The following is a 144179-nucleotide window of genomic DNA, read 5'->3' on the forward strand; positions in this document are numbered from 1 at the left end:
TATTAAAAGAAACTTTTTATTTTATTGTTTTACTTTTCAGTTACCATTGAAACATAAAATTTTGACCACGTTAATTTAAGATCATCATTCTCATTCCAAACAAAATAAAGAATTTAAAATTATTTTTCAAATTTCAACTCATAGAATTTAAAATTATTTATTGAACTTTCATTCCAAACACATCAAATGACGTGATTCGCAATAATCCCAATTAAAGTCGTCGTTGACCCACTTCTTTTTATGAAATAAAAATGGTTGAAAACTAAAAATATTAAGATTGAAAAAATGTATTAAAAAAGGGGAAGAAAACAAGCCCTTATCTGTTTTTTTCTTCCTTTTCAAAGGAAAACCTGTTTATAGCTTACAATTCAATACATATCCCTATCCCAGAAGTTTTAATTTCTTTGTTGCCAATAGAAAAAAATATATTATCGATTAGCTTTTATTTCAATTTCAAAATATGATAAACCATTAATTGAATGCAAGTATATGATGAGAGATTCAGCACCAAGGACAATTATATATATATATATATATATATATATAGCTTAATTACAATTTTTCCATCATCATATCCCGAAACCAAAAGATACATATTCATAAGCATGAGCGATAAGTACAATCATTGAGCAAGAGAAGAGCTCGAAACAAAACCAAATAAATAGAAAAGGAGGCTAGAGAAAAGCCTTCATGTTAAAGAGAAGAGTTTAGTTACTATTTAGTCCCTAAATTTTCATGTTTTGAGTCGAAAAATTTTTTGAACTTTACAATGTATCTAGAACTTAAAAGATTTTCTAAAATTTCACTTTTATGTCTAATAATGAAGTGTCTAATTTTTAAAAGTGTGTACTACTCTCTGAACTTTTAACTTCGTATATAATAGGTTTGGTTATATCTGAAGTTTTTTAAAATTATTTGAAATATTAAATTTAAAATAGAATTTTATGTGCAGTAGGACCTTAATTTTCAAGTTTTTGTTTTATAGATCTATATTTATATATTTTCTTTTTTTAAAAAAAAAATGCAAATAAGTCTAGATATGTTATAGGAAAAATCTTATAAATTATTTATACTTTATAGCAAAAAGTTCCAAAAGTGGTTTGTACTTTGAGTACTTTTTGCTATAAAGTGTAAATATTTTTAAATATTTTTTTATATTTAAAAAGATCCCTATTTTATACACAGTTGAAAATTTAGAAACAACCTATTGCACAAAAAAATTAGAATTTTTAATATTTATTAAAACTTTTTATATTTTAACCACCTTTTGGACACAAAATTAAAAATTCAAAAGATTTTTTAGATATTAATTTCAATAACAAAATAGATATATATTTATGAAAGTTCTAAGAACTATACTACTTATTTAAACATGTAATATAATTAATTACTTTTTAGTCTCGAAGTTCAATGGTAATTTTCAAAACAAATTTCAAAGTTCAAAGGTAAAATTAAAATTGTTTTCAAAGTCGGGATGTTTGAGATGATTCTAAAATAGTTAAAATCACTTTTGTCATTTTCAAAATTATTCTTAAATATGCTTTTAATCCTTCAAATTAAAACCAATTTTGATGGTATGAGAATTTTCATTTATAAGTATAAAATTAAATATTAAATTAATTTTGAGTCATTAAAGCCGTATTTTGGAGTGGTTTTGAATACGTCAAAAGTGATTTTAACCCTTTCAAAATCACTCGTAAACATACACTAAATCAAATATAATGAAGGAACTCATAATTTAATTAAAAAATGTTGATTAGGTTTCTCTTAATATAAGTAATTGGAGTACCTTTAATTAAAGGCAAGTAGGGATGAGAGATTCAACATCAAGGGCAATTATATATTATACATGTGAAGTGGAAAGAGAGAAGAGCAATAGAAAATTGTATTTTGTAAGCCAAATATAAATTGATAAAATGCAAAGGTGTTCAAGTGGAGAAATCATTTTCAATGGAGTTGATAAATTGGTTGTTGTTGATTCTTGCTTGTGTGGGTTTTGTTTTAGGGTTTGGGGTTTTGAAGAGATTGAATAATTTGTATTATGCATTGAAGTTAGGGAAGAAATGGGATGAGCTTCCTCCTGGTGATCTAGCTTGGCCATTTCTTGGTTCTACTTTATCCTTCCTCAAATATTTTACTCTTGGTCCACCACACGATTTTATTGGTCACTTTTCCAAAAGGTATCTCTCTCTCTCTCTTTGCTTCCATCCAAATTCTTCACAATGTCACAATAATGATTTTCAAATAAGATTTTCACTGATATGCTAAAACTTTTGTCAATCTGGGCATAATTTAAAGAATCAACCTCAAGAGATTTTATCTCTATCCCCATCCCACATATTATCAAATAAATAAAAAATGATTTGAAGTTTTCTCTTTTTGGTTCTTAAAAATAAATTCTATTTTTCCTCAATGGTAAATTTTCATCTTTCTTAGTTAAATCCCTAGCTAACTTCCAAAAATAAAAATAAAAATTTTAAAATTAGGTCTGGTTTGATGACCTATTTCATTTTTTGTTTTTGGTTTTTGAAAATTAAGTTTATTCATTTTATTTTCTTACCATGGTTTGTATCATCTTAAGTAGAAGAATTGCATTCTTAGCCAAATTTCAAAAACAAAAACAAATTTTTAAAAACTACTTGTTTTTAGATTTCAAATTTTACTTTGGTTTTTGAAAACCCAACAAAAATAGATATCAAAACAAGAGATTTAGAGGTAGAAGATGTGTTTATAGACTTCATTTTCAAAAACAAAAAATAAAAAACGAAATGGTTACCAAATAGGACCTACTCTTTTTAGATTTCAAAACTTTGCTTAGTTTTGAAAATATTGGTAGAAAGTAGATAACAAAGTAAGAAATTTAGAAGTGTAGGAAGAGATGTTTATAAACTTAATTTACAAAGTCCGAAAACCAAAAACCAAATGGTTACTAAACGTGGTCATATACTTTTTTTTTAAGTTTTTTGAATTTAAGCCTATAAACAATAGAAATTAAAGGTCCGATCCCAAGCCACATAATTGTGAAAAAAAAATTAAACATATAAACACTTTTTCCACCTTAAATTTCTTACTTTATTATCTACTTTTTACAAATGCTTTTCATAAACCAAGTCAAAATTTAAAAATCAAAAGAAATAGTTTTTATTTCTGAAATTTTTGGTTAAGAATTCAACTATTTTGCTAATGAAAGATGGAAAAGTGAGAGGAAGGGTTTAAAGAGTGTGACAGTAGGCAACGACGAGAAAGGGTTGAAGGAGGAGAGGTCGAAGAAGGGGGAGGAGAATGGGAGGTAAAGGAGAGAGAATTTTAAAGTGCAAGTTGATGAAATTAAAAGTTTAACATTAAAATTTATACAATTGGTCAATTATGTGATTTAAGTTGATGATATTAAAATTTTAGGGTTAAAATTAAGACATGTCAAGTTTAGAGTAAAAAAAATGAATTTTTCCCTAGGTTTAAAAGGCAAACAGAAAACAAGACCTACCGGACATAAAACTAGAAGTTATAAGTTATATTCTTACCCTATAAACCCCAAATTAGATAAACAGTTTGAAGATTAAACTCATAATCTAACCATTTTTTTTAATTAGATATGGGAAAGCTGATATGTACAAGACTCACATGTTTGGAAGAGCAAGCATACTTGTTTGCAAACCTGAAATATGTCGTCAAGTATTTACCGATGAAACCAAATTTGTTCCTGGTTATCCCACCAACATGAAGAACTTATTTGGTAAAAGATCACTGCACCGAGTCTCCAAGGCGGAGCATCGGAAGCTTCGACGGTTGACAACGACACCGATCAGCAGCCATGCGGCGCTCGAGATGTACATTGGTCATATTGAACACACAGTGATTAATGGGTTGGAGGAATGGTCAAGCATGGAGAAGCCATTGGAGCTATTGACAGTGATAAAGCAACTTACCTTCAAAGTTATTTGGAACATTTTTATGGGTTCAACTCCATTGGGAAGTATTTCTATAAGTGAAATGGAGGCTTTATATAATGAAATTTCACTTGGGTTCTTCTCTTTGCCCATCAACTTTCCTGGCTTCTACCTCCATAAATCTCTCAAGGTAAGAACAAATCATATATATATATATATATTATTTTTTAAATTTAGCTTAAATTATAAGTTTAGTTCTTCGATTTTGAAATTTGTTTCTAGAAATTGTTGAATGAGTAGCTAGTTAGACCTATTATACTAACTTGTGTTTATTCTTTTACCATATATATATATATATTGGTATATATATAATTTGGACATGATTCAATTGTCCCAAGACATTATACTTATTAGATAATACGAGGTTTTACTTTGAGATACTCAACAATAATACCCTCCACCACAAGTTCATAAATCTTCATCCCACATGTGAACACAACAAGTAAAGTATTATTAAAAAAAAAAAAGTAGGGCAGGGGATTTGAACTTACCAGAATCGAGACAAGGTGAACACAATTGTTGTTGATTGACATTCTAAGGTCCAACGTTTCGCTCCCCCTTGACTTGTATTGATTGTGGACATATGCCTTGATCAGTGTTCTATATTCAAGTGGACAGTTTTGTACATTTACTTTTTACAATAATTACTTTTGAGCTATTAATTTTATAATAGTAAATTTTTATGGTTAAGCTACAAAAGAGTGCTCTTGAATTTTTTTCATTCATTTTAAAAATACTCTTATTCTTTCAAAATATTGTTGTCATATTACCCTTGGTATCACTACAAGAATTTCGGACTTTAATGTCGGTTTTAGACATTAAAGATAGTATTATTAAAACCTTTTAATGTCTGTATACCTTTCATAAATGTTTCTAAAATCACCCTTAAATTAAGAAATCCATTAGAATATACTAAATAATGGAACTTGAAACTTAGAACAAATGTGACAATGATTTGAAATGGTGTGTGTGACGATATTTTGGTCTCAAGTTTTATTTCAAGTCACTACCAACACCACGTTTCAGGTCTCAATTTCTATCAAACATTTTAATGAATTCTTACATTATCGGTAGTTTTGAAATGTTTATTAAATATCAAGAGTAAATATTCTAATTCTTAAAAGAAATTTTTTTAAACAAACGACAAAGTTCTAACAACTTTTACTATGTGACGTATTCTCAATTAATCTACTTACGATGTATCATATAACCAAAAGAAAGGTATAAATTATGTAGGCTCGGAAAAGATTGCACGAAATACTTCAATCTATTGTGGATGAGAAGAGAATGGTGAAGAAAAGCAAAGGGGAAAGTTGGGAAGCAAAAGATATGATGGATTTGATGATAGAAGTGAAAGATGAAGATGATGAAGGGATTGATGATGAGACCATTGCAGATTTGATATTTGGTATGTTATTTGCAGGCCAAGAGACTTCAGCTTTCACTATAATGTGGGCAATTTTGTTTCTTACAGACCATCCACATGTATTCCAAAAGGCTAAGGTTAGACTCCTTTAATTTCCTAATTCAAGTTAAGGGATTGTTTTTAGAATGGTTGATTACTAGAAGGTTTAGATGTTTGAAATTACAAATGTTTTACATCTTTAAATTACTATATTTATTTTGTAGGATTTTTTTTTTTAAATATCTGAAAATACATATAATTATGTTTGTTTTTGTAGGATTTCACTTGGAAATATCTTAAATTTTTTTTAAAAAAAAATCTAAGAATAACCTTATAATTATTCTTTAATTTATAATTAATTTAAGATAATTTGAACTTGTATAAAATTTTTATTTTTATTAATTTGAACTTATTTTTAAATTAATATAGTTTATATTAATTTTATATGTTATTTTTGTCAACAAAATAATATATTTTATTTAAGGTTTCTTATAAAATAAATATTCATGTTTTGGAAAAAAAATTCATAAATCTTTTTTCCCAAAAAAAAATAAAAACAACAATTATAAACAAAAACGAGTGATATATATAGTTGACAATATTTATTTTATAAAATGTAAATAAAGAATAGTGATATACAATATTTTTTGACCTAATGTCATATGGGCTCCATTGACTTTGATATCATATTAGACAAACAAGATTTCATTTTTACAACCAGTTGATAACAAGAGGGAATACCCCACATATTTCTATAAACATTATTTGTTCTCTTATTTTTTCTATGTGGTATCTTGAACCTGCTTCAAGATGGTGTCTCTTTTTTGGTTTACCATTCTTGGATATTATTTTTTCTTTTTGGATTTTATAGTTTTTTTTTTTTTTTTTTTTTTTTTTATAAATTATCGTGATGGTAATTCTTAAGATTAATTGGTTTTAGGAAGAACAAGAAGATATCATTAGACGAAGACCTTCAACAACAAAAGGGTATAAAATCTCTCAGAGATAAAACAGATGAAATTTCTCTATCAGGTATTTAATTTTATTTTTTCCTCAGCATGTATTTTTTTTTAATTTGAATTTAAATTGTCAAATGTTTCATTTCTATTTTAGGGTTAAGCTTTATTTTGGTATTATTGTTTACAAATATGAGATTATGTGTATTTATACTATTCAGGTGATAGATGAGACGCTTCGTCTTAGTGGTATTACATTTGCGTCTTTTCGTGAGGCCACGGTTGATGTTGAAATTAACGGTTAGTCATCATAAATGTGAGAATTGATCTTGTTATACAATATCCTTTTCTACTAAAGAAGGTAAATAATAACTTTGGAAATTTTCAAAAATGAAAAATAAGGAAAATTATTTACAAAAATAGCAAAATATAATCATTTTAGATTTCTATTAGTTTCTATCATTGATAGGTTCAGCCTTTATCAATGTTATCAATAATAGACTTTTATCCGTTTCTATTACTGATAAATGTTAAAGAAGTCTATCAAATACTATCCGTGTTTTTATTTGTTATTTCAATAAATAATTTAACATTTTTTCTATGCGAAAATTTTTTTAGCATTAATTTGTATTTTCATTGGTTTTTAGGTAAAGTTATACCAAAGGGATGGAAAGTGATACTTTGGTTTAGAGAGCTTTACATGGATGAAAAACTACATCCTTCCCCACAAGAATTCAATCCTTCAAGATGGGATGTATGCAATTATTATAATACTTACATGCAAATCCTTTTATCCTTTTATTTTCTTTTTATGTTTTTAATTTGTTCAACCACTCATCTTCTAAATGCAATACATATATGAGATATAAATGGATTAAATTTAGCATGTCAATTTAAAACGAAAATTAAAAAAAAAAAAGAAAAAAAAAAAAAAAAAAAAAAAAAAAAAAAAAAAAAAACTTTTTTGTTCCGTAAGTTTTAAATATAATTTCTATTTCATCTTTGCGTTTCAAAATATTATAATTTTTATAAAATAAAATTTTGAGTTTAGTTTTTATTCGATTACTAGGTTTAAAAATGTAACATTTGTTTTTAAAAATTTTGATTTTAGTTTTTACTTTAGTCTTAAATTAGTTGATTTTACACTTTTTCCACTAAAGTTAACCAATGGTCACTTTTGATCCTTTTTGTGTTATTCATAAATAAATTAATTTTAAATAATTATGACCGTGAAATTTTCATATAATTTTAATAGTGTGACAAAAAATTCATGAAAATTAATAAAATAACAAAAAGGATTAAAACTAGGTATTAATTCGAGGTTAAAAATATAAAATGTTAAAGTCTATAGGCCAAATAGATATTAAACTCAAAATTCTAAAAATAAGGGTGTAGGGTGCGTTTTGAGCAATAAGTATCCTAATAAGATTATAATAACCATCTCTTGCTACAACACTATTTCAAAACTGCTACAATATTCACTATTTCCTATCGTTTTTAATTTTTTACATTCATCAATTTTTTATTCTTTGTTATGGTGTTAATTATTTCATTCTCAAACTACAATAATTTAAACATCAAACACATACTATTATAATCCAAACTAAAATAATTTATCCTCCAAACTTAAATTATTATAATTCAACTACAATAACCTGGGATTATTATAACTAATTTCTTGCCCCAAACGCTCCTTAAAGGATCAAATAGAAACTAAATTCAAAATACAAAGATAAAATTGTAACATTTTAAAATTTATGCAACCAAATGGAAACCACTTACAAAATCTGAGGACCAAAAATTAATTATTTAGCACCCTATCAAATTAAGAAGTAATTGTTTTTTTTTTTTTAACAGAATTTTATAGGCAGCCCAGGTGCTTTCACTCCCTTTGGATTAGGGGTTAGGATGTGCCCTGGACGTGAACTTGCCAGGCTCGAGATCTCAATTTTCCTTCACTATTTTCTCCTCAATTACAAGTGAGTTTCGTCTAACTTTTGATCTTCTGTAAACTTTTCACACAAAATAAATATAATTTTTGGACCGCGTTTTTATTTACTTGTTTATTTAACTCAATAGTAATTAGCATAACCTTCCATTTTAGAAGTAGGAGGTTCGATCTCTCATCTCAACCATTATTGTACTAGAAAAATGTTCATTACAAAATGAAAACAAATTGCTCGCGTTTTTTAAAAACTAAAAACAGAAATTAATGTTATTAAACTGCCCTTAATTTTGTTCAATATATAATCGATAAATATAAGCGTTTGGTAAATGCAGGGTGAAGCGACTTAATCCTCAATGCGAATTGAATTATTTACCAATTCCTCATCCCAAAGACAAATGCTTGGCAAGAGTGAGGAAAGTTGCATGACAATGACTATAATGTCTTCAATGATCTTATTTGGCCCAACAAAATGTGAACTTTATGATTATATTAATTAAGCTTCTAGTATGTATCTACTTGTGTGTATCTATGTTGTATTTTCAATTCACATCAAATTAAATAAATAATTTATTATTATTACGATGAAAATCTTTATTTTTCTACAAAATCCTTGAATCATATTTAATATTTGTTGTTAGAGAGATTCTTATCACAAATTGTCGCATCATTAAATTTGAGACTAATTACAAGTTGACAAGTTTTTCAAATTAAAATTAAAGATAAGAATCGTTGCATTCTAATAACGTTACGTGTCTTCATCACGAGACTGACTAGATAAATAGCAAATTTTAAGTTGTCATTTGGTTAAATAGAAAAAACTTTTTAAATTTTTAAAATAGCAAAACGGATTATAAAATTAGAAAATAATGATTAACAATTGTTAAAACTACCCCCACATGGAATTCTAAAGGTGTGAGAGTTTCAAAACCATTTGAAAACAACAAATACACTCTACCTAGACAACTATCACACACTAAACAATGCATACTGACAAAGTGTCTAATCCACGTGTACAAGAAATAAACTGCTTTCTTCAATACAGACTTGCTCCTAAAAAGTAAACCTACTCTAATGGGAAAACAAGATTGAAAGAATCGAAATCTTCGAAATCAACGATTTTATTGAGGTGATTTTAAATGGAATCAAACAAAAATAGCTACCAAATCAACAACGAAAATGTCAAAATTATTTTACAAGTAAACGTTAGGATATAATTTGATATTTTCCTATTTTTTTTGGTTAAATATAATAAACTGTAAGTATGTCTTCTTTGGTTTTTATCTACTTTTTTTAAAAAATAATTACCTTGCAATTCTATTGCTACTTTGGAAAAAAATAAATCTTTTTAAATGTAAAATTTATATTTAAATCTTTTTTCATTTTGCCAAAATTTTAAAATTTATTAGTAGTTTTAAATGTAAAATTAAGAATATGTTCCTAATAGAAAAAATAGTGATATTACTTTATTTTGTGGAGAAAAGAAAAGAAAAATTCATTGTATTTAATTGTCCTTATTGATTGTAACTTCTTTTAGTTATTTATTCTTTATTAATTGTCATTGTATTTAATTGATTGTATTTTACAATGAATGGTGTATTCTTTATTAATTGTCATTGTATTTGTTGATTGTAATCACATTGATTTTACTAAATATTTAAGTTAAATTTAATACTGTTTTTATGGGATCAGATGGATGAGGATGTTACCACAGGGTCATACAACGACTTGGTTTTGTACTTACAGCATTGCCATAGATTCGAGGTTGTTTGAGAAGACAAGTATATCGATGCAATGCATTGTCGGCGAAGAGAGACTGTTATTCGAAGGCACGAGAAACCATACCCTCATATATTAAACTATCTACGAACTGCAGGATTCTATGGAGTCTCTTGTATAAAATTTATACAATTAGACTGGCATCTGATAACGACATTAGTGGAACGATGGCGGCAAGAGCCATACTATTTCCACATGTTGCATGGAGAGTGTATAATTACACTTCAAGATGTAGCTATCTAATTTGGACTCCCGATTAATGGAAGACCATTGATCGGGTCACTAAATTATGACTGGGAACAACTTTGTGCCCTTCTTTTAGGCGTAACCACGAATGACACCGTTCTTAAGGGAGGTCGTCTAAGCCTGCCATGTTTAGCTGATCAATTTAACAACTTCGTCCATCTACCAGACAATGCAGATGAAGAGGACCTGCAACGATATATTCGAGCATATATTATCACGTTGATTGGAGGATTGGTATTTCCCGACAAGTCCAACAGCAGAGTGCACCTGATGTATCTTTCTCTCTTGGTAGATTTTGATGTTGCCGGGACTTACAGTTGGGGCGCTAGATGTCTTGCATAGTTGTATAGGCAACTATACAAGGGTGCAGTTATAGATGGAAAAGACATTGCAGGCCCACTTCTATTGTTGCAGATTTGGGCATGGGATCGATTTCCTCTTCTAGCACCTCAATGACTCCATCGATAGGAGAACAACTTAGGTGACAGACCACTTGCAGTAAGGTAAGCATATTTACCTCATTATTTTTGTGTTCATTATGAAATACTAATAGCTAAAATTCAACTTGTGATTGTTGTAGATGGAATGATAACTATTCTGTAATTAGAGCACCAACACATGTTCTAGTACAGTATAGGCACATACTTGATGCACATATGCCTAGGCAAGTAATATTTTATTCATTCATATATCATATATTCATAATGTTTCAATCTTTTGGTTCATTCATATTTTGACACATATGCATGCAGATTATTTGGGAGCTATATAATCATCTTATCCAACTATTGTCGCCATACTCTCTCGATGGTAATGAGATATGGACATCCAGATGTCCAGTCATATGCTTCTTCGTTGTGGAGTGGCATCACCCAGATCGTGTGATGGGTCAATTTAGGATGTTGCAACAAATTCCTCAACCTTGCAACACAGACGTCCGACTTCATTCACACGATCTAAGGGGCAGGCATGAGCGAGACTGGATTGCATATTTGACCCCTCAAATTTCAATATGGGAAAATTGTCAGAGTTTGGTTGTTAATGGACCTCCTATTAACAACGGTGTAGGTATCGAGCCTGGATATATTGAATGGTATTCCACTATGAGCAGGCGGTACATAACTAAAGTAGGAGCATCTTATCACTTGTTGGTATGAGTTTATTGTTTACTAATTTGATTTTATTTCTTCATTGCACACCAAAATAAAATTTAAAGTCATTAACTTGTTATTCAATTCTTTTTCAGGCCGAGCTTCCAAATTTTCCATTATCTGCTCAAAGAGCCTTGCGTAGACTCACCTCTATATATCGAGTACGATATTTCGATGGTGATGTTCCAATGGAAGAACAAGGTGATCCAACAAGACATGAGGATGTTCCTATTCGACCTAATGTTCGGAATGAATATCCAACAACGCCACTCGATCATTTTACACATACTTCCATGATGTCTTCTCCCTCAACATTTGAATTTTTTCCAACAACCCTCAATATACCAAGTATGGAAGAAGGACAAACTTCACATGTCCATCCAAATGTCCATGACCAGTATGTGACATATCGATAACGTAGTGAGGGTATACATTTTGCAAAGGAAAGTCAACCATCAAGTGTAAGAGGGTGTGGCGATCGTGGACACTATGTGACTCAACATGATCGATCTACGCGTAATAGAGGATCTTCTTCCAGTCGTGAATAAAGAACATTGTACATATAATTAAATTTATTAATGAAATTCAATCATGAAAATGCACTTGCAGTCTACAACACATCCTAAAGAACCTTGAATATTATTTACAATAGTCCAAAGTTAATATCTATATTTTTGTATAAGTTTCTAACAACTTTAAACAAAATCAATCATTTGAAATTAAAAATTAATATTAAGTATATCAAATCAATCATAGAAATTTCTTAATCTCAAAATAACATTATTGTTTATACTGTTAAAAAACTAGTAATATTACTGTCAAAATAAAAAACGAGATTAGTGAGATAATTGATTTTAGGTACAATGATTTAGAATTAAACAAATGGAATATTATTAACTGTAAAATAAAAATAATGAAAGAATTGAGTTTCGGGTTGTTAAAAGAATGAAAAAAATAAAAGCAAAAATATTTTATTATTTTATTAATGAAAGAGTTGAGTTTCAGATTATTTTATTATTATTTTGTTATTTCAAGAATGAGAGACACATTTTTTTTTCTTTTTTAATGAATGTGTCTCTTCGGACAGGGACAAAAAAACAACACCTTTTCCCTAAATAACTTCAAACCACTCCATTTTCCTTAATTAAATTTAAAAATCACCCCCAAAATCTAAATAACCCTCAACCGTTTAAATTGTTTTTCAAATTCAACCTAAATTTTGAAAACTAAGGAAAAAAAAGTATTTCTTTTTAGAAAATGTTTCTGGTTTCGGAAGTCAAATTCTTCCGTACGATAAAAATCATTGTAAAGAAGTATTGCCAGAAAAAGGAAAATAAGCACAAATTTAAAAAATTCAAAAATTCAAAATGAATGGTTTGAGATAATTATTTGATTTTTTATTTTAAAAAATTAAACACATAAATATAATTTGTACCTATGGTTTTATTTAGTATTTTTTTAAAAAAAAAAAAACTAAGTCAACAGTTTTGAAAATTAGAATTTGGCTGAAATTCGCAATGTTTGTTTGGGAATAATGAAAACCATGCTAAGGTTTTGGTGTGGAAAAAACACAATTAAAAAAAAAAAACTATTTTCTTGAAAGCACTAAATTTACCTTTCTTTTCTTCAAAATAAGTGACAAAATATATCTTCAAAACACTAAATTTTAAGATTTATTGAAAGCATAGAGACTAAAATTGGACAAACTTCCAAGTAGATATCAAAATAGTATTTTATTATTATTTTTTCTTACCAAACAATAAATGAGAATTTAATCACCTTAAACAGGTGAGAATAGAAGAGATAAGGAATGTTAGGCGAGCCATAAATCTAATAAATGCTCAATTGATACAAAGAAGTAAACAATTTAATAAGGTACTTTTCATCCAAAAATAAATGTAATAAGCTTTAAATATATCTATGTGGATAAATGATTGTCTATTTTGGACATAAGCCTTCATGACTTTATTTTTAATTCGATACAACTAGCCTTCTATCGATAAAGAGATAACGTTTGTCCTAATTTCTATAATATTAATGATTTTTTTTAATCTAGTTAATGTATAAGTCATATTTCAACCAAAACCGAATAATTTACCTAAAAAGTTTCATTGATTAGCTCTCTTTACTGAAAAAGGAAAAAAAAAAGACATTTAATTTAATGCAAATGAGAGACTCAACACCAAGGGCAATTATATAAAAATGTAAGAGACAAGCTATAGAAAATTGTGTATTGAATTAGTGAAAATATTGAGCAAAAGCATAAAGGTGGTAATTAAGTGGAGAAATCATTTTCAATGGAGTTGATAAATTGGTTGTTGTTGATTCTTGCTTGTGTGGGTTTTGTTTTAGGGTTTGGGGTTTTGAAGAGATTGAATAATTTGTATTATGCATTGAAGTTAGGGAAGAAATGGGATGAGCTTCCTCCTGGTGATCTAGCTTGGCCATTTCTTGGTTCTACTTTATCCTTCCTCAAATATTTTACTCTTGGTCCACCACACGATTTTATTGGTCACTTTTCCAAAAGGTATCTCTCTCTCTCTCTTTGCTTCCATCCAAATTCTTCACAATGTCACAATAATGATTTTCAAATAAGATTTTCACTGATATGCTAAAACTTTTGTCAATCTGGGCATAATTTAAAGAATCAACCTCAAGAGATTTTATCTCTATCCCCATCCCACATATTATCAAATAAATAAAAAATGATTTGAAGTTTTCTCTTTTTCTTTTTCATCTTTTACGATATTAGACCTCAAATTTTTATTAGTGACTTATCTATCAGGTATACCACTCTTTAATTCTTCATATGTGTGGTTGATTTGATTTTTTTTAATTGTATTTGTTTTTCTTGCAATATATTTTTACCAAAGTGTGTTCTTCTGTCTTAGGAATCAAATTGAATTCTTAATCATATTCTAAAAATATAAAAAGTTTAATTAATCCTGTTTGGATTAGATATGGGAAAGTTGATATGTACAAGACTCACATGTTTGGAAAACCAACCATAATTGTCTGCAAATCTGAAATATGTCGTCAAGTATTAAGCGACGATGGAACCAAATTTGTTCCTGGTTATCCCTCCAACATGAAAGCTTTATTTGGTAAGAAATCATTGCACGGAGTCTCCAAAGCGGAGCACCGGAAGCTCCGAAGGCTAACAACAACACCGATCAGCGGTCACGCAGCACTCGAGTTGTACATTGATCATATTGAACAAACAGTGATCAGTGGGTTGGAGGAATGGTCAAGCATGGAGAAGCCATTGGAGCTATTGACTGTAATAAAGGAGCTTACCTTCAAAATTATTTGGAACATTTTTATGGGTTCAACTCCAATAGAAGATATTTCCATGTCAGAAATGGAGAATTTGTATAATGATATTGCAGTTGGGTTATTCTCTTTGCCCCTCAACTTTCCTGGCTTCTCCTTCCAAAAATCACTCAAGGTATAACAACAAAAATCATTTCCTAATAATATTTATTTCTATATACTTTTCAAAAAAAAAAAGTTTAAATTATAATTTTAGTTATGAATTTCGAAATGTGTGTCGATAATTGTTTTACATTAGATAGTTCATTCGTTGACCTAGTAATTATATTTGTAGGATAATCTATCAGTAATAGACTCTATCGCTGTTAGACTCTTATTAGCGATATGGTCTATCACAGATAGACATTGAGAGCTGCATCTAAATTTTGCTATATTTACAAATTCTTTTGCAGTGTGCTATATCTACTAATACTTTGGACTTAATTGTTATATTTGCAATTGCCCTTATGGCTAAGTTTATAAAAGAGTACCCTTGAACTTTGTCATTTAATTTAGTAAATACTCCTATTCTTTCATAATATAGTTGGTCATATTACCTTTGACCTTTCATAATTGTTTCAAAAACTACCCTTAACCGTTATAAATATCTTAGAATATAATATATAATGAAAATTAGAAACTTGGAATATTGGGTGTGTCAGTGATTGTGTTTGAATCTCAATTTTCATTCCAAGTCACTACTACACCCCTTCGAGTCTCAGTTTTTGTCCAAAATTTTATCAAAATTCTACTCAAAAGGTAGTTTTGAAATGTTTATGAAAGGTCCAGAACAATATTGCAATTTTTTATATAATATTTTTAAACAAACGACAAAATTCAACCAAATTTTATTGCTGTGTGAAATTAATCTACTTATGATTATATCATAACCAAAAGAACTGTATAAATATAGGCTAAAAGAAGATTGCATGAAATACTTCAATCTATTGTGAAAGAGAAGAGATTGGTGAAGAAAAGGAAAATGGAAAGTTGGGAAGCAAAAGATATGATGGATTTGTTGATAGAAGTGAGAGATGAAGATGATGAAGGGATTGATGATGAAACCATTGTAGATTTGATATTTGGTATGTTATTTGCAGCCCAAGAAAGTTCAGCTGTCACAACAATGTGGGCAACTTTGTTTCTTACAGATAATCCACATGTATTCCAAAAGGTCAAGGTTAGACTCCTTTAATTTCCTAACTAATGTTGATTGCATTTATTGTATTTTTAAAGATGGTTGGGGTTTGCTATCTTTTCAATATATGATCCTCAAAATGTTTCCTTTCTTAGGTCTACCATTCTCAATTTTTTTTTAACAAATATTCATTTGAGCTTATGAGGTTTTTTTTTTTTATTTATTTATTTGATTCATTTATATATATTATGATCTTTTTCGATAAGGTAGTACTAAATAATATGAGGTTATTTCATTTTAAAATCAATTGAGAATGAGAGAAGTAGTCTATTATCTATCTTATATATTAAAATTGTGTAATCCCTAAATTTTTCCAATATGAGATCTCTAACATGCAGCTTCAAGATGGTGCTTAGGGGTGTACATGGGTTGGGTTGAGAGTATTTTTCGGACCAACCCAAAAATTCGGGTTGGTTTGATTGACAACTCAAATGACCCAATTAAAGTTTCCAATCCAACGCTTAAAATTCGGGTTGGGTTGAGTTGGGTTGTCGGGTTATAATTTATTTTTTTATTTTTAATAAAAAATATGTAAATTTATATACAACACATAACTAATAACTAAAATCTCATAAAATTAAGATGCTAAATACCAAATATCTATGATATTTATTGTATACTTTAAACAAAGACAAATATCATAACAATTTTAAAAGAAAAATATTAAAAATTCAAAAATTAATCAAATAAATCAAACTTTAAACAAAGAGGAATATATATATATAATTCGGGTTTGGTTGGATCAACCCAATTTTTTTTAATCTAACCCACGACCCAACCCAATAAAAAAAAAAAAATTCAACTCAACCAACCCAAGAACAAAACTAACCCAACCGTTCCTTACATTTTGGGTTGGGTAGTCCGGGTTCGGGTTATCGGATTATTTGAACACCCCTAATGGTACCTCTTTAGGTTCACCAATCTTGATTTGGACCCCAATTTTTGTTATTGGATCAAATGCTTGTTTGGGATTCATGTTCTTTCGTATTATATTAGATAACTTAAAGTTCCATCTCAAAGTCTTGATTGTATGTATAATAATAGGTTTATCTATTTTTTCATCATAGAAAATATCATTTGACATTTACTGTAATAAACTTGGATGTGAAATGAGATGTTTTTTATTTCTAGGTAAATAATATGTACAATTTATGAAATTAAAAATAGAATATTGTCTCAGGATTTTTTGAAAGTACAATAAGTGTGAGAGAATATTCAAACTATAGAGACTTTTTGGTCGTTAATATATACTTTAAGTCAGTTGAGTTATACTTGTTTTGGCATTAATGTCACATATTTTCGCATTAATTATTTCTTTGTTAGTATATTTTATCTTATTGGTGAAATAATAAGGATTTTTTTTTAACAAAAGAGATAAAATAAAAACCATTCTTTACATAACAATAAAATTTAATCCTTAACAAAAACATTATTTTGCAATGCTTTTAAAACACTTTTCAAAGGGCTATTCTTATTTATATTATTATTATTTTAAAAAGTGTATAGTACTTCTAAAAAGTAAAAGCCATAGCCAATAAATTGTTACAAAAAAAAATAATTAATATTTTCAAAGACAGAACTTTGATGAATAGAACTCATGCAACTTGAAGGATAAAATTGTTAAAAAGAATTTCCACCTTCTTTAATGATAATTTCATTTTTTATTCCTTCTTTCTAAAATAATTAAGATGCATGTCTAAGAATCAAAAAAAAAAAAAAAAATCCTAAAAATTAATTAAGATGCATGTCTCAAAACTTCAAATGCAAAACGAATACTAAGTTGGATGCCCACTTAAAAAATTCTCGTATTGCATCCTTTTAAAAAAAGAAGAAAAAAAAACAAATAAGAAAGGTTAGATTTGGGTTTTTTAATACAACGATTTAAGAATGGAGGATTCAAAACCTTTGGTTTCATGTTCAAGAATCTATATGTTATGTCAGTTGAGCTACCCTCATATTGTTGCTCGATTTGGTTTAATCACATGTATATATAATTAAACCGAAATTTATGATATGATCACAACAATATTATAATGTAGTTTCTATTAATTTTATTTATCCAAAAAAATATTTTATTATATATTTTGATAGTAATATGTAAGATTAATTGGTTTTAGGAAGAACAAGAAGATGTCATTAAACAAAGACCTCCAACACAAGAGGGTATAAATCTCTCGGAGATTAAACAAATGAAATTTCTTTCTCAGGTATTTTATTTTTCCTCTATATCCACTTATTTTTTAGACATAATTTCATATTAGTAAGGAAGGAATCGAATTCCTAGAGAAAGCGAGGAAGCGTATGATCGTTTTGCTTCAATTAAATTCATAAAATTCAAGTTACGAAATACTAAAATAAATTAAGCATGCTTTTGTACAACTTAAAAGAAGAAGTAACTGCCTTTGTGAATTATCATAAAAAACTTCTTCTGATCTTGATCAAAACAATAAGTACAATACCCACGTATTGGATACTACCAATGATCTTTTCTACTATTTTCTTGGACAAGGATAGAAAGGTGGGATTCTCTTTGGAAGAGAAGGGGATATGTGATGTTTTTGCAGAGAACACTACTCTATTAATTTCAGATAGAGAGATTTTGAGTGATTTTCTTCTGTAAAACACACAAAGGACTTCAGTTGCAGACTCTTCTGCAAATTAAATATGCGAGGGCAGTTGACTCCCCTCACCCACTCACCATTCCCATGCATTGCAAGGGGTTATTTAATTTAACTAAATCTCATTTAATTAAATAATTTATTAAATATAATATATTTAATTTAATGCATATATGAATCATATTCTAATTTACATATTCTCTTATAACCTATGGTTTTAATATAAATTCCATTCACATTAATTTTAACCTATAGATTTAATACGAAACCAATTCATATTAATTTAATATTTGAATCTTTAACACTAAATGTCCTTGTTTATTCCTTGTGAGCTAGCATATAGATCTAATGAACCTACAGTTATAAGCTCCAATAATCCAAGATTAATTAATTAAATTAACCAACCTTCATTAACTATAAGACATTTCCAATAAAGACCCATAGTTGTACTCTTATGAACTGTAGAATATTTTTTATGTCCATTGATTTAACCATTACACGTAAGTTAATCTATCATAAGTGGTTCGTAATTACAGCTTGGTGAAATTATCATTTTACCCCTTTATTACTTCTTGCTCCTTAAGTACTACTTATCCTCTAATGAACAATTTGTTTATGATCCGATCATGAATAAAGTCTCTCTTACGCCAATGAGAGGGTGAGACCTCATTGTTCAAGTCATGGAGTAAGCACTTAAGGGAACAACCTATTTACTTACTCTAAGGTGGGAAGGAATGAATTCCATTTTGTATAGTTATGTTCCCAACTCCCAACTCAGTGTGGTTCCCAAAATGGTAGGCGTATTTAGTGGACGACTAGGACCACTCTCACCCATAAAAATCAAAGGATGACCCTCGTAAGCAGGAGTTCATAATGAAGGGAATCCGTTTCCCATAGCGGAAGCGAGTGATCGCTTGTGTCTTTGAAATCATTTTACATAACTTAATAAACAGAGCAACAATGGAAACAATGATAAACATCCACCCTTAAGCATGCTTCTAAAGGAATTACAGGGAAGAAAAGGGATAAGAATACTAACCCTTGAAGAACCATTCTAACAGCATGAAAGATCACATACCATCTTCTTCTCCCGGTCTCAACACCACAAAACAACAGCCCAACGAATATGGCAAGAAAACTACCACAAGGAGTCTTCCTTGTTATCCTGAAGGAGAGAACCAACGGAGAGGATTGGGCTTACTTGTCAGTTTTGGTGTAAGGGAGTTTGAGAGAGATTTTGTTCTTTTTAGAGAATTTGCAGAGGGAAGTGATGAAAGACTTGAGAATAGAGAGAACAATTATTCTGCCAGATTTTTATTCTCACGTAAAACATTCCAAATCATGTCACCCTCTTCCTCCTCAAACCGTATATGTGAGGTAACTAAATAACTCCATTGATTTTTTAATTCAAAAATAAAAAATTCAATTTTAATTTAATTATATTAACTAATTAATATAATTAAACTATATATATTATATCTTCTATAATATATAACCTATAGTTTATTATTCTCTCATATAACTATAGTATTAATATAAATCATATTCATATAATCAATGTTTGAATCATATTCAAATATTTAATTCTCTCATTAAACTATATAGATATAATATGAATCATATTCACATTAATTTTAACATAAAGTTTTTATATGAATCTCATTCATATAATAAATATTTGAATCATATTCAAATACTTATATCTCTCATTAAACTCTATAATGTATGGACATACATTATACTTTAATGTATCGACATACATTATACTTTAATGTATCGACATACATTATATTAATTGTATCTTATACAATTAATTCCATTTAGTTAGTTTGAACAATTCAAATTAAACCAAAATTAATTTGATTCTCATTAGTCGTCATTGAGCTAACAAGGGGACCATATGGACCTATAGATTGAAGCTCCAATGATACGAGATTAATTGATTAAACATTTTAATCAAATTAATCAAGATTCATTAACCATCGGCCACTCCACTAAAGATCGATAACTGCACGCTTCGCAATGTAGATATATTTTTATGTCCATTGAATATAGCCAATCAAAAATGCACTCTTCGCACTGTAGATATATTTATGTATCCATTGGATATAACCAATCAACAATGCATTGACTCTTCACAAATTTCTCGTAAGTACATGTTGGTCAAAATTACTGTTTTACCCCTATAGTTACATCTAACTTTTTAAGTACCCCTGACCTCTCTAATGAACAATTAGTCATAGTCAAACTATAACTAGACCCCTCTCTGACCAGTGAGAGGGTAAAGGCCCTCATTGTTCAAGATCTGAAATCAACCCTTAATGAAGCAATTCATCTACTTATCCTAACAAAGGGAAGGAGTGAATTTCATCTTGTGCAGTTGAGTTCCCAACTCCCCATTCAGATAAACCCCCAAAATGGTAGACATATTGAGTCAACGAATCTGGCTCTTATTTTTGTAAATTAAAATACTGTCTTTATATGCAGAAGTTCGCAACTCACTCAAGATTAAGGTCAAGTCACCTATGGTCATCCTAGTGAAATATAGGTCTCTTCTAGTAACGGTGTTAGAAATAGAGACTAATCATTTTGTGGTCCAGTCTTATACAAACTCTTTGATAGGATACCCCCGCTCACATGTCTCTATATGAATGATCATGATCAAATCATTTGCAACACTTTCAACAATTTTAACAATTACAAAGCAGATCGTATCCATAATGGCCCCAAAATAAAGTACATATCCTTATCCATCTACTACAAACCGTTCAGGTTATTACTTAAGCATGATCCACCTGTATGTCTCTACATACATGTTTGAGTTATATAAAATAACCTAGGATCTTAGTTTATTGGATTGAGTTAGTGCACATAAAATAACAATTATTTTATTAATAACAATTTGTTTACAAAAGTTTATAAACTACGAGAATATCAAAGATTTAGGACACTAATCCCAACAATCTCCCACTTCTCTTAAAACTAAGGGAGAAGCGTGTACAAGAGTGTACAATACAAATAAAGCATACAATACAATAAATTAGTGCATACACTATACTCTAGTAACATCTCCCACTTTCCATATCTCGTAGACCTAGACTTTCTAAATAACCCTCGAACACTTTAGCCATGAGAGACTTTATAAATGGATTAGCAACGTTGTGCTTCGAAACTATCTTCATGACTATCACGTCACCTCATTGCACAATCTCCCAGATCAAGTGATATTTGCTTTAAATTTGTTTGCCTCTTTTATGACTCCTGGGTTCCTTTGAATTTAACATCACCACCATTATTACAATAAAGTATGATGGGAAAAGACATATTTGGAACAACTTCCAAATCAGTAAGGAACTTCCTTAGCCAATCAGTTTCCTTAGCAGCTTCACAAGTAGCTATGTATTCAACTTCCATAGTGGAGTCCGCGATGCATCCTTGCTTGATGCTTCGTCAGACTATAGCTCCTTCATTAAGAGTAAACATTGTCCCTGATGTAGATTTCTTTGAATCTTGATCAGTCTGAAAATTAGAGTCTATGTATCCTATAAGGATCAAATCCTTGGCTTCATACATAAGCATATAGTTCCTCATTCTCCATAGATACTTTAGGATTGTTTTGACTGTTGCCAAGTGATCTAATCCTGAATTGGATTGAATCTATTTACAGTCCCTACTACAAATAAATGTTAGATTTGGTACATAACATTGCATACATAAGGTTGCCAACAACCGATGCATAGGGAATTCGTCTCACTTCCTCAACCTCTTAAGGATTCTTAGGACACTGTTCCTTAGACAAAATAATTCCATGCCTGAAAGGTAATAAACCCTTCTTGGAATTGTGCATCGAATATCTGACAAGCATCTTGTCAATATATGATGCTTAAGACAGGGCCATCATTTTATTCTTACGATTCCTTGATAATCTGGATCCCTAAAACAAACTGCACCTCACCCAAATCTTTCATTTAGAACTGGGTGGCTGGTTATTTCTTTACATCTGTCAGTAATCCTACGTCATTCCCAATGAGTAGGATATCATTCACATACGAAACAAAGAAAAGCTATTGAATTGTTAATGATTTTTTCGTAAACACGAGGCTCATCTACATTTTGATCAAAGCCATAAGATTTTATCGCATTATTAAATCATATATTCCAAGATGAGATACTTGTTTCAATCCATAAATGGACCGATTAAGCTTCCAAAATTTTTGCTCTTGACCTTGCTCAATGAATCCCTTTGATTAATTCATGTAGATAGCCTCTTTAAGATTACTATTTAAAAAGGCAATATTGACGTCCATCTGCCATATCTCATAGTCATAATATATGGCAATGGACAAGAGAATTTGAATAGACTTTAACATGACAACAAGTGAGAAAGTTTCTTCATAGTCTACTCCCTCAACCTAGATATAAACCTTTGCCACTATTCTAATTTTAAAGGTATGTACCTTTCCATCTACACCCCTTTTCTCTTGTAGATCCATATGCAACCTATAGGTTTTATCTCTTTAGGTTTATCTATAAGCTCCTAGATAGAATTGAAGTACATAGACTCCATTTCTTGATTCATGACTTTAATTTATTCATCCTTGTCAACATCTTCTATTGCTTTCTTGTAAGACAATGGATCCTCAACCCCATCATCAGGTATGATGTCTTGGACTTCTGTTAAACCAATGTAGCGAACAAGTGGGTTCATAACTCTCCCACTACGTCGAGACAATCTTAACTCTTAAGATGGATGTGATTGGCTAGATGAACCGACATCAATAACTCTTGCCGATGTACTAGCTTCTTCAATAACCCTTGTTGAAGTCTCAGTAGTCTCATTAGAAATTTTACTTAATAATATTTTTCTTCATGGTTTAAGGTCCCTCATGTGATATTCTTCCAAAAAGGTAGCATTTGCCGATACAAATACTTTCTTTTCTTTTAGATCAAAGAAGTATCCACCTCTCATTTCCTTAGGGTAGCCTACAAATAAGTATACTCCAAGGTTCCAACTTCTTTAGGTTTGTCATTAGCATATGTGTTGGACATCCCCAAATTCTGAAGTGACCTAAACTGCCTTTAGGACCTCTCCAAAGCTCATAAGGTGTTTCAGAAACATTATTTGAAGGAACATTGTTCAAGATATAAACAATAGCTTTAATTGCATATCCCCAAAATGAGTCAGGAAGTTGAGCATAGCTAATCATAGACAGAATTATATCTAATAGGGTTCTATTTCTTCTTTTCGATATGTCATTCTGCTGAGATGTACCAAAGGCTAAGAGTTGGGACATTATTCTATGTTCTATCATACTTAGAATCTTAAGTCCATGTATTCTCCATCACGATCAGATCGAAGTGTTCTTATCTTTTTACCTAACAAGTTTTCAACCTCAGTCTCATACTCTTTGAACTTTTCAAGTGCTTCAGACTTGTGTTGAATCAGGTAAAGATACTCATATCTTGAATAGTCATCTAGGAAAGAGATGAAATATTCATATCATTCTCTTACTTTTACATTGGGCCACAGAGATCTGAATGTATAAGCTCTAAGGTCTTTTTGGCTCTATAACTTTTTCTAGTAAAAGGTCATTTTGTCATTTTGCCTTCAAGATATTGTTGGGGTTGATGCTCGAAATCTTGTAGGATCCTATAGTTTGTAAATATATTGAATAAACTCATTGTTTATTTAATAAAATATATGATATTTTATTCAAACTCATTGCCTATTTAATAAAATATATGATATTTTATCTGCACTAACTACAAACCAATAAACTAACATCCAAAGTTATCTAGTAACTTAATCATGTATGTAGAGAGATACGGGTGGATCATGTTTAAATGATAACCTAAATGGTCTGTAGTAGATGGATAAAGCTGGGTTCCTTATTCTGGTGACACTACGAGTATGGCCCGCTTTGTAGGTGTTACAATTGTTGTAAAATGCTACAAATGATATGATCCTGATCATTCGTGTATAGACATGTGAGTGGGGATACTCTATACAAAGGAGTTTATATAAGACTAGACCATGAAATGTTTAGTCTCATTGTATAACACCATTCATAATAGAGACTTATATTTCACCAGGATGACCATAGGTAACATGAACTGAATCCTGAGTGAGTATTGAACTCCTGCCTATAAGGGTGGTCCTTTGATTTGTATGAGTGAGAGTGGCTAGATCGCCGACTCAACATGCCTACCATTTTGGGGATTCGTCTGATTGGGGAGCTACGAACACACCTCCACAAGAAGGAATTCACTCCTTCCCCGAGGTAGGGGTAAGTAGATAAATTACTCCCTTAAGGGCTAATTCCGAGGTTTGAACAATGTGGTGCCACACCCTCTCCTGAATCAAGAAGGATTTAGTCATAGTTGGACTATGATCAATTGTTCATTAGAGGGATCAGTGGTACTTAAGGAGCTAGATGTAACTACAGGGACAAAACAGTAATTTTGGTCCAGCTGTACTTACGAGCAATTTTTGAAGGGTCATCATATTGTTGATTGGTTATATCCAATGGACATAGAAATATATCTGTGATGTGAAGAGTGCAGTTGTCGGTCTTTAGTTGAGTGCCCGACAGTTAATGGATGGTGAATAATTTGATTAAAGAGTTTGATTAATTATTCATGTACTGTTGGAGCTTCAAGCTACAAGTCTATGAGATTCCTTTGATAGCTCAATAGGATTAAATGTTAATCAGTTTTTGGATTAATTTGAATTGTTTAAATTAATAGAGGGATTTAATTATATATGATATAACTAAGTTATTTTAATATATATAATATAATTATTATAATGTATTTGATACATTATAGCTTAATTGAGAGGAAATAATAATTTGAATAAGATTCAAATATTATTAAATATGAATTGGATTCATAATTGTTAAATTTAATATAAATATGATTTATATTAAATGCCATATAAGAGGAAAAAAACTATAGGTTGTATTGTATATGATATAATATTAAAAACTATAGACTATATGTTATATTTGATATAACATATAATTTAATATATATAATATGATAAGTTAGTTATCATATTTATATTTATATATATTAAATGTCATTTTTTTAAAATATAAATGAGGGAGGGAGTTGTATTTGGATTTTGAAAGATCAGAGAGAGTCTCCTCCTCATTCATCATCTGATTGATCGAAAAATACAGTGTGAGAAAGACATAATTGTTTTACAAGTTTTTGGACTATTGGTGAACGATCTCCAAACTTCTTCCTCTCCACTCGTTTAATTTTCCTCATTCCAAAATAGTCAGAGCCCACCACTCTTGGGTTCTCTGCCTGAGAATACCGAGGAAGCCTTCATGGTAGTGTTCGAATCTTGATCGAGGGATACTTGAAGAAATTCTTCAAAGGTATGAGTTTCTAAAACCCTAAGTTTTTTATTTTGTTAAAGCATGCTGTAATTTATATAAATGCATATCTTGTTCTTAATATTAGGAACAAAATATACGTTATCTAATAACAAATATTGTTTCTTGTTAAAAAATAACTTGAGCCTTCCTACGACAACAACTGAAACGACCTCTCCAGTACCATCTCGAAGAGTCGTCTCTCTAGCTTCCAATTGTCTCTAGGTATTAAGACCCTAAGAGGAAGAACAGACGTGGTTAGTGGCCCTAAACAAATTATCCAAGTAAAATAACCATTATCCACCAAACACGTTTCTAAGACAAGCAAATCAGATTTACTGTCAATGGATTTTTTTCTTCTAAGGAGAGCAATGGGATCAGTTTCAAACCCTACTTTATAAACTACAAGTTTTTATCTCAGAGGTCAACCTCTCTGATAAACTTCACTGGAGTTGACAACATTTGTCTCCTCTATCAGTCCCTTGACATTTAATATGGAATGAAGTTCATTCAAGTAGCTGACATTATTGGTTTCGTCCAAGACAACCCCATCCTATTTGAATTATAATGACTCTCACCCGAACAATTCTTACACCGATTACATGATCTGAAGTGCAGTGACCATGCTCTCAAATCTTTTGGCTAATACATCAGGTATGCTCATCAAAATGTAAACTCGGGCCTTATCATTAGCCTTTGTCCATTTTTCGTATGCATCATAAACACTTCGTGTTGCATCAGGGGTTGGGACTGGAGAACATTCCTCAGTCAAAATGAAATTAAGTCATCAACCAAAAAAATAGTTTTAACTGAATCTTTCCGTATTGGTCAAATTTGAAGAGGATAACAATGAAAGAATTGAACTTGACATATTATTGAAATAAAACAAATTAATTTACAATAGATTTTAGTACAACTCTTATAAATCCAATTATTTAGTAAAATTTTAATGAATCCCATTTAACATCTAAGTTTGCAATGATGCTTCAGTCATTTAGGACAAAAGCCAATGAAGGGTGGTCAATCAGCCCTTTACTGAATTGAGACACTATTAACCAATTATTACACTAGAATAACTCTTATTCCTACAATAATTAGTCATTATTGATTTGTTCAATAAATCATTAACTTGCTTACCAATATTTGGTAAGTGTGACCCTTCATTTTAGACCCTAGAGTTCAACTCCAATGAGCCAATCAAAGGGAAAACCTAATTAGGGCAAAAACTAAAGCGATCTTATTCATTTTTGGAGTTCGCCTTAATATCGACCTAATGCACAAACCGCCCGAAGGGGGACGTTCCCAGGACACCTCAAGGTTGTGCAAGAAGGTCTCACGATGCAAACCAATGAAGGAGACCATAAGACATATAAACACACATCATTCTCCAACTTACTATAAATACTCTCTCCATTCACCTTGATATTGACCCATATAAACATCATTTAAAGAGGGACGCTCCTAGAGGCCAAGCATGAGTCTCACGTTGTGAACTATAAAGGAGAACATGAGTGAAAATTTGATAAATCATATATATCTATTTCCTCCCATGAAGTATTTTAAAATCTAGGGTTTATTACGTAGGTAAATCTGGCTAATTAATTTATCTAAGTGATTGTTAAATTTACCCAATATAACTCTTATATTGGATAGTTTAACAATAAATGATTTTGTTCATTTAACACTTTAATAAACTAAATAATTTGTTGCATATTTATAACATATTTGTCTAATTCGTCTTCCAGGTCAGTTCCCAAGTAGTGGTGTTCTGTTTCCGTCAGCTTAATTACCCCAGCCTAGACAAAACCTTCATTGGACAAAGTCCCTTATAGATAACTATGTTATAAATTTAATCTTTTATTAATTCAATTTAATCCTATTATAAAAAATAGAAAACTAATCTTATTTCTAATCACATTAGAAATATGTTTAACATAGGTCTAGGTGTAATTAATTTTAAACCATTTTAAATTAATTTAACCTATGTTTGCATGCAACTCTTGATATAGATTTTAGTTGTAATTTCACTAAACTATAACACCAATAAGAATTAATGAAACAATTAAAACCTGCATCTAACATGCATAAAAATATTACAATTATATTTCTAAGGTAATGTTATGTTTCATGCATTTTCATTTTCATTATATAATATATATATATATATATATATATATATAATATATATATATATATATTTGCTCTTATTTCTCTCAGGAGGAAATGGTTTCTTAAATAAAAGAACTACAGATAAGAAAAGAATAAAATACAATAAACATAATATAATAAATACAATAGAGAATTTCACAACAAAGGAAATAATTAGCACTCCCCCTATAGCTAGTTGGAAGATATCATTCATGACAAGCTTGTCAATCAACTTGTTGAATTGCCACTTCGAAAGGTCTTTATTTAACAAATCTGCAATTTGTTATACTGTCGGATAAAAGGTAATGCATATTATTTCAGCATCAATCTTCTCCTTTATGAAGTGTTTATCAACTTCAATATGTTCCGTCCTATCATGAAGAATTGGAATGTGGGAAATGGAAATTGATATCACAATAAATGCGTATAAGCATTATCTGAGTGAATTTCAATTCTTCTAAATAGTCTTTTTATCCATATGCCCTCACAAATACCATGGGCTAATACCCTAAATTCTGCTTTAGCGCTACTTTTAGCAACTATACCTTCTTTTTTTTTTTTTACTTCTCCAAGTAACTAGATTTTCTCCAACAAAAGAGCAATAACCCGAAGTAGATCTTCTATTAGTCGTATTGCCTACTCAATCAGCATCAGTGTAAACCTTGACATGTAGGTGATTATGCTTCTTAAATTGTATACCTTTTCCTGGAGTACTTTTCAAATATCTCAAGATTCTATAAACTGCTTCAAAGTGAATTGACTCAGCAACATGCATGAACTGACTTACATACTAACTGTGAAAGCAATATCATGACGTGTGTGAGAGAGGTATATGAGTTTCCCCACAAGTCTCTCGTACTTTTTTTTTTACCTCTTTTTTAGTTGCAGCTACCAGTTTTAAATTATGCTCAATAGGAGTTTTTACTATCTTGCAACCAAGTAAACTTGTCTCATTCAATAGGTCAAGAATATACTTTGACAAGAATGCTACTTTTAGACCTGGAAAATTCCATGCCTAAGAAATACTTTAAGATTCCTAGGTCCTTAATATGAAAATCATTATCAAGGTTTTTCTCCAAGATATTCAGTCCTGCCTCATCGTTACTTGTAAGTATGATATCATCAACATACACTATCAAAACAACTACCTTACCATTTCCCGTATGTTTATAAAACATAATATGATCAGCTTGGCTTTGACTGAATCCATAGTTCTTGATTGCCTTTTCAAACCGTTCAAACCATGCTCTAAGAGATTGTTTAAGCCAATATAAATATTTCTTTAACTTGCACACTTTATTAACCCTGAGATCCACCTCAAAACCAAATAGCAAGTTTACAAATACATCTTCTTCAAGATCCCCATTGAGAAAGACATTTTTAACATCAAGTTAATAAAGAAGCCAATCAAAATTAATTGCAACAGACAACAAAATTCTGATAGAATTAATTTAGCTATTAGAGAAAATGCTTCTTGATAACCAATTCCATAGGTCTAAGTGAACCCTATTGCATTCGATGTGGTTAATATAAATTGTTAAAGAATTACTATGCGCTGAACTAACTATGCACCATGTTGTAGTTAATCACAAATTTTCTTATAGTTTGTCAAGTATAAACATACTACAAGTTTCTCAGTGTAAGCAGAGGTCGAACTTAGGGATTTGTAACTATGAATGTTTGGAAAGTAACTTGTATGCGGCAAGGACTAAAGTAATTGTAGTAGAGTCAAAAGTCATGTGATTAAAGAAATTATGTAATGAAATTATCTAAACAGGCAATAAACGCTTCGAATTTAATTATGAGAAAACTTAGATAGACAACAACTTTAATGTATGTGAAAAAAATGTATGGAGAAGCAAGGTTTGGGAGAAGTCTATACCTAGTTCCTAAGTTTAGCTTCAAAGGTAATCCATGCTCGTAACATTCGTTCATCGCACACCTCTCGGCGGCCAGCCATATTTGTCATATTTCTATGACACATGAATAATGTTGCATTGAACATAAGGTTGTTTCTATCTCTAGAAACACTTCTTATTTTGCTGAATGAGATTCACAACTACTTACCCTCTCGGGAAGTTAGTTATAGCTACTTGACTCAATGAGTGATCATAGGCAAACATTTAAATAGTCATACACTAAGCAAACAGGATTAACTCTAAAAGACTCAACTTAACTCATAACATTAAACTCCCTCATTACCACATTGAAATTAGTTACTCATGGCTAATGCAAAAGTGAAGATGAAGATAGAAGAGATAATGAGAGTAGACATGATGATATATAGATCGAAATAGAAGTGTTGTTTACAAAATGATTAATTTCATAAGTATACAATGTAACACAACAGTAAGATAAGAAGATGATGATGATAGATCAGTTCTCAACAATCTCTTGCGTCAAACAGATGGAATATCAAGGCTATTGACGAGAAAATAGTGGCGTGGAGTGGATAAAGCCCTCTCTAACTCTTTCTTCGTCGAAGTTTTGGTAGATATCGGAGGTGGTTTTTTAGAGTGAAGGATTCTCAAGGGAATGCTCGATTGCGCTCTTGCTCGGGATCACAAAATTCTCCAACAGAAATTCTGAATCATTTGACATTGGCATCAATGCTCTATTTAAAGAGCCACCCGTTGATGACTTTGGGGATCCCGCAATGATTAGTCACTATCCTTGATTGGGAGGTGAAAATGTCAGTGCTTTTATCATGGTCATCATTCTCAGTTGTGGCAGAATATCCACTGGGGATTACGTTAGAAATCCCAAAGCATGCGATCAACCGCTTCTTCCTCAGGTGTGAGCTCGGCACATTTGGATAGTTCCTACGATCAATTGCAAAATATAGCAGATTAACCCATGATATGCGGTCAATGGAGATTTTAAATGTACTTCAGCACAAACATATTTTTAAACATGAATTCCTAGTATTATTAATGCATAGTTTGCTTATCTAACCTCATTATTATAAGTAAAAGGCTATAATAACTTATATTTCTACAAGTTATCAAACACTTTGGCAACCTATCGTGCCTTGTACCTTTCAATACTGCTATCAACTTTACATTTTATAGTGAACACTCATTTGCATCCCACTGTTTTCTTATCTTTTGGTAGTTCGACTATGTCTCATGTGCAATTTTGTTTCAGCGCATTAATTCCATCACTGCTAATTTCCAATTCAAATCATTTAGGGCCTTCTGTATATTCCTTGGAACAAAAAAGTTGGTTATTTTGGATGTGAAGGTTTTATGACAATCAGACAATCTATGATAAGAAAGATAGTTTACAATGAGATATTTGGTACATTTACGAGTACATTTCCTATGGGCAATTGAAATATCAAGATCAGAGACATCAGGTAAAGGATTAGAAAGAGATGAAAAACTAGGAGAAATATAAGTAGAGTGTCTAATATCCGAATTTTCAGGATCATTCCTTAAAGTATTTTATTAGTCTTGTGATAAGTCAACTTTCTGATCTCGATCACTCTGAGTCAAGTTTCTTCTAGTATAAAAGTGAAGTTCAGGATTTCGACTTGTTGAGTCAGTTTGTAGTGTTTCTCCTCCAGAAGAAGAACTCTCTATAATTGGCATCAAAGGACTATAACTCATAATTTCAGGATCGCTGATGTTTGGGAGAGATGAAGTGTCCTAAAAATCATCTTCAAGGTTAGATTTCTCCCTCTGAAGAGAATTTGAGCTAAAAATGGCTGATTTTCCAAAAAAAAAAAAACACACACATTTGTACTCTCGAAATACTTATTGGTAAAAGGATCAAAACATTTGTACACCTTCTTATGAGAGACATGGCCTACAAAAATGAGTTTAGTGGCTTGAGGATCAAGGCTAGTTTGAAAAAAGGTAGAACTATGGACATAAATAGTACACCCAAACAATTTAATTGGTAAACCAGAGAACAGTCAATTCTTAGAAGAAGACTCATTGAAGTGATTCAGAGGAGTTTTAATATTCAAAACCTCAAATGGCATTCGATTGATCAGATATGAAACTATAAGAATGACATCACCTCATAAATATTTTGGAACATTTATAAAAAAAAAAAAAACATAAGGGCACGAACAACTTCAAGTAAGTATCTATTTTTTCGCTCAGCAATGTCATTCTGTTGAGACGTGTCACGAGACGTAGCTTGATGAAAAATATCCTTATCTTGCAAAAAATTGGTTTATTATTCATTGAAATATTCAGTGACATTATCAGAGTGAAGAATTCTAATTTTAGTTTGAAATTGAGTCTCAATCATATTACAAAATCGAACAAAAACCTCTTTTACCTCTGACTTTTTTGTTAACAAATTAAGCCAAGTTAAGCAAGTGTGATCATCTATAAAGGTAATAAACCAATGCTTACCATTATGAGTCAAGACTTTAGACGGATCCCAAATCAGTACGAATTAAGGAAAAAGTTGATGAAGCCTTGTAAGATTTAGGCAAATATGTGAATCGATGATGATTGGCAAAAATGCAACTTTCACATTGAAAAACGGAACAATCAAATCCTTTAAATAAATCTAAAAACAGACACTTTAAGTTGAAGCAATTTGGATGCACTAATCTATGATGCCAAAACATTATAGTTTCCTTACCGAAAGAAGAATAGACACTATTCAAGCCCTAAACTTTTTTTATGACTAGCTGAAACTTCATCAAAGTAATAGAGACCATCAATCATCCTAGCACATCCAATCGTCCCCTCGAGTCCTGATCCTGAAAGATACAATGAGTTTCATAAAAGATAACACGATAGTTCACATCCTTAGAGATTTTACTAAGAGATAACAAATTACAAGCTAATTTTAGAACATGAAGGACAGAGTGTAACGTAAGTTTTGTAGTCAAAGGAATAATTCTTTTTCCTGCAATAAAGGTGAAACTACCATTGGCAATGCAAATTTTTCATTGGAATACATAAGAGAATATGATTCAAATAAATAAGAGGAACTATTTATATGATCAGAGGTTCCAGAATCTATAATCCATGGAGATGAATTAAGGCAAGATAGAGCTTGAGGACAAGTACTTGATTATGCCAAGGAAACACTAGGATTACCATATGATGAATTGGTCTTCAGTAGCTTTAGAATTTGATCAATTTTCTCTTTATTAAACGATATGGAGTAACAACATTAGCATAAGAGGTATGCTAATGGGAATTTCGCTCACCTTGCTTAGAACTTTTACAATTCGCAGGTTTTCCATGAAGTTTCCAACAAATTTCACGCATATGTTGAGGTTTATTGTAATGGTCGCACCAGACACGAGGCTTATCATGTGACTTATGTTGGGTTTTATGTCCTAAAACTCGTGGTATGTAAACAATGGAGCTTATTCTGATAATTCAATAAAGGTGTTATTGAATAAATCTATTGCTTGAATAGAAATCCAATAAACCTAAAAGTTCCTTGACTATTGGAATGTGTACGTTAAACTGTATGTGGGAAATAAAGTGGATCAGGTTCGAGTAAATAGTCAAAATTGATCTATAGTACATGGATAAGGTTGGTACCTTATTCTGGTATCACTATTGTATGCGGCCTACTGTAGTTGTTACAAGAAGTTATTAAAGTGCTACAAACAAATGATCCTAATTCATTTATGTTGGACATGAGGAGTGGGGTGTCCTTATGTAAAGAGTTTGTACAAGATCGGACCACGAAATGAGTCATTTCTTACTTTAACGCTGTTTACTGTTTAAGACTGACAATTTCAAAGCGATGACCTAGATAACTTGACCTTAATTCTGAGCTAACATGAACTCATTTTATTCGCAATTGCCCTTAGATTTGCATAGTGAGGGTTGACTCAACAGGCCGGTTCAATAAAACTGCCATTTCAGGGGTAAGACCGATAGATAACTGGGATATAGGTACAAGAGGGAATTCACTCCTACCTTCTTTAGGGATAGTAGAGAGTTATTCCCTTAAGTGTTGATTCTAGGCTTGAACAAGGGATCCCGCCCTCTATTGACTGAGAGGACTCGATTTTGTATTGGATCACAAAACAATTGTTCATTAGGGGATCAGTGGGACTTAAGGAACAAAAGGTAATTTCGGGGGTAAAATAAAGATTGACCAGCCGTTATTACCAACAACCTGTGAAGGGTTAACTTATTAATCATGGTTATATCGAGGACATATATTATCTACAGTGAGGGAGTTCAACTATAGCTTTAGTGGAGTGACCAATAGTTAACGAATGAGGGTTAGATTGGTCTAATGAGTTTAGTCAATTAATCTTGGATCGTTGGAACCCATGATCTGTAAGTCCATGAGGTCCCCCTACTAGCTCGAAAATGATTAGCTCTAGAGTAGCTATAAGTTAATTGAAACGTTCAAATTAGACATAACAGAATTGGAGAAAATTATATTTAAATATGATTAAATATTATGAGGAATTGTGTAAAGAATTAATTAATATTGGATATTAAATTAATTAAAATTGTTTAAATAATTATTTATTAATTTTATTAGAAAACTAATTTATGAAATTAATTTGTAAAATTAATAAAATTTTATTTTAGAAATAAAATATGATTTTGAAAATTGAAAAATCACACAAACTTGAAAAAATGGGTTTTCAAGTCATCTTCAAAGTTGCTTACAAGAAACCCACCACCTCTTCATTTGGTTTACTCCAAGCATGAGCTGCATCCCATGCAGTACATCTCTTTGCATGATAGTCTGCAATATATTGAAGAGAAAGGAGGAATCGACTGAATTTTTGCTGAAAAATTTGGATGAAGAAAGTGTTCTTTAATGGGTTGCTTCAGTGAGCTTTCTCCATATTCCCTTTGATTTCAGCTTATTTTGAGTCCCATAACTCAATCTAGAGCACCAAAAGTATAGGGAAGATCTTGTAGTGGTCTACACAAGGATTCGAAGGATTTTGCAGCTGGAAATGGAGATTTTGTTGGTTCGGCCAAGGTATGTTCATGAAACCCATTATACTCTATTTTTAGCATGTTTCTTTTCAACCAAAATTAATGAATTAGAATGCTTATGGATTATGATTTCATTTGTGGCGTGTTGGTGTCGATCCAACAATTGGTATCAGAACATCTTATAAGCATTCAATTCGGATTAATTCTGGTTTGATGGGTGATTTGTATGAAAATATGAAATTGTTATAATGATATAGTTTTCTGAGTTTTGACCTTTAATTTCTCTTTGATATCCCGTTTAAATTTATAATTGGCTCTTGTTTGATGAGCTTTAATGTCTTCTCGAGGGTCTATAATTTGTTTGGAGTCATTAGAGTTGAAATTAAGTTGTAATTCAAAGAAATAAGTGAAGGGGCCAAGTTTTAGATTCCAGACGATCAGCCTCTGTTCATATCGTCGTTAAACTTCAGTAGTTAAACGATCGTTTAACTTCATGCGTTAGACGATATGAAGGACAAGCTAAACAATCATGTAGCTTCAGGCGTTAATCGTTTAGGTGTTGTGCGCTAGACGATCGTCTACCTCGGAGCTAAATGATGCTTGTTTTTGCTATGCGATGGCACTACGCGATCGTGTAGCTTTGGGTGGGAGCTAAGCGATGAGGCGAAGAGTTATATGATGGCGCTGAGCGATCGCTTACACGATCGTTTACCTTTGATCGGGAGCTAAGCGATGCGGCGAAGAGCTATGCGATGGTGTTGAGCGATCGCTTACACGATCGTTTACCTATGAGCTGTAGCTGAGCGATGCGTCGATTGCTATGCGATAGCACTAGGCGATCGCTTACCTCGGGCGCGCGCTAAACGATCAAGACACAAGTGTTTGACACTAAGCGATCGTGTCGCATCCTCCAACGCTAGAGGATGACACTATACAATAGAAAGCGAATACTATACGATCGTGTAGCTTTGTTAAACGATAAGCGTTGGTTGCTAAGCGATTAAGCAAACACTAAACGATCAAGCCAATTGCATGATGATGGTCGTCTTGGCGAGATTTTGAGCCAGAGCAAGAGAAGTTAGTTTGACCGATTCTCTTGAGGTTTGGTCTGGTTCAGCTTCCAATGGTTTGTGGTTGGTCCAGTTTAGTCTTTGCTGGTCCGGTTTAGACGGTTTGGGTCCGGTTCAAGCGGTTTTGGAGCGGTTCGAGCGGTGTTGAAGCTGTTTTTGTAATAAGTTAGGCTTTTGTTTGCTTTTTTTTTGCCAAAACTAAAACCATATCAATACGTGTTTAATTATTTATGCATTGGATGTATGTTATAATTAAATAAATCTTGTATGTGCATATAGTATGCCATTTACATTTAAAATCCCACCATAAGAAGCATGCAACATGCATTGAAAGTTTATTATAATTTGTTATAATATATAGTATGCATGTTAGGGTTTCTTGTATTTAATATAAGTGTTATATTAGATATTGAATGCCTGTATGTTGTGGATGTTTAGCATGTCTAAAGTTTTATAAGCTGTTATAAAATTGGGTTAGAATTTAAAATCTATAACGAATAACAGCTGCATGCTTAGGTAGGTTAACCACTTGTTTTAATTAGTTAAAATAGGTCGTTAAACTTGTAAAACTAGGGTTACAAACTCAACCGGTATATAATCTTGTCTAAGGTTGGAGGTACTTAAGTTGACGGTCTACGGAACGCCTCCTACCTGGGGATTATGGTCGAATAATTGAGCATTGGTAACCAGTTTTATGAGTATCCGTGAGCAATGTGAGGTAATAAAAGGGTTTATCACCTAGACATCGTAGGTTTAAGTCCATTTATAAGAGTTATACATGGATAAATCACATAGACTTATGGTTATTTTTATTTAGCCAGAAAAGAACCTAAGTACAAGGTTACCCAAATGTTAGAACACTTTAGTGGTAGTGAATAACTTCTATATGATAGAGTTATTAGACAACTTCAGTGGGAGATTAATAACCTACACGGTATGTTATACTTCGTGTCACCCTGGAAGTGACCTTCCTTCAGAAAGTATTTTTTAGCTTAAATTTAGATTCAGGTGAATAAGGGGAAGTTGTTCGAACAGAAATCAAGTGTATGATTTCAACTGCCACGTCTCCATATAGTTCACACCGTGAGATTCATATGACGCTTCGTGTCACTTTGGAAGTGACCTCCCTTCGGAAAGTTTTTTGTATGAGTCAATACCAAGGTGAATGGAGGAAGTAGTTCATAGTAAGTGGGTGAAAGAAATGTGTCAACATATCCTGCGGCCTCCTCCATTAGTTTGAACCGTGAAATTCCTATGTTGCGTCTGCTGGTTAGCTTTAAGCGGCCCTTTGCTAGTCGTTTAACGACGGCTATCCTCTCGGAGGGTTGTAACATAGGATTCGGAACAACTCAAGCTCCAGAAATGGATGAATTTCTTTGGTCATTAGTGGCCTCTGACATCTGAAAATGGTGGGTCTACACTTACAGAATTATTAATTTTTAATAATGTCTAACCAAAAGCGGTACCTAAATGACTATTAAAATATGAGTTATTCTGGAAGTAGTATTTAGTCAAGAATGTCTTGATGTAGCATCGTTGCAAAAGAATAATCTTGGGTAAATTATTAAAATTGCTAAAACTTCATTGGATATTTAATTTCAGAATGACAAGTTCAATAATACAAGTGTTGGTGTCAGATAAATTTATTGAGGATATTTATGTGAATTTGAAATCAAATTTGAACACGATACTTGTGATAGACAATTTGCGGTTTGTCTTAACTGAGGATTGTCCTCCCATTCCTAGCTTTAACACAAAGTGAAATGTTCGGGATGTATATAACAGATGGGTCAAGGCTAATGATATAGTCCGTGCTTATATCCTCGCCAGCTTATCTGATGTGTTGACAAAAGAAGCATTAGGATACGATACCTACTAAAAAGATTATGGAATCTTTGTGAAGGATGCCATTAAGTACGTTTACAACAGTTGCATCAAAGTAGGGACCAATGTTTGTGAATATGTCCTAGACATGATGGTCCACTTTAATATGGCAGAAGTAAATGGTACTATCATGGACGAGAGAAGTCAAGTTGGTTTTATTCTAGAATCTCTTCTGAAGAGTTTTCTGTAAATTTTGAATGCATTAATGAATAAAATTTGACTACTCTACTAAATGAGCTACATGCTTACCAGATGATATTGAGAACAAAGGGTTTGATGCCATAAGTAAATGTTACTACTGCCGAGAAGTGAGGAATGTCCTCCAAGCCTGAAGTTGCTTCCTCTTCAAAGAGTAAGAGTATTCTTGTGAAGAAGGGCAAAGGGACAGGGAAGAAGAAGCCTATTGGATTGAAAGGCAAGGATAGCGCTGCAAAGGGAAATGTTTCCATTGCAACGATGAAGGGCACGCCTTCAATATCTTGTCGAGAAGAGAGCCGAGAAAAGGTAACCAGGCTAACTTGACCCTGGGACCATTTGCTCAGCTCATCTAGTGGGAGAAGTTGGTACTTGTTTTTAATTGTTAAATTTTGTAAAGAACAGATTGTATATATTCTTGTGATAAATGAAATGTTCATTTTCAAAAAAGTTGTGTTTGTTTTAGTAACCTCTGTTGAGAATCAAATTGTTAAAAGCCATTTGAAAATATTCAGATATCTAAATGGCTAGATCAAAGTATAAAAAGTTTAAAGATTTCTAGATCTAACTGTTAACAAAGAGTTGTTGAGACAGGTCAGATGCATCTTGCTCAAGGAGTTGAGAGTACCTCAATGTAGTGGGAGGAAAGTGTGCTCCCTAGCCATTATTGAGATTAAGATGCAATCCCCTTATAGTTTTATCAAAAGCCTCTTGTATACTAAAATGTTTACAATAATTCTCTTGGCTAAAGTGTTTGAGAATTACCTAGTAAGACTAGGAATACCAGATAACCTAGGGCAAGTGGGAGAAATATCGGGTATAAAGATACCGAATGGTAAAATATGGATATGGGATGCCCTAGTTTATTGTATTTCTCTATAAAATTCAGAAACTCAGTCTTATATATCAGATGTATAAGTTACCACTGAAGTTTTAGTCCAAGTGAGAGTTTATTGAGTTTTATGTCCTAAAACTCGTGGTATGTAAACAATGGAGCTTATTTTGATAATTCAATAAAGGTGTTATTGAATAAATCTATTGCTCGAATAGAAATCCAATAAACCTAAAAGTCCCTTGACTATTGGATGAGTACTTGAACTTTATGTGGAGACATAAAAATGGATCAGGTTCGAGTAAATAATCAAAACGATCTATAGTACATGGATAAGGTTGGGTACCTTATTCTGGTAACACTATTAGATGCGGCCTACTCTGTAGTTGTTACAAGGAGTTGTAAAGTGCTACAAACGAAGTGATCCTAATTCGTTTATGTTGGATATGAAGAGTAGGGGTGTCCTTGTGCAAAAGAGTTTGTACAAGATTGGACCACGAAATGAGTCACTCTTACTTTATAACGCTGTTTGCTGTTTAAGACTGACTATTTCAAAGCGATGACCTCGGTAACTTGACCTTAATTCTGAGCTAACTATGAACTCCCATTTATTCGCGATTGCCCGTAGATTTGCATAGGTAAGGGTTGGCTTAACAACACGTTCAATAAAACTGCCATTTTAGGGGTAAGACCGGATAAATAGCTGGGGATATAAGGTGCAAGAGGGAATTCACTCCTACCCGCTTTAGGGATAGTAGAGAGGTTGTTCCCTTAAGTGTTGATTCTGGGGCTTGAACAAGGGATCCCGCCCTCTCATTTGGCATGAGATGGACTCGGTTTTGTGATTGGATCACAAAACAATTGTTCATTAAGGGATCAGTGGGGACTTAAGGGACAAGAGATAATTTCGGGGGTAAAATAGAGATTTGACCTAGCCGTTATTGCGAACAACCTGTGAAGGGTTTATTGCAAACAACCTGTGAAGGGTTAACTTAGTAATCATGGTTATATCGAGTAGACATAATATATCTACAGTGAGAGGAGTTCAACTATGGGCTTTAGTGGAGAGACCCATTATTAACGAATGGGGGTTAGATCGGTCTAATGAGTTTAGCCGATTAATCTCGGATCGTTTGAGTCCATGATCTGTAGGTCCATGAGGTCCCCCTACTAGCTCAGAAATGTTCACATTAGAATCAAACGGAATTGGAGAAAATATATTTAAATATGATTTAAATATATGAAGATGAATTTGTGTAAAAATTAATTTAATATTGGATATTAAATTAATTAAAATTATTAAAATTGTTTAAATAATTATTTATTAATTTTATTAGAAAANATTAAAATTGTTTAAATAATTATTTATTAATTTTATTAGAAAATTAATTTTTAAAATTAATAAAATTTGATTTTAGAAATAAAATATGATTTTAAAATCAAAATAGATTTTGAAAATTGAAAAATCACACAAACTTGAAAAAATGGGTTTTTCAAGCTATCTTCAAAGTTGCTTACAAGAAACCCACCACTTCTTCCTTTGGTTTATTACAAGCATGAGCTGTGTCCCATGCAGCACATCCCTTTGCATAATAGTCTGTAATATATTGAAGAGATTGGAGTGAAGAGAGAAAGGGGGAACCGACTGAATTTTTGCTGAAAAAATTGGATGAAGAAGGTGTTCTTCAATAGGTTGGTTCAATGAGATTTCTCCATATTCCCTTTGATTCTCGCTTATTTTGAGTCCCACAACTCAATCTAGAGCACCAAGAGGATAGTAGAGAAGATCTTGTGGTGGTCTACACAAGGATTCAGAGGATTAGGATAGTAGGGAAGATCTTGTGGTGGTCTACACAAGGATTCGGAGGATTTTGCAGCTGGAAATGGAGAGTTTATTGGTTGGGCTAAGGTATGTTCATGAAACTCATTATATTTTTTTTAGCATGTTTCTTTTCAACCAAAATTAATGGATTAGAATGCTTATGGATCCTGATTTCTTCCGCTGCGTGCTGGTGTCGATCCAACAGCTTATTGGATTGATCAAAAGCTTTCATTGTAGTATTTTCAGTGAACAACGTAGAGCATTTAACTGAATCAATAGTTTTTTTTAGCCAATCATAAAATTCTTGCGACTTTCTTCCCTGCGAACTTCATAAAAACCATCATTAATAGTTGGAATAGTAGTTTTTCCAAGTATTCTACCTCTAACTTCATCAAACTCAACATTGAGACCGGTAAGAAACTTGTAAATATGACCATCTTTAACAGTTTTCCTATAGTGCTTTTGGTACTCTATAGACTTCCAGTCATAGTATCAAAGAGGTTAAGGTTTTGCCAAATCCTTTTTAGGGAGTGAAAGTGTTGTGTAACTGGTTTCTTATCGTATATCATCTAATTTCAGATTCAACTCAAACACTTATTACTGGTTGCCCAAATCAGAATACATTTGAGTTACACTATCCCATAATTCCTTGGCAGTAGAACAATGCATGTAGTTACTGAAGGATCTTTTAACGAAGAGCATCCATGAGCGCATTTCGGATCTTTCTGATTTCATTGTGACCGAAATACTACACACACATTCTAATCAACAATTATACAAATTAACACTAATTAACGATATGCTTTAATAAATAAAATACAAGGGATTGAGTTCACATACCAGTTGAAGACTCTCTTCAATTTCGAACTCAATGCAACAAAAGCACCTCTACGTTCTCTATCACCCAGCAAAACAGTCGGCTACGGCAGCATGATCGTCTACACGAACGACAGCAACACGAACAAGCAGAAGCGAGGAAGATACCACCACTTAGAGCCCTTTGTATTCTCGGAGTGAGAATCCAGAGTGTGGTCTTCGGTGAATTTGGTAGAGGTCGGAGGAACGGGCTGATTGTATAGACGATAAGCAAGTGGGAGAGAAAGCTACCGTATAGCAGAGATGCTTATCGTTTAGATAAAGCTACACAATCATGTAGGTTTTACTAGACGATCGTCCAGTAATAGGTAAACGATCGTTTAGAAAACACGGTACGCTAGGTGATTGTTTAGGAAATCTAAGCGGTCGTTTAGAGAAAGGCGTGCGATCGTTTAGATGCGGGTGTGTGATCATTTTAGCGATGAAGCTCTATCGTATAGGCTCTCAGTTAAGCGATCAAGATGTTTTCACACCGATTGCAAATTTTTACCAACTTTTTACAAAATGAAACAAATTTTCATTTTATTCTTCGGTTACAATAACCGAATACTGAATTCCCACTAACACACGATCAAGGAGAGGATTTCGGCCAATTATCATATAATTAACCAATTTAATTAATAAATGAATATAATCATATTATATACTTATCCTATAGTTTGATATCATATAACTACTATAGTAATTTCTCCTCTACTTGATATAAATCATATATATATATCTAATTTCCTCCAAAATAATGTATCTCATACATTTAGCCAATTATATCATATATAATTAACCAGTTCAATTATATCATATATAATCGAACTCCTTCTTGTCAATTTGAACATTTTAAACTAACCCAAAAACCGATTCTCGACTTTATCCAAGCTACCTAGGGGACCTTATGAACCTGTGGCTCGAAGCTCCAAGGGTACGTGAATAGCTGACTAAACTCTTTAGCCACGAGATTCACCATCTGTTAACTGCCAGACATTCCACTAAAGACCAACAGTTGAACTCTTCTTACCAAGATATATTTCTGTGTCCATCGGATATAACTAATTATGAGTACGATGACCCTTCACAGATGCTCGTAAGTACAGTTGGGCCAATTTACTGTTTTTCCCCTATAGTTACATCTCACTTCTTAAGTACTACTAACTCCTCTAATGAACAATACAACATAGTCCAACTATGTGTGAACACCTCTCGGGCTAAGAGAAGGTGTGTGGTGCCACATCGTTCAAGCCTTGGAAGCAGCTCTTAAGGGAGCTATCTATCTACTTACCCCTTCCTCGGGGAAGGAGTAGATTCCATCTTGTGTAGCTGAGTTCCCAGCTCCTAAATCAGACGATTCCCCAAAATGGTAGATTTGAATCAGTGACCTGGCCACTGGCACCCATACAAATCAAAGGACCGCTCTCAATGGCAGGAGTTCCCAACTCACTCAAGATTGAGGTCATGTTATCTATGGTCATCCTAATGAAGTGAAGTCTCTGTCATGAACGGTGTTATATAATGAGATGTTAACACTTTATGGTCAGGTCTTATACAAACTCTTTGTATAGGACACCCCCGCTCGAATGTCCGCTACATGAATGATCAGGATTAGACCATATGTGACAAGTCACAACATTTGTGACCATGCCACAAAGCGGGCCGCATCCGTAGCATTACCAGGATAAGGTTTCCCTCCTATATCCATATACTACAGACCATTTTGGTTATCACTTAAGACACGATCCACTTGTATGTCACCACATACATGCTTAAGTTACATACAGATAATCAGGGATTTTATGTTTATTGGTTTGTGGTAAAGCAAATAAAACATACAACTAAGCAAAATCAAGATGTGAAGTAAATATCATGTATTATACAACAAAAGCGTTCGTACAAACTGTTTACAAACTACAGGACACGAGATTTTAGGTAATCAACCCCAATAGTTACAACCGATATCTTCAACATGGAATTGACAAGCCAAGTCCTAACCATGGAACTTTCAGCATCCTACCCGAAGAATGATGGGTCATCTGAACTAGGGCGGTTTTTTCTCCCATGATGTAACCAATCTTCCCTTATCTACGAATGTACATCTGAACACTTTAGGACCAATAAAGAAAATTATCCTTATAAGTCAAATGGTAGTTATTTGGATAGTGGGACCGATTGAATGAATACAATTGTCGCAAACTTTAGCGATGGGTGCCTTAGTGTCCAACATATTGCTGAAAAAAACACAAACCCAAAGAGAAAAATGGTAGATCTGGAAAGAAAAAAACCATAAAATTGAAGAGGAAATAGTGGCAGCGGTGCGAGGCGGAAACCGATAGAAAAACACGACGGTGAACGGCGAAACACAGCAGTGGTAGTTGCAAACTTGACCGATTGATAGACAGAAGTTAACCCTGAATAAAAACAACCTCCTATAGACAAGCAAAATGCGACGAAAGAAGGAAAAACGACTTCGGCGGTCGACGACTTCAACAGAGATGTGACGTCCGGCAAGGCTCTAGGGACTGATGACGATGACGAATAAAGAAGGGGATCGACGGCAACGGTGGCACAACTAGGGTTTTTTCGATTTTTCAAAAATTAGGTCTTTTAAGGTTTCGATACAATTTTCTGCCTTAATACCATGTGTAGAAATTTTTTTTTTCCATCTTATTTCTCTTAGGAGGAAAGGGTTTCTTAACTAGAAGAAACATCCAATTACAAATAAGGAAAGAATAAAATATAATACAATAAATACAATAAATACAATAGAGAATTTCACAATAAAGGAAATAATCAACAACATTTATATTATACAATAATGAAAATAAATAACGCATTCATCACATAATATAACATTTATATTATACACTATATAAATATAACTTTTATAATAAAGTATGATACATGGACATGTTACTATGCATGCAATCATATGATTCTTTGATGTATGAGCATGCTTAATAAATCATGCAACTATATAATATAACTCTTATATTAAATATGATGCGTGATTTTATGTTTATCCTATAGTGAGATTTTAATCTATATGACAAACAATATGCTATATAAATAATCATTCATACATCACATGTATAATAATATAAATAAGCAATAATGGACCAAAATTGACATCCTAAAAAATTAATTAAATTAATATAACAATTATATTAATTTAATTAATTAAAAAAGCAAGTAAATTAATTAATTACAATTAAAATGAAAAAAAGCTAAAAACTGCTTTAGAACCGCTGCAAGCTACTCGATCCCACGACCATGAACTGCCTGACGTGCGCACTGAAGGAACTTGGAGTGTTGCAACATGGCGGTTGAAGCGTTGCGACGCTGGCTTTTGTGCTGTTGCGATGCTCCGCTACAGCATTGCAATGCTGCTGTCGAGCGTAGCGATGCTGGGCAAAGGCACAACATTGCAATGTTATGCTTTATGCTCTAGGGCAGAATACTTCCTCTGCTTTGATCTCCAGCCCGATCTTGCTCCAATGGCCACCAAACTCTTCAGCAACTAAAAACCAACGAATGACACAGATTTACAAACTGGGTAGTAGAAATTAAACACCCAAATCATCAGGCAATTACAACTTAACACTTTAAAGCGATAAATCTATGCCAATTTTGAAACATCCATGTACAATACCACATACATTCAAAATGCAGTAGCAAAAAATTCCCACCAACTTTGTATTTAAGTCGGAAAAAAAAATTTTAAGATGAGATGGCTCTAATACCAATTGAAAGGAATTGATTTCTTGAAGCGAAGTGAGCGATTGCTTGGGTCTTTGATTTTACAAAATTTAATAAACAGAGCAATGATAGAAACAATGATAAACATCTACCCTTATGTATGCTTCTAAAGGAATTACAAAGAGGAAAAAGGATAAAAACACTAACCCTTGAAGAACCATTCTTCTCGCTTCCTCTTCAACAGTATGAAAGATCATGAATCATCTTCTTCTTCCGATCTCAACACCATCAACACATCAACCTAACGAATATGGCAAGAACACCACCACAAGAAGTCTTCTTTGTTATCCTCAAAGAGAGAATAAACGGAAAGGAGTGGGCTTCCTTGTCAATTTTGGTGTAAGGGAGTTTGGGAGAGATTTTTTTCTTTTTAAAGAATTTGCTAGAGGGAAGTGATGAAAAACTTGAGAGCAGAGAGAACACATCTTCTGCCAGATTTTTGTTTTCACGTAAAACACACTAAATCGTGTCACCATCTTCCTCCTCAAACTGTATATGAGAGATAACTAAATAAATCCCAAAGAGTTATTGATTTTTTAATTCAAAATTCAAAAATTCAATTTTAATTTAATTATACTAACTAATTAATATAATTAAACTATACATATTATATCCCGTATAATATATAACATATAGTTTATTATATCACATATAATAAAACCTATAGTTTATTATTCTCTCATATAACTATAGTATTAATATGAATCATATTCATATAATCAATGTTTGAATCATATTCAAATATTTAATTCTCTCATTAAACTATATAGATATAATATGAATCATTTTCGCATTAATTTTAACATATAGTTTTTATATGAATTTCATTCATATAGTAAATACTTGAATCATATTCAAATACTTATCTCTCTCATTAACTATAACGTACCAACACACATTATACTTCAATGTATCAACATACATTATAATGTATCAACATTATCATGCATCAACATACATTATATTAATTGTATCTTATACAATTAATTTTCTTTAATTAATTTGAACAATTCAAATTAAACCAAAATTAATTTGATTCTCATTAGTCCTTATTGAGCTAACAAGCGAACCATATGGACCTACAGATTGAAGCTCCAATGATACTAGATTAATTGATTTAACTTTTTAATCAAATTAATCAACATTCATTAACTATCGGTCACTTCACTAAAGACCGGTAGTTGCACTCTTTGCATTGTAGATATATTTCTATGTCCATTGGATATAACCAATCAACAGTACGCTGACCCTTCACAAATTGCTCATAAGTACAACTGGGTCAAAATTACCGTTTTACCTTTATAGTTACATCTAACTCCTTAAGTACTGTTGATCTCTCTAATAAACAATTAGTCATAGTCCAAATATAATTAGATCCTTTGCTGGCCAGTGAGAGGGTGAGGGCCTTCATTGTTCAAGACTCGGTATCAGCCCTTAAGGGAGCAATTCATCTATTTACCCTAACAAAGGGAAAAAGTGAATTCTATCTTGTGCAGTTGATTTTCCACCTCCCCATTTAGACGAATCCCCAAAATGGTAGGCATATCGAGTCAAGAATCTGACCACTATCACTCTTACAAATCAAAGGATCGCCTTCAAAGGTAGAAGTTCGCAACTCACTCGAGATTAAGGTCAAGTCACCTGTGGTCATCCTAGTGAAATGTAAGTCTCTTCTAGTAACGTTGTTAGAAAAAGAGGCTAATCATTTTATGTCTGATCTTATACATATTAACCGCTCCCCATTTAGATGAATCCCCAAAATGATAGGCGTATTGAGTCAGGAATCTGACTACTCTCACTCTTGCAAATCAAAGGATCACCATCATAGGCACGAGTTCACAACTCATTCCGGATTAAAGTCAAGTCACCTATGGTCATTCTAGTGAAATGTAAGTCTCTTCTAGTAACGATGTTAGAAAGAGAGATTAATCATTTTATGGTCTTATCTTATACAAATTCTTTGTATAGGATACCCCCACTCACATGTCTCCACATGAATGATCAGGATCAGATCATTTGTAACACTTTACAAAAATTGTAACAATAACAAAGTAGGTCGTATCCGTAGTGTCGCCAAGACAAGGTACCCAACCTTATCTATCTACTACAAATCGTTCAGGTTATTACTTAAACATGATCCACCTATATATCTCTACATACATATTTAAGTTACATAAAATAACCTAAGACCTTAGTTTATTAGATTGAGTTAGTGCACATAAAATAATAATGATTTTATTAATAACAATTTGTTTACCGAAGTTTACAAACTACGAGAATATTAGAGATCTAGGACACCAATCCCAACACATAACTCACTAAGGATTGAGATCGAGTTACATGGTCATCGTTTGAAATATTAATCTCTTTAGTTAACAGTGTTATATAGAGAGATACACTTTCACACATACAAATCAAAGAACGACCCTCATGAGCAAGAATTCATAAGTCATTTAGGATTAAGATCAAGTTACATGGTCATCGTTTGAAATATAATCTCTTCAGTTAACAGTGTTACAAAGAAAGATTATATATTTTGTGGTCCAGTCTTACACAAATTCATTGTATTGGATACACTCACTCACATGTCTCCACATGAATAATTTGGATCAAATCGTTTGTAATGCTTACAAAGTTGGTCGTATCCATAGTGTTAGTAAGATAAGACATCTAACCTTATCCACATACTATAGATCTTTTAGGTTATTATTTAAAAACAATCCACTTGTATGTCAACCATATAATGTTCAAGTTACATGAACCTTGAATCTTAGTTTATTGGATTTGAGTTATGTAATAAAATAAATAACACTTTATTTATGATAATAAATAATATTTTATTTATTTTATAATTTGTTTACAATTTACAGACTACGAGATTAGGACATAAACTCCAACAAATAAAACACCTTAGAATTATATAATTATAAATTTTTTTTTTTTAAAGAAATATAGTGTGTTCTAGATCACATCTTTGAATTTTGATAGTCACTTTAGTCACATCTTTGAATTTTGATAGTAATGGTATTTTTTTAAAGAAATATAGTGTGTTCTAGATAGTCACTTTTCAAGTTCGGTTGGCAACCATCTTGCTTTCAATAAATACCATTACTTTTTTAAAAAAAAAAAAATATATCATTAAACTATGATCTAAATAATAAATATGATGGAATTATTAATTTTGGATGAATTACCAAAGACATTGTTAGTAATTAAATTCCATATATTTTGTAACATTCAGGTAATAGATGAGACGCTTCGTGCCAGCAATATTTCATTTGCAGTTTTTCGTGAAACAACGGTGGATGTTAAAATTAACGGTTAGTCACGAAACAATAATTATAGGGCCGATATTAAGAAATTGTGATAACTCTGTATTTTAATTTTTATTGTTGTTAGGTAAAATTATACCAAAGGGATGGAAAGTTCTTCTTTGGCTTCGAGAGCTTTACATGGATGAAAAACTATATCCTTCCCCACAACACTTCAATCCTTCAAGATGGGATGTATGCAATTACTATACTTTATTTGAAAATCCTTTGTTTTTTCTTAAATAATAAAAAAAAAGGCAACGTCATTGTCTATATTAATCCATAATTTCTTTCACTTGTAGTTGATATTAAATTTTTATTGTGCCTCTAAAAATATTTAAAAATTTGAATTTGGAGGAAATTAATTACAGTTGCATGCCTTTCCATTTCTTAAATGGTGAGTTCTTAACTTCATTATTATTATTATTTTTAACAGGATTTTATAGGTAACCCAGGGGCTTTTATTCCCTTTGGATTAGGAATTAGAATGTGCCCTGGACGTGATCTTGCCAAGCTCAAGATCTCGATTTTCCTTCAAGTAAGTTTCCTACCACTTATTCGGTAACATTTTTGTTTTCTCGTTTCTTATTTTTCTGGTCTTTTATTTTTCTTTATTTATCTTTCTATTTATCTATCTATATATATATATAATATAAACAATAATCACAAATAATAACGAAAGGGAAAGCACTTCTATTTCTTAAACATCAATCTATATATAGAAACAAAAACATTATCAAATTTTTTTTTTTTGTCGTAGTTAATACACTGTTAATAAATTATAAAATATTTTTGCCATTCTTCTTTTTGTTTTCTATTCTTTTGCTTGTCGATTTATTTCTGTCATAACAAATATATCATGATGTTGGAACGTAAATACAGGGTGGAACGCCTTAATCCTCAATGTCAATTAAATTACTTACCATCTCCTCAGCCAAAAGACAAATGCTTAGCAAGAGTGCTGAAAGCTGCATGACAATTACCATAAACTGCTCCTCAATGGTCTTCTTTGGAGAAACAAATAAACTTTATGATTATATAATTATAATTTCGTTGTTGTGTAGTGTATATGTGTATTCATTGCACACATCAAATTATAAATACTTTATTTATTATTGTTGTTGTTATGAAAACTTTTACTTTTTCTATACAAATTCTTGAATCATACATGTATTATCTATTGAAGTTGTACCTATTTTTTTATCGTTGGAATGCGACTAAAGTCTTACATTGATTAGATTATAATCATTGGTATATATAAGTGAAGACAATTATTTTCAATGGTAAGAAGCATTTTATTGTCCCAGATAACTAAGATCTTCTCATTTGCAATCACAAATTACTCAGAATTAATGGTCAAGTACAATTCAAGAGTCAGGAAGGCTGTATGCTTGAGGCTTGAAAACTCTTTTGTCGTTTACCTGATGGTAGCTCAATTGTGTAGACGAAGCTCTAAGAATTAAACGATAGTTCAATTATGTAAACGATAGAACGAAGCGCTAGAATAATCATCACTGTTATGTGCCTTACTATGCCATGCTCCCTACAAAACAAGTTGAACTTCTCTCCATAAAACTCTAAACCATTATCAGTTCTCAAATATTTAATATGTTTAGAGGTGTACTTTTCAATCAAGGTCTTCCATTCTTTCAATCTACTAAACACTTCATCTTTGATTTTTAGAAAGTAAACTCAACTCTTCCTTGAATAATCATCTATAAAGGAAAGAAAGTGCCTTGCTCCACTTAGAGATGGAGAGTAACCTAGCCACCATAAGTCTGAATGCACATATTCAAGGATCTCTTTAGAAGTGTGTTGTCCTTTGGGGAAACCTTGCCCTATTGCTTTGCCTAGTATGCAGTGTTCACAGAATTTTAAGCTGTCTCCAACTCCTCTAGGAAGAATCCCCTGTTTTGAGAGTACTTGCAGCTCCCTCACATTGATATGAGAAAGTATTTTTGCTATAACTCATCTTCTGTGGGTTCTTCATCAGTTGCCATCAAGGCCAAATGTGCTATGTGCACATCTTTGATGACATACAAGTCATTCACCTTGGTTGCCACCAGTACTACTTTAGAGTCTTTAATTATTTCAAAGGTGCCTCCAAAACCTCTATACTCACAGCCAATAGCATCAAACATCCCCAAAGATAGGAGAATTCTCTTCAATGTAGGAACATACCCCACATTCCTAATCAATTTCATTAAACCATCTTGCATTTTTAAGGATACAAACCCTATTCCAACAGCTCTGCAGGTATTATTGCTTCCCATGTAGATCAGCCCTCCATCCCACTTCTTGTAGGTACAAACCATCCTTTAGATGGTATCATATGGATTGAAGAGCCAGAATATATCACCCAGTCCTAAGTCTCCATAGTATTCTGCTCTCCACCTTCTTTAATTGCAGCCAATGCATCTGAATACACAAGGGAATTCTCCCCTACGGTAGCCTCAGTCTGCTTTTCCTCCTTGTTTTGTTGGTTCAGTTTCCTTTTCAAGGCATAGTAGTCCTTCTTCATGTGTCTCATGTTGTGGCAAAAATGGCACTTAATCTTGGACTTATCACCACCATTCTGTTTCCCCTTCCCATTATTCTTGTTTTCCTCTTTGAAAACAAGCCTTCACCTCCTTGCTGATCTTTCTTGCTCATTTATAACTCTAATTCTCTAACTCTTACTGCTGATATGATTTCTTCTGTTGTTATTCTTTCTCTACTGTACTTCATGGTTGTCTTTACATCTTTGAATGATTCTGGTAAAAAGTATAGTAATATGAAAGTCTCATTCTCTTTCCCAATATTGTCTCCTATTGATATGAATTCAGAAGACAGTCTCTTAAACTCATTCAAATTATCCATGAGGGACTTTGCAGCATCCATCTTATAAGTGAAAAATCTTTCCCTCAAGAAAGCTTTGTTAGGTAGGTATTTGTTGAGATAAATCTCATTCAGTTTGTTTTAGAGGGCATAGGCAGTAGGTTGGACAACGATCTACCTCAAAACACTATCTGTGACATTCAAGACAATGGTTCTATAAGCGCTTACCTTGATTGTCTCTTTCTTTGCCTCGGTGAGTGTTTCAGAGTACTTTGCAAGGTCTGTAATGGCCAGTAGTGCCTTCTACTGTCCCAAGACTGCCTTAATCTTCGCTTTCCATAGTTCAAAGTTTGTCTTACTATCGAACTTCTCAATTTCATATCTGATTGTTGCCATTCTTAATCTTCAAGATTGACTTATCTGATTCGAATTATGCAAGAATTCAAATCTTGGATCTGTCTTGAACTGTTCACTGAATCCTGATACCACTTGTTGTCCCAGATAACTAAGCTCTTCTTGTTTTCAATCACAAATTACTCAGAATTAACGGTCAAGTACAATTCAAGAGTCAGAGGAGGCTGTATGCTTGAGGCTTGAAAACTCTTCTGTCATTTACCTAATGGCAGTTCAATCGTGTAGACGAATCTCCAAGAACTAAACAATAGTTCAATTATGTAAACGATAGAATAAAGCGCTAGACAACAATTGATTAGATCTAAACGATCGTATAGACGATAGCTAAAGAGCTAGACGATCGTATAGACGATTAGATGTAGAGCTAAACGATCGTGTACACAATGTGATAGGAATTACACGATCATGTAAACGATGCTTTAGTAAATGCTAAACGATCGTAAAGTTAGAAAGAAAGAACACAAGAGTTTAAGTGGTTCAATTAAAGGCCTACATCCATTGTGCAAATCGGGATGGTCTCTTTTATTACTTCTTCTTCAAAGTTATTACAGAACGAATGTCTTGCTCTCTCTTTTTTTCTTACGTTCTTCTCACATTCGTTTTTCTTTATATACAAAGGCGCAATGGTCAACGATGAAGCTCTGGTGGTTACAACAATATAACAGAAAGAAGTCGACAATGTTTCAACTGCCTGCAACTTAGTTTCTTGTCTTCGGTTCTTTCTGTAACACATTTTGGGTGGTTCTAAAAGTAAAGACACGAGGATTTATGTCAAAATACACAATATTATACGATTGTGGAGATAGATGAAGGTTTTGTCTTAAGTGAGTGTCTTTAAGCGATAGACCAATAACTACACAGTACGATATTTTAATGAATCAAATTTTTGAGTTTTTGCATGCTTACTTTGACATGGTATTTGAGAATTTTGTGATTGATATATATATATATATATATTGTCTGTGTGACCTTTTTTTGGCATAATTTTGATTTTTTTTTCTTTTATTCCAGCATGATTTTGAGTTCTTGGTTACTTGAATAATGTATAATTTATTTGGTTGATTTAGTTTTAGTTTTCATAATTTCAAATATTTAATTAATCTATGTATTTTCAATAAATCTGAAATTTATTCATTCGAATTTAATTTTTATCAAAATTGGTCCAATAATAATAATAATAGTTTTCGAGCAAGAAAATATAATAAGTAAATTTGTTTTGAAATTTATGATAAAAATGCTAATTAGATAGTGAAAAAGCTTTTGTAAAAATCAACCATAAACTAGTATATTGAAACTTTTTTAAGTTATATAAACTAGTATATTGAAACTTTTTTAAGATATATTAAAAATATTTTCACTAAAATTGAACTTTTGAAAGTATAAAGACTAAATTTAAACAAAATTGAAACTTGTTTCTAGTCCCTTTCTATTTCTTTTGTTAGCTATCCTCAAGCTCAAGTTCGTATTCAGATTCTTATCACTAATCTTTTGAATGAAGTGATCTGAGACTTGATGAGGGTGCTAAGGATGTGTCAACCTAGTTGAGATATCCATGTGCAACTATTGATCCCCTTTCTCTAGTATATTGTTCAAAGAAAAAGACTAAATCTAAACAAATTTATTCAAAGTATAGAAACCAAAATGATATTTGTTAACATGCTTATTAAAAGTATTAAAAAATAACATTTATGAAATATATATGGTACTTTTCTATAGGGTAATTGTTTCAAAAAAAAAAAAAAAAAACTGCTGAAAATATTTTTAAATGATAACAAAGTGTCATTATCTGATAGATACTAACATCTTTAAGTATTTATCACTGATCGACTGTGACATTTTGTTATATTTATAAATAAATTGACTTATTTTTCTATATTTAAATACAACTCTTTTATCTCTCTAACTTTTTAGTGAACGTGAAGTTAAAAATTAGTTTACAATATGTTTAAAATCTACAACATCTTTCTTGATCGTCTTACAAAATTTAAATATTGAGATCGTGAAAAAAAAAATAACTATGGGTAATTGTTTTAAATGGTAAAACTACTAAAAATATTCTCAAATATAGCAAAATGTCACTATCTACCAATGATAGATCGCGATAGACCATGATAAACTGCAATAGACTGTCTATCAATATTAGTAATAGATGTCTATCGTAGTCTATCACTGATAGATAGAGAAATTTTGTTATATTTGTAAATAAGTTAACTCAATTTCCTTTATTTGAAAACAACTCTAAAATTTATAGGGTATCGATCCATTATTTAGCAACATCCCATATTTAAATAATTAAAAATTGAAAAAGTTATAATTGATTCTTTTTTTCTTTTGAGGGGAAAAAGTTATAATTTACCAAACATAAAGCACTGTTTGTGGGACATAGACATTATGTACATCCTGCACATTCTCTTTCATTCACATTTTGGCTGAGATAAAATCCAAATTCCCTTCATTTTTCAATGTCTCCATCTGGATTTGGATGAAACCAAAATTCATACCCCTAATTCAAGAACTAACTATTATTCAAGTGTTATTTTGCTTGGAAGAGTTGATCTCTTGCCCACACACAAGGTAATGTTTCAGTCTTTAATTATTTCTCTTTTCTGATCTTCTCTTCTCCCGATCTCATTGTTCGTGTTCGTGTTTATGTTTCTCATGTTTTACTTGCTATTTGTGTTGATGTTTGATCTTATTTGTATCTCAATCCATTGCAATACTCTTTCATTCTTCGGAAGTTCAGAATTTTAGCAATCGAATCCGTCAACTCAATTCAATTGAACGTTTTTTTTTTCATTAGTGAAATTAGATCATCTTATATCTCAAATTAGTTGAGAAAACATCTCTAGCCTACAATCCAACTCAACCGTATACACTTTACTCAAGACCATCATCCATCGGCCGGCCTCTGATCCCTGTTGTGTTGTGTACGTATTTTCAATTTGTTTTTATTTGTGTTATTTTCTGTGATGTTGAGAGGAATCTGACAAGTGTTTTATTTTATTTCATATTTGAGTTAACGTTTAATAAATAATAATAATAAAAAAAAATCGTTAGTGTGATGTACTCTGGCCTCTGAGAAGATGTTTTTTTTATAAGCCACTACTTTTATTTATTTATTTATTTATTTAAAGAATCATTCCACTAGATATATAATTTAGCCCGTTTAGTAACTATTTTACTTATTGTTTTGTTGGTTTTTGAAAAATAAGTTCATTCTCTCTTAATTTTTTAGTATGATTTTTTTATATTTCTTAGTTAAAAGTATTTTTAATTCTTAGCTAAATTTCAAAAATAATATAAGTTTTTAAAAATTATTTTTTAATTTCAAAAATTAATTTATTTTTTTAAAATATTGGTAGAAAGTATATGACAAAATAATAAATTTAAAGGTGAAAAGATTGTTTATATATTGAATTTTCTAAAACAAAAAGTAAAAATTAAATAGTTACCAAATTCAACCTTAACTATTATTAAGGTAAATTTAAGTTAGGATCTTGATGTTTTCACCATAATTTATTCCCCAAATCTCTATTTTTCTCTCTTTAATTTTTTTTTTTTATTTATTTTTTCCATGTCTTGGATTTTTGGACTAAAATATATAGGGTAATTACTATAGATCGCATTTTTAGAGATACTAATAAAATGTATAACAACATTTTAAAAACTTGCAAATATAGCAAAGTCTATTAAGACTTTTATTAGCGATATGGTTTATCACTGTTAGACTCAATAAATAGACTATCTAAATTTTACCATATTTGTAATTTCTTTTACATTATTATACTACATCTGTTAATATTTTAAATTTGATTGCTAAATTTGCAACTGCCCAAAATATATATTAAAGGTGTGAAGACAGAAGAAATGGAGTTGAAGAATTGGTTGGTTTGGATTATTGCAGCCTTAGTTTTTGTTTTTGGAGTTTTGAAGAGATTGAATGGTTGGTATTATGAAGCCAAGTTGGGGAAATTATGGCCTAAACTTCCACCAGGTGATATGGGTTGGCCTCTTCTTGGTTCTACTCTATCTTACCTCAAGCATTTCACCTCTGGTCACCCAAGAAATGTCATTCACAACCTTTCCATTAGGTAAATCTTTTCTTCATCATGAAATTTGATTCAAGTTTATGATTAATAAATAACGTTGGAATATGGAAAAAACTTAGGTGCATCGAATGAAATTTTTTGTGTGAGCACTACATATAAATCCTTAAACCCTACTAGTACCTTTATAATCTATATTATTTCACTTTCTTTCTAATAAAATCTTATCAATGCATCTACTTTTGAACGTAGCTAACACATTGTTAGTGAACCATATAAATCTCTATGTCAATTTCTCTATAGTCTATTTTGATTTGATAACACTCTTAAATAGAGGGGTTAAGCATTCAAATTCCATTGAACGCCGACTAATTGTCTATTAAAATATTATATTCTCGATCAAAAATTAATGATGGATAATATATAGAACACCTATTTCACAATTCTTTTTTTTTTTTTTGAGCAGATATGGGAAAAGTGATATGTACAAAGCTCATCTACTTGGTAGAGCAAGTATAATTGTTTGTACATCAGAACTTTGTCGTCAAGTTTTATGTGATGAAGACAAATTCAAACCTAGTTTACCAAGAAGCATCACCCTTTTATCTGGTAGAAAGTCACTAATGCAAGTGTTCAAGGCGGAGCACAGGCGGCTCCGACGGCTCACGACGGGGCTGATCAGCGGCCACATGGTACTAGAGATGTACATCAATTATATTCAACACACGGTGATAAATGGTTTAGAGGAATGGGCAAGCATGAAGAAGCCAATTGAGCTATTGACAGAGATAAAGAAGCTTACCTTCAAAATTATTTGGAATATTTTCATGGGTTCTTCTTCTATAGATTCTTCCATTGGAGAAATTGAGCCTTTGTTTACTAAAACTGCATTAGGGTTTATATCTTTGCCCATCAACTTTCCTGGCTTCATCTTCCATAAATCACTCAAGGTAACCCTTCTCTTCTATATTATTCTTTCCTTTTAACTTTTCGATGAATATCAATTTATACCTATAAACTTTGATGTCGAATCAAGAGCATCTTCATTTCTATATAATATAAAATGGTCTTTAACTAATAATAGTCTTAATTTAGACATTGAATTTTTGTATGAGAATCTTTTTAAAAAAAAAAAGTAAGGGAATCAATTTACACCCTCTTCAAGATTTTTAGACTAATATCTCGTGAAAACTTAATAATTTGAGTCAAGTAGAATCCTAAATTTTTTATTTAGACCCTTCATTACGATTATCTTTGAAAATCATCTATGCATTAATTTTTAAATATGTGTAAACTTCTTTGAATGTTGATTTTACAAAATGGACTATTAGAATGAACGTGTGGATGATGTCTAAAGGAAAATTTTGTCTGAAAGTATAAATTGACCATTTTATGGAAGTTTAAAGATTTAATTGATATAATTATAAGTTTCATATGAGTTTTTTTCAAATGAAATGTAATGGATGGCATAAATTGTTACACTTACAAAATTGAGGATTTAAATTGATATAATTATTATTTCAAAATATGAATTGATATAATTATTAGTTTAAAGTTTAAATTGATACAACACTAAAGTTTAGGGGTATAAATTTATATTTTTTTTTCTTTTCTGTTTTTAAATAATGATTAGTGTAGTGTTTAACAAAACAATATGAATAATTTTTTCATATAATCAATTTGCAAAAATGACAACAATTTTCCTAACCATCTTAAGTTATAAATTTCTCAAAGGAGAATGACTACTTTTTGTATTCCACTATGCCTACCCACTATTTTTAATATTCTAAAAATTTATCTGATGAAAGAGAAGAGAGATTTAAATTATTATATTTAAATTCCTAAAGAAATTATAATATTTTAAACTAATTCAACTTTTATGTTAGGTTGGACTTATTATATTATTAAACTAGACCCCATTACCAAATCCTTGCTTTATCTCTCCCTAATTTGATCGATGCAAAATATAATACTTTTTCTTATTATAATTAAATATAGTTTGCATTGGATCTATTGATTCAAGCAAAATTCAAACTCCGGAGAATCCAAAGTTTAACAAATTATTTGTTTCATATAATTGTAAATATAACAATTAGGCCTAAGTATTTATAGATATAATATAATATAAAAGAATTTATAGATATAATAAAATTTAGATTCTACTTGCAAAGTCTATCCGTGATCAAACATATCCTTAGTATGGGTCTATCAGTGATAGACCATATCGTTAGTAGAAGCATATCAACCATAAAGTATAACATTGATAGATTTTGTTATATTTACAATTTTTTAGAAAAATGTTGTTATACACTTAATTATAATTCTTAAAAGTGCTACCAATGTGATTACCCTATTTGTTTGTACATCTGAGTTTTGTCCATCATGTCACCACCACACCATTCTGATTTGTCATAAAAAATTCTAGCTAACGAATTTTTACTCGTTTTGAAATATTTATAAAAAGTTAACATCAATATTTGCAAGTTAGAAAGAATATAATAGTAGTTTTAAGGAGAAAATATACTTTTGATACTTAAGTTTTAGGCCTAGTTTCTCTTTTATCCCCAGATTTTAAAATGTTACAATTTTAATTCTTAAGTTTTGAGTTCGTTTTAATTTCTTAGTCCATAAATTTTCAAATATTATAATATTCTAGTTCCCGAGTTTCACAATTTACACATTTTAATTAACTTCAATTTTTTATTAAATACTCACTTTATGTGTTTAGTATTAATGTTTATTCATTAACTTAAGAGAAAAAATGCATTCTTGGTCAATAGGTTTTAGGTCTTGTTTTCATTTGGTCCCTAAGTTCTTAAGTTTTGAGTTTAGTTTAAATTTAGTCCCTAAGTTTAAAAAATGTTACAATTTTATTCTTGAGATTTGAGTTTTGTTTCAATTTAGTATCTATGTTTCAAAATTTACACTTTTAAGCTCAATTTTTCATTAAATACTTATTTTCAGTCTCATTGCTATTAGTGTCTGTTAATTAATTTAAAATAATTAAGATTTGAGATTTTAATAGTGGTGAAAAATAGTGAAACTTAAGTAATTATAATTCTTTTAAATTAATTAATAGACATTACACTAAAGATTAAAAGTGAGTATTAGTGAAAAATCAAGGTTAAATAAGTAAATCTTGAAATTTATAGATCAAATTGAAACAAAACTCAAATCTCAATGATAAAATTGTGACATTTTGAAACCTAAGAACTAAATTAAAACCAAACTCAAAACTTAAGACTAAGTGTGTGTGACATTCTGAAACCGACTGAATAAAAACAATTCAAAATCTAAAGACCAAGAAGATATTTTCCTTTTTACAATTTAACCTTAAATTTATCCGATATTGGTTAAAACATCTAGTTGCATTGATAAATGTTGAGCTAAATTATAGCTTTGAATTATATTACTATTTTTACAATCTTACTTGAACATGATTGGTTCTATGGGTAGTACAATCGTGTCACTAAGTTGTAAGGATATCTTTTTTTTCTTACCTTAGCCCATAACAAGAATACATATTTTAAATATAGGGTAGAAAACAGTTGCTAACCATACTTCAATCCATCATCAACCAAAAGAGATTGGTGAAGGAAAGGGAAGGGAAAAAATGGGAAGCAAAAGATATGATGGATTTGCTGATGGAATTGAAAGATGAAGAAGGTGAAGAGTTAGATGATGAAACCATTAAAGATTTGATTTTTGGTAAGTTATTTGCAGGCCATGAAACTTCAGCTTATACAGCTATGTGGGCAATTTTGTTTCTTACAAATCATCCACATATATTTCAAAAAGCCAAGGTTAGTGTTTCTTTTTTTTTTCCCCCTTAAAACTTTATGTTTATCTAATAAATGTTGTCGGTATTTTATTCGAAATTTGATTGGTAAAATGAGTTTGGTTTAATGGTATTAGTATCACCTCCATCCTTAAAGATTCGGAGTTTCAATCTCCATTCTACAGTCGTTGGACTTATACAGTAATATAGTATCATGAAAATATATATACACATCAAAAAAAGGTCATTTGTTTTAGGAAGAACAAGAGGATATCATTAAAAGAAGACCCACCACTCAAAAAGGGATAACTCTCTCAGAGGTTAAACAGATGAAATTTCTTTACCAGGTACATATTTTTGTTTTAAAAAATGTTTTAATTGATTACAAAGAAAATGTACGTAATTAACGATGATATTAATTTTCATATTCAGGTAATAGATGAGACACTTCGTGTTAGTGGTATCACTTTTATGGTTTTTCGTGAAGCAGTAGTTGATGTTGAAATCAATGGTTAGATTATATTTTTATCTTATTCTAGGAGGAAATGATAATAATTTATTATTATTATTGTTATTATTATTTCAATAATATTGGGTTCCTTTTTTTATTTAGGTAAAATTATACCAAAGGGATGGAAAGTCATTCCTTGGTTTGGAGAGCTTTACATGGATGAAAAACAATTTCCTTCCCCACGGGAGTTCAACCCTTCAAGATGGGATGTATGTATAAATTATCTATATATTATTTACAAGCCTTTTCTTTCTTGAACCAAAGTTATTGGATTAACCATTTTTTTTTATGCAATATATATGAGGTTATTATAAATACTATAGAAAATAAATACCCATTAGACGTTCAGTATCTATTGATCATCTATCATGTCCCCATTTTTCTAAAGTATTGTCGATGAGACTTGTAAATACTCATTATTAGTGTTCATATAATCCAGTTCCTACTAGCCAATAATCCAACTCCTACTTGCCAAATTGCCTATAAATAGTGACACTCAATGGGTTTTGAAAGATACACATTTAACAAATTCCAAAAAGTTTGGAGAAAGTGAAGAAATCAATAATTTGTTATTTTATTTACTTTTATTATTTATTTTATTTTATATATTTATATATATTATATTTAATTTATTTTAATATTTATTTATTCCATATATTTTAGATTATATTTATTTATTTTAATATTATATTTTATTAGCATCTCTGTTCATGTTGTGCTCCTCAAATTCTGTCACACACCCATCCCAGACCACCTTCTTAGCCTAGAGAAGGGCGTGACTGCAACAGTTATCAACCCTTAGGCTGACACTTACTACCTAAAAACTCTTGCGGAATAACTCTGATACAAAATACAAATTATATGCAATGGGATGGCTGTAGGCCCATAATTTATTAACTTAGAAAACTTAATATGTTTAGAGTATTTACAACATAGATTTACAAGTCCCAAACCCACAAACCCTAATCCCTATATGAACAATAGCAACATGTGTACAATATTAACAGTAACCACCTAGCAAACGGTTACAAGTCTTTAACGGTTACAAGTCTTTTTGCCTTTAGTAGCAGAGCAGATATTAAGCTGTCTTCAAGGGATTTGACCGCTACCTGTGGAGGGGGGGGGGGGGGGAACAAAAACATTTGAAAAGGGGTGAGCTTACGCCCAGTGAGTGACCGAGAAAACATAGTAAATTTCACGCATGATTTCAGTAATGAGTTTTTAACTGAAACATAAACTTTATCATATTTGTACTGCAGCATAAACGTTTTCCAAGCGTAAAACATGTAAAGTTGTTTTTAAACATAAAACATAAAAGCATTTCTCAAATCAAAGTACTTTATAACTGGTAAAATAATCCCAACACCAACTGCTAGTCCAGAGAGACCCTTTTGCTCAATCTCTGACTTTATTCACCTGTGGCCACATTAGGTACTACTGCTCAGATACCTTCTCCTTGTACTTCAGTGTCGAGCTACTAGGATACCTTTTCCAACGTACTTCACTATCCCGTTGGCTTGGTACCTTCTCAAACGTACTTCAGTACCAATAGATACCTTCTCCTTGTACTTCAGTATCTAGTTGGGTGGATGTTCTCTCCTTGTACTTTGTCGTATTTAACCAAAACTATTTATAAATAACTTTTCTCTTTAAAGTATGTACAGTATAGCACATATACAACATGACTTTAAAGATGGTAATGCATGCTGGATAAAATCAATACATATACATATGTAAATAGTTTTTCAACAATATGCATGCGTTCACAACACAATTCAGATCTTGCTCGGAAACTACTTTATAAAACTAGTAGGCATGAGAATTATTTTCACAAACATGCTTTCTGTAAAACGTTTGTAATCAAAACAGTTTAAAAAACATTTTAGTTCGAAAACATTTTAGCCATTCACCTTGATTTCTTAGGAACTTTTCACTCTAGTAGCTCCTCGGGTCCCTTTTTCACCCCTAGAATCTAAATTCAACTTTCAACTTAGATTACTCATAATTTCGAACCTTATTTGGAAATACTTCCTTCTACAAACTTATTCTAAAATGTCTTAGAAATCTTACCCTAAACTTTCAGCTCAGAATTTCTCGTGGTTTGGCTGTAATCTCAAAATCTTCAAGACTGGCTCAGACTGATCTGACAATCTGACCCTTCTGCCTTCTTCTCAACCTCCAGCCCAATTCCTTTGAGCCTTTTCCTCCAGCAGTCCTACTCTGAAAACTAGACTTCTAGAGCTTTCAGATGGCTTTGAAATCACTCTAAACGCACGAGTAGATTGGAAGATCTCCTCGTCCAAAATTGGCACATTCCTCTGAACCCTCACTGCCCTCTACTTTCTCTACGAAATTTATGATTTTTGTGTGATTTGTAAATGAAATCAAAACTCCCTATTTATAGACGTTCAAATTGATCGTGGGGTTGACAACACCTACTTGGCTGTATGGCCAAATGTTTAATCCTCCCTTTATCAACGTAAGCTGACTTCACCTTGGTTTAATGTGTTCTTCCCAACTGCATCCAACACAATTTCTTAGGGTTTAAGAATTTCTCTTAATCGGACACCTAAATTTTAATTGACATTTTTCCTTACGTCTTCAAGCTTTGTTTGTATTCAAATTAGGGTTTTTAAATGCATAATCTACCCTAACGCGTCCAAATACATTGCCTAGAAGCTTGCTTGGCCGTTCAATGCATAGGCGAGGCGTGGGCGTGACGTTCGAATCGGACAAAGCAAGGCTAACGCATAGGCACTCTCGCTCTTTTCGTCTTTCTCGCTGGTCTTGCTCTCTCCAATCTTCTATCCAATCTCGCTCTCTCCCATTTTCTCTCCAATCCCACTAGTCTCGATCTCAATGATCTCGTTCTCAACGATTTCGCCGATCTCACTCTCAACGATCTCGCTCTTAGCTACTGCAAACATTGTTCGTCTCCGTGCAATTTCTACACGATTGTGCCACTAGTCACTTGCCTTCCAGTGCTTTGTGCACAACACGCATTTCACATAAATTCCATATTTTCCTCAGTCCTTCAGCCATAATGCACTTCACCTAATTTCTCCATACTTAACCAAAATTTTCCCCAAATTTTCCAAACTTAATTTCCATATTATTCCACACTAGCTCAACCTACTTATTATTTAAAGAAAAGTTTACTTAACACTTAGAAATTTCCTTCCCCTTAAGTTAGGATTTAACTTTCACTTAGTTAATTCCTTTTATCACTTGCTTAAGTAAGGAAAATAGAAATCCGGGTTTCACAAATTCACAACAGAGCTAACATTTGATGGAAGGTGAAGTTTGAATGTGGAAGCAGGATCGTCCCAATTTCGATTTTCATAAAATGAAAATTTATAGAACAAAAAAAAATTATACATAACAATAAAATTACAAAATGCTTTTAAGAATTAAGAATTAGGGTTAGGGATTAACTTACTCTTGAAGAAACACTTTTTCACGTAATCCCTTGAACTGGTCACGAACTCTCCTCGAAACTCGATCTTCCAAAATAATCCAACAAAACCAAGTGGCTACCACCAAGAGGTCAACCTCCGTCTCTATAGGGGATGAGAATTACAGGAGGTGTAGGCTCTGTATATTTTTAGGAAGAGGGAGAGCAATTTGAGAGGAAGAAGTAAACAATTTTTCTTTTGTGTGGTCTTGGGAGAGAAACCAAAAGAGAGAATTTTTTCTTTCAGTTCATCCCTCTGCGTAAGAAGCAAGAGGAAGAAGATCCCCCATAACTACATCACGCCACACGATGGATTAAAAGAAAAATAGGGATGGATAACTCTCTCAATTAATTTAATTCAAAAATTAAATTAAATTTAATATATATAAATATATAGATATTTACATACAATAACTAACTTATTATATGTATATATAACTATATGTTATATCAAATATAATACATAATCTATAGTTTTTATATTGTATCAAATACAATATAACCTATAGTTTTATTTCTCTCAATAATACATGATATTTAATATAAATCACATTTATACTAAATTTAATTATATGAATCTCATTCATATAATTAGTATTTGAATCATATTCAGATACTTAATTCCTCTCAAAAGAAACTTAACTTCATACTATAACGTATCAAATATATTATATTAATTATATCATGTATAATTAATTCCCTCAATTAATTTGAACAATTTAAATTAATCTAAAATTAATTTTCAATAATCTTTGTTGAGTTACAGAGGGGACCTTATGGACCTGTAGTTGAAGTTCTAGTGGTACTTGAACAATTAATTAAACTTTTTTAATTAAATTATTCAACATCCATTAATTGTTGGTTGTCACGGTCATGCTTGTCCAAGGCGTGTTGCCCATAGCCGCATGACGACCCCCACCTCTTTTTACTATGTTTTCATCCTATGTATTTCCTTTTGCTAGGTAGTTAGGTTTATATGTACTTTTCTTAGTGAGTGATCGCTCATCTATTTCCATATGCAAGGGTAGTGGATGTGTTTTTGTTCAGATTGTACTATATGGGGATAAGACTAACCATCACTTCCTCATACCCGGAGTAGTATGTTATAAAGTTGTTGTTGTTGCTTATTACTTTCTAGCCTACTACAATCATTCTCTTCTCTATTCTTACATTCAAACTATTTGCAAAAACCTTTTCTCCAAACCCGTTTTCTCTAAAACGGGGGTGGAGGTTGCGAGAGGCAGCCGGTGTGCCATTGGTGTTCCGTATTCGAATTGACTGACTTGTTCGTGAGCGGGAACAAGTGCCGCACAATACCTAAGTGAAGCTTCGGAAAGTGCGATTATGACAGTTAGTATCAGAGCCAAGTCGACTCGTAGAGTTGAGAAGCTGTGATCATGTCTGCTACGAAGCAGTTGAGCAAGTCCCATGTTGACCGATTGGTCGAGATTGAAGAGCAAATGCTCAATTTAATAGAAGTCCTTGATCAGGCTGGCCGCTTAAACGAGATGCCCGTCAGAGAATTGTTGACAAGGGTTGAGACCCTAGAGGCAAAAACTATGATGGGTGGGCCTCTCAAGCATGGGGATAGTTTATCAGGCTCTGTTGCCCTGATAGAAAAGCGTGTCAAAGAATTAGACAGCTTGCAGAGAACGATCATTCAGATGGTGACTGAAATGTTCGAGGAATTTCGAGCCACCATCGATGTCATCCAGGTAGAGACTGCAGACATTAGTGTAAGAGTTAACCTCACCATGAGAGTAGCGGGAAATCAAGCCTCAGTCGGGGGTGTAGCCCAATTCAATAAGGTAAAAGTACTTGAGCCTAAGCCCTTCTTTGGGGCTCGGAACGCAAAGGCATTAGAAAATTTTATCTTTGACATGGAACAGTACTTTAGGGCTATGAACACAGCGACTGAAGAGTCGAAGATCACCCTAGCGACGATGCACCTAGCAGAGGATGCCAAGTTATGGTGGAGGTCTCGTTTTATAGATGTCCAAGAGGGTCGGTGTACCATTGACACGTGGGAGAGACTAAAACAAAAGTTGTGTTTCAATTCTTTACCGAAAATGTTGAGATTTTGGCAAGATGCAAGCTATGGGAATTGAAACATACTGATACTATTAGGGACTACGTGAAACAATTTTTCAGATTAATGTTGGACATAAGATATATGTCTGAAAAAGACAAAGTTTTTTGTTTTGTTGAAGGCTTGAAACCATGGACAAAAACAAAACTGTATGCATAGAGAATACAGGATCTCCCAGCCGTATATTCAGTGGCCGAATGGTTATTTGACTCAATTGATGAATCTCAAGAGATGAGGCAACACTCGAGATCCCCTAATAGGGGGAGAAAGAGCAACAGCTCGAGCCCATCGAGAAACAGTTGGGGAGATAAAGATAATAATGGGGATAGTAGACCCCCTTAGCAGATGACTGGAAATACGTAGCAGGGGCAGAATCAGAAGAATTTTTATTAGTTCTTATCCTGTTATATATGCAAGAGACCGCACAAGGCGAGCGAATGTCCGAAACGAGCAACATTTAATGCTTTCCAAGCCTCATTAGCTTCGGACTGGAAAGGCAGTTGTTCAGGTAGAAGAACGAGAATGTGCAAGCAGAGAAATAGAACCCCACAGGTTGGGCCCTAAGATTTTTAGCTGCCCTTCAAAAGGATGTATGAGAAGAAAATGGATCCCATGGAGGTGGACTGATGTATGTTGATTCTTGGGTCAACCATAGATCGGCAAAAATACCATGGTCGATTCAAGGCCAACCATAATTTATGTTTGAAATAGAAGCCAGACGGCTGAATCCCCGTTGGGAAGGAGATGTAAGTAAAATGAAAGCAGTGAACTTTGAGGCCTTGCCGATTTATAGGAATGGCAAAAAGGACAGTCGTAAAGTTGGGGGACTGGAATGACACTGCCGATTCGTGATCGTCAAGATAGATGACTTTGATGTGGTGTTGGGAATGAAGTTCTGCTTGAGCATAGGTAATACTGATACCCTCACCAAGTGTTTTAGTGATCATCGGATCTACGCCACCGTTGTGCATGCCGAGATCAGATGGCTGAAGGGGTAAGGATGATCTTGGCCCTCCAGTTGGAGAAGGACTTTACCCACGAGTTAGTTGAAACCGCGGAAGAGAAGGCCCCCCAAGACATTTTGTGTGTCTTGGAACAGTGTCGTGTTGTTGAGCCGGACAATTTACATAAGTCCCTGGCTCCAAAGAGAAGAAGAAGAGAGGAAGAAAGCCTAGACACCGAGAGTAAATTTGTGCCTGGGACGATTTCGAAGTCGAGGGCAAAGAGAACATTGCTTCGTGAGCAGCTTTAGAGGACCGGTGGAAGTCATCGAAAAGGTTGGGAAAACCTCTTATAAGGTGTAGTTACCATCGTGAATAGAGATTCATCCTGTCATCCATGAAAGTAGACTGAAACCCTATCATCCCAACCATGCCGAAGAGAGATATACGGAGGTGGTCCGTCCGCAGGCCACAACGAAGAGAATAGCAGGAGAAGAAGCCAACGAGAGACTTGCGGGAAGAAGCGACAGAGTGGAAAGACCAGAACCAAGCTGGGGAAGAGTTTCTCGAGAAATGGAGAAGCCTCCAAGATAGAGAAGTTCGTTGGGAGCGCATGGAAGGCCTCAAAGGCAGCTGCTCAATAATATGCTGTGTTCGAGCAGAGTCAGTTGACGGGGATGTCAACCAATTGAATGGAGGAGAATGTCACGGTCATGCTTGTCTAGGACGTGTTGCCCATGGCCGCATGACTACCTCCATCTCCTTTTACTATTCTTTCATCCTACGTATTTCATTTTGCTTAGTAGTTAGGTTTATATATACTTTACTTAGTGAGTGACTGCTCGCTCATTTCTATATGCCAGGGTAGTGGATGTTTTTTTTGTTCAGAATGCACTATATGGGGATAAGATTAACCATCACTTCCTCAAACCCGGAGTAGTATGTTATAAAGCTGTTGTTGTTGCTTATTGCTTTCTAGCCTACTACAATCTTTCTCTTCTCTATTCTTACATTCAAACTGTTTGCAAAAACCTTTTCTCCAAACCCGTTTTCTAAAACCGTTTTCTCTAAAACGGGGTGGAGGTTGCGAGAGACACTTGATGTGCCATCGATGTTCCGTATTCGAATTGGCTGACTTGTTCGTGAGCAGGAACAAGTGTCGCATAATCGCTAAGTGAAGCTTTGAAAAGTGCGATTGTGACACCGGCCACTCCACTAAAGAACGATGGCTGCATTCTTTGCACTATAGATATATTTCTATGTCCATTGGATATAACCAATCAACAGTGTAGTGACTCTTCACAAATTGTTCATAAGTATAGCTGGGCCAAAATCACCGTTTTGCCCCTATAGTTACATCTAACTTCTTAAGTACCAATGATCCCTTTAATGAACAATAAGTCATAGTCCAGCTATGACCAAATCCTTCTCGGGCCAAGAGAAAGTTGGCCACTTGTTAAGCCCCCGGTAATCAGCTTCTTTAAGGACGCAATTTATCTACTTACCCCGACATCAGAGAAGGAGTAAATTTCGTCTTGTGTAGCTGTATTCCTAGTTCCTGAATCAGACGAATCCCCAAAATGGTAGGCATATTGAGTTAGCAATCTGGTCACTCTCACCCATGCAAATAAAAAGACCACCTTCATAGGCAGAAGTTCATAACTCACTTAGGATTCAGGTCATGTCACCTATGATCATCCTGGTGAAACATAAGTCTCTACTAGTAACGATGTTATATAATGAGACCAGTCATATCATAGTCCGGTCTTATACAAACTCTTTGTATGGGATACCCCCGCTCACATGTCTCCACATGAATTATCAGGATTAGATCATTTGTAGCATCTTATAACATTTGTAACATCTACAAAGCATATCGTATTTGTAGTGTCATCACGATGAGGTACCTAGCCTTATCCGTCTATTACAGACCATTTAGGTTATCATTTAAACATGATCTACCTGTATATCTCCACATATATGTTTATATTACATAAAATAACCTATGATCTTTATTTATTGGATTGAGTGTATGCTTATAAAATAACAATTATTTTAATAATAACTATTTGTTTATACAGTATTTACAAACAACAAAAATACAACAGAGATTTCGGACACTAATCTCAACAACATTATGCTAATTTAGCATAATTTAATAACTTTAACCAATGATTATTTACAATATATATATATTTGTTGAAATCTTTTATTCCTCAAATTTTGTATTAATTACAAGTTGTATTAGGTCTAGTGAGCCAAAATTAAGTGTTAAAATTAAGAACAAATATCAATTTATACCTCAAAACTTTAGAGTCGTATCAATTTATACCATAAACTAATAATTGTATAAATTTAATTCTTATACTTTCATAAGTATATCAATTTAAAAATTTAGGGGTTGTAGAGTTGTTTTCAAATATAGTAAAATAAGTGAACTTATTTACAAATATAGCAAGATATATGCCACTTGTTCATCGGTATCTTTCACTGATAGACAGTGACATTTTGCTATATTTAAAAATATTTTCAGCAGTTTTTCATTTAAAACAATTACTTTTTAAAATGATACAACCCTCAAAGTTCAAGAATATAAATTGACATTTGCTCTGAAATTAAATATATAATGTCATTATTATCTCTTTTTTTTAATATGATAATATCCACTTTGAATTGGAAGTATTTTGCTTTGAATATTGTTTTTATTCACATGCTTTTTGGATTTGATAGTGAATTTAGCAACCCTCTTTTTTAATGTTTTTCCCCCTTTGATCTCATGGTATATTAAATGGAATTTTGCTTGTTTCTCTTTTTAAAGAATTTTGTAGCCACACCAGGAGCTTTCACTCCATTTGGATTAGGAAATAGGTATTGCCCAGGAAGTGATCTTGCCAAGCTTGAAATCTCAATATTTCTTCATTATTTTCTCCTCAGTTACAAGTGAGTTTTGCTTTTAAATCTTTTTCATCAGTTAATTTTATCAACTTTTAACACAAAATTTAAGCATATAAACATTTTCTTAACTGCAAATAATCATTTTTGCAATAATATACGCAGGGTGGAACAACTTAATCCAAAATGTCAGAGGACTTGTTTGCCATTTCCACATCTCAAAGACAAGTGCTTGGCAAGAGTGCATAAAGTTGAATAACTATCCAAGTGTAAAATGTCGATGTCGACAAAAATATCGAGATCTTAATTTTACAGATATATCGATGAAAATATCGATAAAATATTGATTTTGATGGATATTTCACTACAAGAAATAATAGACACGATAGCTAACAAAATGCTATAATAGATCTTTCATACCCTTTTTCGAAGGTCCAACGACCCATGTTATTAAAAATCTAGGACTTTTGATAGCATTTTTTTTGTTAGCTATGTAAATGCTATTAAAAATCTAAAAATTATAGCATATTTATCTTGCTATGAAAATATATTATAGTATTACTAATTAAAGTTATAATAAGTTTCTATAGCTTATAAAGGGAGCTATTATAACTTTGTAATAGTATTTTATTTATATTATTATAAGTTTTTAGAAGTCTTTTGTATGCACAGTTATGAAGATTTTATAGCCTTTTCTTAATGTTATTAAAAAAAAAATGCCTTTAATCGTCAATGATAAATTACCAATTGCCATAATGGCTATTTTTAGCCAATTTTCATTATTTATAACAATATAGCAAACCATTTCACTAATATTCATCAAATTTCATGTAAATGATAGCTAGAAAATATACATGGAATATATATAATAAAGTATCATGACATGTAAAATATCACAAGTCTCATCTCATAATTGACATTTTTTAATCCCTTACATAATACATTTAATTAGTGTAATACAATGAAAGAAGTTACAAAGTAATTCCTACAAAGTGATTAGCAAAATACAAGATTCACCAACTTTTGAATATTTCCATAATGAGTATAAAATTTAAGGGTTAAGTGGGTTGTCATCTTCATTCTTCATCAACATACAAAGCCTTATTCCATCCACCTACATAAATAATTTCAAAAAAAATATTATACATATAAATAATTTTTTTTGAACTCTCCCAACTTATTAAATTATCACTATCACAACATAGAAGTATTACTATTCTTTGGATTTGCAATAAAAAAAATCTCAATGGAAGAGCAAGACTCGTCCCGATAAATTATATTTACAAATAATATTAATCTTTTTTATATTGAGAGTGAAAAGTCATTAACGTGATAAAACAAACAAATGAATATAATCATAGACACTAGTTTATTAGGAAAAGAAGACCATCAACCATCTCATGTTCTATCCATTTTTCTATTCTAAGTCGGTTTAACCTCTTATTTTGAGCCTTCTAAACAACTTAAAGAGAATAATGTTTGAACTTTTTGTAGTTGCCAAAATTTATAATTAAGAACTAAGAAACCTTCTCATTATTTGCTTCAATTCCTCAATTAATATACAAATGTAAAGTATAATTGAGCAACTTTTTATTGAATCTAAAGTCTAAGATCTTAAGAATTATTATATTCCAATGGTAGCAACAAACACAAAGTTGTCTACAATCAAACAACTCACACAAACGTTTTCTAATGGCTTTCAAAATGGTAGGAAATAGATAATGTACTCAATAACTTGGTATTTCCCACTTAAATAACCTAAAAATACAACGAAGATCTCCCATCTATGTAAGACATAGTTGAGAAAAAAAATATTTAACTTCATCAAAGTGGAGTTGTAAAATAAAGTAGCAAAATATTCAAACTTCATCAAAGTAGAGTTGTAAAATAAATTAAAATAGTCTAAGATTTAAGATCTTGATTCAACATATGCATCTCTTGTAACTTTAATATAACATCAACATCTTAATGTCTTAAGAAAAAAAAAATTGAGATGCATAAGAAATTGAAAAGGTTTAGAAAGTAATGAATTGAGAGAACAAAAATGAAAATGTTGAAAAAAAATCCTCTTAGAATAGTTGGAGTTAGAGTTACAACAACTTTTTTTTAAAGAGAATACAAAAACTTTTTGAATCCTACAACTTCTAAATTTTAATTATAATTAAAGTAAAAAAAAATTATGGTAGAAGGAATTAACTTTTTACATTATAATATTAATTATATATTTATGGTTGATAATTAAGAATTAATTAATTAATTAATTTACTTCTTATTTTTAATTGACAATGCATATTGTGTAAATAAGTAAAATAAAGAAGAGATGCAAGGATCCAAAAATGTTTTTCAATTAAATTACAAATTGTTAAAATTAGACACTCGAGTTTTAAGTTTAAGGAAAAAAAAAAAATACTATCTTGGTCCCCAATTTTTTTTATTTAGCTTTCAATTTGATTTTCGTATTTCAAGTTGTTACATTTTTTAGTTTAATTTTATTTAATTTTAGAGAAATTGCACAAACCATCCTAAGAGGTTTGTTACAATTACACCCAACCTTTAATTAATCATAGTTTATTAAGTGTTGCAATAAACGCATGGTGCAAGTTGATGTTGAATTAGAAAAGAATAAACTTGTCAAATTCACACATATGGGAAAGAAAAAAAATTGATCGCCAAATACAGCTCAGTCCTCACCCTCCTATCGGCCTCCTTCGCCATTTGAGGAAGCTTGCACACAGCCAAAACCAGTGTAAATTAACGAACCCCTCGTCATGAACGAGCCGGATTCTGATCACCCATTTCCCCTTTTCCCCAAATCCACCGCCCACCATTCCAATTCCGACGATTGAATCCCACTTATGGATTTCGATATCGACTTGAACGTTCCATGGCCTTTGGATCAAATCCTTTTTTTTGCTTCCAATCCCATGTCCCCTTTTCAGTTTTCATCCTCCGCATCAACGTGAAACGGCAAGCTTACATCGTTTAGGACAAAGGCTTTGTCGGCAATGGAGTGGCCGGCGATGAAGATGGCGAGGTGGAGGTTGATGGGGGAGGGCGAGGATTGGGCTGCATTTGGCGATGAACCATTTTTTTTCTTTTTACTTTCCCATAGGTGTGAATTGACATGTTTATCCTTTTCTAATTGAACATCAACTAACCCAGAGTTTATTGCTAACACTTAATAAACTATAAAGGTTAATTCATCAAATTAAAAGTTGTGAAGGTATAATGGTAACAAACCTCATGATTCACGAGTGATTTTTACCTTTTTCCTTTAATCTTTTTAAGGTTCAAAATATTGTAATTTTACCTTTAATTTTGAGTGCGCTCTTCATTTGGTTTATAGGTTTTCAATATCTTACACTTCTACGCTTGAATTTTTAACATTCAAATTAGTATTTGAAGTAAATTTTTACTTAATTAATGTAAATTTTATCTTTATTAATTTTAATAGTAAAAAATTAGTTAAAACTAATTTGATTATAATTAATAGACATTAATATGAATATTTAATGGATAAAATGTTTAAAAGGTAAATTTTGAAACAAACTCAAAATTCAAGGAGAAAAAAATGCGATTTTGAAACTTAAGAGTGATAGAATGATATAATCTATCTCTATAAACGAGAAATAGAATGATATAGTCTATCACTATAAACAAGAGATAAATCTAAATTTTATTATACCTATAATTTTTTTTATAATATGTATATAGTTCACTCTACCAATTTTGAGTTAGAGACCCAAACACCCCAAGATCAAATTTGAAACATAGGATAAGAAAAATGATGTATGTAAGTATTTTTCAAGGAGGGAAATGTAACATTTTGTAATCTAATGATAAAATCGAAATTAAGCCCAAAATTTGGGGGCAAAAATGTCTTTCTATCCGGTCAATTTTCACTACTCAAGAACTTCTCGGTCAAAAATCGGAATTTCCATAGATCAGCGTTGAAGGGGATTGCAGACTCTGATGAGAAAGGACGAAAGCTCCCTCGCAGTGCACGCAAATCGGTGGAAGACAGCGAAATCTTTGTCCGTGTCATGGCGGAGATCGTCGAGGAGTCCAATTTCAATCGGAATATCGGCGGAGGAGCCAATTCGAGCATCGGTAATGGCAATTCTCCACAAGACACGGTCGAGATCATTGTTCGAACTATCGGCCCAGCGCGTCCCTCTCGCCTTCTCGCCCCTTCGCCGATTAAGGTACAGAAACTTTTCTTCTTCTTCGTCTTTCAAATTAATCTCCGAAGAATCTTGATGCGGAATCGTCAATGCATGTGATTATCCCTTTTCCGAGGCTTGTTTATAAATTTGAATGAGCCTGCTGGTCTATGTATCTCTATTGGTTTTGTTCATTAGGTGCGCGACTTGCGGAAGCTGATTGCGGAGAGTAGTCGATTGCCGATTGGGAATTTGAAGCTTATTTTACGAGGAAAAATTTTGGATGACTGTAAGAATGAAGATGATGTTTATGTGCGGCTCAATCATGGCGGTATAATTGCGGTATTCTGCTGATTGCGTGAATTTTCGTTCTGTTGTATCATTTTTCGTACGAATCACTATTTTTTTGTTTGGGATTACAAAAGTATTTGAAGTTTTCATTCTGATTGTTTAATAAAAAAAAAAAAAATGAAGTCTTTTTGGGGTTCGGGATACCTAAGAGCAAATCCCACAACTTACAACTTAGGCTCAGTTTTTTGTTTTCTGTTTTTGAAACTTATGCTTGTCTCTTTTCAATTTCCATATCATGATTCACTTCTTAAAACTTTCTTAGTTTTTGAAAACATTGGCAGAAAGACAACATAACAAAAGAAAATTTTGGAGGTGAAAGTAGGGGTTACAAACTTAATTTTCAAGAACTAGATGGTTATGGGGTTCTAGTTTTACAATTTTTGGGACTTCTCATGGTGATGGTGATGGTGATGGTAAATGTTTTAATGGTTTGATAATGCAGTTGTGATTACTGATACTCGAATTGGCTTGACGATTAACTGATAAACCAGATGAGTAATGCATTATTGAACGTTAGGTTTCGTCACGTGCTTATGGTTCGATAATGCAGTTGTGTTTCAAGTTTCTCAATATTATATATTATTCGCTCATCATTGGGTTTTTGGACTTCCATTTTTGAGATGCTTGTATTTTTGTAATTCAACTTTATAGCTATTCTTGGTTAGTCCTTGACTTTTCAAATCAAGTTTCTTTTTTACAGTTGGAACACTAGGATAACAATTCTGATTGAAAGACTCAATCTCAATGGTTTTAATGTTTGAACTGTCTGGTATCAACTGAGGCTCTTCTTAGCTATTACAAATAAAACTATAAAAGAAAGAGAGCAAATTTCTCCACTGCTAAACATTATTATTCAATTGTATTACCAAATAAAGATTTGGTTCTGTTATTGAGTATTAGTGCGCAAATCATAGTTCTTGCTTACTGGCCATGTTTGTTGTCTTGGATTGTTTCATGTTGGTGTTGGTAACTTTGGGTGCTTGTTGCACAACATCTGTTTCTTTGTTATTTCATACATGTTTTTCTATAGTATTTTAAATGTTTCGAGTTTCAATGACCTTTTCATTTCACAATTCACTTTGAAATGAGTAATTGAACAGCTCCTTTTATTCTGTAGATTCATTGACTGTTGCTGTGAAACCAAAGGCCCCAGCAGAACATCTTCGTGATGAATTTGATGAAGATGAGGATGACCTGGTATGAACCATTAAAACTCAATTGTTGATTTTGGACAGGAAGCTTAGCTTGAAGCTTTTTTAATTGTTTGTTTCCCATGGATGCTTGCATTTTCAGAAGTTTCGGCTTCCAGAATCTTCAAATTGGTTGAAGAAGAAAGTCTACACTTTTCTGCGTGAGAAGTTGAAGTTTCCTGGTAATAGTCATACTAAATTATGCAAAGAGGTTCAACGTATGAATTGGCTAATTGCATTTTGGGTTCTCTGTTCTGTGAATAGATATCCTTTTGATGGTGATTTTCTCTCTCAGTCTGAAGGCTTGGGCTGCAATACTCATCTGGTTTATCATGGCACCTGTTGCCCATAGCTGGGACCTTGGACCTATATATGTAAGTAGTGGTGTTCTGTTGGTTAGATTTTGAATATTGGTGCCGTTATTTTCAGTAGTTGATATTTTCATGCCAACCTTGGGAGCTGTTTCATAAACTATTCTGCAAATTAGTTTTTCAAAAATTTTATTTAGAGCTGCAGTAGCACATCGGCATTGGTAATAAAAAAATTTATTTAGAGTTCTGTAATATAATTAACCAGTGCCATCAAGGATTTGGTTTACTAAATTACTATGCAGTCATTGTTGTCCAATTCTGTTGTTGGAAAAACTATTTCAATTGTCTTTAAAAAAACTCCTGTTCTAGAGAATAAATCAAGAAGAAACAAATTTAGAAAATAATTGCTTGATTTTTCAACTTAGGGTTTTGATCTGAAACCTAGTTGTTTTTATCTCAATTCTTAAAAGGCACACCCCCCCCCACCCCCCCCTCTCTCTCTCTCTCTCTCTCTCTCTTAGCAACTCTGGTAAATATTGATACTGCTACAACTTCGAGTAGGGTCTTTTTCTCAGCTAGTGGAAAAATCTATATTCTCCATATCTTTATTAAGCTGAAGTAACTTGGTCCAGTATATTGTGAAGAATATATGCATAGCATGGAAAACAAGTCTGTTTTTCTTTTAAATTTTCATGCCACAACATCAAAATATGTGCTTTCTTACATGAGTAAAAGTTTTATGATCACCTAATTAGCAAGATTTACTATGTTTGAGTCCTTTTTCCAGATACTTGGAACTGGTTTTTGCATCATTCTACTGAATCTTGGACATCGACAATCTGGGGAAATGAGGTACTTGAGAAAACTCTCATTCCATTCATGTAGACCTCATTTGTAGCAGAACTTTTGACTGCATTAGATAAACTAAGACAATGCATGATTGCGTGTTTATAAATTTTCCTATCTCATTGTTCTTAAATGTGTTTTGCTTTTCTTTTTTGGTAAGAAACCATGTCTTCTTTGATATAAATGAAAGAATATACAAGTCCATACAAAAATACAAAATACCAAGCCCCACACTAAAAAAAAAAATGGAATCTAGTGCTAACTATCTACTAGACCAAGCTCATAATTACCAGAAGGCCTAAGTAACTAATGCCCATAAGGAGGCATTAAATCTAGTAACCTCCCAAACTTCCTCACTTGATCTCTCAACCTCCCTATTCTCACTCCAAATACCCCCACAAAGTTGCAAAGAAACTAGCCAGCCACAAAACTTAGTCATTCTCTAAATGGAGAATGTAAAGCACCTCCTCCACTTGAGCCCTGTCGTGGCTATGCCAAGGTCAACAAATACCAAACCATCTCATCCAGCAACTCCTAAGGTAGTGGGCAAACTGACAATTTTGAAACTGATGATCTAGATCCTCATCCCTCCTGGAGAGAATGCACCACTCCGAGAACTAGACAAAGGAAGAGTGTCTTTGAATGTGACCCATGATGTAACTCTCCGATGTACAATCTGCCACACAAACACCTTAAACTTCTTTGGGATTTAAATCTTCCAGCGTAAAGAAAAATAAAGAGAGATGGAAGACAAAACACGTTAACATTCTTTGGAAATGTTCTTAAATGTGTTAGGACCCTGAATCCGTACGTGTGGAAAAGGAAAAGGATGGAGTTTTATGTCAAAATAAGAAGGGGTGGCAATGTAAATTAATTAGAAGTCAAAAATAAGAACCTAGAAAGTGAGTATGAACTATCAGCAGAATGAAGTATAACTAAGGAGTCAAAAGAGAAAATGTCATCCAATAGAGTTGTATATTTGTAAGGCCCCTAGTATAGAAATAGTAGGACTATTAGGAGAATATTAGTATGGTATTAGTAAGGGGTATATGAGTAATTAGATAGGAAGTTTGTTACTAAATATTGCTATTGAAAGAAGAAGACACAATATTTACATGGAAAACCCTAGAACAGAGAGAAAAAACCACGATAGAAGAGTACTTTTTATTATTCTTTTTCTTATCCAAATACAAGAGAGGGCTAATGTTTTAAAAGGCTAAAGGCTACCTCGAGGCGTTTTCCTTAGAGAGGCGAGGTGTAAGCCTCGAGGTGGTATGAGGCGTAAGCCTTATTTTAAATTAATAAGACATAATTAAATCAGAAAATATATTCTATTATATATTTATAATGTTATAATATTGCTTAAAAATACCTAACATACTCAAAATTCATCATGAGAGAGAAAATAATTCCATTAATTAATCATGACAAAGGAAAAAAACTCAGTGTTCCATCTAAATCTCATCTTCAATATCATTATCATTATCAGTACTAGGATCTTCCAATTATGGTCTTTAAGTGGTTTGATTGAATTGTGTTTTACTATAATTTTTTGTAGAAGAAAACCAAAGAAAACTCTCCCAATTATGTTTAACCCAAATCTTGGACTTAGAGTGGTTTTAAATTAATGTGGTCTGCCGGTTCCACTTCCCAATTTGCAATTTTGAAGGCACATGCAAAGAACAATATTTATTGTTCTCGGTGGGTGGGCCCAACCCATTTAATTTTCCTTCAAATACCTTGAGGCTTTACCCTCAAACGCCTCAATGCCAAACCAAAAGGCGTACGCCTTCACTGAAAGAGGTGTAAGCCTTTTTTTTCTTGATGTAATCGCACGCCTTGAGGCATGAGGAAATCGCCTCGCCTCAAGGCGTGTGCCTCAACCGATTTTTGAAACATTGGAGAAGGAATTGGTATAAATAGACTTGTAGGAAACCCTAATACAGTCTAGGGTAAAAGAAAAATACTAAAATGCCCATAGGGCTAATACATAACAATCCTCTATTTTCAACCGTCCCCCTCAAGTTAGGGCGTGGATATCAATAAGACCCAACTTGCTAACACAAGAATCAAAGCTTTACCTGAGTAACCCTTTGATGAGAATATCAGCAACCTGTTGACTAGAAGGAATGTACAGGATACAGACACTGCCACTGCTTTCTTTGATGAAATGTCTATCGATTTCCATGTGTTTTGTCCTATCATGTTGAATCGGATTATTGGCTATGCTTATCACTGTTTTGTTGTCACAATAGAGCTTCATAGGCAGATCACTGTCTTGATGGAGATTAGACAAAACTTTCTTCAACCAGATTTCTTCACATATCCCTAGACTCATAGCCATGTATTCCGCTTCAGGACTGCTTCTAGCAACCACACCTTATTTCTTACTTCTCCAAGTAACAAGATTACCCCACAAAAGTACAGTACTCAGACTTTGATCTTCTGTCTATAACAGATCGTGCCCAATCAGAGTCGATGTATGCCTCAATACAACGTCTGTCGGTTCTCCTTAACATCAAACCCTTACCCAGAGTATTTTTCAAATATCTTAGGATATGATTTACAACCTTCATATGTTCTTCGTAAGGAGCTTGCATAAACTGACTAACAACGCTGACAGCGTAGGATATATCTGGTCTAGTGTGGGCTAAGTAAATCAATTTTCCCACTAGACGCTGGTATCTCTCTTTATTGATAGGAACTTTGTTAACAGAATCACCCAACTTAGCATTGAATTCTACAGGAGTATCCACAGGTTTACATCCAGTCATACCTGTTTCTTTCAATAAGTGAAGTGTATATTTTCGTTGAGAAACAAAAATCCCTTCTTTTGATCGTGCCACTTCCATTCCTAGAAAATACCTCAACCTTCCAAGGTCTTTAATCTCAAACTCCTCAGCCATTTTCCTTTTAAGCTTGATAATCTTAGCAACATCATCTCCTGACAGAACAATATCATCTACGTACACAATAAGAACAACAATCTTCCCTGATATCGATCTTTTTGTGAACAAGGTGTGTTCAGAGTGCCCCTGAGTATAATTTTGGGACTTTACAAAGGTAGTGAACCTATCAAACCAAGCTCTCGGAGACTATTTCAAACCATACAGAGACTTCCTGAGTTCACAACTGATGATCAAACTGAGTTTCAAAGCCAGGAAAAGGGCTCATACAAACCTCTTCCTTTGACTCACCATTTAGAAATGCATTTTTTACATTGAGTTGACGGAGCGACCAATCTTTGTTAACTGCCACTGAAAAAAGAACTCAAACTGTGTTTAGCTTCGTTATAGGAGAAAAAGTCTCTGAGTGGTCTATTCCAAAAGTCTGAGTAAACCCTTTAGCAACCAATCTGGCCTTTTACCTGTCAAGGGTTCCATTAGACTTATACTTTACGGTGAACACCCACTTGCACCCAACTGTCTTATGCCCTTTAGGAAGAGCAACACAGTCCCATGTATTGTTCTTTTCAAAAGCTCTCATCTCATCCATGACTGCAGCTTTCCATTAAGGAATCTCCGTTGCTACATATATATTGTTCGGTATCGTTACTGTATCCAGATTCGTAGTGAAAACCCTAAACGCAGAAGATAAATTACAGTAAGATAGAAAGCTATGCATGGGATATTTAGTGCAAGATCTAGTACCCTTTTTTAATGCAATGGGTAGATCAAGAGAGGCATCATAACTCTTTATTTTGTCCTACCTTTCATCAAAAAGAGGATAATGATCACATTCAGTTCCCTGCGGCAAAGTCTCATCCTCTGGTGCTTCTTCCAAAGACTCATCCCTACCTATAACTTTGTCATTATCTGGAGTCGTCACCTCAATTTTGTCACTCCCAACCACATCCACATCACACATGTCACCCTCGATACAAGCATCGATATTACCAGAAGTTGTCATTCTCATCCACGTCACAAACATCAATGTTATCAGAAATAGGAATACCTTGAGCTGGTGCTGGTTCTGTCCGATTCATGGACCGTAGCTGGAGATGCAACAGGTGACACTATTTCCTTTCTGAGATTCTTCCTGTAGTACGTTATCCAAGGAACCTGTTTAGTCTGAAGAACAGTATCGTTCGCATTCAAGATAAGTTCAGGAAGCAAGTATGTAGGAATTGAAGATGTGGACTAATTAGTCTCTTCACTAGTACTCTCCCCCGAAGAGGACTAATGGAAAAGAAAGGTTTATCCTTAAGAAATGTGACATTCATAGAGACAATACTTCCGTGAGGATGGATGGTAACACTTATACCCTCGCTGATGAAGAGGATACTCGATAAAGACACATATTTTAGCACGAAGGGTAAATTTAGTGCGTTTAGGACCATGAGTATGGACAAAGGCTACACACCTAAACACCCGAAGAGGGACATCGGGAATAAGACGTGTGGTTGGTTATGACTCTTTGAAACACTCAAGAGGAGTTTGAAATTGGAGAACAGGGAAGGCATTCGATTGATGAGATGCACTGCAGTCAAAACAACATCCCCCCACAAGAAGGAAGGGAAGTAGATAACATAAGGGACTGTGCTACCTCAATCAGGTGACGATTTTTCCGTTCAACCACCCCATTCTGTTGAGGAGTATACACACAAAAGCTTTGATGGACAATACCTTTGGATGCTAAGAAATCATGGAAGGTGTTGTTAAAGAACTCACGACCGTTGTCACTGCGAAGGATGACAATTTTAGTGTTAAACTGAGTCTCCAAAGTCATATAAAACTGTTGAAATATCGATGATACTTCCGATTTATCAATGAGGAGGAACACCCAAGTAAGATGAGTGTGATCATCGATAAAGGTCACGAACCAACGTTTCCCAGAAGAAGTATTGATGTTTGAGGCACTATTGATAAGAGTGAAAGGCTAAGGTGGTTTATAAGGTTGGGATCGAAAAGAGACCCGATGTTTAGGACGAATACACACATCACAAGATAAGGAAGAGACATCCATTATGGAATAAATGAGGAAATAAACATTTCATATATTGAAAACTTGGGTGACCAAGATGAAAATGCCATAACAAATAGTCATTTTCAGAAGTTGAAAAACAAGAAGATACTAAACTAGTCCTATAACGGTTCCTAGAGGAAGCATCAACATTAGGGAAATAGAGCCCCATATCATGTCAGGCAGTGCCAATCGTCGTCCTCGAGCTCAAGTCCTGAAAGGAAACAGTATCGGGTGAGAATATAACTTGACAATCCAAATATCTAGTAATCTTACTGATAGACAATAAGTTGTATGATATTTTCGGGACGTGTAACACATCCTGTAAAGTTAAACTCTCAAAAGGAGAGATGACCCTTTCCCTCAATAGGATCCATCTGCAATTCAAATTCTTTCATTATCAGCACTTGGACAATATGAAAGAAACTGATCAGACGAGCCAGTTAAGTGACCTGTAGCTCGTGAATCAAGAGTCCATAGTTTTTTACCATTAATACTAAGAAGGCCGAAGGACTAAAATGTTCCTGACTGGGCAATAGCACTAACTCCGACAACACTAAAGTCATTATGGTTATTCACCTGAGGCTGAAAAGTACCATTTGTTGAATCACTCACAAGTGCTCGGCCAGAATTTGACTTATCGTTTGAATGAATTTGGAGGACGACCATGTAACTTCCAACACCGATCCTTAGTATGCCAAGGCTTTTTGCAATGTTCACATACTGGAGGAGGTCGATTATTCTGTTTGTCACCATCAAGTCTAGATGACTTTGCACTAAATGCAGCGGAATCTGTAGAAGAAATAATAGGATTGTTCATGGCACTCGATATATCCTCTTCTAGACGAACCTTAGAGCAAACTTCCATGAGGCTGTATTGGTCTCTATCCCAGTATCTGACTGCATACAATATCAAACTTAGAATTCAACCCAACAAGAAAGTCATAAACCCGATCAGTTTCCTCAATTTTCGAATACTGAACTCCACCACATGGACAGCCTCAAACAATTTCACGATACAGATCCATCTCTTGCCAGAGTAGAGACAATTTGTTGAAATAGGAAGTCACATCCATCGTTCCTTGCATGCACTCATGGACCTATTTACGCAACGTGTACAATCGTGATGCGTTTTGGCTCTTAGAATTTAACTTTTATACAACATCCCAAATATCTCGAGCAGTCGTAGCCTAAAGTAAGGGTTTTCCTATATGTGGTTCCATACAGTTAACTAACAACGAACGAAGTAAAGAATCTTCTCCTTTTCAAATGTGCTCTTGTGGATCTCCTGGTCTGGGTCTTGGTATCTCACCCATTAAATATCCAAACTTATGACGCTCCTCAAGGGCCATCTTGATGGATTGAGATCAGGTAAAGTAGTTATGGCCATTCAATTTCTCTCTTATAATAAAACCTGCAGAAGTTCCCATAGATCCAGACAAAACATTTGTTATAGGCAAAGTAGGAAAGGTGGTTACCGGATTTTCTGAATACATCGGTAGACCAGAGGATAAATCTGAATTTGTGGGATTTGGTTGGAGATTTGTAGTTGCCCAAGAGCTGCCCCAAGAGCGGCAATTTGTTGTTAAGACTAGCCAATTGTTGTTGGACCACCATTGGAGATAAGCCCATCGAACCCGAAGCACCATTGGAGGTCGAGAAGGCTGGTTACTATCCACCATGAGAAAATGAGGACTCTCCTAAAGACGGCTGCTGTCCATTGTGGAGATTGCCAGCACCAGCTCTCGGGTACAGACCCATCGATGGAAGTCCGATGCTCGACATGGGCTAGCGCTCGACATTGACAGAAGGGCACTGCTGGGTGACGCTAATGCTTGGGTAGTGTGTCGCTGGTGTAAATCCAACGTCTGGTGGTCTCCGGCCTGGTCTATGCTCGATGGGTTAGCGCTCGGCAGAAGCCCACTTGGGCGAACGGGATCTGGTAGACTGACGCTCGGGTAGGGAAGATCTGGTGGATTTCTGGCAGCTGCAGGTGGTTGGAATGTCGATTGGCTGAGAAGGAGAGGCAGTGTTGTCTGGAGATAACAATCGACGATTGCTTGCACGGCGGCGGTATGGGCTTTATCGGCAGTGGTGGAGGTTGCTTCTATTGGTGAAGATTGAGAGACCGTAGGTTGATTTTTGGCAACAATGGCTAGGGTTTTGTCACCTTGCCCTGATACCATATTGAAAGAAGAAGACACAATATTTACGTGGAAAATCCTAAAATAGGGAGAAAAAACCACGATAGAAGAATATTTTTTATTATTCTTTTTCCTATCAAAATACAAGAGAAAGCATACGTATAAATAGACTCGTAGGAAACCTTAATACAGTCTAGGGCAAAGTAAAAATACTATAATGCCCTTAGGACTAATACATAACAACCCTCTATTTTCAAAAATTGCTATAAATAGGAGTGGGAGTGGGAGAAAAGGGTGAAGAATTTTATTTAGGGTTTTTTAATTGGGAATTTGGGAGAGGATTCTTAGCTCTCTAGCATTTGCTGGGTATACTGTAATTTATTCACGATATTATAATATAATTCTATCTTTTAATTTTCCTGCTGGTTCTTCTTGAGTTTTCATGGTAGGAGGTATTCTTACAATATTCTATAGGAGGGGTTTGGGGCTTTCAATTTCTCAGTGCAACTTTCGATTAGTTTTCGATTACATGTCCACTAAGTAGACTAGAACAGTTGAGTCCTAGGGGTTGATGGTAGCAAATTGGAAAATAGTGAATCACTTGAAAGCAATTGAGGAGAAGATCTATAATGTTCAAATAGACTCGTCGGCATGTAGAGTGCATTGGGGCAAGGAATGCACGAAATGCTAAAAGAGATGAGGCATTCGCCCAAATGTGGAAATTTTTTTGAATGATTAGTATGGTGCTAAACTCATGCCAAGCTGAGGAAGATAAGAGGAGGGTGGCATGGCAACACTGTTATGGAGAAGCATTGAGATGGTCTTAGCAGGAAGAGGGAGGTGTGCTTTCAAAAATTCAAGTGTGTAGCTAGGAAGAGGAAAGTTGCTAGGGCTACTTGGGTCAATGCAAGTGGGATACCGGATACCTCTCGAGAGATTTCTAGGTTTGTAATTAGAGACTACCTACCATGAGGGAGTATGAAGGAAATTCAGATTAATGGTCGGCATTATTTATTGGCTTTCCATTATGGGTGTTGAAGGGGCATCAGATAAATCATTTGATTTCAAATTGAATATTGGATTTGTAATTGAAAACTAATCAATAAACATAGGATTTATTCCAAACAAAAATTGTTGTCCTTTTCAAATCAAAATTTTAAAATAAGAAATCACTGATTGTTAATACAATGTTTGACAACTAATTTTTTAAAGAAAAATCGTTGTCCCTTTTAAAACATTTTCTGAATTACAAAATTCATGTTTTAAAATTGAATTTTTCATAACAAAGTGTTGAAATGAAAACTGTTGTTCCATTGAAAATAAAATTTTGAAATAAGAAATTCTGGTTTTAAGATTCATTTTATTTACCAAAATGTTTTGAAATAGAAATTGGAGTGACCCATGTCCTCTCCTAGGAGTCTCTTTTGGGAAGAGAGGTTTGGAGTCACCATCGTCGATCGTTAGGGTGGGGTGTGATTGGCCACCCTGGAAGCTGTTAGCATCCCTACAATATCCATTTCAAATTTTAAAAACATTTCCACATTATCTTTTTGGTCTGAAAAAGATAATGCTTTTTTTGTTTTAAGATTCAATATCCTAATCATATTATTTTACATTTAATATTTATGATTGGCTTAAAGCCATTAGAAAAATCTTGAAATTTATTTCTATCTTATCAAAACAAATTCCTCACTCAAAAATTTTAGAGACCATATTTCCCAACATTCTATCATAGAAAATTTTAAGAATTTATCATTTATTTCTAAGATTTAAAACCCGGGAGAAGGAACACTAGTACGTTTCAAAAATAACTTATTTTAATTAACAAAAAATCAATTTAAGAGAATTTTTATGTATCTATGGAATTTGAAAATTCTAAAAAAAGAATTCTACTTTTCTAGTTATATTAATAATAATAAAAAAAATGATTGTCAAAATCAAAATTTAAAACAAGGACGGTAGTTTTTTATTTCTAGACTTTGTTGTCAAAATTTGGATCTTTATATAAAGATTTCTTATTTCAAAAATTTATTTGAAAAGGAACAACGGTTTCTATTTTCAAACTCTTGCTGGCAAAAATTACATTTTGAAACAGGGATTTCTTACTTTAGAAATCTTAATTTTCTGTTTCTTAGACCATTTTTCTTTTAAAAGGGTTGACCAATCACACTCCACGATACAATGATGTTATGACAATGATGACTACGCTGCGTCTACCCCAAATTGCACCTTTATAGGCTAAATTTCAATAGCAGCTTGTGAGTCTTAGAGGTTGGCTTTCCAACTTTGACTTTTTCGAGTTTTTGTGTTGCTCTAAGAATTGTTAGATTCTAACTTATTTCAGTTACAGTAAGCTATTGACCAGAGTCACCTGATTGTACGCTCTCAAGGGTGCGTAACATTTGTGATGGGCAAGACCACCTAATTACTGATTCAGTGGAAGGGATGTGAGCTGATGATGTCACATGGGATCCAGCCATCTCATAGTATCCAGCTAACCTCTCTCTTACCTTGAGGGTAAGGTTGCTTTCTTGAGGCACTGTGGGGTATTGGTAGGCCCTGATCCAACCGATACACAATTCAAGGCTAGGGAAATGGATGGGCTTAAATGGTGAAAATGAGATTGAGCTGTGATGTAGACTGATTTGAGACTTGAGTTAGATTAAATCTAGAAGGTTGGTTAGGCCATTAACATGCAAACACGTATAGTTAAGTAACTGGATCGCAGATTCTAGAAGCGATTGAGCTCTATTTAATTCTCCATATCATCTGGGTAATTTTCGACTAGTTATCATTTACTTTTCCGCTTCGAGTCTATTAAAAATGTTGTTGGGATGTCTCTATATGGATTCATTAATCATTCCCTTTATGTAAATTATAGCTTGTAACATATTCTGTCTTATTGAGTAACTTATCATGGTAGCTTGTACATTGAGTTCTCTCTTTATGTTCATTGTAGTATGTAAATTGCATCACATATTCCGTCTTGTTACTGTCCAGACACTGGTGTTGTACTCATTGAGTTATGATCGAGAACCCATGCCATATTTTGAATATCATTGTAGCTTCTACATTGAATTCAGTCTTGTAGTTCTCCAGCATCAGTAGTGTCTTACCTATTGAGTTACGACTGAGGCCCATGCCATATTTTGAAAAATCATTCTAACCTCTGAATCTCCAATTTTTCCAGTGCATATTCCATCTTCAATGAAGGTTTCAGAGAGCTTCCAGGGACACTGAATGCCGATCGTCTCGATAGAGATGTTCGGTTGGGTCAGTTCTGATTACCTTAATATTTCAATACCTCATGTTGTACTTGAAATGGACAAAAGATTCCTGAGAAAGTTGTGTTTTCTTCATTCCTATGTATAGAACCTCCATATATCTTCAGAAGTAATGAGATGACTCTCTCCTTCTCTCTCCTTGTTTCTCTCTCTAATATGATTGATTGGACATTATGTGAGAGATTGATAGATATCAAAAATCGTGGAAGGCAAGTTGGCATTTGTGTTGTGTTATATGTTTCTTGAAAGACCAATATTATTATTATTATTATTATTGTTTCTTCTTCTGGCTGTCAAATTAGATGGTATCTGTTTGTATTGTGAAGCAAAGAGCATGCTAAATTTAGAAGTGGAGAAAACAAATGATGGGATTTTCTTTTGTTTTGGAAATATCCCAACAGGATACGGCTATTCAGTTGACCTCTAATGAATTATGATGACTTATGACAAAACTCTGTTGCAGTATATGGCAGAGGGCAGACCGAAGTGCTTCCTTTGGCAACAGGCAACACTTCACCTCGTTGCATTAGGTATGATTAATCCGGGTTTGTTTGGTAATGTTTGACGTTTCTTGTTTCATATTCTTTATTTCGGGATTTCTTCCTGTTGGAAGAACTATTAATTAAATGCGTCGGTAATATGCAGTTACGCATACTTTTTAAGTACTTTTTGGATTTTTAAAATTTGTACTTCTTGTAGGTGAATTTTTTTAGAAAAAGGTAACAATGTTTTATATAGGATAAAAGTACTTTGAGATTTTTACATAAAACATCCAGTTTTGGTCATTTATTTAAAAAATGTTCATAATTTTTTTTAAAGAAAGGCTTTTAGTATTATTTTTAGATAAATTTACCGTTTTTATTATTTTTATTCTTAATTTTTATATATATTTTCCTATTTTCAAAAATTTCTTAATATGAGGGAGAATTTGCATTTATTATGAGAGGGAAATTGTATTTAATATGAGTGTAGCTCAACTGGCATAGTGTTCAAATTATCAATCTCATGGTTTGAGTTTTGATACCCCCACCCCACATTTCAATTACAATACCTCTTCAAAATATATATATATATATATTTTTTTTTTCATGGGGAGAGAGAATGCATTTAATGAACTCTTATTTTATTTTTTATTTTCCTTGGTTTCATTTTTTTTTTGTTTCATGACTATTTAAAATATTAGAACATTTTATTAGATATTTGAAAATATTCTAACTAATATATGAAATATACAACAATATATAAATTAGAGATTGATTAAATGTTTGACATAAATCACTGAATAATCTAATATATGAAATATGCTACGATATATAAATAATATTGGCTTAATGTTTGACATAAATTGAAGTATATATAATAAATTTCATTTATATATATATATATATTCTAACAAATACAAAATTAAGAGTATATATTGTCTAATCGAATTTCTTTATTAGTTATTGCATAGTATATAAATCGCATATTAACATAAATTACAATATATATCAAATAAACAACGATATTTACAATAGTATATGATTCACATATATCAAGTAAAGGAATGCATATTTTCTTTGGGTTTATAACATACATTTAGTATTTAAAAAAGAAAAAAAAAAAAAAAAAGAAAAGTTCTCGGTCTTGGTGCGACTGATTTGTATAGGTGGTACGAACAAAGTCTATCTTCATCTCTACATCTTCATATGGGGGTTTAACACATAATCCTGCATCTTTATCTCTTATTCTTCTTCCGCCATGACCACCACGGATTTGTATAGGTGGTTGGATCTTGGTGTGCGATACAAATGAAGGGAGCAAACTGAAAATGGGAGAGAAAATCAACGAGAAGATGACTAGCGGCTTACCTCGACGACCTATGGTCGGCGATTGAAAGTTGATGATGATGGAAAACGGTTGATGAACAAGGACGAGCGGACGATTCTGACAGGTAAATGATTAATGAATGAGGACTAATGGCGTGCAGTAGTTGAATCCAACAGGCAAATAGCAGTAGAGGAGTGTGAAATCGTCGGAAGGAGAAAAGAGAGAGAGGAGGAAGAAAGGGGTAGTGGAGGAGTCAATAACTTTTCTTTTTTAAAAAGAAATATGAATGGCCGTGAAATTCTAAGCTTGTGCATGGAGGAAAGAGAACATATATATATATATATTCTCACTTCTTCAGTTTGAAATTATTTTTTTTAATCGTAAATGTACTTGGGATTTCGGCATAAAAGAATAAATATATATATATATATATATATATATATTTATTTATTTATTTGTGTGTTGGACTAAGAGCTAAATTGTAGATAGTCATTGGCATTAGTGGAAAAACAAAATTTAATAGGCATTGTTTTTGTAAATAAATTAAAAAAAAAATGTTCAAGACATAAATGTAATATAGCCGTCTTTTATGTTGAAATCTCAAGTACATTTACGGTTAAAAAAATCATTTCAAACCGAAGAAGTGAGAATAGTAAAATTGGTACAAGAATTGTAGGGATAGAAGAATGAACTTCCAACTTCAAGGGAGAGAGTGTATGCTAGTTATCCTTAAGTTTAAACTCACTCCTGAAATAGTAAGTTTCATAATTGCTTTTTTTTTTCCTTGTAAGAATATGCAAATTTTTATTTGGTAAATTTTTTTTAATTAAAAATGCGTCCATAGTTGGTATAAGGATTTAAAAAGTGGGAGCATATACATAATGAGCATAAAGTTGTACAAAATATTAAAAAATTTATGAACCAACATAATTCAAATCAAATTCTGATTTAAATGTATGATTAATTATTAAAAAAAATCACGGTTACGTTATATTTGAAAATAAAAAGTTGTAAGAAAGTTTGACATTTAATTATGCTATGTAGTGAGATTTCTCTAAAAGGTATTATATATTGACTAGGAATTTGTTAATCATCCATTTAACTTTGGAAAGTGGAAAATCAAAGTGAAATCATGATCAAATTAAGTGTTCATTCCTTTAAGATATGGTGAACTTTTTATTCATTCCAAAGTGCTTATTTTTAATCAAAATAATTTTATAATTTAATTTAATAAGATTGTTTCTAATTTACCTTTCCCAAAAAAAAAAATGTATGGTTGAAAATATTTTGTGATGTATATGTTATTCCAAAATGATGGGAAAAAAAAGACTATTTTCTTAATCTTGATTTGAGTTAGAAATTGATGATAAAATTGTGAATAAATAATGATCCATGAAAAACAAATTGAAGATTCAATTTCCTAATCATAATTTATTAGGAAAAAAACCCACCAAATTGATAGCCACACAAACACAAAATCATAAAATTTAGATACCATCACTAAACTAGGATTTTGAAGCCAAAGTCAAATTAATAAAACTCTAAACCCTATTGATTAAGAAAAAGTGACAACCACTCTTTTTGCATAATGAGGTTGTGGTTTTTCTTTTTATTGGTTTTAGTATGAATTTTAAGATTACATATGAACATAAAGAAAGATATGAGGTCAAGTGGGGTTCCATATAAACTAATATCAAGTTTCATATTTGATTCATCTCCTCTTTTGTTTTTCCTTCAATTATGTATTTTATATTTTTAAATATTTTATTTCAATTTTTTTATGTTTAACCATTACATGGTAGATTAAACCATTCCATTGAGCTCAAATGAATATATCTTAACCAGAATAAAACATATTATCAATCTCGAAGTTGGAGGTTCGATTCTCTCTTCCTCCATATTGACAAAAAAAAAAAAAATCTAGATCTAAAATAATTATGATATTGATTTAAACTCAGAAATTTTGTAAGTATATCAATTTACATCCTCTTTCAAATATCGTTAAAAAAATATTGTGAGACTTGATAAAACGAACAATTAGAATTGCTGCATAAAAGATACCTAATTAAGAATTCAAATTTATTTGTTGATGAAAGTTTAGGAGTTTAATTAATATAAAAAACCACTTTTTTTTTCTTTTTTTTTTAGATTAGTTGAATTATTAATTCAAAATCGGTATAAATTGATTTTTTTTTATTATTATTATTAGAGAAAAGTGGGAAGTGCATTTATTATTAGTGGATTTAGTGCTGGTTGCATTGCTAATCCATGAGGGCACGTAATGTGTTTTTTAAAAGTCAACTACACCATTTTGTTAAAGTGACAAAACAATAATACTTCTTTTTTTCTCTCTCATTTATAAATTTCTTACATCATCTAAAAAAAAAAAAGGTTTTAGACCCATATCTCTTCACCTACTCTCTACTTTCTTTTTCTAACTTCCCTTCCACTCACACATATTTATATCTATATATCCAAATTTATTTCCATCTAATTAATCTACTTTTTGCCTCTACTATAGTTTTTGTACTTGATCTTAATTTTATTTTTATTTCCTTATAATTTTTGAAGTTTTGATTTAGTCTCCAACAATTAGATTTCGTATCGGTTTAGTTTTTATAATTTTAATTAAATGTTTTGATTCGATTTTATAGTTTGATAAACTTTATAGATATCATTCTAAGATTATGATCTTATACTCATTGTTAAGGTTCTGAATATCATAGTCTTGATTTCATGGAAGTGGTAATAGAAATAACAATAAACATTGATGTTGATGGATATTTTTGGAAAAAAATATAAAAATTAAAAATATATTTGAATTAAAAAAATTAAACATTGCATGATGATATTCTTTTTATATTTAATCAAGTTTTTTTTAAGATATAATAGAGAGATTGATCATTTATGTCGAGGTCGAACTCATGATTATGTAAAAATATCAATTGAAATGTCGATATGTTGACAAAAATTTAATATCTTGCCACTTGATTTCTCATTTTGTTTTTATACGAAAATAAACTCTAATATAATCCGTTAACACAAGTAGCCAAACAAAAGAATATATATATTCTCTTAAATGGGAAAAAAAATAATATATTATGACTTGTATCCTAAAACTTTCATTAAAAAAATGCATCATGAAAAATAATAACAATAAAAATATGATAATAACATAGAATATTTGTGCAGTTTGATTAATTATATGTATTAATTGAAACTATGCAAGTCAGTTAAAATCTCATAATTATCCTATCTAAAATGGTGTGAGAAATTTGACTAAAGGGATGTTCACGGATTGGATTAGGTTGGATTGAGTTGGGTTGAAAAAATTTTTAGATCCAACCCAATTGTTCAGGTTGCAAATTTTTTCAACCCAGATAATCCTTATTAAAAAAATAAGCCCAACTCAATCAATTAGAAATATTTGGGTTGAGTTGATTCGGGATAATTGGGTTATTTATTGACAATTTTGTTCTAAAAAGAAGCAAAACGTAATTATGTAACATAAAAATAAATAGATAAGCTAAATACAAAAAGATATTAGACGAGATTCAACCACCTCCTACATATATAATACTTTTTGCTACAAAAAAAATTCAGAATGCTAACTACATTGGTAATTCCATTAATTACCTGTTGATAAAAAAAAGTAAGATAAATTTCAATTTATATAGTGCAAATTTTCTTTCTAAAATATAAAGAAACTACTTTTAAAAGTTGAAGAATAAATTATTCAAAAAATATTAAATAAAATTAAAATCAATATATGTATTTGTGTTATAGGTAATAAAAATATATATTTTAAAGTTAATAATAAATTTGTGTTAATTCAAATTGGTTTGGGTTATATTAGATGAATTCATAAATTAACTCAATCTATAAGATTTTCATTTATTTGAACCCAACCCAAATGAGTTGATAACCCAACCCAAACCGTAAGGGTTGGGTTGAGTTGAGTTGATATCGGATTTTTTGAACGTCCCTACCTTTTATCCAATTTAATAGATGGTTATAGTAATATTTGAGGTAATTTTACATTTAAAAGCATTAAATAAACTATTTTTCCCTAGAAAAAAAATCTAAAAAAATTGAAAAGAGATTGCATTTTATTACTATTTTTGGCATTCATACATCAAATGAGATCATTTTATCCTTATTTTTTGAGAATCGCGCGTAAAATTAAAAAAAAAAAACCGAATTTTGTCTCTAATTAAAATTAAATAAAAGAAGGAAAACTTTATAAAAATAACAATTTCCCCTATTTTTAGCATTCACATGTTAAAAGAAAAAGAAATTAAAAATAAAATCAAAATCCATCACATTTTGTCTCTAATTCAAATTAAAAGAAAAAAGAATTAAAATAAGGGTAATTATTTTAAATGACAAAATTGTTGGAAATATTTTCAAATATAACAAAATGTCATTGATATATATCTATTAGGGAGTTTTTTTTTTTTTTTTTTTTATTGTGATTAGGAAAACTATTTAGGGAAATATAGTGGTTCTGAAACGATTTCGAAATCTATGGTTATTTTGGAGATTTCAAGGCGGGGATTTAGTTTAAAATATTTTGTCGAAAATTAAAGAAGAGAAGGGAAGATAAGAAAATTTGAAAGAGGTCGAGGGTTCAATCCTCGACCTCTGGAAAATTATAGAACAAACCCTCGACCTAAAGGAAATCAAAGAATCGTTTAGTAATTATATACACGATAGCACACAATCGTTTAGTAAAATTACTATACGATCATTTAGTAATTCTTTTTAACGTAACAATAGGTGTAAACTTTTGGAAAGAACAAGTGAACGATGAACAACTTCTTTATTAGAAGCTAAACAATCACTTACAATCTCTCCATGATCGCTCAGTATGACTAAACGATCGCTTACTAAATCTTCTGTGATCGGCCACAAATTCCTACACGATCGCTTAACTATTACTATTACATGATTGTCTTCTCAGAACCTATCGATCGCATACCTTTTACTATACGATTGAATACCAAATGCTACACGATCGCTGAGCTTTACTACATGATTGCCTAGTGGAAGTAGACGATGAGTGGCACACTATGATGGCCTCTCCACAATAGCGTCTTCCGAACTCCCACTCTCGAGATCTCTCTTTCCTCACTATACGATCGCCCAAAAACTCCTATAAGATCGCTTAGCTATTACAATTAGACGATCGTCTTCTCAAATCCTATACGATTGCCTACCTTTTACTATACAATCGTATACCAAATTCTAAACAATCGCTAAGCTTTACTACACGATCGCATAGTGGAAGTACACGATGAGGGTACGTTGCCTCATGAGGTTGTTGAATCGACACCGACGATTTGGATAATTCGGTGTAAGAAGTGGGAGGAAGGTTGCAAGTGGAGACTTCGTGTAATAAAGAAAAAATCGCATGGCTTGTTCGAGATCACTAAGTACGATGAGCAGCATACACGTTTTTATTCACAACTATGTCAAAGTCATGTGCAATTGGATTCATCAATAATTGCACTAGAGTTCTATGATGCCGTAAGAGAAAAACCATCTATCAGTTTGGCACAACTGCAGTTCGACATCAAATCAAAGTTTGGATATCATGTTCCTTACCATAAGGTATGGGAGGGTAAAAGAAAAGCGTTGGCTAAAGTGTTGGTGATTGGGATGAGTCTTACAAATTGTTACCCAAGTGGTTGTATATAGTTAAGCAGACCAATCCTGGAACACGTGTAGAGTGGAGAGTGAAAGAAACGCTTACTGAAGGCCATGTTATCCTAACTTCTGTATTTTGGGCATTTAGTCCTTGTATAGAAGCTTTTAATAAATGTCGGCCGATAATTCAAATAGATGGTACACACTTGTATAGCAAATATAGAGAAAAATTGCTGATTGCTACATCAGTTGACTCGAACGATCATCTTCTTCCACTTGCATTTGTTGTTGTTGATGAAGAGTCCGCAGACTTATAGGGATGGTTCCTGAAACACCTGAGAGAAATTGTAACACACAAAGAGGTGTGTTTAATTTCAGATCGACGTGCTAGTATAATCGCAGTAGTGAACAATCCAACAAATGGTTGGACGGGACCAAAATGTCACCATCGTTTCTGCTTACGACATATCGTCAGCAACTTTAATAAAAAGTACATATTTCATTCATTGAAAAATTATGTTTATCGTGCCGGATGTCAGTTTCAAATTAAGAAGTTCAATAAAGCAATTGAAGATATCAAGAGAATAAATTGGAGCTCTCTAAGTTTTTTTGACAATATTAGTTTAAAGCAATGGACTTAAGCACATGATGGAGGATTCAGATATGAGTGGATGACAACAAATCTATCAGAGTGCATAAATGGAGTCCTCAAATAGAGGATTCAATTTTTTTTATTATAATTTATTGTATATTCAATTTTTTTTTATTGTAATATATAAAGTTATACATTATTCTTTTAATTGAGAAATAAATACTTCTTTTATCATATATATTTAATTAAGTGTAGACACTTTTATTGTATATTCAATTTTTTTTTATTGTAATCTATAAAGTTATACATTATTCTTTTAATTAAGTTGTACATTATTTAATTGAGAAAAATAATCTTTTTATCATGTATATTTAATTAAGTGTAGATATTTTTATTGTATATTCAATTTTTTTATTATAATTTATAAAGTTATACATTATTCTTTTAATTAAGTAGTACATTATTTAATTAAGTTAATTAAGTTGTACATTATTCTTCTAATTGAGAAATAAATATTTTTTTAATTGAGAAATAAATATTTTTTATTAAGAAATAAATATATTTTTTTCTTTCAGATCATGGCTTTAAACCCAGGACCTGTTGATCCTGATGTTTTGTACGACCAGTCTATTCGTCGATGATTTGTTGTATGGCGAGATCGTATTACTGGAGAAATATCTTGCAGGCGTCGAGAGGCAGTTTTCCAGCGCACTATCCCACTCCACCCTCGAATACTACTGCTGCTGCGCACATTTGGATTCTATGGGGTTGCCAGATTGAGATTTATTCAGTTGGACTGACATCTGATCACAACTTTGGTCGAGAGATGGAGGCCTGAGATGCATACATTTCATATGTCTGTTGGAGAGTGCACTATCACTCTACAAGACATAGAAGTGTTGTTGGGGTTATCTGTTGATGGTGAGCAGGTCACCAGAGTGATGTACGATGACTGGTCACAAATTTGCCAACTGTACCTTAGTGTGACCCCACCTGTCGACAAAATTAAAGGATCGAGGTTAAGTTTGATATGGTTAGAAACACAATTCCGTGAGCTCACAGATGATGCAGACGAGGAAACTGTCATAAGATATGCGCGAGCATATACACTACAAATAATGGGTGGAAGTCTGTTTTCTAAAAAATCAAGTCATTTTGTTTACTTGATGTTCCTGCCACTATTAGCTAACCTCTATGATACGGGGCAGTATTCGTGGGGTGGAGTATGTTTTGCATGGTTGTATAGACAACTATGCAAAGCAACAAGATTTGACGTTCGAGAGATAGTTGGGTTTCTCATACTTTTGCAACTATGTGCTTGGGAGCGATTTCTAATAATGGCTCCACAGATACACATGTTAATGACGCTCAGTTAGCTAGAAGAGCCTACGGTTCTCATTATGTTGTTTTAATTCAGTTTAATTTTTATATCACTGATCTAGTTAATTTAGATTCTAAATTATCAATTTAAAAATTTAGGTAGAGAGACAAATTTTGTGTGACTAGGACAGCCACACATGTAGTCAGCCAATACAGATACATGTTTGATCTGTTTCAACCTGATCAGGTACATTACACTGAACCTAATTGATTATTTTATACACATTTTTATTATATTTGTCTTTAATGTTCTCCAATATAATATTTTGTGTTTCAGGTTATTTGGGAGTCGTACAAATATGCATACTTTGCCCAATTTCTGTACAAATGGTCAAAACATATGGCGGACGATGAGTCCTCTCATATGTTTTCACATTGGTGAGTGGCATCTTCCCGACAGGGTGATGAGACAATTCGGTTTTCAGTAGGATGTCCCATCGCCTTGTAATACTGAACCCCTACTGCCTGATATCGACTTAAAGATTGTAAATTGGTCCGAAAAAGTTGCACATTTGGTAGTGAGATGGCACTATTGTGCAAGGTTTATTGTAGTGGGGATTTCTATTGAACAGTTTGACAGGGATGTCACTCAAGACTACATTCATTGATATAATAATATCACGAGGCGTTACGTCACTCGTTCGGGAGCAGCTGTGGGTCATCTGGTAAATGAATTAATATTATTTAATTATTTTTAATTTAAATATTATCTAATTGTTTCATAATTCATAAAGATCGAATAACAGTAGATTCCGCGATGTTGCGAATGATCCGAACCAGGTTCTTGTTATATGTAGTGACAACCAAAGCTATATGGAGGAGATACATTATATGTACGATATACCTATTGTTCCTCCACCAACTCCTAGACGTAGAGGACCTGTATGGGAAGAGGATGAGTTTGATGAGGTTGCCCATAATATGGAAGAGTTGCCCCCCTGTGATGCATACGCAGAATCAAACTGTTTATGTTAGTCTGATGATGATGATGCCAGCATTTGGTTCAGGACATTATGACTCAGAGGCTGGTCCTTCGTCTTCATACGTGCATGGACATGGTCGGGGTCGTGGAGAGCATAATGAATATTTATATCATGAAGCGTTTGCAGAGGTACCAGAGCAATATCAAGAAGAACCAGAGCAACCTCAAATTCGAAGTCAACGACGAAAACTAGCTCGAAATCGACGACGTCCGCCTTGTGGGACACATTGATTTTTGTAATTATTTTTATATAAATGAGATATTTTAATTTACACTTTTTTATTTTTATGAGATATTATTTTTTTTAATTTATTCTTTTTAGAGTTTAAATAAAATAATAAAATAATAAATATTTTTAGAAATTATTTTTATAAAATAGAAAATTAAAAAAAAAGAAAGAAAGAAAAGAGGTCGAATTTCCAACACTCGATCTCTAAATTATTAAAAAGAAAAAAAAAAAAGTAAAAGTCGAGGGTTCAAAATTCGACCTAGCAATATTTTTCTAAATAGTTTCAAAAGTACAATATTTTTATCAAGAGTTTTTAAAACTACCATATTATTTTAATTTTACCTATTAGTGTCGGTTAATAATAGATATTGATATTTTGCTATATTTGTAAATAAATTTGCTCATTTTTTTATATTTGAAAAAAATCCTTACAACAAAACACATTTTAAAGAGAATTTATTTTATCTCTAATACCCACTTCAAGTTAAATAAAGGAAATTTGTTTTTTTTTTTTTTTAATATTTGTCTATAAAGGTAAAACAATTTGTTTTATTTTTAATATTTTATCTCTAATATTTACTTCACGTTAAATATAGAGGAATTTTTTTAAAGAAAACTCATATATTCTCTCTAATATTTATTTTACATTAACTAAAGAGAATTTTTTTTAAAAAAAATCACATTTATCTCTAATAACACTATTTCACATTAAATAAAGGGGAAAAAAAAATTTTAAATCACATTTTATTTGTAATATCTATTCCACGGCTTTTCTTTTTTTAAAATCACTTTTTATCTCTAATATTCAAAAAGGATTTCAAAATTTGAATTCAAATTAATTTTTTAAAAAAAGAGATAGGGATTGAAACTTCCCCTAATGTCACTAGAAAACTTGTTAAATAAAAGTATCAATTTTAAATGATATCAATTTGAGAAAAAAAAAAAACAAAAAAACAAAAAAACAAACTACATCTTTTGACTAGAGAAAAGATTGATTTAATTTCAACCAAAGAATTGTTCAAATATTCAAATTCATAGCATCTCAAGTCAGTCTAGTGTAGTTGTTGAAGAAGACTTGAATTGTAAAAGAAAAGTCAAATGATTTATTATTTAGTTTAATTACTTTTAGTTTTTTTTGGGAAAAAAAGTCTTAGAAAGACATCTTTATTTTGAAAAACTAACCATTTAGGTTAAGGAGAAAGAAAATATTATTGCATGTATTAGTATTTAAATTTCTTCGATTTCTTAATTATGTAGATTAATTAATTGATTTGGGATTAAATCTTATTATAAACTAAAATACCACATCATTTCATAATAAAAGTTGACATTTTGATTTTGATGAAAATTTTCACATTAGGAATTAAATTTTTACAAATTTGAAAGTAAAGAAACTGAATAGTTGCATGTTAAAGTTTAATGACTATATTATTACAAAACTAAAAGTACGATAATAAAATTGGTAAAATAAAGACTAAATTATTACTTTTTTAAAAATTTATTATGGACAAATTATTTGTTAACCATATTATTTTTAAAAGAGTGTTGAAATCCAAATGAGAATGTACAAATTAAAAATTCGAACCAATGAATTTTGAGGAAGGTTGGTAATTTTCTAATTAATTAAGGGTAAAATATTGGTCCCTAGATGGAGCCTAATTATCTTTTGGTCCCCAAGTTTTAAAAACAAATAATTAATAACTCGACTTTCAAGAAATAATTCTAAATATATAGTTCTTGGGGCTAATTTTTTGTAAATGCCACTAAGAGAATGCTAGCATATGAGTTTTAGAGACTATGTGGCAAGTGGCATATATTGATGTGTTAATGTCAACCCATGCGACCTGACATCTCTTGAACTATTTTTAAGTGTGAAAATTTGTCTCTACATATCAACACACAATCGTTTCAATATGTTTTATATTCACTCACATGCATTCTAGAAAAATTACCAGGAGATCACCTGACATAGAATTGTTCCAGACTAAGCATGTTTAACTTTGAAGTTCCAATGATTGAGCCATTGGAAAAGAAGGTTCACTTTATTTGTATAGGTAGTTGTTATAAATTCCTTTGAGCCTTTTTTAATCATATTTTTATATCCTCAGAGTCTCTCTCATTCAGATGTGGTTTTGGTTCATTTATATACTTCTCTTCTACCTATTTAGATGTTACAATTCCACCAACTTTCACCTTAATTTATCCCAAAAAGCTACATCCTACTTGGAGACGTTTTGTTCTGATACAATTAATAATGCCCCAGACCCTGGATTATCCCGACAGACCAAGACACTAGTCCATTTAGAATACTTTGTCCTTATTTGCATGTGTTCTAAAAAAAATTCCAAGAGATCACCCAATATAGAAATGCTCCAAGTTAAGCTTGTTTAAATTTGAGTTATTCCTTTGATTGATCTACCGAAAATGAATTTGTACCTTGTTGGCATAAATAGTAGCTATTAAGTCTTTTTTAGATGTAGTTTCTTAATTATATTTTAATATTCTCGAGATCCCTCTCATTTAGATGTAGTTTCAGTTTATTCATGTAACTCCTTTGTATTCCGACGTCACAAAGACATTCATCGGTGAAAAAAAGAAAAAAAGACATGATTATATAAAACTAATATGAAAGAACACAAAAATAGAACCTAAAACACACCAAAGATCTTTCAAACAAAAGCACATAAAAGACGAAGAAAATTGACTAGTACTTGAACCTAAACCAATTAGCTAACCCATGTGGAATTGAAGAAAACAAATCTAAAGACAAAAGTGATTGGTGAAAAGTTTTTGTCATACTTGGTTGGGCTGCTTTCTAAATTCAAATTCTGTCACCAATATTTCCTAAGCTTTGTCATGCTCTTTCAATCTCCTTGTCTCAATTTGCAATTGACAAGTTTAAATTTACACTCAATTAAATAATTATATATATCTTCCACTTTGGCGTATCAATTGCATCCTTGTATTTTTCTTTTTGTTGAGAATGACTTGAATTTTTCTTCTAAAACCTCTTTTATCACTTTCTTATTATTTCTTAGCCAAAAAAACCCAAGAATTTTTTTTTCTTTTATGGATTCACGTCATTTTCTGTCCTTTGTAGATCTCAATGTTTCTGCCTATTCGTTGTGGATCATGGAGACGTTTCATATTAGTTTTTTCTTTTAGAACTTCAGAGTATATACGCCTTCTTTAGCTAATTCAATCCTCCTCTAAGGAGTGTGCATGTTCAAGAATGGTGTGTTAAATTTAATCATGTTTTTTTTTGGAATGTATGAAATAAAAGTCAAAATTGATGTAACGTACAAGCATGCAACGAAAGCAATCAAAATCAATAAACATTCTAATTACACTTAATTTGAGTTCCAAAAGCATGCGAGATAACAACTTACCAAAGAAGAGGGTTTGAGAACTTATACCTTTGATGAATCCTCCAAATCCAAACTGCTCTTCACGAATTTGATCTTCAAATCAGTAGTAGACCACCAAGAGTGTCTTCTCCACTATTTTCAACCTTGGATTTGAGTAGTGGAACTCAGAATTCAAGTGAAATTGTGAAGGGAAATGGAGAGGGTTTTAGCATAAACTATTTTTTACAGAAATTCTGAAGTTCTTTTCAGCATCATCAGCTCAAATTGAAGACTGTATTCAACGCATACATGCAAACCCTTAGAAATTTAGCTCATTGACACATCAAAGAGTAATAAGGTAAGTGGTCTAGGTATTGGATTGTGGATAAATCCACTGAAATTTCCAAAACTTGGAAATTTTCAATTAAATTAAATTAAAATTCAATTTTCAAAATTGATTTTTCTTAGTTTGGAATTGATTTAATTTAAATAACTAATTAAACAAATTTAATATTAAATTAATTAAACATCTAATTCATACATGAATCCTATCATGCAATTAATATTTAAATCAATATTTAAATATTTTAACTCTCCAATTTCGTTTAACAAAATCAAACGTTAATTATATCAAATATAATAATCCAAATCCTAATTTGAAATTGAACATTTCAAATTCAAACCCTAATTGAAAATTTGAACACTTCAAATTGTAATCCTTAAATTCAATTTGAACATTTCAAATTGAAAACTTAATTTCGATTTTGAACATTTCAAAAACACTCAATTCACTAATCCAAGGTGTTAAAGTTTTACGAGCTAGTAGTGGGACCTTATGGACCTACAAATCATGAGCTCCAACGATTTGAGATTAATTGGCTAAACTCTTTAGACCGAATTAATCAATATTCGTTAACTACCGAGACACACCAGTATAGCTCGATAGTTGCACTCTATTCACTGTAGATATATTTCTATCTACTTGATTTAACCATAATTAGTTAGTCGACCCTTCACACGGCTGGGTCAAATGCTGTTTTACCCCGAAATTACATCTTATTCCTTAAGTTCCACTGATCCTCTAATAAACAATTGGTTTGTGATCCAATCACTAAACCAAGTCCCTCTCGGGCCAATGAGAGGGTGGGGCTTCTTGTTCAAGACCTGGATTTAGCACTTAAGAGAACAACCTTTCCATTATCCCTAAATCAGGTAGGTATGAATTTCCATCTTGCATCTTATGTCTCCAGCTATCTACCTGGTCTTACCCCTGAAATGGAAGGCTTATTAAGCTGGTGTTGTTAAGCCAACCCTCACCTATGAAAATCTAAGGATAATCCCGAATAAACAGAAGTTCATAGTTAGCTCAGGATTAAGGTTGAGTTACCTAGTTATCTATTCAAAACAGTCAGTTTTAAATAGTAAACAATATTATAAAGTAAGAGTGACTTATTTCTTGGTCCGATCTTATACAAACTCATTGCATAGGATGCCCCCACTTCTCATGTCTCCACGTGAACGATTCAAGATCACACCGTTTGTACTATCTACAAAGTGGGCCGCATCCGATAATGTTACCAGAATAAGGTACCTAACCTTATTCATATACTATAGACCGTTTTGGCTATTTACTCGAACTTAATCCATCTTTATGTCTCCACATAAAGTTCAATTATTCATGTAATAGCCATGGATCTTAGTTTATTAGATTTAGTCTTTACAAGTGCAATTTACATATTCAACAATAGTTTTATTGAAAAATGTCAATAACATCTTTATTGATAATAGAAAATGTTTAATATTAAAACTGTGAGTTTTAGAACGTACAACCCAACAAAACTAAGGCATACAATATGTGTCAAGTACACATAAAATAAGAAACTTGGGCATACAATACGTGCCCAGTACAAAATCTCCCATTTGCCCTAGACTAAATGTGACATATCCTATAAACCCATACTCTGCAGGTGACCCTCAGACACCTTAGCTATAAAGGCCTTCGTAAATGGATCAACAACGTTGTGCGTCGAAGCTATCGGCATGACAATCACATCCTCTCGATACATATATCCCGTATCATATGATACTTCCTCTTGATGTACTTTCTACACTTTTGACTCCTAAGCTCCCTTAAATAAGCCACAATATCACTATTATCACAATAAAGGGTGATGGGCTTTGACATGTCTAGAACTACTTCTAGATCAGTCAAGAACTTCTTGAGCCAGACAACCTTCTTAGTAGCTTCACAAGTGGCTACATACTCTGCCTCCATTGTGGAGTAAGCAATGCACCCTTGCTTGGTGCTTTTCCAGACTACAATTCATCTGTTAAGAGCGAACACTGATCCTGAAGCAGTTTTATTGGAATCCCTATCATTCTAGAAATCAGAGTATGTGTATCCTATAAGGATTGAATCCTTAAACTCAAACTCAAAGATACTGGACGATAGTTTTAACAATAGTCCAATGATCTAATCCTGGATTCAACTGATATCTATTGACTATTACCACTACATAGTAGATGTCAGGTTTAGTACATAATATTGCATACATCAAGTTACCAACAACTGATGCATAGGGGATCCGTCTCATCTCCTTAACTTTTTTTAATTGTCTTAAGACATTGCTCCTTAAACAGAGAAACTGCATGCATGAAAAGTAGCAAACCTGTCTTGGAGTTTTGCATCGAATACTTGACAAGCATCTTTTTAATGCATGATGCCTGAGATAAGATCAACATTTTGTTCTTTCAATCCCTAAAGATTTAAATGCCCAGAAAAAACTGTGCCTCTCCCAGATCTTTCATTTGGAATTGGGTTGTCAGCCAATATTTAATTTTAGTCAGTAGGCCTAAATCATTTTCAATGAGTAGGATATCATCTACATATAGCACTAGGAGAGCTATTGAACTGTTGATGATTTTCTTGTATGCACAAGGCTCATCAACATTTTGATCAAATCCATAAAATTTGATCCATTCATCTCTGTCAACATCCTCCATTGCCTTCTTGTAAGACAATGGATTCTCAACTTCGCCATCAGATATGACAGTTAAGGTTTATGTTAAACCTATATAACATATAGGTGGGTTTACAACCCTTTCACTACTTTAAGGCTCCCTCAATGGTTGAAATAGATGGATATCTACAACTCTTGTCGACGTACTTGGCTCTTCAACAACTCTTATTGAAGGTTCAATAATTTTGGTGGAAAGTTTAGTTAACACTATCCTACTGCGTGGTTTATGCTCCCTTATATGGTTCTCTTCTAAAAATGTAGTGTCTGTCGACGAAAAAGCTTTCTTATCTTTAGGATCTAGAAGTAACCACCTCTTGTTCCTTTAGGGTAACATACAAATATACACAATTTTGAATGAGGTTCCAACTTTTTAGGATTAACGACAAGCACATGTATTTAGCATCCCCAAATCTTGAAATGGCACAAACTACCTTTACAACCATTCCATAACTCTAAGGGTTCCAATAAAACTTTTAGAAGGAACACAAATCAAAATATAAGCTCCAGTCTGTACTGCATAACCCCAAAACGAGCAGGTAAGGAAGCGTAACTCATCATAGACCGAATCATGTCCAACAGAGTTCGATTTCTCCTTTTTGATATACCATTCTGCTGAGGTGTACCAGATACTGAGAGTTGAGATACAATTCCATGTTCTATCAAATAATCTTGGAATTTCAAATCCATATACTTTCCCCCTCGATTAGATCGAAATGTTTTAATTGTTTTACTTAATGCATTTTCAACTTCAGCCTTGTACTCCTTGAATTTTTCAAGGGCTTCAAAGTTATGTTACATTAAATAAATGTACCCATACCTTGAATAATCATCAGTGAAAGTGATGAAATATTCAAACCTTCTTCTTACCTTAACATTCAAAGAACCACAGAGGTCCAAATGTACAAATTCTAAGGGCTCTTTGGCTCCTGACCTTTTGAGTTAAAGATCTCTTAGTCATTTTGCCTTCGAGGCATGACTCACATACAGGTAAAAAATTTCCTTCTAACTCACTTAGAAGTCCATTCTTAACTAATCTCTCAATTCTATTGAGATTTATGTGTCCTAATCGTAGGTGCCAAAGATTGGCATTTTCTATAGAAGAAATTTTCTATCTTTTATTCTGAGTTACCGCAGTTTTAAACAGTTCAGTATTTATGAAGGCCTTTGTTGCTAACGGCCTTAGCACATAAAGATTATCATCCAACTTCGCAGAAAAAATTTCTAAGTCATTTTTATAGAGAAATGTACAGAATAATTTTGTTCTATTAAATACTTTATGGAAATTATGTTCCTTTTCAAATTAGGAGCTACAAATACATTTTCTAGTAAAATATAGGATTTCTGTAAAGTAAGCCAAATTCCTCCTACAACCTTTACAGCCAGAGTCCTCCCACAACTTTCGCTGAGACGACGTGCCCAATTCTAACTTACATCGTCATCTCACCAGCCGCTAGTCATCGCCAGGAATCAATTCCCTGAAATGAAGAACAAATATGGTTAGTGGTGCCTAAATCTATTATCCAAGCAGAATCACCATTCTCCACTAAGCAAGTTTTCAATACATGTAAATCGTATTTACCTAACTTGGCCTTTTTCTTTTCTGCCAAGTATTTGAGACGATTCCTCTTCCAATGTCTCTGCTAGTTGCAATGGAAATGTATTCCCTTTGCAACCTTGCCTTTCTTGCCCTTTTAGGCAGCAACTGGTGGCTTAGCCTTCCCTTGGTCACCTTTATTCTTCTTCCACTTTTTGGTGCCAAAAGAAGAGGGTACAAACTTAGTTTCAGAGTTCGAACCTCTGTAGAACTTCTTTGAGGACGAGGCAACATTTGCCTTACCCTTCTATTCCTTGACTTTCATCAATGATTGGTATGTCTATAGCTCGTTGAGTAAGGTGGTTAGCTTGTAGTCAATCCTATTCCTAACAGTATTGCTACAGAATTGTAGGAAACTTTCAGGTAAAGTTTTCAAAATGAAGCTAACTTGACTGGCTTCATTAATGACAGACTCATTCATCTTCACCACATTAAAGTGGACCATCATGTTCAGAACATGTTCTCGAACAGAGAACCTTACTGGCATGCGGGCATTGAAGATGTATTTAAGCACATCGTGAAAGCATAGGTCATCGATGATTAGAATTTTATTGATTGTGTTTTTTTAAGGTAGCGTAGTTATCTTCGTTTCATTTTTCAGCTGGAAGCATGTTTAATGTAGCGGATGCCATTTTGATAATTGCTGAAACATACAATTATTTATATTAGTTAAACAAGCATCACCAATTTGAAAACAATCAATTTAGCAAAATAATTTAATGCATCCTATATGACATATGTTTTGCAATGATGCTTCAATGGGGTAGGGTAAAAGTCACCATAGGTGAACCATTACCCCTTCATTGAATTGAGACTATCTCAACCAATAATTACACTAGAACAACTGTTGTTCCTATAATTATTAATTACCATTGTTTGGTCCAGAAAATTGTTAACTAACTTAGCATTTTTCTTGTAAGTGTAACCCCTCATTTTTTATTTTAGAGTTCCACCCCAATGAGCTAACCGTAGGAAAAAATCGATTGGGGCAAAAACTAAAGCAATCCTATCCATTTTAGAGTTTGAGTAAAATCTCATGCAAATGCCATTTGTAGAGGGATAGAAGTGATGGAATACAAGACATACGCAACAAAATTGGGACTTAATTACACTCTAATTGCTTCTAAATTAAAGGATAATAGCATACAATTGAAGGAAAAACAGTGATTAAAAATGATGAGATGCTACCTTTAAGGCTCCCGAACTATGCTTTTCCTCGTCGAATCTCGACCCAAACATGAACGGACCACCACTAGAGTTGACCTACTATCTTCTGGACTCAAAACCGAGTTGTGGGACCCGATGGATGAAGAAAATCGAGAGAGAGAAAAGAGATGGAAAATAAGATGGAATTTGAGTGGGTTTGGGTTTTTCTCTTTTTTTTTTAAGTTGTGATTTTTCCAGCCCAAATATGAAAATCAATTTCTAAAATTGCAAAAACTCTTTTCATTCAAAATAAAAGCCCAATTTATAGAAAAATCCATGCAACAATTGCATGAACTAAATGCATAAAAACCCAACACCTATATTCCACTATCTTAGTGGGGTTAATGTCTCCACTATAGGCCAACACCTAGCCCACTATTTTGTTAGTGGAATTATCCAACAAAAGTTTGGATTTTCCAACTAACTATAGTCAAAGGGCAAAATAGTCATTTGGTCAAAGTCAAACTTTGACCAAAAAGTCAACATTTATGACTTTTTATGATTTTTTCCGTGTTGATTAATTTTGACCTCTCGAGCATGAATCCGCATTCATTTTCTCGAAATTCAAATAAATTTGGATATAAGGTCGGTCAAAGTTTGATTTTTCAAAGTCAAAAGTTAACTCTTTGACTTTTTACATCTTTGATCATTTCCATCATTTTCGAGCTTCCGAATATGAAGATTTTCATATTCTTGATATTTAAATCACATTTAAATATTAAAGATTTATCTCTAAGCTGAAAACCCCGACCACTATATCACATATACTTGTCGGTTTCTCTCTCTCTACATAATTCGAACAATTCGAATTATTCTATCATACTGTTCTAAGTTTATTCCATATGAGCTAGTAGGGGAACCTAATGGACCTATAGATTATGGGCTCCAACGATCCAAGATTAGCTAGCTAAACTCTTTAGACGGAGCTAATCAACATTCGTTAACTAACGGGTCATTCCACTAAAGTCCCGTAGTTGCACTCCCCTCACTATAGATATATTTGTGTCCATTTGATATAACCATGATGAGTAAGTTAATCCTTCACAGGTTGTTCGTAATCTCAGTTGGGTCATAAAAATTGTTTTACCCCCAAGACTACATCTTGTTCCTTAAGTTCCACTGATCCTCTAATGAATAATTGGTTTAAGGTCCAACCTATAAACCAAATCCCTCTCGGGCCAAGGAGAGGGTGGGGCCCCTTGTTCAAGACCTGGATTCAGTACTAAAGGGAACAACCTATCTACTATCCCTATAATGGGTAAGAATGAATTCCGTCTTGCACCCTATGTTCCCAGCTATCCACCCGATCTTACCCCTGAAATGGGAGGCTTATTGGGCCAGGGATATTAAGCTGCCCTCACCTATGAAAATCTAAGAATAATTTTGAGTGAACAAGAGTTCATAGTTAGCTCAGGATTAAGATTAAGTTACCTAAGTCATCAATTAACGAAATAGTTAGTTTTATACATAAAACGACATTTAGAACGTAAAAAATGACTATTTCATGGTTCAGTCTTATGTAAACTCTTTACATAGGATACCCCCACTCACATATCTCTATATGAACGATTCAGGATCACATCGTTTGTACTATTTACAAAGTGGGCCGCATCCATAGTGTCCCCAGAATAAGGCGCCCAACCTTATTCATATACTATAAACCATTTTGGCTATATATTTGAACTTGATCCACATTTATGTCACTACATAAAGTTCAAATTACATTAAATAGCCTCAGAACCTTAGCTTATTGGATTCAAGATTACAATTTCAATAATAAATTTATCGAAAAACAAAACAGAATATATTTATTAACTTACAAACTACGAGTTTTAGGACATAAAATCCAACAAGAAGCAAAGGTTCCTCGAGAACGAGGATGAAAGTTTACTCCAAACTAATGAGAGAGACCGTGGGATGTGTTGAGATATGTCCTACTCTCACTTACTATAAACACTTTCTTCATTCACCTTGCTATTGACCTATACAAACACTACCCTATAGGGGGACACAAGCAAATGTGTCTCGAGGCCGAGTATAGGTCTCACGGTATGAACTTTTAAGGAGAAACATGATGGAAAAAATGAAGTTTCATATACCCCATTTTCCTTTCACTTAGTGTTTTACCTAGGATTAATTAGCTTAAAAAAATACAGCTACTTATTTTACTAAGCAATTGTTTAATTTGCCCAAAAGTAAAATTTACTTTGGATAGTTATACAATATTGATTATTGTTCATTAAATGTTTTAATAAACTTTAATGAATCATTGCATTCTTGTAGTAAAACTATCTAATTTACATTCCAGGTCAGTTCTCAGGTATGGATGTTCCGTTTCCCTCATTTTAAATGCCCTAGCCTAGACATAATTGTCCTCAGACAAAGGTCCCTTATAGATACATTTGCTACAAATTTAATCTTTTATTCTAAATCAACTTAATCCTATTAAACCGATTAAAAGATTAAACTTATCTATAATCTCTCTAGAAATAGGTCTATAGTGATCATAGGTCTATAGAGAATCATATTTTGAACTATTTAAAAAATGATTTTAACCTATGTTAGCATGCAATTCTTTGTTATAGATTTTAGTTTCTAATTTCACTTATTTATATCAATTATAAAGAATAAATTAAAACCTAAGATTGCATCTAACGACATACTTGAAAAAATTATAACATTTTTAATTAACCTAAAGTAGTATCATGCAACATGCAATCTCATTTTTCATTGCATACATACATAACAATTATATATTAAAGTAGTGAAAAATCAACATATATCCATACATATTAACTATATATTATAACATTTATAATATAAATGATACATGGTAATGTTATTAATGCATGCATTCATATATCATATCTCTTATATTATATGATGCATGAGCATGCTTGAAATAAAATTCATGCAACTATATATATAACATTTATAATAAATATGATGCATGAATAATGTTTATCCTAAGGTGAGATTTTACTATATGACATACAATATGGCATATAAAAATATAAAATCATACTTCACATGTACAATTAAATAAAATAGCAATTGTGGGTCGAAATTGGCATACCTAACTTTAATTATTATAACAATTATAATAACTAAAAAAATCATAATTACAATTAATAATTAATAAATAAAATAATAAGAAAAAACTGTTGGAATTTGCTTTCCTTAGGGCTCGAACGCACATCTTTACGAACTTTTCAAATTCGTGTGCACGTCGTCAGAGCGTAGCAGCGCTTAGGGAGAGCACTGTTGCACTCTGGTCTAATTTGTCGGAGCACCGCAACACTATGGCCATAGCACATGGGCACTCGGTAGAAAGCCGACAAGCGCCATGGCACTCTGTGAAGAGAGCTGTTGTGCTCCGCGCAGTTTTCCCCAAGCATCGCGATGCTGTGCAAGGGCGCAACTATGCTCTAGGTTACTGCCCTCTTCCGAATGCATAAAAACTTTGATTTCCACCAAATTGAAGTCAGCATCATGACCCAAATGACACAGACATTAATACAGACTCGATAACATGAATTAATGCCCTTAAAATACAATGGGGCCTTACAAAACAAGGAATTTAAAGCAGAAAGTAGCCTAACTATACCAATTTCGAAAACATCCATAATAGAACATACATCAACCATGCAGATCTAAATGCACCCACCTTAAATGTTATTTTAGTGTTCAGAAAACAAATTAAGAGACTCAACCTGACTCTGATACTAATTGAAGGCTTGGAAGCCCTAACGAATGCGTGATATACATCTTGTCTCTTAATTTAATTTTACAGAACAATAATAAATGAAAGAAGACGGAAATTTATGTGCAATAAACATTCAATCCAACAACATGCTTTTACATAGTACAAAGAGAGAAACAAAGGGAGAGTCTTTTACTTACCCTTGAAGACTCAAAATCTTTACGATTCTTCCATACACATTGCACGGATACAACGAAAGGTACTCTTCCTTGAAGATCACGTACTATGCAACAGGACACCACCAACGTGTTACCTCTGTATTCTCAGAGGGTGAGAATCGATGAGAGGGGTGGGCTTCGCTTTAATTTGAAAAAGAGGGATTTTTGGTTTCTTGAGAGGAGAGTTTGCAAAGAGTTCTTTCTATGTAAAAAATGTAAGGAGAATCACTTATGTGAAGAAGAAAAGGAATAAATCTCAAAGTCTTTCTACTTCTAACACATTTAAACAAGAGAAGCGGTTGAGAGAGTTAAAATAACTCCCTCCCCATTATTTAATATTAAATTAAAAAATAATTTAATTATATATATATTAACTAATTTAAGATATATAACAAACCTTATGTTATATCAAATATAACACATAACCTATAGTTTATATTATATCATATATAATATAACCTACAGATTATTATTCTCTCATTTAACCTATAGTATTTAATATGAATCAAATTGAGATTAAATTTAACCTATAGTATTTATATGAACACATTCATATAATTTAATATTAGAATCATATATAAATAATTACTTTCTCTCAAATAAAACTTTATATTATAATGTACCAAATACATTATATTAATTATATCACATATAACTAATTTATATTAATTATATCATATATAATTAATTCCTTCAATTAATTTGAACTATTCAAATTAATCCAAAATTAATTTGATTCTTATTATCCTAGTTGAGCTATAGAGGGGACGTTATGGACCTATAGATTGAAGCTCTAATGGTACTTGATTAATTAATTAAACTCTGTAATTAAATTAACCAACTTTCATTAACTGTCGGTGACTCTACTAAAGACTGACAGTTGCACTCTTCACATTATAGATATATTTTTATGTCCATTGGATATAACTAATCAACGGTGCATTGAACCTTCACAAATTGCTTGTAAGTATAGTTGGGCCAAAAATACCGTTTTGCTCTTTTAGTTACATCTAACTTCTCAAGTACCACTTATCCCTCTAATGAACAATAAGTCACAGTCCAATTATGACTTCCCCTTTTGGGCCAAGAGAGAGTGTGGTACCACATTGTTCAAGCCCCGAAATCAGCCTTTAAGGGAGCAATTTCTCTACTTAATTACTCTAACTATAGAGAATGAGTAAATTCCTTCTTGTGTAGCTACGTTCCTAACTCCCCAATCAGATGAATCCCTAAAATGATAGGCATATTAAGTCAACAAACTGGCCACTCTCACCCATGAAAATCAAAGGACCGTCTTCATTGGCTAGAATTCACAAATCACTCAGGATTTAGGTCAAGTCACCTATGGTCATCCTAGTGAAATGTAAGTTTCTTCTATCAATGGTATTATATAAAGAGACTATTTATTTCATGGTCTGGTCTTATAATAACATTTTGTATAGAATACCCCTGCTCACATATCTCCATGAATGACCAAGATTAGATCATTTGTAGTACTTTACAACAATTGAAACAACTACAAAGCGGGTCGTATTCGTAGTGTCTTTGTTGGGTTGTATGTCCTAAAACCCATATGGGGAAGGAGCGTTGTTGTTTGCGAGGTCTCGATCATTTACATGGACCCACTTCTCATTCCATTTATGGTAATTTTATGATCTATAAACTGTCCCTAACGAACGATTGACTCATCTTTGAGCATGATAAATCACTTCGTGTCGACCAGTTGCCAATCTTTTTGACCTTATATGAGAATGGAAAACTGGAGCATTTTCTGCATCAGTGGATGACGAATCGCGAACATAATAATTTCTGGTTCATGTTCCCAAAAAAAAAGATACTTTCGAGAAACGAAGAGAACGACTGAAGTCGCTATACATACAAATCCATTTACGGATCTATATGCTTCGATTGGAACTGGAAGTTCCAGAACAGGCGGCTGGTATACCACCATAATGAAACTGCCTTTTATTTTTTTTATTCGGATAGGATTTCTGTTGACTTCATTGGGAGGCTCTCGTAGTTCGTTACGTCAGCTCCAAAAGGATAAGTTGCATTGGAATCGATAAAGTTCCGTGGAGTTCATAATTGCATAAAAGGAGGAGAAGTAGTGGCTGCGGCGCGTCAAGGCACTTCTTCGATGGTCCCCATCCGCCCGGCCTACCGGCCCACTCTGAAGAATTCATGGGCTGGCGAGCCTCCAAGACAAGGGGGTGGGCACTACTAACCAAGCCAAGCCTAGTTCTCGCCGATAGGCGCTGGTAGCTTGCTTCCAAGCCTTGCCAACTATAATAAATAGTTGTGGCCACGGCCCCAAGGAGCCTTAAGCACTTGTACAATGCGAAAGTGCTTAAGGAAACGAGTAAGATGGAGTGAAGCAGCTCGCCCTAAGAAATAAGCGGGAGAGAAGCGAAGCAGCTCGACCGATAGGGAGAGGGGCGAAGCAGCTCGACTGAAAGGAGAGGAACGATGTAATTGAGCTCGAACGAGGATCCCTTTGAAGAAGGAACTGAGAGTAACATTCCCTAGGAATCCTATTTTTTGAATTTTAGAAAGATCAAGCCAAGCTATTTGGCAAAGTAAGTCAAGTAGTTCATATTGAAAGATTCTTCTCCGAGCTAGAAACCGCATTTCAGTGAGCTCTTCAGACAATGTTCTACAAGCAGCTAAAGCTTTAGCACTTTTTCCTTCTTGAGCAGCTGCGCCCAACCAAATACATCTGTGCCATGATCAAGAACAACATTAGAAAAAGCTTCACCGACTGCTAATGCTAATGATGATTCCTCATGAACTACTTGACTTACCTTGCCGAATGTGGAAGAGACTGCGGCCTTTAGAATTACCACAAATGGAATGAGAAGTGGGTTCATATAAATGATCGAGACCTCGCAAACAACAACGCTCCTTCCCCATATGGAGTTCGGAACCCAAAGGCAATCGTTTTAGGACGGTAACTAAGTGGACTTTGAAGTGACACTTCCAAAGCTTGACACCTAAAGATTACATGCTAGTGGTGTTTGAGGTGGAAGACATGCAAGATAGGATTTTGCATGTAATTTGTCTATAAATAGTTTGGTTTTTGAATTTTGTAATGCTTCTTTGACCTTTGACCTAAATTCCTCCAAAAAAATCTCCTTTACTCTCTATCTTTCTAAAGTGAATTTCCCTATAGTTCACTAACAAAATGGTCCCACCATCGTATTCTTCAACCGGAGAATAGCAAGGATTTTCCGTTGGTGGTGTCGATCGAGCACGGAAAGGAAAATTGTGGTGGATTCTATAAAGGTTGTAATTTCCATCCCTTTATGGATGCTTATTCTTGTTTTTTTTTTTTTTTAATGTAATTAGAATGTTATCAATCTCCACTTCCGCTATTGCATGTGTTCTTTATATTGTAACAACCGGGAAAAGGTACCCAACCTTATCCATCTACTACATATCGTTAGGTTATTACTTGAACATAATCCACTTGTATGTCTCCACATACATGCTTAAGTTACAGAAAATAACTTTCGATCTTAGTTTATTAGTTTTGTGAGTTAATGCTACTAAATGTCAAATAAAATACCTCACACTTTATTAAATAAATAAATAGTTTGTACATTATAATTACAAACTACAAGACCCACTGAGATTTACGGCATCAACCTCAACAATTACAAAATTGAAAAATATGACATATGTTAAACAAAAAGAGAGAAAGGTTATATCTTTCTATAGAAGAGAGAAGATATACTTAAAACAGAGAAATTAAACTTCTTAAAAATGAAAAAGAAACATTGGGAAAGATGTTACGATTAACAAATTTTTTTTAAAAAAAATACCTACAGCAAAATTTCTAAAAAAAATAATAATAAAGAAGAAAGCAAAGAAGTTAGCTAAACAGAGAATAATAAAGAAAGCAAAAAAAATAATAAAGAAAAGAAAAGAAAAGGGAGAGGGAATACCACATAGAAAATGAGAGGCCGAAATTAAGCTATTTATAGAGAAAATTTTGCTGTCAAATCATAATTTGATTTTATTTTATTTAAAAGGATTTTTCCTTTTATTTAATGTGAAGTAGACGAGAATTTAAATGGGGGCTACCCCTTATATATAGTCACGATATTTTCTTCTTATCCAATTAATTAATGAGAGAATTAGGTCGCATTCCCAACATTTTTTTAGTGTGTCGCACTCCCAACAATTACTTGACCAATACGGGGAAATGAATACAAATTTGAAACTTGAATATAATGGATTTATTTTTTAATCCAACGAGTGGAGGTGTAGAGATCCGAACCCCTAGCCTAAAATAATAAATATTTATCAATTACCGTTAAGTTATGCTTTGACTAATGTAATAATATATATGTTATACTCATGTAATAATATATATGAACATGTTATATTCATACTCAATGATTTCTCACCATTTAAGCAATTGTGTTCTTACTAAATAAAAACAAGTTTGCAAATATTAATTATTCGCATGAGATTTCCGGAGAAAATTGTTTCGTGGAGTTGAACTTGTCTTGATGTAGATTTGATGCGGATATGGTTCGATCTCTAATACTTGATCCCCTAATTCTCTCTTAACTAAATGCGTATGTTTGACATGGGGAAGCGGAGCACGTGATGTTCCTGAAGTTGAAGTCTTGGAAAAGTTTTTGTATCTTCAGGAAACTTATATCTTCAAAGAGTGTGTAGCTTCAAGAATCTTGGAGTCTTCTAATTGTTGGGAGAATTCTCTTTGGACTCTCTGGAGTGCAGAATTTTCTGTCTCCTATAAATAAAGAGAATTTCTTTATTCATAGAGTTTTCTGGTGGACATCATAGGCTTAGGCTTGGTTTGTCTATGAACCTGGCCCTTGGGTTCATTTAATTGCATTTGGGCCTAATTTGGTATTTGGGCCAAACTAAGCCTATTTTTTTGGGCTCAATTGGATCTTAGCCCAAATTATAATATCAAACTCAACCAAATTAATTTTATCCAATCCAATGGTCATGATGAAAACATGTGGCATCATCGGAATCTGCTAATTTATGTCTTTAATTTCAATTTAGGACACATATCAGCTTTTAATTGGTCCTATATTTGATGATTTGTAATTTCATCGTTAGTTTTGAAATAATGCAACAATTTGTGTATGGTTCAGAATTTCTTATTCAACAAATGGCTCTTTTCGAGATTTATGAACATATATGGGTGGAATGAATCTCGAAAAAGATAAAGTTGGAATCAAAATACAAGTTATTTGGTCTTGAGTTTCACTCTATTTGATGTGTCAAATTAATTAAACTATGAATATAAAACATAAGTTTGATTAAAATTTAGGATGAAGTTTGGAATGTGGTCAAATTTTAATTTGAGATATATATTTTTTTTTTTGTCTTAACCACAATTTAATTTGCTTGAGGATAAACTTGAACGATCTGATTTTCGGATAAATTTTGGAGTATGGCTAAATTTTGGTTTGAGATAAATTTGAGGTTTTATCCTCATTTCGACTTGTCTTGGCTTGAGTTGAGAACAAATTTGGAAGATTTGAATTTGGGAAAAAATTTGGAATTTTCTCAAATTTTAATTTGAATAAATAGAAGTCTCATTCTCAATTCTAATTTGAGATTAAGAATATAAATTCAAACATGATAAATAAAATTTTGGATAAAATTTAATGATATGGTCGAATGTTAATTTGAGATAACTATGAGGTTTATTCCCAATTTAATTTGAGGATAAAGCCTAAACATTTACATTAAAATTGGGATAAATTTTGAATCATGCCCAAATTTTAATTTTATTCGACCCTTTTTTGTTTTTTGTTTTTTTTACAAATTCGTGGTTTATACCAATTTAATTTTGTTTAGGATAAAGAATCTCACTTCGGATAATTTAAATCAAATTCGACCAAACAACTACATCAATAAAATGAAATATAAGATTTTCAACTGGATTGGGTTAAATTTTCCCATTTTGTAGAGGAATTTCTATATTTGATTTATGAAAATATTTGGTTCGAGGTGAAATTCAACAAGGATTTAAATTAAGACTTCTCTATAAATTTGACCAATCATTACTTCTGACTCTAGCCGAGGAGACTGGTAATTTTCCACCCTCTTCTTTTTTTGGTGAACTTTCTTTCATTCTTCTTCCTTGAAAGTGTTTTCTTTCTTTCTTTCTTTTTTTTCCGATCTTTCCTTCACTCTTCTACTTTTCTTTTCCAATCTTGCCTATGATAGAGTAAATTAACATGCAGCGGAAGTAATCAGAATAAAAAAAAAATTCTAATTACACTATAGCTCAATAGTTGCACTCTCCTCACTGTAGATATATTTCTGCCTATTTTAACCATAATTAGTAAGTCAATCATTCACAAGTCCTTTGTATTTAGAGCTAGGTCCAAATTACCATTTTACCCCTGTAAATACATCTTGCACCTTATGACCCATTAAGCATTTATTGCACAATTGGTTTATAATCCAACTAATCAACCATGACCCTAATGAGAGGGTGGGGCCTCATTGGTCAAGACCAGGAATCAGTATTTAAGAGAATAACCTATCTACTAAGCCTAAGTCGGGTAGGAGTGAATTGCATCTTGTAGAACTATGTCCCCAGCTATTTATCCAGTCTTATCCTCAAAATGGGAGGCTTATTGAGCAGTGTTGTTGGACTTCTCTCACCTATGCAGATCAAAGGATAATCCCAAATAAACAGAAGTTCATAGTAAGCTCAAGATTAAGATCGAGTTACCTTAGGTCATCAAATTTGAAAAAGTCAGTTTTAACAGTAAACAGTCATTATAAAGAAAAATGACTATTTCGAGCTCCGATCTTATGCAAATCATTGCTTAGAATGCCTCCACTCGCATGTCTCCACATGAATGATTTTGGAATCACAAGGTTTGTAACAAAGTGGACCGCATTCAATAGTGTCACCATGATGAGGTACCCAATCTCACCCATATACTTATAGACCATTTGAGCTATATACTAAAACTTGATCTACTTTTATGTCTCCACATAAAGTTAAAGTATTCAAATTATAGTCATGGACTCGTTTATTGGATTTTTATAATAGAATGCAATATCAATGACTATTGATTGAATGAAAAACTCAATAATACTTTTATTGATAAATAGAATATGTTAACATTTATGAACTGCAAGTTTTAGGATATTCCCAACAATCTCCCACTTGGACTAATACTTCTGTGAGTTACAAATATATACAAATATATAATGTTTACAATGTTGAGAAAATAAAGAGAAAATACAATAAACTAGGGCATGTGTATATCCTTGACATTCTCCCACTTGCCTAGATTATGAAGTTCGAAGACCTAGTCCGACCAAGTAACCCTCGAACACTTTAGCTTAGAGGGCCTTCGTAAATGGATCAACAAAATTATCTCCTGAGGCTATCTTCGTGACTATCACGTCTACTCGGTGTACTATCTCCCTGATGAGATGATACTTTCTTTCGATGTATTTTCCACGTTTATGACTTCTCGGTTCTTTTGAATTGGCAACTGCTCCATTGTTATCGCAATACAGAGTGATAGGCAGATGCATATTTGGAATTACTTCTAAATCCGTCAAGAACTTACGTATCCACACCGCTTCTTTAGTGCTTCACATGCAACTACATATTCAGCTTCCATTGTGGAGTTAGCAATATAAATTTGTTTGATGCTTCTCCACACTATAACTCTTCCATTAAGAGTAAAAATTGATCTTGAAGTAGATTTCCTCGAATCTACACCAGTCTGAAAATTAAAATCAGTGTATCCTGTAAAGGTCAAATCCGTAGGCCTATACACAAGCATATAGTCCTTTGTTCTTCGGAGATATTTGAGGATGTTCTTACCAGCAATCCAATGACTGTGTCCAGGGTTGGACGGAACCTGCTGACAATTCCAACTGCAAAGCATATGTCGAGTTGTGTACACAGTATAGCATACATCAGACTCCCCAACTGCTGATGCATATTGAATTCTTTTCATTTCCTCAACTTCTTGAGGCATCTTAGGACACTGCACCTTTGGCAAATGAATTCTATGTCTAAAAGGTAACATACCCTTTTTGGAATTTTACATATTATACCTTGACAACATCTTATCAATATAAGATACTTGTGACAGTGCCAGCGTTTTGTTCTTGCGATTTCGAACAATTTGGATCCCAATGAGCAAGATATTTGGAATTGTGATGCAAACCATCACTTTACATCAGCAAGGAAACTTATCCCATTCCCAATGAGCAAGATATCATCAACATAAAGGACCAAGAAAGCTACAGTTTTGTTGATTATCTTCTTATAAACACAAAGTTCGTCAACATTCTGTTCAAAGCCATAAGATTTGGTCACAGTGTCAAATCTTATATCCCACGATCTAGAGGCTTGTTTTAACCCATAAATGGATCTTTTATGCTTACAAACTTTTTGTTCTTGACCTTGTTCAATGAAACCTTTTGGTTGAGATATGAAAATACTTTCATCAAAATGGTCATTCAAAATAGCTGTCTTGACATCCATTTTTCATATCTCATAATCATAATATGCAGCAATGGTAAAAGTATTCTTATTGATTTTATCATAGCAACAGGGGAGAAGGTTTCTTCATAGTCTACCCCCTTCCTTTGAGTAAAACCTTTTGCCACGAGTCTAGCTTTATAGGTTTGCACCTTGCTAGTTTGATCTCACTTTCTCTTGTAGATCCATTTACAACCTATAGGATTAACTTTATGTGGTTGATCTACAAGTTCCTAGATAGAATTAAAGTACATTGACTTCATTTCTAGGTCCACGAATTTTATCCATTATTCCCTATCAACATCTTCCGTTGCCTGCTTAAGGTCAATGGATCCTCTAGGCCATCATTAGGTATAATGACCTGAGTTTATATTAAACCCATGTAGTGGTCAGGCTGATGAACAACCCTCCCACTGTTGGGGTTGATGCCCTAAACTCTCGTTGGGTTCTGTAGTTTGTAAACACCTGAATTGAACAAACGCTTGTGATGTAATAATATGAGATATTTTCTTCACTGTTGTCTATGAAACATGAGATGTTTTATTTACTTTAGTACAAACCAATAAACTAAGATCCCAGGTTGTCGTTGTAACTTAAGCATGTATGTGGAGACATACAAGTGGATCATGCCTTAAGTGATAACCTAAATGGTCTGTAGTATATGGATATAGTAGAGAAACCTTATCCTGGTGACACTACGGATGCGGCCTACTTTGTAGATTGTTACAAGCATTATGAGTGGTTCAGATGGTCTGATCTTGATCATTCATATGGAGACATGCGAACGGAGGCGTCCTATACAAAGCGGTTTGTATAAGACCAGACCACAAAGTGTATAGTCTCATTATATAACGTTGTTCATGACAGAGACTTCACTTCACTAGGATGACCATAGGTAACATGACCTTAATCCTGAGTGGGTTGGGAACTCCTGCCTTTGAGGGAGGTCCTTTGATTTGCATAGATGTGAGTGGCCAAATCGCCAACTCAAACCTACTAACACAATGTGTAGTTTGCATAGGCGTCATTTAGTTACCATTTTCGGTCAAGAACTTACTAACACATAGTAACTCTTGTAAATGTGACCTTCTATTTTTAGATTCCATAGAATGGTATGAATATGCCCTCGAAAAAAAAAACAATATTCAAGATGGAGCTATGAAACCCTATTCATTTATGAAGTTTGTTTTTCCAGATCTTATGATACAACCCTCCGAGGAATCACCACGGTTAACGACTAGCTAGTGTCGTCAAAAAACGACAGCAGTCGCAACATAAGAATCTCATGGTTCTGATGAGACCATAGGATATGTTGGCATGCTTCACCAGATCTCTTGGTCATTTTACCCTCAAGATATATTTACACGGAGGTAATGAGTTGTCTTCCAACTAATTTAGATAACCATTTTTTATTAATCTCTCAATCCTGTTGAGATTTATGTGACCAAGTCTGATGTGCCAAAGATAGGCGTTTAGAAAAAAATTTTGCTTTTATTTTGAGTTTCCGCTGTTTTGAACATCTCTATACTTAAAATGGCTTTTGCTTCAGTCGATTTTAATACATATAAGTTATTTTCAAGTCTATTATAGAAAATATGAACATCTCTTGAAGAAATGAACACTTCATCGATTTCAAAAGTTACTTTATACATAATTTCTAGTAGATAAGATACGAAGATCAAGTTTCTTTTCATTTTTGGTACATAATATATATTTTCTAGCAAAATGAAAGAATCTCCGAAATATAACTTGACATCTCCCACTCCTTCTACTAAAATGACTTCACATGTTCCCACTTTGAAAGTCATTTCATTTTCTGAAAGCTGAGTCCAAGAACTAGTTTCCTGAAGAAAAGTGCAAATATAGTTAGCGGCGTCTGAATCCAGTATCCAGGTTAATCAAGAACTTTCCACTAAACATGTTTCATCTATAAGTAAATCTGATTTACCTTGTTTTTACTTTTCAGCTCTCTTTTCCGCAAGATACTGTGGGCAATTACGTTTCTAATGCTTGTCTTCATTGCAGTGGACACATTTTCCTTTAGGTGCTTTATTCTTGTTGTTCTTAGCAGGGGTTTTCTTCTTCCCTTTTCCTTTCTTCTTCATCTGGATACTCTTATCCTTTAAAGAAGAAACACACTTCTTTTTCTCTGAAGGTTTCATTCCAGAGGAAGATCCCTTTAGAGATTTCTTTTGTGAAACAACATTTGATTCCCTTTCTTTGTTTTTCATCAAGGATTGATAAGTCTGTAGTTCATTCAGAAGAGTGGTCAAATTGTAATCAATCTTATTCATTACTGCATTAGTATGAAATGTCAGAAAGCTCTTTGAAAGATATTCCATTATCATACTAACTTGACTTCTTTCATCTATGACAACATCATGAGCTTTCGCAATGTTGAAATGGACCATCATGTCTAGGACATGTTCTCTAAAAGATGTCCCTTCTTTCATGCGAGAGTTATAGATGTATTTAATAGCTACATGTCGAATCAAAGAAGACGGTTGCCCGAACATCTCTTGCAATAACGCCATGATCTCACGTGCAGTGACCATGGCTTCAGCTTCTTGTTGAGCACATAGATATGCTCACTAAGATATAGGCTCTGGCCTTCTCGTTTGTCCAAGCCCTTTTTTCGTAGACTTCCCAAATATTTCGATTAGCGTTTGAACTAGTAGGAGGAGAAAATTCCTCCATTAAAATAAACCTTAAATCATCAACGACAAGTATTTTATTTATATTTGACTTCCAGTTTGAGTACCCTTCTCCATTGAATTTATCAGAAGCTAGTAGTTGTATAATCGAGTTCGACATTGCTGAAATTTAGCAAAAGTAATGAAGTATCCATATTTCTTTATTCATTTGCAATGATACTTTAGTGAGTCAAAATAGATGCTACCGAGGGGCAGTAAAAAATTTCTTCACTAAAGTGGAGACAATCTTGACCAAATACTATATTCATAATAACTCTTATTCCTATAGTCATTTAGTTACCATTTTCGGTCAAGAACTTACTAACACATAGTAACTCTTGTAAATGTGACCTTCTATTTTTAGATTTCATAGAATGGTATGAATATGCCCTCGAAAAAAAAAACAATATTCAAGATGGAGCTATGAAACCCTATTCATTTATGAAGTTTGGGTTTTTCCGAATCTTATGATACAACCCTCCGAGGGAATACCGGTTAACGACTAGCTAGTGTCGTCAAAAAACGACAGCAGTCGCAACATAAGAATCTCATGGTTCTGATGAGACCATAGGATATGTTGGCATGCTTCACCCACTTACTATGAACTACTTCCTCTATTCACCTTGTTATTAACCCATGTAAACACTTTCTGAATGGAGTAGTCGCGGTAAAAGCGACATAAAGACGAGCATGGATCTCACGGTGTGAACTCTTGGGGATGTGAGAACTAAACACGATATATTGTATATATTGTTAATCTCCCACCCAAGTATTCTCAATGTTTGGATATTGTTTTACTTAGTTATATTCTGACTAATAAACATCCTAAGTCTATGTGATTTTTCCAAACATAACTCTTATATTTGGATTTAACCTACGATGCTTAGGTGATAAAACCATTTTATTATCTCACATTGCTCACGCAAGCTCATAAAAGCAGTTAACAACGCTCAACATTTTGGCCATAATCCCTAGGTAGCAGGTGTTATGTAAACCGTCAACTTAAATACCTCTATCCTTAGACAGGATTATGGTCCGATTGAGTTTGTAACCGAATTTTATGAGATAACGACCTATTCTAACTCTTAAAACAAGTCGTTAACCTAAGTGAGCACGCTTCTTATCTTTGTTATGAATTTTAAATGTCTAATCCAACTTTATAACAACTTATAAAATATGGACATGCTTTGTATTCATAACAAACATCAAAGGCATTCAAACTTTTATATAACACTTATATGATTATGCATGCAACATGCTTTCCTATGGTGGGATTTTAAATCTACATGGCATAATATATGCACAAACATGTTTAATTTAAATATAACATAGATCACATGCATAAAATATTTAAACAACGCCAAAATGGTTCAACTTTGGCATCTAAAGCAAGCAAAATAACTAATTATTAGGGGTGTTTGTGAGTTAGGTTGGGTTGGGTTGAAATACTTTTTAGATCCAATCCAATTGATCGGGTTGTAATTTTTTTTCACCCAAATAACTCTCATTAAAAAATAAACCCAACCCAACCCAACCCAACCATAAAACATTTGGGTTGGGTTGGTTCGGGTAACTCGGGTCATTTATTTAAATTTTTTTATAAAAGAAAGTAAAATATTAATATGTAAAAATTTGATTTAACTATTTTCATATATGAATTAAGATTAATAACTCAATTTCGATTTATATAAATGTATAATATTTTTTCAAAGTGTAAAAAAAAAACTATTTTTAAGAGTTGTTGAAGAATAAATTATCCAAAAAACTTATAAAATTAAAGAAAACTAAAATAAATATAGTATATCTAATTGTACATAAGCAAAAAAAAAATATTTTAAAGTTAATAATAAGTTCGGATTGGTTCGGGTTGGTTTGGATTATTTTAGGTGACCCATGAACCAACCCAACCCATAAAATTTTCATTTATTTGAACCCAACCCAACCCAAAAAAGTTCATAATCCAACCCAAATCGAACAGGTTGGGTTGGGTTGATCGATTTTTTCCAGTCATCGGGTTTTTTGACACCCCTATTAATTATTACAAAAACAACCTAAAAACAGCTTCATGTTGTAATTGGACCACTTGAACCAACCCGAACCGGACTCAAACCATCCGAACCAACCTTCAAATTCTCCAAATGAGGTTGAACCGGTCTAAAATGGGCTGAACCGGACCCAAGATGGCTGAACCAAACCCAGAGTGGCTGAATCGGACCAGAAACCATCAAAACTGGTCGAACTAGATTTAACCCATTATTGGGAATGTCCTAAAACTCGCAGTTCGTAAATTTTGTAATAAACATTCTATTTATCAATAAAATATTATTGAGTATCTTATTCGATAAAGTTGTTGATATTGCATTCTATTATGAAAATCCAATAAACATATTCATGGCTATAATATGAATTCTTTAACTCTATCTAGTGACATAAACAGGATTAAGTTAAAAGTATATAGCCTAAATGGTCTATAAGTATATGGATGAAATTGGGTATCTCATTTTGGTAACACTATTAGATGCAGCCCATTTTGTATAATTAATACAAATGATGTGATCCACAAATCATTCATATAGAGACATGTGAGTGGGGCATCCTATGCAATGAGTTTGCATAAAGACTGGACCATGAGATAGTCACTTTTCTTTATAACGACCGTCTACTGTTAAAACTGACTATTTCGTACTAAAGTAACTTAGGATAACTCGATCTTAATCTTGAGCTAGCTATGAACTCCTGTTTATTCTGGATTGTCCTTTGATCTGCATGGGTGAGAGTAGTTCAACAACACTACTCAATGAGCCTTCCATTTTGCGGATAAGACCGGATAGATAGTTGGGGACATAGCTCTGCGAGATGAAATTCTCTCCTACCCGTTTTAGGGTTAGCAGCTAGGTTGTTCTCTTAAGTGCTGATTCCAGATCTTGAACAATTGAGCCCCGCCTTCTCATGATAGAGAGGCACATGATTCAAAAGTGGTATTATGAATCAATTGTTTATTAGAGCATCAGTTGGAGCTTAAGAAACAAGATGTATTTACAAGGGTAAAATAGTAATTTTGACCCAACTGTAAATACGAACAACCTGTGAAGGATCGACTTACTGATTATGTTTAACAATGGACAGAAATACATCTATAGTGAGGAGAGTGCAACTATCGAGCTACAGTGGTGTGTCTTGTTAGTTAACGAAAAGTAATTAATTCGGTTTAAAGAGTCCAACCAATTGATTACAAATCGTTGGAGCCATGATCCGTAGGTCCAATTGGTCCATCTACTAGCTCATAAATTGGAATAATGAATTGAGTAATTGATTGGATGAATTTTGAATTTAGGGTTATGAATTTGAAATGTTCAAATTCAATTTTTAAGGTTTTTAATTGATTGTATATGATGCATTTTAAACGTTTAATTTAATCGAAATGAAAACAAGATTGAAGAATCAATTAATATTTAAATTATGATTTAAATATTGACTATATGAATTTGAATCATACTGGTGGAATTGATGTTTTATTAATTTAATATTAAGATATTAATTAATTAAAATAGTTTTATTTAAATTAATTAATTTTGAATTAATTATATAAAACTAAATTTTAAATAAAATAGTTTTATTCAAAAGAAAAATCAATTTAATTGAAATTGATTAAGAGTTAGTGGATTTTTCCTAAAAAATGGAAAAATCCACTAACATCATTTATGGTGTTTTATCACAAAAATCCACTATGAGTTCTTCAATTAATACCAAGTAGAAGCTGCCCTACATGCAACCATCTTCTAATGCATGAATTAAGTCTATATAATAAAGCTTCATGTATGGAATAGAGAGAGAACTCTGAGTTCTTTATCCAAGTTGCTGTAAAATTGAAACCTTACTACACCCTCTATCGTTCATCTTCAATTCAGCTTGATTAGAGTGTTTCCACCACACATTTCTTCTTGAGCATCGTTGAGAAGATCTTGTTGGTGGTCTATCTGAAGAAACCAGCTCAAACTTGTGGAGATTCTACTGAAATCGTGAAGAGAACTACAAAGGTATTGTCATGTTCAAACCCTCTTTTGAAAACTTCATGAGTAGCATGTTTAAAACTCAAATTAAATATAGTTTAAGGGCTTATTGATCCTGAATTCTTTCATTGCATGTTATATTACTCCATCATTTGCGAACCGCCTCACAAACGCGTGCATTTCTAGGCTGGGATGAGTAGCATTGCAATGCTCCAACCCAGCATTGCAACGCCATGGGCTTCATCAAGAGCAACGTTGCAACGCTGCCTGGCAGTAGCTTCAACTCCAATTTTTTGTAGCTATCCCTGCTTAATTTCAATTCTATTGACTCTAATAAAATTATAGACTCTAGAGCACACATATAAGCTCATCAATCAAGAGTCAATTACAAATTAAACTTCATAATCAAAGAGAAATCTAATGCCAAAGTTGAATTTCAACCATATCAGTCTACAAAACAAGCATTCTTAGAAATTCACTCACCAAACTCAAATTAACGTTAATTGAGTGCACAAATCATTCTCTGATACCAATTGATAAAGTAAATTAAAATGCAGCAGAAGTAATTAGAATCAATAAGCATTCTAATTACACTTCATTTGAGTTTAAAAGCATGCTAAAAATAGATTTTGTAAATAAAGGGTTTCATGAAATACAACATTTGATGATTTTGTTCAATCACAGCTCCTCTGCTCGAATTGGATCCTCAAATCAGTAATGAACCACCACAGTGATCTTTTCTACTATCCTCTAAATCATATTGAAAAGTGGAATCTTTGAATTAAGGCTAATTAAGTGAGGGAAGTAAGAGGGTTTTAGAGAGATTGGGAAATTCCATAATTTCAATTTGCATGAATGATAAAAACTCAGAAATTGAACTCTTTTATTTCTTCAATTCATGCAGCCATTTGAAGATAATGCTGATTGACACTGTCAAAAGCATGATCTCAAAAGGGTAGATGTTTAATTTGTGGAAAACCACTTAAGCAAACACAAAAATGGAAAAATTCCACTAAAGTGGAATTTCCAATTAATTGAATTCCTTTTTCAAAATTTAATTCTAATTTTCAGCAAAATAAAAATTAAATTTCAAATCTAAATTTTAAAAATGAAAAATGTTTCTAATTTAATTAATTAATTGAACAAATTTAATTAATTAATTAATTAATAATGTAATATCAAATATTAAATTAATCAAACACCTAATTTATACATGAATTCTATTCATATAATTCAATATTTAAATCAATATTTAAATATTCTAATATCTCCGATTACGTTTAATTTTATTAAATTAAACATATCAAACAAACCCTAAATTGAATTTGAACGCTTCAAATTCAAAACTCTAATTTTGATTTTGAACATTTCAAATCCGCTCAATTCACTAATACGAGCTAGTAGAGGGACCTTATGGACCTACAGATCATGAGCTCCAATGATTTGATATTAATTGGCTAAACTCTTTAGACCGAATTAATCAATTATCATTACTATTGAGATACACCACTATAGCTCGATAGTTGCACTCTTCTCACTGTAGATATATTTATGTTCACTCTAACCATAATCAGTAAGTCAATCCTTCACAGGTCATTCGTATTTACAGCTAGGTCCAAATTATCGTTTTACCCCTGTATATATATCTTGCTCTTTAAGCTCCCACTGAGCTTTTATTGAACAATGGGTTTATAGTCCAACTAATAAACCATGACCCTAATGAGAGAGCGGGGCCCCATTGTTCAAGACTAGAAATCAGTACTTAAGAGAACAACCTATCTACTAACCCTAAGTCGGGTAGGAGTGTATTTCATCTTGCAAGACTATGCCCCTAGCTATATATCTGGTCTTATCCTCAAAATGGGAGGCTTATTGAGCAGTGTTGTTGGACTACACTCACCTATGTAGGTCAAAGGATAATCCCAAATAAACAAGAGTTCGTAGTAAGCTCAGGATTAAGATCGAGTTACCCTAGGTCATCAAATTTGAAAAAGTTAGTTTTAACAGTAAACGGTCGTTATAAAGAAAAATGACTATTTTGAGCTCCGATCTTATGCAAACTCATTGCATAGAATGTCTCCACTCGCATGTCTCCACATGAATGATTTTGGGATCACATTGTTTGTATCAGTATACAAAGTGGGTGATATTCAATAGTGTCACCAGGATGAGGTATCTAATCTCACTCATATACTTATAAACCATTTTAGCTATATACCAAAACTAGATCCACTTTTATATCGGGTGTATCATAGACTGAGAACCAAGCCAGTGTAGGACGAAAAGGAATTGAGAGTTGGATATAGCCTTTCTACTAGTTTTAGCCTTTAAATAAACTAAAACTGAGTAGTCTTTTCTTTTATGGCTTTTACAAGAAAAATACATTTTCTTTTCAAAAGTAGGCTTCAATTTGTTTTTAGAAAAATTTTAAAGGTTTAATTTCCCATTTGTATCATTCGTTTGCTTGATTTTTGAAAAGAAATATATGAATCAAATTTATGAGTAAACCACATGAACATATTAACATTTTTTAATGAGTTCTCTGAATGAATGCGTGATTGATATTCATATTTTTGCTTGAATGTATGCATATTTCTGTTTTAGACTTGCTCGGGATGACCAAGAGTTAAGTTGGGGATGTTTTGTTAGGTTTTTAAAGGATGAATATTTTCTATGTTAATTTTCCCAAAATTTTGTTCATTATTTACTTTAATGCTAATTTTCTAGGTAAAACCCCAAGGCATTTAGGAGACATTAAGAGAAAATTGTGCTAAAAAGATAAAAAAAAAAAATGACCAAGAAAATTAGTGAGAGGAAAATATAGTCTTTTTTTATATGCGTTGATGGTCATGTGTTAAACTGAAGAATATGCAATATGCATTAATCGTGTATACGATGACCATTCGTTCCTATCACAAGTTTTCTTGCTCTCTTGCCGAGTATAACGAGAACAGAAGTTTCTCGAGATGATCCGAGGTCGAACACGGGGACTTGCACTAAATGATGTTTGTAAAGTAATACGTTTCAGGCGGAGAGTAAAAATAAAAAGAAAGAAGTTAATTAACTATGCGCTACTCCTACTCCTAACTAAACAGAGTGAGCAATGGAAGTTTGACTATAAGAATTGGTAGAGATGCGACAACTGTTAACACGTAATAAGATGCATGGAGAAGTAGAATTGTGGAGAGGATAAATTCACCGCATCATTAAACTTGGTCGCAAGGGTAATCCAGCTCGTCACACTAATAAGTCTCACACCTCTCGGTGGTCAGCCACATGCTTATATCTCTATAACGCATGGTTGCGTTGAGCATAAGATTATTCCTATCTCTAGGAATACTACTTACTTTGCTTAGTGTTGTCCACTACTTACCCTCTTGGGCAGTTGGTTATAGCAACTCAGCTCATAGACAAGCATTGTGATAGCTTCGCACTAAGCAAAGAGGATTGGTTCACTATACTCGTGCAACGCACACCTCTCGGTAGGTTGCTACATGTGTCATATCTCACCGCATGATTGAGTATGCGATAACTCTTGCAATCAACACTTAACTAATTGTGATAAAAGTAAAAGATGATAAAGTAGAAGAAGATGATGAAAATGGTGTTGAAGGAACTAGAGAGATGCATTGATCACAAAATATATTAATGTTTTAAGCCAAAATGTAATACAATATAGAGATAAAAAAAGAGGTGGAGGGCTAGATGTAGGCAATATCTTGCTTCTATCAGATATATATCAAGGTTGTCGATGGTGCCATGGATGGGTGGTGGAGTAGTCCCTCTCGAGCTTTATCTCCCGTAAAGCTTCGGTTGTCACTCGAAAAGGGTTGTGAGAATGAAGAACTCTCAAAGACTATCTGCTCATGCTCTTATCTGTGATCACAAGAATCAGCCTAAGGTAGAGACTTGGATCCGTGAATGTAGGCTCAAAGGCTCTATTTATAGAGCTCAAACGCCAACAACATTGGTAGTCCCACTCTGAATCACTGCCATTTCTGACGTGGTGGTGAAATTACATCATCTCTTATCTCTTTGATACTCTTAATATATGAGTTCATGATTGTTTCTTCTGAAGTATCAACACATTTCATCCACTTTGCAATCGACCTTCTATCACAGTTATCACTATGTAGTTGCAGCATTCTATGCAACAAACTGGTCTTTATAAAGATCAACGCATGTGATCAACTTTGCAATAGTCTGGGATCAACGCATGTGATCGATTCCTACGATAGCTATAAAAATAGACATTTTGACGCAGAATAACACATGATATAGGGTTAACGGGGATTTTCAGTGCTGATCGATGCAAGCTCACTTTTTCACATGAATTCTTATCAATATCAACGCATATTCTGCTCATCAACCCTTATAATTCTAATAGCTTATATTTTTACAAGCTATAAAAAATCAACGAATTGAAGAGAATCGAGTAAACACCAAAATTTCATCGAGTATTTAGCATAATACTATAGAGTAAAATCGAGTAAGGCTATTAAACAACCATCGAGTATAAGCATCCATCGAGTAAATTGCCATAGAGTAAAAAGGGCATCGAGTAAATGCCCAGAATGCCATCGAGTAAAGCTAGCGAGTCATCGATTAAATACTTAAAAGGTCATCGAGTGAATGCTACCGAGTAATTGAGCATCGAGTATTGACCTCAAATATCACATATCGAGTATGAAACAGAAAACTCGATGCATTCATTCTTTTTTTTCGGCTTTTGATGCAATTCGTCCCCGCGCCTCATGACGCTTTGTTGTAAGTTTAATTCTTCAGAAAAACATCATTCAAAAAAGAGGATATCATTTTGAAAGAGCATTTTTTAAGAGAAACTTCGGAAAGAAAAACCCATTTTTGGGCAGGAAGCACAATTTCGATGGAGACTGGAATTTCTCTCTGTATAAATTAGTCTCTATGGTAATTTTGTTTCCTACCTAGGTTAGATTTTGGTATATTTTTTATTTGTAATTAATAAATTGTAATTCTTCATTAATTTATCTATGGGTTTATGAAGTAATTGAATCTTGTTTCTATTTCAAGAGTTTTTGCAAATTCTTTTGAGTTTTCTACTTTTCTTTATCATTAGCAATCTGAATTTGAGTATTCTTGAATCTGGTTTTAATTCTTGAAGCATATTGAATGATCTATATCTTGAGCATGTTTAGCCTAGATGCTTGGTTTTGTCACATTCATTCATGATTGAATACGTTGCTTTTAATGTGTTCGACAGAATGTCTAGCCAATATCTCTAAGAGGCAATAGTAATTGTGTGTTGAATGGTTGACTAACCTAAGACGCAATAATTACTAGATTTGGAGAAAATTCGGTTAATTGAGTAAGCTATCTTAACAAATAATTGACGCAATTGAATCCTAAGAACTTAATGCATGTTTTTTCTCTTCTTTATGACCGCTAAGGAACCCAATAGAGGTATAAGCATGTAGATAGATTAGGGTTTGGGCTATCCTACCTTAATCGTTGATTAGGACGCTTTCTTGACTAGGTTATGTTAGTTGTCCGCCTTTGTAGAGACTAGTTTAATCTAGATTAAGTAAGTAGTTGCGTGCTTAATCCGATTGTGAATTAAATTTGTAGAATTCAATGATAAGAATGGCAATGAATGTCTAACTTGGATTAGAAGAAATATTGTTCTAAACTTGGTTACAACTATCCTTTATCTTTTGATTTTTAGCATGTTTCTTGTTTTAATAAAAAACCCCCGTTTTATAGCTTTCATAGTTAAGCTTGGTTAAAGAAAAGATTAAATAACATTTCCTTATTGATCGACCTCTTACTTCTACTTTAACTATAAGTTAGTTAGGTTGTTGTTCGAACTTTATAAATATTGATTGTTTTGGGTTAAGTAGAACTAACAACACCTACTTAGCTCCGGACAGTGCTCTTATTGCTTCGATATCAATGTTCTATTGACTTTGATCTCAGTGTAAATCAACTCCTCGTTAAAACACGTGTGAGGATGGAAATATCACATGACACATTCCTTGGCATTTGTGCCCTTTATCATCTCCCACCTACTCGGGCTTAGAGTATAATAAAGCCTGATGGAGTTCGCCCTATTTTAAACCCTTAGGCGCTTCCATTCTCGTTTGTGACTTATCACCCTTTTTTTCTTCTTTTTTTTTTGCAGAAACATGGTTAACTTTACTGAACGTATCTTACATGGACAAAAGTATCTTGTAATTCTTGCAAATAGAAACCAGCCTGTAATAGACGGACTTAGCTTTCTTGTTAAAGAGCTACTAGTTGATCTTTTTACGAATTCTTCGCCATATTTGGATAACGACATGATCCATCCCAATTTATCAACAGAAGTGCCTTTGATAAAGAATAGAAATGTATGGATTTTAAAGAATAGAAGTATTAATTTCTTTGTCGGACTCACATTCCTTTAGGGCCCTTCCAATTAAGGGATGCTTTTACGAGGAGGTTATTCTAAGCCTTAGATGAATTAATTGGCTCATGAAAGAATGACAGATGCCTCCCAAAAACTTGTAGCCACCTTTTCCAGGAATAACATTCAATAGTCTGGACTTTATTCTGGTTTCTAAGTACTCGAAAGTACGATAAACCTCTCGAAAAAATAGAAGAAATTTTCCCACTCTCGTTATATCCATAGTCTAAGTGGTGCAGGGATTAAGTACCGCGAATGGACGAGTAGAGAAAATATGTTTTTTATGGAGCTCGGGATATAGGGCAACTTGCAGAACAAGACGTACCTAGCTATTTTTTTGTCTTTTTGGTTGTATCTTTTTGTATTTCCCCAGAAGGGAGCTTACATTCGACTAGGATCTTTAGAATCACCAATTGATCATCAATGGACATGTCTTTAGTCTTGCGGTCCCAGTTCTAGCAAACATATATCATGGCCTAGAAGTGATAGCCGAGACTTCAAACCCAATTGAACGTATGGACTTCTACTTTCCTATGCACTATGTCCACGATATGTTAGCTCATTATTTTAACAGTCATTATTTCATCTCTATGGATATTCGGGGTCCGAAAATGGTTAACTTTTCTAGTGAAAACGGAGCAATTTATTTTAATAAATATGATGCTTGAGAGCTAATTCATAGAGGCGCAAGCATCCGATGGCACATAAATATCCAGAGAAGGAATAAACATGATCGCATGACTAATAATGAAGACCTAACGTTTAACGAGTCTTCACAATTTTCCAGCATATGATCGTGTTGTGTATCATCTCAGCATGGGAGCACCTTAATTATCGAGTCATATAACTCTTATTGATTTGGCAAGCAATTCAGATTTTATTAAGGCATCCCTAACAATATAAGGGGGATCCCACCTATTATCACTACTCAGAGTGTGCAATATCACTGGAGGATCTGTACGATGAGTCAAACATTTTCTCAAGTATTTTTGCCTGTTCACACGCTAGATCCTCACAATCAAGTTACTCCTCGCTTCTAGGATTGGGGGTTGGCTAAACATGGGAATTATTTTGAAGAAAATTGACATCGCTTAGTAAGTAGTGCTATACCTCTTCCATCATAGCCTAAATTACCCAAGAACAAAGGAAGCAACCAGGGCGACAAGTAAATTCACCTAATCGAAGAAACCACACCTACCATTTAGGAAGTCGCCTTGGCCTATAAAGAAGAGAGTCATAGTAGTACCAACGAACGTCATTGAAAAAGATCCTCAAAGAAGGTAAAGATGTCAGGAGATGAATTTTTCCATGGAGTCATAAGTGCTTCAGAGATGCTTAGAGCTCCTAACTTACTGATATGTATTCCCTTTCCTTATACTCCTCTTATTCTTTTCCTCTCAGCATATGATTTATTTATTTAGTTTTTTAGTTTTTTAGTCACCCTTGAACCCTCATTTTTAGAACCTGGAGGGGCAATGCAGCGATGAACCTTTAATGAGATCTTGTGATTTGGATTTTTCCATCGAGAAGGCTAGTACTTTTCAAACGCCACTAATGAACCAATGAGGCAGGCTTCATGAGCTCTTATCACTTCTGAAGACATTTAAAGCCTCAAGAAGAAGGCAAAGGATTTGGTTGCTCTAAAGTGCCCTCAATAAAGAAAGTCCCACAAATTGGAGAAACTTAAAATTCCTTGGTGAGTCTAGATGGTTACGACTCTGCATTTATTTGTATTGGCAATTCTAGAGCATCAAAGGACACAATTGCGACTACACTCCCCCCCCCCCTCTTGCTACTAAAGAGCCTCAAGGCAAGCGGAAAAAATAACACTCATGACTACTTTTGAGGTGTCCAATTTTTGCGCTTCCCACATGGTTTCTAATGCTCGACGCCACACTGCTTTGGCCATGTGGGAGAATATACAAAATAAAATCATGTGTACTCCTTTTGATAAAGTCCTTTATCTCGAAGATGAAGCTCGTCAAATATTTGAGGGAATCTTTGACATTTGTGGTGCTAATCTTCCACCTCTAAAGAAACTTGTGGGTGAACCCTCTCATAAGATGGAGAAGTATAACCAGTTCCACTCGTCATTTTCTTCCTAATTGACTCCAACAGATAAAATTCGCCAACTAGAGGAAGCCAAGTTTAGCTTAGAGAAAGTACTGTATGACAAAAGTAGTACACTTGCTAAGAATAATGCACTTGTAATGAGTAGAGATTAAATCATAACGTAGTTTGAATGAATATATTTTTTACTAGACTGAACTTTCAGATTCTTTCAAGCTGCCTACATACCCTTTATAATGATTATGGATCAAGTCATAACGTAGTTCAAAATATATATGTTTTTTCATAATGCGAATGAACTTAAATTTTTTTAAGCTACCTATGTACCATTTATAATGAATAGGGATCAATTCATAACGTAGTTTACAAGATTTTTTTTTCTTAGGAGGGGGAGGGGATCGTTCACCCTTTAAGCTTATGCAGGCTAGGAGCACCATGCAGTTTATACTCTTACGATAAGGAATTTTTTTTTTACATATTTATCAAGCATAAAATTTCCTAAGAAACTTGTCGTTATTTGAGTCAATTCTCAATCATCTTGATCAACGATCTTGTATGCCCCGTTTGTGTAGACTTCTTTCACGATGTAGAGTCCATCCCATTTAGATGTGAACTTATTTTATGTATGTCTCATCATGATAATGGATCTTCTTACACTAAATACCATACCACCAACTTGAAAAGATCAAGGCTTCACGTGCTTATCAAAGGCTTTGGACATTCGTGTTAGGATTGGTGTCCTAAATCTCTTGTATTCTCATAGTTTGTAAACATTGTATAAACCAATTGTTATTTTATGAGCATACACTCAATCCAATAAACTAAGATCCTAGGTTATTTTATGTATTTAAACAGGTGTGTATGGACATACAAGTGGATCATGTTTAAATAATAACCTAAGCGGTCTATAATAAATGGACAAGGTTGGGTACCTTATCCTAGAGACACAACGGATACAGCCGGCTTTGTAGATGTTACAAGTGTTGTAAAGTGCTACAAATGATTTGATCCTGACCATTCATGTAGAGACATATGAGCGGGTATCCTATGCAAAGAGTTTGAATAAGACCGGACCACGAAATTGTTGGGGATTGTGTCTTAATGCTCTTGTAATCTCGTAGTTTGTAAACTTTGTATAAACATATCATTGTTAATAAAATAAGTGTTATTTTATAAGCATATACTCAATCCAATAAACTAAGATTTGAGGTTATTTCATGTAATTTAAACAAGTATGTGGAGACATACAAGTGGATCATGTTTAAATAATAACCTAAACGGTCTGTAGTAGATGGATAAGGCTGGGTACCTTATCCTTGTGTCACTACAGATACGGCCTACTTTGTAGGTGTTACAAGTGTTGTAAAGTACTATAAATGATCTAATCTTAATCATTCATATGGAGACATATGAGCAGGGGTATCCTATACAAAGAGTTTGTATAAGACCAAACCATGAAATAGTTAGTTTCTTTATATAACGCCCTTAATAATAGAGACTTACATTTCACTAGGATGACCATAGGTGACATGACTTGAATCCTGAGTGAGATGTGAACTCTTGCTCATGAAGAAGGTCCTTTGATTTGTATGGGTGAAAGTGGCCAGATTGCCAACTCAACAAGCCTACTATTTTGAAGATTTTTCTAACTGGGGAGCTAGAAACATAGCTACACGAGACGGAATTCACTCTTTCCCCAATGCAGGGGTAAGTAGATAAATGGTTCCCTTAAGGCCTGATTCCAGGGCTTGAACATAGTGGTCACACTCTCTCCTGGCCTGAGAGGGACTTGATCATAGTTGGACTATGACTTATTGTTCATTAGAGAGATCAGTGGTACTTAAGTAGTTAGATGTAACTACAAGGGCAAAACGATATTTTTAGCCTAGCTGTACTTACGAGCAATTTGTGAAGGGTCATCGCACTGTTGATTGGTTATATCCAATCAACACAAGAACATATATGTAGTGCGAAGAGTGAAACTGTTAGTCTTTAGGGGAACCATGCGTGCGTGTGTGCATGTGTACGTGCGTGTGCGCGTGTTGCGTGTCCGTGTGTGTGTGTACGCGTCAGTAATTAATTTTGTTTGAAAATTAATTGAGAAGGGAGTTGTAACTCCATCCTCCTCTTCTCTCTCTGGTGGAAGACGTGTAGGGTTTGGTTTTTTATTTTCATTTTTTTCATCTTCTTTCAAAGAAAAGAATAAATCTCTTTGTGTGTTGTGTGCTTCCTATTGAATAAATCTCTTTTCAAAATTAATTCTACAAAATTGGTGGGTTTTACATTCTGTATTGTGTTCATATTGATGAATTTGTGTGAAATGTGAATGGTTTGCAATTTTTGGATGTTCTAGGATTGGTCTGTTAGTCTTTACTGCTTTTTTTACGACTTGATTTGTAAAGGCTCTTTATTTTAAGGCATTAATTGAAATTGAGTCTGTAATTTGTTTTTCTTGAGTCATTCGTGAGTTTTTCGGTGTTTTTTTTTTTTTTTTTTTTTGAGAAAATGAGGCCAAAATCAGAGAAGAATCGAAAGACTTCACGACTGTATAATGGCTATTGTACAGTAATGTTGCAACGTTGTACCTCAGCATTCAAACGCTGCAAAGAGCGAAACAGAAAAAAATTTCGTAGCGTTTCAACATTAGGTCACAGCGTTGCAACGCTCTGAGATGGAAAGTTTTTTCCGGTTCATGCACGGTTCGGTTCGTGGTTCAGCTGCTTCACGTCCGATTCGCTTAGTTCGAGCGGTTCGGGTGCTAGGAGGTCTGATTCATGTGGTTCAAGATCCAGTTCACCTATTTTGAATCAGTTTGACTATTATTTTGTAATAGTTAGATTTCCATTAATTAATTTAATATAAAGGTTATGTTAATTTAATTAATTGCTTACGAGTCCAATCCTGGTCCAATAATTGTTGTTTAAATTCTGCATTTGATGTATGGTTTAATTTAATTTATATATGTCATAATGTATGTCATATAGTAAAAATCTCACCATAGGTTATGCATTATTCATGCATCATTTATATTATAAATGTTACAATATATAGTTGCATGATTTAATTTTATAGTATGCTCATGCATCCTATAATATAAGTGTTATAATATATGCTTGCATACAATAATAGCATAGCCATGCACCATTTATATTATAAGGGTTATAATATATAGTTTAGATGTATGGATGTATGGATATTATTAATTATTACATTATTTTAGTATAAGTGCTATGCATATTTAGTAATGAAATGGGAATTGCATAATGCATGACACTACTTTAGATAATCTTATAATTGTTATAATTTTATTAAGTATGTCATTCGTTGCAATAAATGATTTTAATTTATTTCATTTACTTTATAATTGTTATAACTAAATGAAATTAGAAATTAAAATCAATAATTCAAAATTGCACGCAAACTTAGGTTCAAATCATTCTTAAAATAGTTTTAAAATATGGTTCACATAGACCTAAGATCAAAAAATTTCTAATGAGATTAGAGATTAGCTTAATCTTCTAATCCATTTAATAGGATTAAATTGGCTAAAATATTGAATTTGTAGCAAACGTATCTATAAGGAACCTTTTGTCTAAGGCTAGTTCTGTCTAGATTGGGATATTTAAATTGACGGAAACGAAACACCTCTACTTGGGAACTGACCTGGAAAGGTGTATTAGATAGATTTCTACAAGTATGCAATTATTGATTAAAGTTTATTAAAATGTTTAATGAATATTAATCGAAGTTATTTAACTATCTAAAGTAAGTGTTACTTTTGGGCAAATTTAATCAATCACTTAGTAAAATAATTAACCGTATTTTTCTAAGTTAAATTAACCCTAGGTAAAACAGTCAGTGGGAGGAAAATGGGGTATATGATACTTCATTTTTATTTTTCACGTTTCTCCCTCAAAGTTTACACCGTGAGATCTATACTCAGCCTCAAGGCATCTTTGCTTGTATCCCCCTACAGGTGGTATTTGTATAGGTCAATATCAAGGTGAATGGGAAAGTGTTTATAGTAAGTGGGAAAGGGACGTGTGAACACATCCCACGGTCTCTCTCATTAGTTTGTAGTAAATTTTCATGCTCGACCTCGAGGCACCTTTGCTTGTGTCCACTTACGGATGACATTTTCATGACTTTTCACTCAAACTCCAGAAATGTATAAGATTGCTTTAGTTTTTGTCCCAATCAGTTTTTCCTACGGTTGGTTCATTGGGATGGAACTCTAGAATCTAAAATTAGGGGATTACACTTACATGAAAATGTTAAGCAAGTTAAAGTTTCTAGACCAAAAAATGGTGACTAATAGATATAGTAACAAGGAGTTGTTCTGTATATTGGTTGAGATGGTTTCATTTTAGTGAAGGGGCACCTGATCACCCTACGGTGGCTTTTACCCTGCCTCACTGAAACATCATTGCAAAATAGATGTCACATAGGGTGCATTAAGTTATTTTGCTAAATTTTATAAGTTTTTTCAAATGAGTAATGCAAGAATACTAATATAAATAAATTGTATGTTTCAGTAAATTTTTACAAAATGACTTCCGTAACGTTAAACATGCTCGTTGCCAATAAGTTAACAGGCGATAATTACATCACCTGGAAAAATAATATTAACACAGTTCTAATCATCGATGACCTGCGATTTGTCCTTGTGTAGGAATGTCCTCCAATCCCAGCTCCAAATGTCGCTTGAAACATTCGGAAGGCATACGACCGTTGGTTATATGAAAATGAAAAGGCCAGAGCGTATATCTTGGAAAGCCTTTATGAAGTCTTGGCCAAGAAGCATGAGCCCATGTTCACCGCCCATGAGATCATGGAGTCCCAATGGGGCATGTTCGGGCAATCATTTGCACAACTCAGGCATGACGCTCTTAAATTCATCTTCAATGCTCGATGCAAGAAGGGGCATCTATTCGAGAACATGTTCTCAACATGATTGTCCACTTTAACGTGGCGAAGATGAATGAATCTATCATTGATGAGGCCAGTCAGGTTAGCTTCATCCTGGAAACTTTACCTGAAAGTTTCCTACAGTTTCGTAGCAATATTGTTATAAATAGGATTGACTACAACCTAATCACTTTGTTCAATGAGCTACAAACTTTCCAGTCCATGATGAAACAAACAACAGAAGGGAGCAAATTTTGCCTCATCCTCTAAGAAGTTATTCAAAGGTTCGACCTTGAAAACTAAGTCAGTGCCTCATTCCTTCGACACCAAAAAGTTGAAGAAGAAGAAAGGTGGAAAAGGAAAAGCTAACCCACCAGTTGTAGGGTTGGCAAAGGGCAGGGGTGGGGCGGGGAGCGTCCCCTATCCCCAACCCTGTGGGGGAAATTCTCTCACATCCCCGCCCCCGCCCCCACCTTCTAAAGACGGGGATGGGGGCGAGGATTCCTCGTCAAGGAAACGGGGTCTCCGCGGGGACCCACTTCCCCTTTTCCTACGGGGATTCTCCATTTTTTAAATTAAAATTTGATTTTATTTAAGTTTTTTAAGTTTGGGCTTGGCTTCTTGGGTTTAGAGTTAGAATTTGGATATTTAATATTGGGCTCCAATCCAACACTACATATTATAAACATATATATAAATAAATTATTTTATATATTATAAATATATATTTATAAAATAAGGGATTAGTCAGGGTCGTGGCGGGGATACCGTCCGCATCCCTGGATGGGGCCCCAAAAATTTTTCCCAGTTTGACCCCACCCCCGGTTAAATCGGGGATTCCCCGCCCCAATCGGGGCAGGTCCCCGCGGGAAATTTTGCCAACCTAACCAGTTGCTGTCTAGGAAACCAAAAACGCCAAGGCTGCAAAGGAATCTGTTTCCATTGCAATCAAAAGGGACACTAGAAGAGGAATTATCCCAAATACTTGGAAGAAAAGAAGAATGTCAAGCAAGGTAAATGTGATTTCCTAGTTTTGGAGACTTGTTTAGTAGAGAATGATGATTCAATCTGGATAACAGATTCAGACACCACTAACCATGTTTTTTTTTCTTTATTTCAAAGAATTAGTTCCTAACGGCAACTAGAGACTAGGGAGATAATGATGCGTGTTGAAATTGGGCATGCCGTCTCAACTAGGATAGTGGGAGGACTCCGGCTGACTTTACAGAAAAGTTATATTTTGTTGAACAATGTATATGTAGTTCCTGATTTAAAGAGGAACTTAATTTCTGTAAAGTGTTTGATTGAACAAAATTATTTTGTATATTTCTCAGTAAATAAAGTGTTTATTTACAAAAATGGTATGAATCTTTGTTCTACTAAGTTAGAAGATAATCTTTATGTGCTAAGAACGTTAGCAACTAAAGTTGTCCTTAATACTGAACTATTTAAAATTGTGATAACTCAAAATAAAAGACAAAAAATTTCTCCTAAGGAAAATGCCCATCTTTGACATCTTAATATTATGACACATAAATCTTAATAGGATTGAGAGATTGGTCAAGAATGGAATTCTAAGTGAAGTTAGAAGAAAATTCTTTACTTGTATGTGAGTCATATCTTAAAGGTAAAATGACTAAAAGATCTTTTACTAGAAAATGTCACAAAGCCAAAGAACCCTTAGAACTTGTACATTCAGACCTCTGTGGTCCGATGAATGTTAAAGCAAGAAGAGAGTTTGAATATTTCATCACTTTTACTGATGATTATTCTAGGTATGGGTATGTTTATTTAATACAACATAAGTCTGAAGCCCTTGAAAAGTTCAAGGAGTATAAGGTTGAGGTAGAAAATGCATTAAATAAAACGATTAAAATGTTTTGATTTGGTCGAGGTTGAGAGTATTTGGATTTAAAATTCCAAGACTATTTGATAGAGCATGAAATTATATCCCAACTCTTAGCACCTGGTACACCTCAGTAGAATGGTGTATCAGAAATGAGAAATTGAACCCTGTTAGACATGGTTTGGTTTATGATGATTTATGCTTCCTTACCTAACTCATTTTGGGGTTATGCAGTACAGACTACAGCTTAAATTTTGAATTGCATTCCTTCCAAAAGTGTTATTGGAACACCTTTGAAATAATGGAATAGTCTAAAGGTAGTTTACGTAATTTTTGGATCTGGGGTTGCCCAGCATATGTGCTTGAGGCAAATCCTAAGAAATTGGAACAAAAGGAAATCAGACATGAGGATTTCCATGAGCAGCAAAAGGATCATTCCAAATTCCATTCGAGTTGAACATAAACAATTACAGTACAAGAACAGAAACTAACAGGTCATGCACAATACGAAATTTCATCATGCTATAAGAGTATCAAGGGATAGAGTATGCATACCTTTGAAGAAACATTCTTCATGAATCCCTCGATCAATCTCTATGCGTCAAAGACCAGCAACAGTTACCTTGAGTGAGGACATACCACAATGGTTACCTTGGTATTCTAGGTATGAGAATCCAAGAGTTGTGGACTCTATATGATCTAGGCTTGAAGAAGAGACTGGAGGATAACGATCGTGTAGACAATCGAGCAAGTGGGAGATAGGAAGTTTTCTATCGCATAGACAATGTGCTCGATCATTTAGTAAATGTCAGCCTATCGTATAGACTTAGCCACGCGATCGTTTAGCTACGATCTGCTGATGAACTATCGTATAGTCAAGCTCTACAATCGTTTAGTCTCTGCACACTATCGCTTAGTGAAACACTTTCACTTGATAGCTTGTCCATGAGAAACTTTTTGAATGTAGTGACTTCTAATTTTAGGAAACAATTTCTTTTTATCTCACGGTTACTATAAAACCACTAATAACCTCCCACTCAATTGGTTATTAGAGAAAAATAATCAATTATCAAATAATTAATTTATTATAAATAAATATGATAACAACCTTACCATATTATATTTATAACCTATAGTTTTAATATTTCATCTCATGAAACATACAAACCATAGTTCCTTTTCTATTTTATGGTACTTAATGTAAAACATATTTACATTAATCCTCCACTTAATGTATCTCATACATCACACCAATTATATCATATATAATTGAATTTCCTCTTGTTAATTTGAACACTTCAAACTAACCCCAAGAACTGATTCTCAACTTGAATCCATTGAGCTACCAATGGGACCTTATGGATCTGTAGCTTGAAGCTCCAATAGTATGTGAATAACTTACTAAAATCTTTAATCACGGGATCCACCATCCATTAACTGTCGAACACTCCACTAAAGACCGACAACTACACTCTCCTCACTACAGATATATTTCTGTGTCCATATCAACCAATCAACAGTGCGATAACCCTTCACAGATCACTCATAAGTACAGCTAGGCCAATATATCGTTTTGCCCCTGTAGTTACATCTAACTCCTTAAGTACCACTGGTTCCTCTGATGAACATAAGAGAGGATGTGGCCACTATGTTCAAGACCTTAAATCAGCCCTTAAGGGAGCAATCTATCTACTTACCCCTGCTTCGGGGAAGGAGTGAATTCCGTCTTGTGTATCTGAGTTCCCAGCTTCCCAATCAGACAAATTTCCATAAAGATAAGCTTGTTAAGTTGGCAATCTGGCTACTCTGAAAGGCAAGAGTTCTCAAAACACTCAGGATTAAGGTCATGTCACCTATGGTTGTTTAAGTGAGATGTATGTCTCAAGTATTAACGACGTTATATAAAGAGATGAATCATCTCGTGGTCTGATCTTATACAAACTCTTTGTATAGGATACCCCCGCTCGCATGTCTCCACATAAATGGTCAGGATTAAACCATCTGTAGTAGTTCAAAACAATTGTAAACCTCTACAAAGCGGGTAGTATCCGTATTGTCACCAGGATAAGGTATCCTTTCTTAATCCGTATACTACAGACCTTTAAGTTTATTACTTAAGGCATGATCCACTTGTATATCTCATATACATGCTTAAGTTTACATACAATAACCACAGATCTTTGTTTATTGGATATGAGTAGATGCAAATAAAATAACTCTTATTTTATTAATAACAATGTGTACAAAGTTTACAAACTACGAGACTCCGGAAGAATTAGGATACCAATCCCAACAGGAACCTCGTTTAAAATTGTGCCTATTTGTAGGTTACCCTAAAGGAACGAAAGATGGTTACTTCTATCATTCTAAGGATAATATGGTGTTTGTGTTGACAAACGCTACCTTCTTAGAAGAGGACCACATAAAAGAGCATAAGTCCCGCAGTAAGATCGTGTTGAATGACTTTTCTAGTGAAACTACTAAACATTCAACAAGAGTTGTTGAAAAGCTCAACAACTAAACAAGAGTTGTTAAAGTTGGTTCATATAGTAGGTCACATCCACCTCAAGTGTTGAGGAAACCTAGATATAATGGGAGGGTTGCAAACCCGCCTTTTCGTTATATGGGTTTAGCAAAAACCCTAGCTATCGTTGCTAACAAATATGTTGAGGATCCATTATCTTATAAGAAAGAAATGGAGGATGTTGACATAGATGAATGAATCAAAGTTGTGGATCTTGAAATGGAGTCTATGGGATCTTGTAAATCAATCTGTTGGGGTTAAACCTACAGGTTGCAAATAGATCTACAAGAGAAAACGAGGTGTTGATAGAAAGGTGCAAACCTTCAAGGCTAGACTTGTGGCAAAGGGTTATACCCAAATTGATGGAGTCGATTATGAGGAGATTTTTCTCATCTGTTGCCAGGTTGAAGTCTATCAGGATACTCATGTCCTTTGCCTTATATTATGACTATAAGATTTGGCAAATGGACGTCAAAACTTTTTTCTGAATGACAATCTTGAAGAGACCATTTATATGAAGCAGCCTGAGAGATTCATAACCCAAAAT

The 144179-nt window shown here is 33.0% G+C and overlaps 3 protein-coding genes and 1 pseudogene across 7 annotated transcripts; all 4 read left to right on the forward strand.

Moving 5' to 3' along the window:
- Window positions 1–1941: 1941 nt before the first annotated feature.
- LOC120090142 lies at window positions 1942–8682 on the forward strand (annotated as a pseudogene).
- A 5009-nt stretch (window positions 8683–13691) lies between these two features.
- LOC120091824 (beta-amyrin 11-oxidase-like) lies at window positions 13692–49909 on the forward strand. The gene is made up of 8 exons (XM_039049966.1): window positions 13692–13956; window positions 14388–14877; window positions 15655–15921; window positions 18057–18146; window positions 48654–48732; window positions 48812–48918; window positions 49160–49260; window positions 49558–49909. The coding sequence occupies exons 1-8, from the start codon at window positions 13727–13729 to the stop codon at window positions 49697–49699; spliced, it is 1506 nt and encodes a 501-aa protein (XP_038905894.1). The 5' UTR covers window positions 13692–13726; the 3' UTR covers window positions 49700–49909.
- Window positions 49910–54372: 4463 nt separating this feature from the next.
- LOC120091820 (beta-amyrin 11-oxidase-like) lies at window positions 54373–70141 on the forward strand. 2 transcript variants are annotated; one of them, XM_039049962.1, is made up of 9 exons: window positions 54373–54528; window positions 55805–56045; window positions 56467–56950; window positions 59537–59803; window positions 60036–60125; window positions 60211–60289; window positions 60392–60498; window positions 69592–69713; window positions 69831–70141. In XM_039049962.1, the coding sequence occupies exons 2-9, from the start codon at window positions 55822–55824 to the stop codon at window positions 69922–69924; spliced, it is 1467 nt and encodes a 488-aa protein (XP_038905890.1). In that variant the 5' UTR covers window positions 54373–54528; window positions 55805–55821; the 3' UTR covers window positions 69925–70141. The 2 variants fall into 2 exon arrangements, with proteins under 2 accessions (XP_038905890.1, XP_038905891.1); XM_039049963.1 differs by lacking the exon at window positions 54373–54528 and adding an exon at window positions 54536–54881.
- Window positions 70142–73486: 3345 nt separating this feature from the next.
- LOC120091406 lies at window positions 73487–87152 on the forward strand. Of its 4 annotated transcripts, none has more exons than XR_005485712.1 (8): window positions 73487–73870; window positions 74027–74159; window positions 75297–75376; window positions 75473–75551; window positions 75634–75743; window positions 76468–76532; window positions 85787–85903; window positions 85977–86554. XR_005485712.1 is itself a non-coding variant. In XM_039049413.1 (7 exons), exons 1-7 carry the CDS (start codon window positions 73502–73504, stop codon window positions 86914–86916), a joined length of 930 nt encoding a protein of 309 aa, XP_038905341.1. In that variant the 5' UTR covers window positions 73487–73501; the 3' UTR covers window positions 86917–87152. The 4 variants fall into 4 exon arrangements, 2 of the variants coding, with proteins under 2 accessions (XP_038905341.1, XP_038905342.1); XR_005485711.1 differs by having other exon boundaries at window positions 85983–86554; XM_039049413.1 differs by lacking the exons at window positions 85787–85903; window positions 85977–86554 and adding an exon at window positions 86823–87152.
- The last annotated feature ends 57027 nt before the right edge of the window (window positions 87153–144179 follow it).

This window comes from Benincasa hispida, chromosome 11 (assembly GCF_009727055.1).
Source record: "Benincasa hispida cultivar B227 chromosome 11, ASM972705v1, whole genome shotgun sequence".
In the NCBI taxonomy this organism is placed as follows: Eukaryota; Viridiplantae; Streptophyta; class Magnoliopsida; order Cucurbitales; family Cucurbitaceae; genus Benincasa; species Benincasa hispida.

Bases quoted from the DNA above. Each gene is read 5' to 3' on its own strand.
- LOC120091820 (XM_039049962.1), top strand. From the start codon at position 55,822: ATGGAGTTGAAGAATTGGTTGGTTTGGATTATTGCAGCCTTAGTTTTT. The intron at 60,290-60,391 runs GTTAGATTATAT...TTTTTTATTTAG, and splicing joins AGTTGATGTTGAAATCAATG to GTAAAATTATACCAAAGGGA. The intron at 60,499-69,591 runs GTATGTATAAAT...CTCTTTTTAAAG, and splicing joins TCAACCCTTCAAGATGGGAT to AATTTTGTAGCCACACCAGG.
- LOC120091406 (XM_039049413.1), top strand. From the start codon at position 73,502: ATGATAAAATCGAAATTAAGCCCAAAATTTGGGGGCAAAAATGTCTTT. The intron at 75,552-75,633 runs GTAATAGTCATA...TTCTGTGAATAG, and splicing joins TGAGAAGTTGAAGTTTCCTG to ATATCCTTTTGATGGTGATT. The intron at 75,744-76,467 runs GTAAGTAGTGGT...TCCTTTTTCCAG, and splicing joins GGGACCTTGGACCTATATAT to ATACTTGGAACTGGTTTTTG.
- LOC120091824 (XM_039049966.1), top strand. From the start codon at position 13,727: ATGGAGTTGATAAATTGGTTGTTGTTGATTCTTGCTTGTGTGGGTTTT. The intron at 48,919-49,159 runs GTATGCAATTAC...TATTTTTAACAG, and splicing joins TCAATCCTTCAAGATGGGAT to GATTTTATAGGTAACCCAGG. The intron at 49,261-49,557 runs AGTAAGTTTCCT...TTGCTTGTCGAT, and splicing joins AAGATCTCGATTTTCCTTCA to TTATTTCTGTCATAACAAAT.